The sequence below is a fragment of the Numenius arquata genome, chromosome 6, assembly GCF_964106895.1.
Source record: "Numenius arquata chromosome 6, bNumArq3.hap1.1, whole genome shotgun sequence".
In the NCBI taxonomy this organism is placed as follows: Eukaryota; Metazoa; Chordata; class Aves; order Charadriiformes; family Scolopacidae; genus Numenius; species Numenius arquata.
Window position 1 is genome coordinate 15,235,838 of NC_133581.1, and position 121,896 is coordinate 15,357,733.

The 121,896-nt window shown below is 39.5% G+C and overlaps 2 protein-coding genes across 2 annotated transcripts; both read left to right on the forward strand.

Annotated features, from left to right (window-relative positions):
* The first annotated feature begins 17,947 nt into the window (after window positions 1-17,947).
* On the forward strand, window positions 17,948-65,006 carry MUC5AC (mucin 5AC, oligomeric mucus/gel-forming). The gene is made up of 41 exons (XM_074148739.1): window positions 17,948-18,020; window positions 19,990-20,061; window positions 21,674-21,745; window positions 23,132-23,393; window positions 24,431-24,545; window positions 25,016-25,106; window positions 25,511-25,623; window positions 26,123-26,339; window positions 26,688-26,813; window positions 27,864-27,981; window positions 28,808-28,946; window positions 30,692-30,802; window positions 31,217-31,286; window positions 32,077-32,214; window positions 32,299-32,463; window positions 33,181-33,275; window positions 34,274-34,400; window positions 34,954-35,209; window positions 35,806-35,855; window positions 36,464-36,564; window positions 36,693-36,844; window positions 37,389-37,527; window positions 37,628-37,741; window positions 38,064-38,243; window positions 38,749-38,988; window positions 39,610-39,766; window positions 40,356-40,484; window positions 40,832-40,973; window positions 42,247-42,290; window positions 42,394-42,600; window positions 43,855-43,980; window positions 44,335-54,590; window positions 55,970-56,144; window positions 56,326-56,576; window positions 58,045-58,228; window positions 58,619-58,780; window positions 60,176-60,245; window positions 60,549-60,612; window positions 63,413-63,598; window positions 64,493-64,621; window positions 64,971-65,006. The coding sequence occupies exons 1-41, from the start codon at window positions 17,948-17,950 to the stop codon at window positions 65,004-65,006; spliced, it is 15,654 nt and encodes a 5,217-aa protein (XP_074004840.1).
* A 21,460-nt stretch (window positions 65,007-86,466) lies between these two features.
* On the forward strand, window positions 86,467-120,804 carry LOC141465372 (mucin-5B-like). The gene is made up of 29 exons (XM_074148740.1): window positions 86,467-86,557; window positions 100,151-100,412; window positions 100,824-100,938; window positions 101,563-101,653; window positions 102,471-102,580; window positions 102,794-103,010; window positions 103,884-104,009; window positions 104,472-104,589; window positions 105,393-105,531; window positions 106,572-106,685; window positions 107,221-107,290; window positions 108,119-108,256; window positions 108,340-108,504; window positions 108,991-109,085; window positions 109,641-109,767; window positions 110,514-110,769; window positions 111,907-111,959; window positions 112,344-112,444; window positions 113,293-113,444; window positions 113,877-114,015; window positions 114,107-114,211; window positions 114,732-114,911; window positions 116,184-116,423; window positions 117,134-117,290; window positions 117,563-117,691; window positions 118,056-118,182; window positions 118,884-118,927; window positions 120,415-120,558; window positions 120,719-120,804. Exons 1-29 carry the CDS (start codon window positions 86,467-86,469, stop codon window positions 120,802-120,804), a joined length of 3,891 nt encoding a protein of 1,296 aa, XP_074004841.1.
* The last annotated feature ends 1,092 nt before the right edge of the window (window positions 120,805-121,896 follow it).

Here is a 121,896-nt window from a genome sequence, read left to right on the forward strand (position 1 = left end):
GTCTACTGGCTCTGTGCTCCTCTTTTACAGTACATCATGGACCAGACTCATAATCAAATCAACAGAACTAGATTTAAGTATGTAGAAGAGGGCTGGTTTGCAGTACGCAATAATTTATCTCCATTAATTTTTGGTAACAGAATAAAAATTTTCCAGTCAGATGTTTCCAAACAATGGTTTTCTGTGACATTTGATGTAAATATTTAAATTAATGTCAAATTTTCAGGTCTTTTGGGACAATTTGTACCAGAATAGTATTACGAGACTGCACGACTGTCACAAGTGTAGGAATAACACATGCTATTCTCATTGGTTTAAATTTCATTTTCATGGATAGACAGAAGAAAATATGTCCTACTAGAGTCCTGCTTCAACTTAAACATATAGAGGGCTTAAATGTGAGAGTGAAGTGCAGCACAAACTTTGTTTTGAAACCTCATTTAAGCGATCAATGTGATCCCCTATTTAGGGAGATAACATATTAGAAATATATGTCTAGAAGAGGTCTATATGTCTGTATGTCTATATGTCTATAGCTAGGTGCTTACATCCACTGAATTTGGGGTAAAGGAAAGAATTCCTATCCATTCTAAAGCATTATACCTTCTTTGAGTGGTTTAAAAATTGTCTATACACTGATATAATAATCATTCCCCTCTACAGAGTAGGCTAAATGCAAACCTACTTCTATGTGCTTGTAAATCAAAGTCAATGGATTTATGCCCATTTATCAAAAATTTGAGCTGTCCAGTCATTACTCTGCCAGGTACAACTTGCAAGTTTAACTGAACTTTACCACAAGTCCTTGTTTGACTGACTTTATTATTTTTTTTCGTTTAGAATAGTTTTTTTTTCAGTTTTTCCGAAGGACTTATCTAGGTTATAAATATCTTTACCTTATTTTTAAGTATTACATTATTACACAATTTAAAACAATATTAAATACTGTCAGCAGGATTTCCTCTAAGTCACACTCTGTAAAAACTCAGCAATGGTCTCAGAGATGACAGCTTTTCAAATGTTACTGTCTTTTGCCTTACTGGCTACAGAGCTAGTGCAGTGGTCAGATACTTCTGGAAAGCTGTCTATCAAAGGGGATATTAAATGAGATCAGCAAATGTCACAGGAAACAATTTCACAAAGGAGCCAGAGGGTCCGAGCTGGCAGAAAAAGCCAGTGTTAGCTGGTCCAGGTCACTGCCTTCCTTGCTTCAGGTAGTTAAGGGTCAATAATCAAACAGGTGAAAACAGAAACCTTAAGAGTTCTGCAAAACACCCTCGTTCTATGCCACCATTCATACGAAAAATTGTATTTCTATACATGCGTTTCTATGGTTTCATATGAAAACAGCATTTCTCTAAGGTTTTTGTGTATTCCCTTTATCTTATTTGAGACCAAGATGTTTTTCTTCTCCTTCAGCCAGAGATCTTCATGACTGATGTGCCTTCAGGCAGCCCTTCTTGTTGCCTCACCCTTTGGGAGACTAGAGCTCTCCTAATCTTTTGCACTACTGATTGCTACATGCACCAAGATCCTGAGGTGCCTTGCTGCATGTAGCAAGCACACTAAGTACTCCAGTACCTGTATCCTTCATTGAGTGGAGAGATGCAGCACTTTCAGGCAATTCACCTTTTGCCTTGGAAATTTCTGCTGGGTTTCTCTGCTTCTTTTGAGCTGAATCTTACTGATGAATCCTTTTTCCCCTGTCAAACAGCATGAAACATGACTCTCCTATATAAATCCAAGACGGCGTTATAGTGTGGAAAGCATCACTTCTACTGATTTTTCCAATGTAAGAATCATGTTAGAAATTTAACCTAAAATGTTTTCCATGATATGATAGGTGTTATTTTCTGTACTTAGCAAAAGCCATTTCCCAGCTGGCACCTTGAACAAATATGGAAACTCAAACTAATAAAAGTAGACAAATATTCTATAACTTCCAAACATGGCAGATACAAATAGGTGATCAGCAAGATGTTCATTGAAATAAATAATTGTCAGAATAAGCACCTCTAACCACCTCTAACATCAATCATTAAGTTAATGTGAATGCAGAATTTTCTCTTTCAGTGGTACTCGAAAATGAAATCAATTATGATGAGAAGGGTAAAAACTTTCCTCCCTCATTTTCTGATCTACTAACTAGAAAAATGGCCTTCCCCTCCCTTTGTGTCACAAAAGGAGTCTATTTCATCCAAACTGCCCAGTTCCAACTCCCTCAGCATTGTAATTCTATTTTCGCATGAGCTTTGCTCCTTGACTCCCTACTTCACTCCTTGCCAGCACAGAAAAGTAGCTAAAGAGAGACTCTGCCTTTCCTCAGTTGCAGAGAGTCTTTCTGTCTCCCTGTAGCCCTGCTAGGAGACATAGGACTCATCAGCCAAATCTCTGCCAAACAAGTGGGAAATGAGAGTTGGAATAAGGTTTCATTTGGACTGAATTTCACTGGGACAGTACCAGAATAATTTCTGAATTTAATGTACTACTTTTCCAAGCAATGAAAATGTGCGAGCTTGTCAACGGGAAGTCACACACTGCAGGTAGTCATGTTCTCAAACAGCCAAGCAAACAATCGGAAGTCACAGGATAATTACACATATGTTTGGTATAATTAATTACAAAGACTATAGGGTCAATATATTTAATTATTTCAACCATAGATTTTATTACAGATGAAGACAGAATACGCTTCAAAATCTGGGGTTTAACCTGATGACGGTGTTCTCGTTCAAAATAGAGTTAATTTTCCTGACTGAAATCTGTTGAACTGCAAGGGAATGTAATTATGGAAAGAACATGGGGCATATGCAGTGGCAAGATAGATTTCTGAGCACTCTGTTAATTTCCTGCTGTTGCTGCACCATAGCTATCAACCAGAACATGTCCTTTCAGATATGTTGCTCCCTGTTTAGTCAGTCAAGAATGAAGCTCATGCTGATGTCCAGGGTTGTTTCTAAGGAAATGTGATGGATACAGTAACATTTGTCTCTTCTATTGTGTAAAAGACGCTGTATGACACCCTGGGAAGCCATATGTAAACTGGCATGCTTAGCATACATGCTGGCTCAGTGTGATATTCAGCTCAGTATATTTAAACTCCTTGTTGCTCCACAACACCCACCAGGAATAAATGGTTCTTCTATTTACTTTAAATTGACCAGGAGACCCCTTCAGGTAAAATTGCAATTTTGTTTTTTGAAGTCATTGCAGAAACAAAGAGATTTAACTTTGTAGTGCTTCACATGTGAAATTTGGCTGAACAAGAATTCCAAATCTGGCACCTGTATGGTTATGGGCTGTATGGTTACTATCAAGAGAAAGCCTGGTATTTATTGAAATAAAATGAAGTGGGAGTTCTGTACTTCGTTCTTGCTGACCATTAGAAATTTCCTTTCAGATACCTGCCTGCACAGCACAGCTTACTATTGAACATACATTTCTGGGTGGAAACCAACCAACCAATGGTATACTTTGCTATTGCTCTTGTTTTCCTAGATAATGGTTCAGACAGGTTAGTCTTTGTTTTCACAGATGTTTGGCTTGAATTTGTTCATTTAGTGTTTTGCCACCAGAGACAACAACTGTTTGGCAGTGCTGTGAATTCTCTATGGCTGCGTACTTGCTAAATATTTTGTTTAAAAACATTGTCATGACAAGAATCCACTCTTCACTCCAGTAGAAAATACAGACATATTCAAACAGCACAGGTCTTGCACTAATAACTAACAGAATGAGAAACTGCTACGATATTTAGCAGATAATTTTATAAATTAAAATTTTATTAAACTAATATAGAGTATTATAAGTATATATTATACTAATAACAGACTTCATTCTAGTTCTTTGTATGAACAATGTAAATTGGTATCTGTTCTGGATGCAGTTCTGTTCAATGTTTCATTGATTTGGATAATGGCGTTTCTTGATTATATCAGCCTTGGATGGGCAACAAGTTCTCCGGAAAAAAAGAATTGGCATCAAAATTATCCAGATAAAAGGGAAAAATATCTAAAATTAAGACCAGAACATAAAAACTAAGGGGTTGATTTTGGGTTGTCAAAAGGAATTTAGGAATTCCAGAGGGAATTAGATGCCAAAAGCTAACCAGAAAAGCGGCATACAGTCTGCTATAATTTCCAGTTAGCAAGTTAATAAAAAAGCATCATATTACTTCCATTCAGTTATTCTCTGTTTACCATTAAGTAAGTTTGAAACTCTTATGCTTCCAGAGCACTGCTGCACAATCTTATGTGTGCAAGTTGCCAGGAATTTATACTGCACATTCATCATTAATAGAAAAACTCTCAAAACACTTCAATCTGTAACTAGCAGTTCTTCTTACAATGGTTACCTTTCCTGCTAGCAGTAGCAGAGCATCAGGAATCACCATCAGACTTATGGCTATACTCAAATAAAGCTGTCAAGTTTCTACTAATGAGATTCCAAGTGTTTCGGACATGAGGAGCAATTGCCAGTAAGCTGGATAGCTGCATAACTCCATAAACACATTATTAATTGTAAGGGTAAACCTTCTCTTTAAGCTCAAAGATGTTACTTGCAGGTTATGGTAGTAACACATGAAGGAAGAAAACTATTCATAGCACCTTCAGTTCAGCTCAGCCCCTCTCAATTGCATTTCCAAAAGGTGCTCTTTTAGCTCATTTTAACCAGTGTTGCAATACCTTGGAGAAACAGTAAGCTGTAAGCAAATCTCTTCTGTGAATGGGGCCAGAGCTTAAGACACAATGTTACCATGCTACAAGTTACTACTAACAACTACCATTCCTTCCACTTTTCCTCTTTTATTTCCCAAAATTCCCATGAGAGAGGCAGAAGAAAATTCTCTGCATGCCTGCAAGGGCACATTCTGTGGCAGCACTTCCATCATGGGTAGTTTTATTCTTTGTGGTTATTGGAATGAAGAGAAATAGCAATGCAGAGGAGATCTTTATCTGGAGTTGTTTCTCTAATAGCGTGTATCACACGATTTCTTCCCTGGTTTGAATAGGCACATGTCAAGAAGGCTGCCAATAAAAGCATTGTTTCAGACTTCCAGTATTTCAACAAATACTGTTTTCACACTATGAAATGTGGCTCTGAGTTTTAAGTGCCTTATTTTCAGGGAATGGCAAAGGTGATTGAAGTTGTGCACCCAGAATGTGGGCACTTGAAATCATCATCAGAGCCATCGATCTGGCCTCCACCCTTTCTTAGCACTTAACCTGTCATCCTGTGTTACTGAATGCTGAACTTTGCTAGACACTGCCCTATACAGTTGCTAGGCTTGTTGTGTTATCTTGTATGTTGGAACTGCACAATGTACAGTGTAAAAGAGTCTTTGCTCTTTACACAGCAAAAGTGTCCTCAGACCCACTTATTGTTAATTTACCATTCTGCCTTTGACCAGTTTTCTCAGGTGTTTCTACCCTATCCCTTTATTTACCAAGGTGGGAACCAGCACAAATCACCATCCCTTCATTGCCTTTGATTTTTAAACTTATAAGCTAGAAGCCAACTGTGCATATCTATTTTTATTTACCACACACACAAAAAAACCCCAACCATACCACCTTTTGTGGTTCAGAAATTAAAAAAGACTCGTACTCCAAGCCCATGGAATTTTCCCCTAGCTTCTCTAGTGGAAAAGTGGATTGTCAAAATATATTTCTTATTAAGGTGGATAGTTTCTCAGGACCACTGAATTTAATGGATTACATGACACAGAGATAATCATTACCTCCTGTAGACTTGAGGACAAGCTGAGCAAAGGTTTAGCTTTTGGCTTTGAGAATACATAGTAAGTTTTGTGAATATCTGCAAAGGAATCCTGCAGTGGAAAAAGTTCAATTGATTTATCAGGAGATTTTATAGGTCAGATACAATGAAACCCATTTCTACTACCTAAGAATCTAGGCTATTATAATGTTTCATGAGAGAAAATGTACAAAATTTGCATTATGAACTCTTAGTAAAATTTATAACTTCAGCTTGGAACCACTAGAGGGGAAAGTGATTGCAGTAAGAAAAAAATTGTATTTCCTCAGCTAGCTTAATTAGTGTAAATACAATGAATTCATGTGAGCCATGACAAGATGGTTCAAATGGAGACCTAGCTTGATGGAGCTTCAAGCCATAACATGCATAAATAGCTCAGCAATTACTAAGCATTATACAAATTGTAAGACAAAACACAAAATCATTTAAGCCTTTTGAAACACAGTAGTTACAGCAAAGTTGAAATACACCACAAAGCCTAAAAGAGTATGCTGAAGTGACTGTTGTACAGCTCCAATATGGTCAAAATGCCTCTGGTTACATGCAACCCAAATGATTACTAACACAGTGAATGGCTTCTCACTTTTTTCACCTACAAGCAGTATTTTGTCTTTATCTGAGTCACTTCTGCTTGGTGTGGGGCAAAACTGGACTGAGCTCCTGGAAGCTGAAACTCTCCATGAAAAACAAGGCAGTCAAACCTATTTTAGCCAAATTTTAACATCTATCTTTTGGCAAACTGACTTAGTGGTCAGTTGGGTAATGCTTCAGCTGCTGATGTATGTATGCTTCCTCCCCTCAACTCTTCCCTTAGAAAAATAAGACTGTCATTTAGCAATGTTGAGTATGTAACAACTAGAACAGCTTATCACAGAATCTTCATGGTTGGAAGGGACCTTTGAGATCATTGAGTCCAACCACAAAACAAACAAACAAACAAACAAACAAAACCCCAAAAAACAATCAAAAACCACCCACAACTGCACACCACACCCACCCACCCAAACAGACACAAACCAACAATCTCAGGCACTAGAGCATGCCCTGAAGTGCCATGTCTACACGTTTCTTAAATTCCTCCAGTGATGGGGACTCCACCACCTCCCTGGGCAGGCTGTTCCAGTGCCTGACCACTCTCTCAGTAAAGTAATTCTTCCTAATATCTAATCTAATCCTCCCCTGCTGCAACTTCAGACCATTTCCTCTGGTCCTGCTATTATTCACTTGGGAGGAGGCCAACACTCACCTCTCTACAACCTCTTTTCAGGTAGCTGTAGAGGGCAATGAGGTCCCCCCTCAGCCTCCTCTTCTCCAAACTAAACATGCCCAGTTCCCTCAGCCTCTCCTCATACGACTTGTTCTCTAGACCCCTCACCTGCTTGGTGGCTCTCCTCTGGGCACGCTCCAGCAGCTCAATGTCCTTCCTGTAGTGAGGGGCCCAGAACTGAACACAGTACTAGAGGTGAGGCCTCACCAGTGCCGAGTACAGAGGCACGATCACTTCCCTACTCCTGCTGGCCACACTATTCCTGATACAGGCCAGGATGCCGTTGGCCTTCTTGGCCACCTGGGCACACTGCTGGCTTGTGTTAAGCAGGCTGTCCACCAACACCCCCAGGTCCTTTTCTGCCAGGCAGCTTTCCAGCCACTCTTCCCCAAGCCTGTAGCGTTGCCTGGGGTTGTTGTGACTGAAATGCAGGACCTGGCACTTGGCCTTATTAAACCTCATCCCATTGGCCTTGGCCCATTGATCCAACCTGTCCAGATCCCTCTGTAGAGCCTTCCGACCCTCAAGCAGATCAACACTCCCACCTAGTTTGGTGTTGTCTGCAAACTTACTGAGGGTGCACTCAATCTCCTTATCTAGATCATCAATAAAGATATTAAACAAGACTGGCCCCAAGACTGAGCCCTGAGGGACACCACTGGTGACTGGCTGCCAATCAACAGATGCAGACAATTCTCTGTCATTGGGAATCTGTGAGACAAGAAGGCATGTTTGTCTAAATGACTTGTGCTAAATCAAATATAAATTGGTAAGTTACATGAAAAAAGCACAGGATAAAAAGCCTACGAGACTGCAGTCTGAGTTATAGAGGACGTCTGGTTAAACAAAAATGATCACAGTGATCTCAAATGGCTTTAAATCTTTGAGTCTTGAAATGTACTAGAAGTTGTTTGGAATATCATTGAAAGAGCATGGAACACACATGCAGACTTACTTCTGCGCAGCTCAACTGAGTTATGCTGAACTACTTTAAAAGTACACCAGCATAAGAGACCCGAGCTTCCTGGAGTCTTGAATTCAATCCAAAAACTGTAAGAAAAGAAAGCGCTCTCCACCTGTTTGCAAGAATGATTCAGAGAGAACAAATGAGCATACAAAGGAGTTCCAAAACTGCAGGATCCACACCATAAAAGCAAACTTACTTTTCCTGTTTCTCTTCTTGTTGGACAGAAACAGAAAATGGAGATGGACAGCTTTCTGGACTTTGCTTGTTTCAGAAAGCTTAAGAGCTTACTGTCTGCCATGAAACATAGGTCAATTTTTTCTGTTTCTTTCTAAGGATTGTAATAGGCTAATTTATTCGTTCCTTCTTGTAAAGACAGAAAAAATGTCTTCTCATTTCATGACATTTTCTCTATCAAAAAGTTATTGCATTGATAAGGATAATAATGGAAGACAACCCTTTGTGTCAATATTAATCTCAGATAAACTTCAATAAGAAACTCTACCTCACTTTCAATTTCCAAGAAAGTCAGTCTTTTACAGACATATGTTTTGCAGCCATTTCCACGATCATGTAATTAATTCTACAATGGACAAGATTTCTTCAGATCTCTTCAGCATTCACTGCATAGAGATTGTAAGATTGTCAGTTCAGATCTGCATTTCATGCATTCATTATTGCATATCTTATTTGCTCTAATGCAGCATTTTCTATCCATAGTGTCCAAAACATTTCCCAGAAACATTAACAACATTCCTATTTTATTAAGAGGGGAATGGATAAAAACATTGAATTTAGTTTAAGTCAACAGTCAAAGGCTTGCTCTCCACAAAATTAATTGAACTTATTCAACATCAGGGCTTAGTTCTTTCATGAATAAGCAGGATCTACTATTATTTCAGTCACGAAATTGAAACATACACAAATAATATATTGCAGCCAGTAAATTAAATACATTCTAGCATGAATTACTCTTGTTCTATCACATACCATACTCTCAAAAGAAGGAAAAAAGTACTGAAGACACATGAAGAACTGACAGAGGAGTGTTTCGCTAAAGCTAGTTGTGGGGCAATATAAACAAGAGATAAATGTGTTTTGGGGCATTGTACAAAAGGAATCATAGTTCTTCTACTCTGTACTTGTATAATGGCTCTCACCCACAAGCATGTATCAGAACTAACCACACACAGAATAAGCCTTAAGATAACATAATGTAGGACAAAAGTATCAGGAAGATAAATTTTGACAAAAAAAAAAAAAATCCACATATTCCACCATACCACAATGGCCACTGTCTTAAAAGAGAGATGAGATATAAAAGAAGATCAAGTGTCTGAAAATCTAGAGAGGCAAATCTATCCCCTAGAAATTAAGTACTTGAATACCACTTTTATTATGAAAACTAGGTGAATTTGGCACTGTCCAGGGAATATAGAAGTATCATTATTCTGATTTATAGAATGACTATAAACAGTTTATAATTTAGTCTTACTTTCCTAATCAGCAGCGCACTAAAACCTGCTTCAGATCTTAAGTCTATGTGGGATTCTCTCTGTTCACTTTATTACTAATAATGCAGATTCTGCCTGCATTCAGTCAGAAATATTGTTATCAATCGAAGGTGCTGCAGAGTTAGAAGATGTACTCTGTCAAAATTAGTCAATGACTAAAGCAATCACTACCAGCTTACATCATACTTCTACTGAAGACTGACAGTTGAAGTGCCTTTGATAAAGTTTGACTGATTATGACAGTAGAAAGGAGCAGAATCATCTTCTACTCATCTGTAACTCTGACAGTCATTTCAGGTCAAGGGAAGAAATTTCAGTCAATACAGTTCTTATGCACAAAATAAGAATGTGCAATACTAGTTTTCAGTCACTCACAGCAACAGACCAAAGCAGATAAGGACTTTCATAGTTTTCAGATCAATAAAGCCAAAAACTGACTATAATAGAGGTCAACAGACAATTCATCCACTGACGTATTGAATGTTCAATACAGTACAAGTCTAGCTGCTCAAGTCTGACAGCATTCTTGTTTTATATCATACTTTGACATTCCAAAATGATAAGAAGGCTGACAGCTCAGCTTAGCAAACCATGCAGACAAATTAGTCACCTCCATGATGCATATTTAGAGAATATATCTAAAAACCACAGTCTATGATAACTTACAACATAAAGCCCAGAGAAATGAGAATTTCTCATGAGAAGTTCTCCTCTACCCACTCAGATTATATGACAAAGGGTTACTTACATGAATAATGAGTGCAGGCTATCTGAAGTCATAATGTGCCATCTTTGTGTGTATGCAGTATTACACAATCTCTAGGCATATGATTGGATCCTGCTGTTCATCACTGGGTTCCTATTTCACTGGGTGCATATCAAGCACCTGCTGTAGGGAGGGTGAACCTGGATTTGAGGTTGAATGAAAGCAAGTTGTGAGCATGATGGTTGCCCACAGTCCTCCCTCTCATTGCCTGGAGAATTTGGCTGTTGTGGAGTGAACATTGAAATGGATTCAATTTCAATCCATCATGTTGAAATGGATTCAGTTTCTTCCTCAATTTGAATAGTTCTTTTTTGATGCTGCACATATCTGTTTAAACTGCCATTTTCACAGTCAGTGACTTGTTTTCTTCTAGATGCTGTGCTAGACACTTCAGCATCTCCAATGCAAAACTTTGGGACCTTCACAGTTCTACCTGAAGTCTACACTCTTAACATGTAAAAATCAATCCTAGGAGTGTTAGGCTGTTCACTCAAAATTACAGGATACCCATAACTTTTCTATACCTTATCTAGCAATATGTAAAACAAAGATAATAAACTCCAAGTATTTCCAAATATATTTTCAAAAGCAATACATTACCACTGATGAACTTCTCACGTACTCCAGTAATGGGCATCACAGAAAAGTAACTGAGGAAATTGATGAGTCTATATTCAGGGTAAGGTTTAAATAACAAAGTGGCAGAGGTGACATAGTTAAAATTAATTGAATAAGTGACTGAAGAGATACTCGTTATCTAAGCTCTGTCTAAAAAATGCCAAGAACCCTTCAAGAAACACAAGCAGATCAAGGGAGGTGATTCTACCCTTCTACTCTGCTCTTGTGAGACCCCACCTGGAGTACTGAGCCCAGCTTTGGAGTCCCCAACGTAAGAAGGACATGGACCTGTTGGAATGCATCCAGAGGAGAGCCACAAAGATGATTAGAGGGATAGAGCACCTCCCCTATGAAGACAGGCTGAGAGAGCTGGGGTTATTCAGCCTGGAGAAGAGAAGGCTCCCAGGAGACCTCAGAGCAGTCTTTCAGTACCTAAAGGGGGCCTATAGGAGAGATGGGGAGAGACTGTTTTATCAAGGAGTGTAGCAATAGGATGAGAGGTAATGGTTTTAAACTGAAAGAGGGGAAATATGGATTAGATATTAGGAAGAAATTCTTGACTGTGAGGGTGGTGAGACACTGGAACAGGTTGCCCAGAGAAGCTGTGGATGTCCCATCCCTGGAAATGTTCAAGACCAGGCTGGATGGGGCTTTGAGCAACCTGGTCTATTGGAAGGTGTTCCTGCCCATGGCAGTGGGATTGGAACTAGATGATCTTTAAGGTCCCTTCCAATCCAAACAATTCCATGATTCTATGATATTTCAGTTATTTAATTTAAAATTGTCTCATGAAACTGCACTGATGGTCTTAACACAAATACCTCCCAGTGTTTTGACTTTCAAACTTAATAATGCTTTATAAAAATAAATAGAAGCTTTGCATAAAATTTACCAAACTAAAAATAAAACAATGGGTGAAGACAATGTTAATATAAAACATCATGCCAATAACCATATGAGTGAACATCAGGATTGTCTTCAAAGTACTTATGGTCCTTATCCTTGCTACTGCAATAAGGTCTTGCAGAATGGGTGGTGATTCTTTGATGCTTACAAATCTTATCCGCATTTCCAAGTGAAATTAATTTGTGGCCTGTACCTCCCTGTATTTTGTCCAACATCTTCCATTAGTTTAACTGTTTCTGCTGTACTGCTATCTGAGTTTGTAAACTGAAATGCTATAGAAAATGAGCTCTTAAAAGTTATTTTACAATAGAGATTCAACACACATACACAAATACTCCCCATGCAATATATTCTCCCCTTGAGAAGGATGACAAAACAGAAACTTTAATTAATAAAATTAATGGTAATATTTGAATTGAAATACTAAAGAAGTCTCTGCTAAATTTATACCACAGCTATAAATTTAATTAATTTCTCAGAGTCTTGAATCATACATGGACTGTAGAATTTTGTTTCCGTCTACATGTTTGTCTTTGTTTATATGCATTTGATTATATTTTCCATACACTTTTTGGATAAAGAAAGTCTGCTACAGACTTAAACTAAGGATATATTTGAAAGGGTGCAGTGGACAAAGAACCATACAACTTCCACTAATAAAAGGACTTCTGACAAAACTCGCTAGTGTTAATAGTGTGTGTATATATATATACCTGCTTCTTACACAGTCTGTTGTTAATATTATTATAAATATTTCTGACTGACAATTCAGCAGAATTATGTCTACCAGAGTATTCTAGTATATAGATTTTTTTTGAGGTTGTGCATCACTGATTGATCCCTTTGAGGGTTTAGATGTACTGCTCAGCTCAGATCCATTTCACTCACTTTGTTACTAGTTGTACTACTTATTTCTCTGAGCCTGCAAACATTTTCAAATTGCTTGTAAAGACGGTTGGTTTTTTTTTATTTTGGAGCGTTATAGCAGTACATAACAGAATCCAGCTATAACCATATGGCACAGTATATCCCTGGTAGAGATATCAGCTCAGATCCCAAACAGAATGTTGCAGTGCCAGTGCCTCAGAGAAAGGAAAATTCTCTTAGCTGCAAACTTAAAAATTTACCTTGGCTGCTGCTAGCAGAGGATCTCTGCAACACGCACCACTGCACAATGTAAATATGTCCCCAAGCATGTGTGTGTACATCAGTTTTTTAGTCTATAATACCAATTGCAAATATTGGTATGCACAGTTGTGGTGTCTGTGTTTACAAGCTATAAAGAGGCTTAAGTGTCTATCCCCTTTATAAACAGAGATATCCCGGACGTGTTCAGACAACATGGAAACCTTACTCTGGCCCCTGTGTTCATAATCTTCATGGTACAGGATGCACATTATTTTTTTCTACATAACCTTCTCCTCATCAGACCATTGAAGGAATCTTTCTGATAAAATTGTCTTTAAGATTTCCTGCTTTGTTTGTTTATTTGTTGGTCGGTTGCAGAACTTAAATTTGAAGTCACTGAAAAGATCAAGGACATTATCATGAAACTGCTTGCGTGCCACAAAGTTCATTTGTGACATCAGTTAAAAGAATTATATCAAATTATAACAGTGGTTTTGAACTGTGCATTCTTCATTTTCCTGACAGTCAGCTTGAAACGCTGAGACTGAACATGCAGAGGTGCTGAGCATTCAGTTACTGCTGAAACCAATGGGAGCCATACTCTGAACATATAGCATTGTATGTAGCACCAAATAGTATGAGAAAATCCCAGATCCCAAGTTGTCTCCAATGGGGTATGTCAAGAAGAAGATAAAGGACACTGGAGGAAGAAGAGGAAGAAAAGAATGCAGAGCAGCATTGATTGCAGGTAAATCTGAGGCAGAGAAACAGAAATGGTCCAGATGTCAGAAGCAGCCAGGGTTATTCTCTGTAAATATATTGGGAATGACAACCTGAAATTTGGCACTGGAGTTGCGGAAAAGGTGTGAAGGAAGGCATGGGCTAAAACAATGCTGTTTGACCTCTGAATGTTTTATTACAGGGAAAACACCTCATACCAATGCAGGGTTACTCTGGGAACCTGTGGTAGTCTCACATTATTGTGCTAATACTAACACTATTGTCCACTTGACCCGGTCCATGCCACTCATGACATTTCAGATCTTTCCCAGGGAAAGGAACTTGGTTAATATAAAAGCATGGGTATATTTGACATGCAATACTTATGAGGTCTCTACTAGCTTTGTCTAGTAGGTCTCAAATGTCTCAATACAGGACTGTAAGGTGTTCTGTGACTGGATTTCTTCCCAAAGGAAAACTGTTAAATAAAATGAGAGATACTGTACTTCCTAGTCATATTGTTGTAAATTAGCCTCTTAACGTTGCAGCTAGACATCTTCCAATGCCTGATTTAACTTGTTATGCTTTGCTTGGGTTCTTCTAAATGACACTGCAACTGTTGAAATGAACAGATAATAGAAATAAAACCAGAAATAGATCCTGATCATATTACATGTTACCTGTTTTACACTAAAGCATAGAGGCTGCAACGGAGATCAAAGCATTATGTAGGAGAACTACTCATGTTAATGAAATAGGGTTTCAGGTCTCAGGTATTTATGTGATTTGATTTTCAGTTAATGAGTTTTATCTAAGCTTTTAGAAGTAAAGGAATGGCTCAATGGCACCATGTTTTACTAAGAGCTAGCAAAGGACGTAAAAGGAATTGTATGCCTATTGTAGTCCTTAACTGTAGCTTTACTTTAACTATATTATATCGTATCATAATATAAAATACCTACTGCAACTGTTTGAAATGCAGTTCATCTTAACATAATTAGAGGAACACCTATAATTTTAATGAACAACTTCTGATTAGAAACTAATCAGTCGCCTCATTTTTCCTTATAAACTTATAGATAAAAAATATGGGTTTGAATTTGCACAGATTAAAAATTAGACACAATCAGAATGGTACTTTGGCTGAATGTAAATCCTAATGCCCCAGAACCAATTATGGAGATTAAACTCGTCCTCAGAAGTGGGTTAATGGCCAGCCAGAGAAAAACCCAGTAGACAGATCCTCGTTAACTTGCATTTTAGTGCTGGCACAGAGGAAGTGCAATAGTTTCTATCAATTAGAAATGTTTTCATTCTTCCCTCAAAACGGAGCTACTCCAGTATAGCACTAGGTGGCCTAGACACCTTCTGCATGTGTCTATAAGGCCATCATTCTACCTCTTAGAAATATAAATGGAGACATTCATTTCAACCATTACTGCACCTGAAAGTTAACTAAATTTGCTATGACATTTTATTTGCATCTTGCATAGAGTATGTATGAAAATAAGATATGAAGGTCTCATTTTTTTCTTATGAAGAACCAGATTCAGAAATCACGAGTAAGATGTGTTAATAACATCATCACCATGGAGAATTTGATCATGTATGATTAAAAAAAATGAATCTGACAATCCTAACAACTCTTTTACTGAAACATTTCATTTAATTTAATATTGCAGACACAGAGAGTAGGAACACAATCCTGTGAAAAAGAAAGATTAGCTATAGAAAGAAGTGTTGGGGTTTTCAGATCAAATGCAGTGTCAGCATCCTTTCTCATCTGTTAAAAAAAAATAAAAGTATGTACATCAATAAATTTTTCAAATATTAATACTTCTGCTTATGCAGTCAACTGTACACTGATTTGATCATAAACAGTTACACAAATATGAACATGTTGCTCCAAATCAATCTTAAAAAAATAGTCTCCTATGTCACCTGTGTAGGTCTATCGAGTGAATGGAGGTAAAATACAATTTGAAGACAAATTATTTCTTTGAAGAATTAGTAATACTACTAAATTAATTTATCATATTTGGAAAATATTTTTGTGATTCTCATATATTTTGACACATTTTATAATAATTTCTGAAAAGAATCAAAACAAGATAATGGAAGTTAACATGGCAAGAGCATTAATCAATGAAGTAACAACTTGGGAGTGTAAGGATGTGATCCATGACATATAAAAGACTTGAGACTTTCAGCCAAAAATGCAGATGTAGGGAACCATTTTTGATGTGTCTTAAAGCTCAGTCAAGGGGGTTAAATTTAACTGTAAACCAGTTTCAGCCATACAGAAGGAATCATCAGTAGTGACCAAGCTGGGATCTCTGCGAGGTTATAGTACTTCCCTGAACATGCAGGAAATGTTAACCTGTGTATGTAAAACCACAGCATAGCAACTGTTGATATCAATTGATTTTTCAGTGGTAAGCAATGTAATGATTCATAAAGAATATTTTTCTTCTCACAAACAGAATCACTTAATAAGCTTATGTGTGTTACCCAGCTGAATTTACCATGCTATTTTATAATTACTTTAATTACACACCACTTATATCTGTTAAAATGTTTCTTTTCTAGATCTCCATCCTGGATCTTTGATAATAACTGTTAGCAGAGATAACATTTCCTCTAAATTTTCACTTCATGTATTTCTGCATATACATGTATCTTGTAGTCATCTTCTTTTTCTCATTTAAATAATACCAAGGTAAATTATACAAACTTATACCTCAATGAAGTTGCCAGAGGTATAAGTCATGACTGAAATTAATCAATTCTTTTCCTCAACACTTCCAATTTTATTTAGTTTTGACACTTTTATTTAAATATTAATGACCAGTTGTACTTTTAAAATATTCAGGAAAGACAACACCTTTGCTTGCTTCTGTTTACTGCTTAGGGAGAAAAAAAATGTGCCTTTTATTTCTCTCTTAATGTTGAAGTTATGTCCTCAAATATAACTGCTCCAACAGAAAAAATACATATTATTTTTCAGAAAATTAAGGAATTTCAAATGGCCATTTAGTCTATCGCGCTGCCCCAGGGCACTATCAACAGTACTTACACCATTCTCAGGCAGGTGTTTTTCTAACCTGTTCCTAAAAACCATCAGTGATGGAAATTTGACAGTCTTCTTGGGCAACCTGTATGAGTACTTCACCATCCTTGCAAAAAGAAATTTTATCCCCAGTGTCTAACCTAAACTTCATTCCCAGCTTTAAACCTGATTACATCTTGTCCTCTTGTCAGAGAATATAGAGTCCATCTCAGTACCTTCTTTGCAGTAACTGTTTGATCCCATGTGGGATTATGAGATCCACGTTCTTACTGAAGACTATGTTTCTCTACATCCTGGGGTAAAACACTATAAAGGGTTAATTCACTAATGTAATATAGCTATAAATAAATATATTAACATGTTCACAAAACATTGTTCACTCTCTCATTGTTCCTAAGATACAGAAAATTCCAAAAGATATTCTTGCAAATCAGACTTTTTATGTCTTTAGAAACAGAAATCACCAAAAAATCTGTAATTTTTTTATTGTAGGTAGAATCGATCTAATTTGTTATAGTGGAACCATGTTTACTCAGAAGGGAAACAGGTGAAGTAGCGCTAAAACTTCCCATGTGAGAAGATGAATCCCTCAAGGAAAGGTCCATATTACTGACTCTCCAATGCTGAAGGATTTTCACTGCGTTGTCCTGTGTTGTGCCTGGCCTGTGGATAAATGCTGACCTTACATGGTGTTTGATTTCTCCATTTTCACAGGCAAACTAGCTACACTGACATGTGCAAACTGATTTAAAAAAAATCAGTGTCGGACCAAACTTCCTTGGGTTTTCTGAGAAGTTGCCATTATTTACCATAATGAGGAAAATGAAAAAGTAGTGAACTAATTAATTCAATGCTCCTGATCAAAAGTGACTCAGAAGTCCCTTAAGTTTTATTTATCCCATAATATATAACAATTGGGAATACTAAGCCTGAGCAAAAATTCATCCTACTCACTTCTTGACATTTCATCAAAAAGACCTGTAGAAAGAAGACTCCTCCTAGAGTGCAAATAGCTGAGGGAAAGTCAGAGCATCCTCTATTTACCTGTGCACCTGCAAAGGAAAACTAAAATGTCTGAAGCCCCACCTTTTAAGAACCTTGTGAAACAACCTGGGAACTGAGCCAAAACCTACTCTCTCACTATATAAGACTCGGGAGCAGACAGGTATTTCCTCAGAGGCAGGTTGTTCGGTAGTTTCTACCGGACTTCCAGAAGATGGGCACAAGTGGTGGGACACGAATACCACTATGGATATCAATACTAGCACTTGCCTTCATAGAGATCAAAGGTAGGAAAATTCACTTGCTTGGCGTTTTTACTGTTTTAAAGAATTTATAACTTGCTTCGGAGGTTGAAACTTTTTTTTTCTTGGCTTTGTGAAGCTAATGAACCTGTTACTTTTATGCAAGATTATCTTTTCTGTTATGAATACTTTCCTTCCTAAGAAGAGGAAATTACCTGTCTTGAAAATTTGTCTTGTAGCCCATGTTCTCGTCCTATTTTCTCCAGTCAAAATCTAGAATAGCTCCACTGAATTCAGTGGAACTCACTCAGAACTCACAGTTCTACCAGAATGTCTCAAGATTTGCATTTAGCTTTTGATGTCCATTTCAAGGTGGTACAACATTTCTGAATGTACAAACCAAAAGGTGCAAAAGTGGCTTCAGGAAGGAAAAAAATCAGTGGAATCTGTCTGCATGTATTATTAAAGATTTTTTGTTGTTTTATCAGCTGATGACACAGTATTGAAAAAAGGAGGGATTTTGCTTGAAAAAAAATTGGACAACAGTTTTTAAAAGTTCATCTGTTGTTGCACATGTGGTTGCATAAAAGCTTAGAGCATAGGGTTGGTTTTTGATGGAGTAAAAACAAGTGGAGTTGCCTTAAATATTCTAAGAGGGCACTTAATATTAACAGATGAGTGGAAATATTTTTTATGTATACTTCACCTGTTAATCTCCCTTAAAGTTTAAGGTAACAACAATGTTAGTTTTTAGTGCATTTTGATCTCAGACACGGATCCTATTGTATTATTTTACTTTTTCCTACTTCCATGTAATTGCACACTAACTTGCATTAAAAAGTGGTAGTGTCAAAAAATAGCCCATCAAAAGACTAGCTGTAGCATTACCACACTGTGCAATGGAAACGAGAATCTGTGGTGCATATGGCACGAGGCAGACTACTGGAGCCATACAGTGCATGCAGGAAAAGCAAAAAGCTCTCTTAAGCCAGGCAGTGAAGAGGAGCCCAAAAGCACTGAATGGCTCATAGCTTTAAAATGAGCACAATGCTTTCTTCCAACATCAGCTGCAGACCCCTAGCTGGTGCAAAATAGAAGGGATTTACGGAGTTCCCTGCAGCTCTGATTTCAGCTTTAGCCCCTCTAGCGGTGCTACCCATGGACTGCCCTTGTTGTGGGATGCAGCAGAGGGTGATCCTGCCTTTTCGGTTTTCTCCGGCCAGCGAAGCCTCCCTTGCAGCCTGCCCTCTGACAGTCTCACTCAGCAGTGCATTAAAAGCCCCTCTGGCCCCTGCAGATTTCGTGTGTATTCCTATTCTGATGCTGCAGTGGACTGGAATGAGAAAATGGTTTCTTCGCTGGAAACAGAGAGTTTTGCTTTGCAAAATCAACATTCACAAATGTATCTATTGGAAAGACCTGTTTCTTTCGGTGTGGCTTGTGTGGCTTTTTTCCTTCTGCTGCTAATTATAAAAAGTGCTTGAAACTATAAAATAGAGAGTAACTTTGGCTTTCAGTAAGAGGACAGAGATCAGTTGTCTAACTCTAAAATTAATTACTCCTGCGCAAAAGGGACCTATTTTTAAAGGACTCTGGCTAGACAAGGGGTTTTACTGGCGCTTAAAGCACACAGTGATCACAAGAACTAAGAAAATTAAGTCCTCTATCTGAAAAGCTTATAAGGTTATCCAGAGGTACTGTGACAATAACTGAACATGGATTTGCTCAAATTACCACATTATCACAGGCATGCTTTTGATGGCTTCCCTGCAGGAATTTATTAGGGGGAAAAAAAAAAAAAAAGCTGAATGAGTGATATATGGCCAGCATGGTGTTGCATGTAGCACAGGACCTGATGCAAATCTGACCTTCTCTACATGAACATAGCTTTGCTGATTTTTTATATACTGACTGTTGCATGTTTAAACAAATATAATTGAGAAATGACGAGGGAATTCAAGAAAACTAGACATTAACATTTTCACATTTTCCTCCTCCACTTTTCTTCGTGCAGTTCAAGCCCAGGATGATGAACCACGAACAAAATCAAACTATGTTTCTCCATCCACCCTGCAGCGACAAAAAGGTAAGTATTTTTATGCTGATCTATTTCTAAGATTTTATCCCAAATTAAATTGATAAATAAGATTACTAGAATAGTCTTATTCCTAGCCAGAACATACTTTCCCTTGCCCCCTCGCCTCCCTCTTCCTCCTCCCTTGCCCACAAAAAAAAAAGGAGAAAGAAATCCTCTGTACAATATATCCACTTCCCAGACAATCTCTGACTGCTCTAAACTGGAGAACTTCCTCTGAGATCTGGCCCAGTGGATGTGATGTGATACAGTTATCTAATCTTTAAGTTTATGAAAGGTACATACCTTCCATCCACAAGTGTATTTTCAGAAGAGGTGTGTGTATACATACATATGACAAAGGCACTTGATAGTAGGTAACAAAAGATGCATTTTTTTATGCTGTGTCAGGATGACTGTATCACTCACAAGAGAATAAGAGAACTGTGACTACCTTAAACATTAGAATAATTAAGAACTGCAAGATCATGCATGACTCATAACTGCACAGAGCAAACAGCATAACCGTATAGAGCAAAATGAGGGTGGAAGGATACAACACTGACGGGTATATTAGTGATGACAGGCTGAAACAATTAATCATTAAACCTGTGCTGCAATCTGTAATTTGTGAGGTCACTAGTTGGCAATTAAAATAGTTATAAACCCAAATTGGAAGTCTACCACAAATTATTTAACAGTGAGAGCATTTAATTATTGGAACAGATTGTCAAGGAATGTAATATCTGTGCTTTCCCTTAAAATCCTTACATCAAGACTATATTAGATTGTATTTCTAAAACACATATTTGTCTTAGTGATACTTTTTGGTCTAAACACAGAAGTCAATGACTGATACTGCACAATCTACAATTTGGAAGTCATCAGATTCTATGATTTTGATACTTTCAAGGGAGAAACTGGATCAATTCCTCAGTCTCTCATCTTAAGAAAATCATATTGCAGGTTCTCTAAGTATTCTATCCATTTCATTGCTGAGTCCAAAGAGAAAAAAATTGGATTTGGACATGGAAAATTTAGGGCTCAATGCTACCAATAGAACTCTTTGCATGAAAAGCACATGATGAAATTTTCACAGAATTTAAACTGCTTTTAAAAAAAATCTACTTAGAGTTGGTTGTGCAAAAGTGCACATCTCAGCACAAAGATATGAGCTTCAGAAAAAAACCAGCTCCTGTTTCTCATCCTCAGTTTCTAATACTCTTCAGTAACTTTCTGCTAAGAAGCAAAAGTTTAGACAGACATTAGCACTGTTTGTTTGTTTGTTTGTTTTCACCACTACTACAACACTGTGCTCCAAGGCTCAGATTGCTGCTTTTGAGTTCAGAACATGAGGGCCAACATCAAGTGGAAGTCTTGAAAAAATAATGGAAGAAAGAACTACAGCCAAAGAGCATGGTCTTTGGGATTTGGCTGTTAGTGAAATATAGAGAGAGACAGAACACAAAGCACTGTGTAAAAACACCAATAATATCTTGTGGAAACTTCCCCCTAGAGCGTAATTAGAGTTAGAAAATGTTAACAGCTAAAGAGACTAGGCAATCTCCATCAATTTTTTAGGACCTCTAATAAGATTAAATTTGATTGTTTTTTTCCCCCTTAGATTTTCCACCAGCTTCAAAATCCCATGAAGTGACAATCATTCCACCTTTTCCAAACACACTGAAAGTAAAGGGTAAGTTAAACAAGTGGCTCAGATATCTGTCTTCTTGTTGATCACACAGGTAGAACACGGACTGACTGAAAAGATTAATGAATTGGATAAGATCCTTTAGCATCATAAAATTAAAAATGAACAAAAATGTAGACAGTTCATCAGGTAAAAAAGATAATCTAAATGTTACCCGCCCTGCTCAGCCTGCAGATGTAAAAAAAAAATAATTAAAAAACTTTGTATATATGTATAAAAATAATACTGGGATAAATCATGCACAATATTTCTAGTAAAGAGAGGGAAATATTAATGTGTTCAAAGCACTGGTGAGACACTTTTTCTAGGGTATTGGGTACACTTCTGACTAGCTATGTTCAAAGGTGAATGTAAATCTGGAAGAGACACAGAGAGGGACTGTGAGGATAACCAGGGAGATAGGAGAGCCCACTTGTCAGGAAATGAAGACTGAAGAGAGAGAAGTGATTTCTGTAACAAGTGGGGGGAGGAGGAGGGACATGGACCCCCTTCAAGGTGAAGTGTAATGCTGACACAAGAACATCCAGGCACACATGAGACAAGAATACGTTTTGGAAGATGCTGACAAAAGTCTTCCAACCATTCAAAGCGTGCGGCTATGAGTGGCCTTCCCTAGTAGGAGTACCAGCTAGTTTTAAATTAACTTTAAATGGGTTTTATGGTGAAATTTTAGAATTTCGTACATTTAGGTAAGGATTTATAGAATATGGCTGTCAGCAGAACCAGAACATTCTACATAGTGACCTGGGAGGTCTCTCCCAATCTTAGACCCCATATCCCTGTGCAAAACAGATTAAACACAAAAGATAACTGTACTTTATATATACAACAAGAAGGAAAACAGAAGATGCTGGTTTTGGACAGAGGCTAGTGAAAGAAATAAAAGGGGAAAAGCAACTAAAGGGAGAGTATCTACAGAAAATTACAGAAAATTGGAGAAATTTTCTTGGAGAATTTTCTTGGAGAAAAGGAGGCTCCGGGGAGACCTCATAGTGGCCTTCCAGTACCTGAGGGAGGCCTACAGGAAGGCTGGGGAGGGTCTGTTTACAAAGGCCTGCAGTGACAGGACGAGGGGCAATGGTTTTAAGTTGGAGAAGGGGAGATTTAGATTGGATATTAGCAAAAAGTTCTTTACCATGAGGGTGGTGGAACACTGGAACAGGTTGCCCAGGGACGTGGTTGAGGCCCCTTCCTTTGAGATATTCAAGGTGAAGCTCGACGAGGCCCTGGGCAACCTCGTCTAGTTGGGGGTGTCCCTGCTGACTGCGGGGAGGTTGGACTAGATGACCTTTGGAGGTCCCTTCCGGCCTGGACCAATCTATGAATCTATGAATCTATGAAAAATTCTTACTGCTTATTTTGAATCCACAGCTGGCAACCCCTCTCACAATGGCCGTGTGTGCAGCACTTGGGGTAACTTCCACTTCAAGACCTTTGACGGGGATATCTTTTACTTCCCTGGGGCCTGCAATTACATCTTTTCATCCAACTGCAAATCTCCCTATGAGGATTTCAACATCCAGATTAGGCGTACAATGGTGGAAAATGCTACCATGATCACTCACGTCATCATGAAGTTGGAAGGAGCAGTGATTGAACTGACCCGTGGCTCTGTCCTGCTTGACGGCAAATCGTACGTTCATAACTTGAAATTTCCATCATTGCTCTTGCTCTCACTGGGCTCTTTGAGCGAGCATTCCTTTCCCTCATCTGATCTCACATTGCTCCCAAGCAGCTGGAGGGCTCATGTCCTTCCTGACGTATCAACAAAATTTAAAGGTCCTGATAGTGAGCTAAGTGCCACTTCTGCAGATTATCCCTGTGTCCATTTTGTTCAGATGAGCTATATCCCAGATGCTGCCCCACTGCTGCAATTGTGTATGCATATACCCAATTGAGTCTATGAGCTGGATTCAGTCAAAGTGTTAGGTTTTTACACCCTTTAAGTTTCTGCTTTCCACTAATTTTACCAGAACAGGATCCTTGAGAGGAAGTTTTGACGGCTTTTGTCCTTGCACTGAACAGTACGAAGTTAAGCAGTGACTGCAGCTTGTACCTGTGCTCATTTAAAATTCACTAGTCTGGAAACTTGCTATCTATGTAGCAATGGTAGCACTGACTTTGGCATAGGGTGTGTAACCTGTCCAAAAGGCTGGGTAAATATTTGGGCAGCTATCCCACAGTGAGCTGTGTATTATAGCAGCTACATATAGTGAGCTAGTCTAAAGGTTATCTTGGGTACACCTTTGTGAATGGCACTCATGTCACAGAAAGCCTTAAGAGTATATCCTTTTATTATCAAGGGTTTTAAGGAGTAAATAGCAATATCCTGAAGCATACTGCCCACAAAACAGAACCTCCCAGCACTTTTTTGAACAATACAACCAAAGACCCATGCCAACATTTTACCTAGCAAATCATCGTTAAGGGAGATAGCCAAAACGAACAGCAGGGAAAGCAAGGCTGATCCATTTGACAATGAGAAACAATTGCAAAGGAAACAGCCAAAATGTAGCAAACTTGCGCTGTCTGTATTTAGTTACTGCTCTGACTGACTTCATCACCCATGTATGTTGAAGCTTTTTGAAGAGAATGAGAAAAGCTATCAGTGTGGATATTCAATGGATATTCTGTTCCTACCCCCACTGAATTATGGTGATCTTTCCCCAGAGTTCAGATGCCCTACAGCCATATGGGAGTCTTCATAGAGAGAAGTAACAGCTATTTGAAAGTTTCTGCCAAGTTAGGACTGACCTTCCTTTGGAATGAAGAGGATGCCCTCCTGGTAAGAAAACAGAAAAAAACATGGCAGAAAGCCTGCGTTTTAAAAATAGTCTGTTTACATCTTTGCAGTCTTAATCAGCCAGGCAGACATTAGTTACTTTTGGATTTGTGTCCATTTTTATTATATTGTTCTGTCTTCCGGTCTTCTCCTAATTTCCCTTTTTTTTTCCACGAACCTCAGCTCAGGATTAATAGACACCCAATTATAACATCCCCACCTCACAGTGAAGTACTCCTCAGATTCCAGACATGGCAATGTGTTGTTCACAGCCCCAGAGCTGAAATGAGACCAAGTTTTTCTTGATGGTCACTGATCTTCCCAATGGTACCTATCTTGTTACCACATGACAATCTGCACAGCATACATATGTCAAATTTAGAATACATAAGTAATGTTGATGCAGGCTGTGTTGCTAACCATCAAGGCTGACATTACTATTAACCTAAGCTCTCTTTCCTCATTTCTTTTAGGTGGAACTAGATAAGAAATATGCAAATCAAACTTGCGGACTTTGTGGGGACTTCAATGGAATTCCAATTAGCAATGAATTTATTTCAGAGAGTAAGTGATAAAAAGCACTCTTAAGTATTGGCACTTTGTTTTTCTATTTTTTAACAGTGTACAGTAACATACATCATGGGTCATAGCTTTAAAATTAGTGATAGTTCTTTATGTATTTCTATCATGTCAGTTATGTATAGTCAGGGCTTTGAGATGTATTAGGCTGCTTTCATTACTGTTAGATCTTTTAAGACCTGACACAAGCAACTTTCTACTTGTTTTCAATAGTTAGGATCCAGTTCCTTGTATACCTTCTTCATCTCCTTTTGCCTTTGATACTGTAGTCATATTATTTGATAATCACTATTCATGTCACAACGGGTAGTGTCACAAAACAAAATATCTCCATGCAAAAGCCCGTAAACCAGTAAATGTTATTCTAATATTTGGACTGGTTTTTACAGAGACAAAACTGACTCCCATACAGTTTGGAAACAGGCAGAAGATGGATGGACCCACAGAGCAGTGTGCTGATCCTATTCCTCCTGCTGTTCTGGTGAACTGCTCAGCAGAATTTGTAAGAACATTTCTCTCAAAATATGTTTTTTCAGTGTAAAATACATTATTCCTGTCTTTAGAGAAAATTTGTTAGAATTGGAAAAAATATAGCATGAATATGACTCAACCATAGGTCTGGAAAGAAATTTTTTCTAAATTTAATTTTTTATTCTTTACTAAAGTGAATGTTAAAAAGTTGCGTTCCCCTTCCAAGACAAGACTGGATATTTTCATGAAAGAGAAATTCACTGAGTATGTCTTAATATAAAGAAATGCTATAATGCTTGGGAAGTCATCTGAGCTGAAAGCAACTCAAGTTATGGGAAGATATGGGAGTTAATCAAAGAAGTTCCATATGTACTTGCCCTTTTGTTATACTTTTCCCTAAACATCTGCTTATGGCTACTGTTGGACAAGCTTCTGGGCCAGACAGACCTTTGGTTTGTTCTGCTACATACCTTAAATAATTAGTTTCATATTTTCTGAACATACTTTACCTTCTCTCTTTTCCCTCCTAGGCTTCTATCTGTGAAACAGTATTAACCAGTAAAGCATTTACAAGTTGTAATGCACTTGTGAATGTTCAGGACTACATTGAAACTTGCATACAAGACCTATGCCACTGTGATAGCTCTATGGCTGACTTCTGCATGTGCAACACCTTTGCTGAATACTCCCGGCAGTGTGCTCATGCAGGTGGTCAGCCTCTGAATTGGAGAACCTCAGAACTGTGTCGTAAGTATCTCAGGAAGGGACTTTTACATGTGCTTACTACCCGTATCTAGTAAACTTCAAATATGTGATTTTTTTTCTCCTGAAGAAGACAGCTGTTTAAAGATGCATGTAATTTTCATGAAATTGGTTTTAACCTGAGCATACTTAAGACTTTGGGAATATGGAAGTTTAGAGGATTTTGCATTACTAAGGGTTTTCAATATGTATCCAAAAGTCTAAAATGTTGCAGCCTCCACTTCAATCAGGATTCCCCATTATATCTTGATAGAAAACATCCTAAATTGCAAATACCATTTTCTCAACATTTCAAAGGAAAAGTCAGCATTATAATATTTTTTCTACTTTCAGCCAAATCATGTCCTTTCAACATGCAATACCATGAGTGTGGCTCCCCCTGCTCTGACACGTGCAGCAATCCGGAACGATCTGCACTTTGTGAAGATCATTGTACAGATGGCTGTGTCTGTCCTCCAGGCAAGCTTATTTCCTGCCCTTTTCTCGTAGCCAAAACTGCTAGAACACTTACCTGTACACGTTTAACTACTTCCCTACTCTGTATCATTCTCATCACATCATTGCTGTTATTATCATCAAAGTAATAACTACATTTGTTCCTTGATACTCATGCACCATTTCTATTCAGATTACTAAAAAAGCCCTTTTAAACAATAAACGTGCCTGAGACATGTACATAATGACTGAACTGAGAATAAGATACTTTGCTCCTGACAATAAGAAGTCTTTTATTCTCAGCATTCATATTCAGTTCAGAGAAAGTATGTAATGTTTAATCACGTTTTGCCTACAATAACTCCTGGTGTTAGCAAGCTGCGTTTGGTTCTCTGATTCCCCAGATTACAAAACCCTTCCTGTCCCATGCTGCATGTCTTAACAACAAGGAGCTGAGAGAGCACTAGGCAGTGTGGTAAATCTGGTGCTTCAGAGAATTACACGTGTGAACTGAATATCAGTACGAGACAAACAATGCAATTGTGTTCTCTTTGTGCACACTTACCTCTGGGGCTGAGAATTGTTGCTGTTGTGAGTGACTGATGGTAGAATCTTCACTTCTTGCAGCTCTTCTGCACATCCTCCATGATGTCTCACAGAATTCACCATTGCTTTTTTTGTGTAATATCCTTGACTTCTCTTAGATAACCCTCTGCCTTTGGGTATAAAAATATTTATTATACGAATATGTCCCTGGGCAGTCTTACAAATGATTCATCTATTTCACCTCATTATCTAGTAAATTTAATCCTACTTCCAATCTAATGAAGTCCATAACAGAAAGGTATTTCCCTAGAGGTCTCTTTTGGTCACCCTAAAAGTTTAGATAGGGTTCAATGGAATATAGCCCTTCAATCCCTACATAACTGGCATCCTATTATTTTAAAGTACTTTCTATCCATTTTCTGTGTAATGCAGAAGAAATGGAATGTGCTTTCTGATATCTGCCAGATATGCATACAAAAGCTGGTTCTGCATTGCACAGAATGAGTAACAGACCATTTCTTTCCCTAGGAATGGTATTTGATGACATTAATGGTGCTGGCTGTATTTCCCGTAAAGAATGCCACTGTACCTATGAAGGTGAAACTTATGCTCCTGGTGCCTCCTTCTCATCTAAATGCAGATCATGGTAACATACTCCCTTTCTCACACTTCTTTTTTAGATGTATTACCTGAACACTTTGAAGACAGGGAAAAATTACTAATTTCCCCCCAAAAAGAAATGAGGAACTACTTATCAGCTGAATTACCTTAATCACACATTTTTAGAGGATGCTTACATCTCTGTTTTCTCCTCACATTTGGAAGAAAAATTTAAGTTTAGATATAGATATCTCAATTTCAAGACAATCAAATTCAAATACTAGAGGTGTTTAAAAATGTGAATTACTGTACGTCCTTTGCAGCAATACAGTGTGATGCTGGGATACTCATGAAAATACTGTGGAGGACATGACATTTAGAGACATGTTGGATTAGGCAGAATGAGAGATCATGTTTGAGAGGCAGGTTTGACAGCTATGATATACATTTTTTCAATATCACTATAATTACTGAAGTATTATTGTATAAGTTTATGTAAATGCAGCTATCTATCTATGAATACAAGAACCACAAACATGCATGCTATTTTCCAAGAAATACTTAACATGTTTGAAGCTTGAGCCTTGCTAATGGAGATGAGGGGCTATCCTTCATATGTAGCAGAATGGATGCCAGGTTCATCAGGTCTGAATTATGTCCAAAGACGAGATACGAACAGCAATATACAAAAAATGTTCACTAATAAAAATGTGCCTGCCCCATACTTATTCTGAGATTTCAAAGCCATGTTCGTTTATTTGACAGTATGATCAATGCTTCAAGAGGAAAATTAAGGCATCAACTGCCCTTATTGTCTCTTATTCATTTGCATTTGCATTACCCAAGGTTACTGAATGCCTTCTTGATTTCAGTACCTGTGCTGGAGGTGAATGGTCTTGTGTGACCCAGCCATGCCTTGGGACTTGCAGCATTGAAGGAGGCTCCCACATTTCAACATTTGATGAGAAATATTATTCCTTCTTCGGAGACTGTAGCTACGTCCTAACCAAGGTAAAAATGAGTCACCATCCTTGATAAAGCAATATGCTAAAGGAAAATATTGTTATTATATATAATGCTGTTTAATTAAAAATACTGGCAACCACATCAACTTTCTGAAACTTAGAAGGTCAACATGGACCCTTAAATGGATTTCAGGGTGCTTTCTGTTAGGGTAATACTAAATAAACATATTGTAGTAGTTTTGTGTTCTTTGATCATCGTTTAAGAATTGCACTGAGTTTATAGGTTCCATGAAGCAATCTACATGCTTCCCACTACTTTTTTAATTAAATATTGCCTGTCTGGTGTTTTATAATTACTTCTTTCTGACCAATGTGTTTATTATATCCATTGCTACTGTCCTTTTGTCACAGTTAATATATTTCAATGGCTTATTTGATTAACAGTATTCATAATGCAATTATTATTATACAGAATTCATGGGATTTATTTCATTAAGATGATCAACCTTCCAAACAATAAACATAGACTCTAGAGTTTAAAAGCAAAAAGCTAAAAAGTTATACAAGTATTTTAAAACCTGAATTAGAAATTGATGACTTACAAAAATACCTACGATTTACTGGAGTTTTTAGATTAGTAGGGACTGAATTCTGAGTAGATATATCTGAGATAATGACTAAAAATTTGCAGATTTCAGAACCCTAGGTATATTGGTGTTTATTTGTACTGGATTAGTGATTGAAACAATTTTCATAAAGACTTCATATTAAATAAAATCTGTTCTCAAAAATCTCAAACTGAATGTTACAAAGAAAGAGAACCATAAAAACTTAGAAATGAGCTAAAGTGAGGTAATTTAGAAATAGATTAAACTAAATCAATTAAATGTTTTGATGAGATTCACAATCTCAATTCACAATTGGAGCATAGATCCAACTTACAAGTTACATTCCCCTTTTGGCACTAACATATAAAATTAGATTCTCAGAGGCTCTGGAGGTTCAGAAAACCCCTACATGTGGACACAAATGTCCCTAAATGTGGACACAAAAGGTCAAAAAGCCCAGAGTTTTAACATTAAATTTCCAGGTGGCTGTATTCCGGATCTCAGCTGCCCTCAACTTAATCTTCATTATGCCAAGAAAGTGATAAAACATGTTCAGAATCATGGCTTTCTGTGTGTTTCCCTGTAACATCTTGGTCATTAGGTACACTTTGAATATAGCTCACAGAACACAGTCCACTGAAAATCAGAACCAAGAGAAAAACTGAATTTTGTCTTTATTCAGTAGCTTAATGAATAGTGATTTTAGCTTAATTTTCTCCCATGAGAAGATATTTAAATGCATATTTCTATCTGTTAAAAGTGTGTCCGAATCACCAGGCTCTTAATTAATCTATTCAGTACAGAAGAGACTCAAATCAATTTGTCTTCACTCCCAGGTAAACACCATAATCAATGGGCAAGAAAGGCACACTTCCTTCTTCTTTAGCGTTTTAAACTAGCATTACCTAAACATTAAGAAGTTTCAAAGTTCAGCTTCATATGTCTAACTTTCCCTTGAATGTCTGAAGTAATGGATAGCTTCCACTGTGCAGGCTGCATGAATGGCAGCTTACTTGGTGACTGTGTACTTATATGTAAGAACATATGAGCAGGAAGAAAAGGAATAAACCACATTTTAAAAGATTCACTTTACTAAAAATGCCATTTGAGTGTGAAACTTTTTAACTTAACTATTTTAACATAACAAATCCTTTTAACGATATATTTTGTTCTCTTCTTCTAGCTCTGTGACAGCAATGAATTCACTGTTCTGGGAGATATCCACAAGTGTGGCCTGACTGACACTGAGACATGCCTCAAGGGTATAGCCATCAGCCTAAGTGGAGGACAAACTGTAAGTAGCAAATGTAGACACCTAACATTCTGCAGGGATGTTTTCAAAGCTTAATAGACAAGTAGTTTGCAAATGACACATAACAGCACAGATAGGAAATCTGCACTGATTTTTAAATTTTATTTCGTTTGAACATTACTCAAAGAAAGACTAAGAATAAAGTAGGTACATTGGCCATCAAGATCCTAGTAGTTTTGTCATTTAGTTTTATTTGGGCTTTTGTTTGTTTGTTTTGACAGTTGATGGACAACAGTAATAAAGATTAAAGAAATAGTATTGTAATAATATTCTCATTCCTGTCTCCCCCCACTTTTTTTTTATATTTATCCTGAACAATATTAGATAGAAAACATTTGGAAAGTGTTTTGCCTTTTCTAAATATGCTTGACAATCCTTGTCTTTTCCTGGGGACAGAACATTGTGATCCAGCCTTCTGGCAGTGTATTTGTGAATATGATCTACACACAGCTGCCATTCTCTGCAGGTAAGTTCCCTTGGAAGATTTCTGTGATGTTTCTCATTTTTTACTTTAAAATGTTATTACATTGGTTAATTGAAAGCCAAATTCTACCTTTGGTTACACTACAGCAAACCCAAGGTACCCTAGTAGAGCATAGTCTCTCATTTTTAAAGTAATAGAGTTTGCCTATTCAACTCTTTGAATTTTAGCAAAAATATGGTCTAATTTTAGCAATATCTAAATGGAGATTCAATTCAAGCAAATAGTATCATTGCACACTTCCACATCCAAACAGTGCCGTAAGAGAGGAAAGAAAAATTTTAATATGCAACAGGACTCCAATATCTCAACTTGTTTAGTTCCCTGCGTTCTCTCTGTCCCTTTGCTCAGTGCACATTCATCACTGGAGAATTTCTCTCACGCCAGTTCTTCTCTGATACTACTCTACCCGAAGAGAAAGCAAAGCATGAAAGGACAGAATAGGTCCAGGTTGGAGTCTACCACTAAATCATGCTATATCATTTTCATCAAGTAAAGGTGGTCTTTTAAATAGCAACAGAAGTGCATGTTCTTCCCCTCATTTTAAAATACTTGAAAGAAAGCAGAGGTGTTTTATACATTTGTTGTTTAGGGCAAAGACAGTCTGTTTTGGTGCTGGATTTTAAATCCTATAAGGATCATTTTTCCCTCAGTTCTTCAGAAATTAGCATCATATCAAACGTATCTGTAGAATCCCTCTATATAATGAACAGCTCTATATAATCAACTGCTCATCTCATATGAAATTATAACTTTTATATTCTTATGACCCTAGCAAATGTCACCATCTTCAGACCGTCATCTTTCTTCATCATTCTGCAAACAACTTTTGGTCTTCAGCTACAGGTTCAGCTTGTGCCTGTCATGCAACTTTTTATAGACTTAGAGCCATCACACAAAGGGCAGACCTGTGGTAAGTGATCTTACTGTAACAACTGCCTTCATCAGTAGGCTTCCTTCTGCAGGAGACTTTCACAGCCCATCCATTTCTTTTTAGGTCTCTGTGGAAACTTCAATGACATGCAGACAGATGATTTCAAAACAACCAGTGGTGTAACAGAGGGTACTTCAGCTGCCTTTGGCAATACTTGGAAAACTAGGGCTGATTGTCCTGATGTCAAAAATACCTTTGAGAACCCCTGTACTGTCAGCATACAAAATGGTAAGCTCAGCATATAGTAACCTCTTCTATTCTTTTCTAAGATGGAAAGAAGGAATAAACTGGTCAACCACCAAGCATTTATCCAAAATAACAGTGGACCATTTACATACACACTATTTTACTCAGTTGACAGTAGAAGTCTTCAATTAATAAGTAATAACTAGGATAATATTTTGGATCTTCAACAACATTCTCTTGGATAAAGAAAGCAAGTGCATTCCCCAACTTACTTAACGGAAACTGGAACCATACAGTATATTAGGGATCCATTCCTGGAAAGGACCGGTTGTCATAATCAGGAAAAAAGCTATGCATAGCCCTTCTGAAGGTTGGACTAAGTGTTGTCCTTCCGCTGTTAAACTGATAACCAGGCTTACAATTCAGAGCTTCATAGCTCTCAGGCTCCATTTCAGCCAATGAAATATGTAATTTTTGAGCATTCACAAGCTACTCTTGTTTTCTGAGGTGAACTAGTGTATTTTTAATTCATGATGTGAACCTTCTTTTTCAAAATTCAGCTAAGACATATTAAGAGCATTCAGTCTATGAAGAGTTCACATTTCTGTATAGAGGAAGTGAAAGACTGTTTGTATTTCAGCAAACGCAGAGCTGAATTTTATTGTAAAGTTAAGCTTCTGCAGGAAGTATAGTTACATTGAGACAAGAATTTAAACAATGAAGTGCAATAGAAAATCTTACTATGTTTTTAATTCACAGACCAGTATGCTCAGCACTGGTGCGGAATGCTCTCTGATACCACGGGACCTTTTGCTGAATGTCACTCAACAGTGAATCCAGAAGTTTACCAGAAGGTATTTGGCTCTTAACTTTTCCCCATTTTAAAGAAAAAGACTCAAATTTCTGATTTTAACACCTGAGAGAATAGCTTGCCAATTGGGAGGAGATGCATTCATGATAGTTCTTTTCAAGCCAAGGGTTCGTTTTTATCTACACGTCATAGTAGTTACTGCTTTGTAATTACTGCTTTGTAAAGGTATGTTTTTTCTATTCCCAGGAGGATAAACTTACAGGCATATTCCTGCTGTCCATATTTTTAGGTACTAACCTAAATGCCTAAGCTAGGAACTTGGACTCCCTGGACTTCTTATTAGATCAAAGGAAAAAGCTATCCCTTCTGATATATAAGGAAAGCTTTAGTCAGAATATTAACTAGCACTTTGCTTCGTAGCTCCAAACTGCTCTCAGAAGGCTTCTGCATATATCCAAGACAAGGCAAGAAATGTGTGTAAGAAGCAACAAAGAGATTTAGATAAGATGTGAACAAAAGTGTTCCAGGAATTCAAGGTGATGAAGCTCTGGAACAGACTGTGTGGGGACTTTACAAAGTCTCCCTGCTATTGGAAATCTGTAAGATTATGTTCAACAAACATCTTCTGGAATGATAACATTATAGTGACCTCGCCTGGCATAGCAACACATTAAATGAGTTCTTGTTTTCTTCACTCTGATGCAGAGAGCCCAAGCTCCTAAGCCCAAGCCCTAAAAGTTGGGTGGCATCAAATACCCTCTACTTGTTCTAAGAAACCTACCAACACCTGAAAAAGTGAAACAGAACAAGAAAAAGAAAAAATAGTTCAAAATTGTGGCCCTCTAATTACTCACTCTCCTTGCAAATAATCTTTATTGAAAGTGCTCAATGAAATCATCAAATGAAAAACGGGCATATGTTTACTTAAACATATGGATTACACTCACTTTTAGCTCTAATGAACATGACACTCTAAAAAGTACAGAGCACCATGGCTTTAATGTGACAATCTGATGATCATATGTCATCCTCTCTCCCTAGAACTGCATGTTTGATACATGCAACTGTGAGAAGAGTGAGGACTGTATGTGTGCTGCCCTTTCCAGCTACGTCAGAGCCTGCGCTGCTAAAGGAGTTCTCCTCACTGGATGGAGGAGCAAAGCTTGCAGTAAGTTCTATTTCCCTTTGCCTCCTGAAAATGATCACTGAGAAGTCCCCACACAGCAACTCCCAGGGATTCCCATAGTAAATTGTGTTAAAATACATTTTAAGTACAATTTGCAGAGGAAGGGAATACCAAAAAAGACAAGCAGTAAACAGAGAAATATAAAGAAGAGGTTTTGTTAGATTACTAGCTCAGAACCAGCAGAAGCAACACGGACGTCAATATCCTTGCAATAGGAATAAACGAAGTAGAGTGTTTCTTAATTTATTTTGACAAAAAATATGAAAGTAGCAATGAAGAAAAAAGACACTATGCATTAAAATAATTGAATTACTTTCTTTTTTTTAACCTGAACAAAATATTTGTATTTGTGACACATTTGTAGGGGAAAACTCTGCTCTAGCAGTACAAAACAATTACACTATCGAGGATATCAGTAAAGTACATGTACATACATTGCCATGTTTATCATATATACTTTACCTCAAATACTGCATTTATACCTTCATAAATTCTTAAACGAACTGCAAATGTATCTCAACTTTTTACTCTCAAGCAAAATACACCACCTTGTGTCCGAAATCCTTGAAGTACACTTACAATGTCGATTCCTGTCAACCCACCTGCCGGTCTCTGAGTGAGCCTGATGTCACGTGCAGCATCAAGTTTGTCCCAGTTGATGGCTGTACCTGCATAAATGGAACCTACATGGATGAAAGTGGCAAATGTGTGCCTGCTTCTAGCTGTCCTTGTTACTACAAAGGAATGCCTCTGTCTTCTGGAGAAGTTATTCATGATAATGGTGTTGTCTGGTAAGAGATTTGTAAATAAAAGAATGAGATTGGATATAGGCAATCATGAAACCATGTATACTTTATTCAGTCTATTCAAATCAAATGCATTTCTCTCCCTAATAATTTCAATACAAAAAATCACAGATCCTTAAAAATTGTTAGGGCTATGCATGTTTGGAAGATTGTACTTAAACTACCACAGGAATTCAACAAATCATACTGTAGTGGGTTAGCCTTGGCTAAGAGCAAAACTCCCACCCAGTCAGTCAGTCACTCAATCCCCACCACACATACTGTTCTTACCCATGACTGTAAAATACTCGTTTGTTGGTGAAAGATACTTAATAATCCCATTAAAGATTATTTCTATTATGAATGGAATCTGAACTATTCTGGAGGACAGTTTTTAACCAGGCAAATGGACAAAGCAAACCTATCTTTATATAGAATATACTTGTATTTTGGTCTGTTCAAATATAAAATATTTTTGAATAGTACAAGCTATTCTGATAAAGGACACATTTTCACTGTTTTATCATAGTATTTTTTCATTATTTTAAATTCATTAGGAAATGAGGAAAAGCAAAAACATATCCTTTTTTTTTTTTTTATAGCACTTGCACCTATGGAAAGCTGAGCTGCATTGGAGAAAAACCTGAACCAGGTAACATATCACTTCAGGTTTTTTTAACTCTCTGTTTCCATTTTCATCCTTTTCAGTTCTTTCTTTTTTTTTTGTCATAATGATGCTAGTTGTACAAGTCTGAAATCAAACAAGAAAATGAACCAATGACTTGTGTGATGTCTACATATTCTGAAATATATAAAGAAACACTGTCTTACATTTCAGATGGCTGAAACAAGTTATAACCCTCTGCATTACCATGGGAAAAGAGTAGTTGGTCACTGAATGTGAGGAGAAAACTGACCACATTTTAAATAAAAGTACTAAAACAAACAAACAAAAAAACCCAAACCAAAGTAAACCATGATCTTTTTCTTGCTTTTTTCTTTTTTCTGAAAGGAAGTTTTTCACAAAGCTGACTAAACACTGATTTCCATGAGTAGTCCAAGCATAAGCACAAAAAAGCAGATGAGCATAACTTCAAAACATCATTCAGTTTCTCTTTCTGCTCAAATACATTTTATTAGGGTACACATATCTCAGAAAGGAGTCTTCTTATTTTATTTTTCTTCAGTTTGCATTAAGGAAATACAAAGATATAAGCACATGGTTGATCTCACCTTTCTCATGGCTTTTCTCTCTTTCAGTCTGTGTACCTCCCATGGTCTACATTGACTGTGGCAATACCACTGCAGATGTGGTAGGAGCAGGATGCCAGAAAAGCTGTCAGACTCTAGATATGGAATGCGTAAGTATAGATTCTTTATAACCAGTTGAAAGCATTTTAAACTAGATCTCTTCTACAATTACCAGCTGCAGCTGGACTCTTCCATCAGGGAAATCTTTCAAGTCATGTTTTCTATGTGGTCCTTACAGTACAGAACCCACTGTGTCTCTGGCTGTGTATGTCCTCATAACCAAGTGTTAGATGGCAAAGGTGGCTGTATAGCTCCAGAAGATTGTCCATGTGTTCACAATGGGAATTCCTACAGTCCAGGAGAATCAATCAGAGTTGGCTGTAACAACTGGTAAGGGCATATTGAAAAATATTATTTTCAAGCATCTGAAAGGGAATAGTTTAAGCTCTAGGTGAATTACAGCATTTCACTCTAGCAGTATCAAGATTTATAGGAAGGAATCCTACATAAGATGATCCGCTTAGTACCTAAAAAGCAAGCTCTACCTGTTTTTTATAATAGCACATAATGCAGAAATTACAAGTGGTCAGAAGAACAATATGGTTTGGATTTTGTCATATTCACTCGAGTCAAGAAACTTTTTCTTGCAGGCAATCCCTACATTTTAATAAATCCAACAAGATTTGGAAATGTGAAGGATTTAAAGTATTTTCTAACCAAAATTATTCATGACATCAGGAAGTAACACAATCTTTGGGTAAATCCCAAAGCCTCTTGAGCTATGCTGCATTTCTGAGAATAAAAAAAACTTGTTTTTTCATTATAAGCTTAAAGCATTTTAAAAATCAGATTGACATACATGCAGGAATGTACATATAGCTACATTGTGTATATGTTTTTTTTTTACATTTGGAGTGCTTTTTGTCTTGTGTAGTACATGTAGAAACAGAAAATGGCACTGTTCTGAGGAACCTTGCCTGGAAACCTGTTCTGTTTACGGAGATGGGCATTACACCACCTTTGATGGCAAACGCTTTGATTTTGAAGGAGATTGTGAATATGTTCTGATCCAGGTAACATAGTCTTTCCCAGATTTTTGGACTATCAAAGTACCTTGCATTTTACATATGACCATGTAGCAAGTTTACACTGAATATCCTTCCACTGTTTCAGAACTACTGTGGTCAACAAGGTATGAATCAGGGAACCTTCAGAGTCATCACTGAGAACATTCCATGTGGCACTACAGGAACCACCTGCTCTAAATCTATTAAAGTTTTCTTGGGGGTAAGTATTTGCTTTAATAAGTTGTATGCCAGGCCTAATGTGCCAGAAGGACAGAACAAGCTGTCACAGATAGACTGCATCATGAAAGTGTCCTCCAAGACAGTGAAAATGTTCTTTGCTCACTGCCAATGATTTTGCTCTCTGCAAGAGAAAGGAAAGGAGGGAATTCTAAAGAGAAATTGCTTAACATGAGGTTGTTGAATAGAATTATTTTTATGATAATAGAGTTATTATTTCCATAACAGTTACTGGCAATATATAAAACCGTACCCAATAGGTGACTTTTTTAATTGGCCTCTAACTTTTTCTTTTCCTGTCCTAGAACTATGAGCTGGTACTCAGTGATGGACATTCTGATGTCATCCAGAGGACACCTGGAGGAAAAATGCCATTCCAAATACGTTCCATGGGCATCTACCTGGTGGTTGACACTACTGTTGGCCTGATACTCATGTGGGACAAGAAAACCAGTATATTCATCAAACTTAGTCCCAGCTTTCAGGTACATTTTAAAATCCAAAACCTGGATAAAATTATTTCTGAAAGATATTCATGTTATCTGTCAAAGAAAAAAATGGAAATTTAGTCTGTAACCAGAAGACTGAAAGAGCAATGATTGCATATTATTATCCTTGTATCCTTGTTGACTAACATTGTGTACTACACATTTTCCCCAAAATATGTTATTCAGCAATGGCATAACAGCAACTATATCAATAGCTTTCTTCATGAAAAGCCCTCACTGAAGAGGTATGTTCAGGATTAGATAAAACTAATTAGCTCAATACTAAAACCAAAACCCATTAATCTAGTCTGCTTCCTATCCTTTTCCTTTCCAACAAGTTAGAGACATCTCTTCATGAAAGGTATTTTATGAAAATGTTCGGGTCTGTTACTGAAGAATCCAAGATAATTTTAAATAAAATTAATCCTGAGATCTGTTACTCACAGATACTGAGAAACTGTACCTTACTGATCTTTGTCATTTTGTATTTATCTCCATGCAGGGACATGTCTGCGGACTTTGTGGAAACTATGATGGCAATGGAAACAATGACTTCACTACTCGCAGTCAGTCTGTGGTAGGAAATGTGCTGGAGTTTGCCAATAGCTGGAAAGTGTCTTCTAGTTGCCCAAATGCCAATCATACCAAGGATCCGTGTACTGCGAACCCATACAGGAAAGCCTGGGCACAGAAGCAATGCAGCATCATTACCAGTGAAGTGTTTGCGAAGTGTCACTCCCAGGTATAACAAAAACTTCTGACTTAAATTCTCGAGCCAGAGATTACATTAATTTTTAATTCTCTTGAGCCAGAGATCACATTAATTTTTATATGGGATAGCTGAAAAACAAGCTAAAATACACTTTGCAATGCTTGAGAAAGTGAAGTCAGACCAAGTTCCAGGAAGACTGCATAGAGAGTATTTTCACTGCCATTTTCTCAGCTTGTGCCTTGAACTAGTATGCTAAAGAAATAGATAGTTGGGTTGGTTTTTTTTAATATAAAGGACAATTACAGATAAATCTCAGGATACTTTTATTTTCTAATGGCATAATTTTCTGCGAATATAAATATCAGCCGCCCGATACATATGGCTGTGTGCTAGCTTGTACTAATGGAACAGTATTCTTTTTGCAAATGTATTTTCAGCATGAAATAGTTCTTAGCATTATGACTTACTAGTGATAGCTTTGTTCTACATTTTCCTCTTGATTGTTCAAAGCATTCTCAGGTTTCTTCCTTTCTTATCTTTCTCACACATGCAAAGTTGTCAGTTTCACATACTTTATTCAGCTTTTTTAGGACAGTGAATGCCTTTTCAAAGAGGACAAATCCATGAAAACTCAAATGTTTTCTACAACAGGTTGAACCAAATGAATATTATCAAGCATGTGTGGATGACGCTTGTGCCTGTGACACTGGAGGAGACTGTGAATGTTTCTGTACAGCAGTAGCTGCCTATGCTCAAGCATGCAATGAGCTGGACATTTGCATTTCATGGAGAACCCCATCCATTTGTCGTGAGTCTCACCCTACTACTTTTTGAAGGAGTCCAGAGGCAAAGAAAACAGAAGAAATAAGGAAAAACAAGTAGAATGTTGAGAGAAAGAAGGATAAAATTGTATTTGTAGGAGGCACTGCTGTATTCTAAAAGCAGCAAAAAAACCCACAAACACAGCTGGGTAAATCAGTGGAAACAAATTTGTCTTCTTAAAATGAAATCACTGATAGTAACTTTACCAGTGGTGTCATTAGTGTCTGATTTACTTGTCAATCATGATACACAACTGATGAACTATAATATTACATTACACTCCCACCTGCCTACATCAGGCTCAGTGTAAATAAATATTAGTGCATACTAGCTAAAATCAGTGATTCAATTAATTGATTTTTCATGCTTAGTGTGTAACTGTTCTATGCTTTATAACTTTATTGGTGTTAAAAGGTGGTAGAAGTGTAACAATTGTATTAAATTAGAAGTAAGACAATATACTGTTCACCTCCTGTGTGATAATACTGATCACATGGGATTTTTACCCAGCAAAACTGAAAGACTGTAGAGCAAAAAGGTCAAAGGTCTTTTTCTGTTGTTTCTCCTTCCTCTAGCTCTGTTCTGCGATTACTACAATCCACAAGGGGAATGTGAGTGGCACTACAAGCCATGTGGAGCCCCTTGTATGAAGACCTGCAATAACCCAAGGGGGAACTGTCTTCATGAGTTGAGAGGTTTGGAAGGTAAACATAATTATGCATGTCTCATTCTACTTATAAAAAGCTAAAATGCAATATGATTAACCAAATTTATATTACTCAGTATGTGACATGTTTGTATTAGAAATTATAAGAAGAGATTTTCTAACTAGTATCTTACTCCCTAATGAATCATGAACTTGTTTGGAGTGAAGATAAAGAACACAATGCTCCAAAGCTTAATGTGAAATCAAAGAAATAGCACTAACAGAGTCTGAAATTCAACTTACAAATGAGACAATTTGGGGAGAGCAGATATATATAAGCAGAGTATAGAGTTACTTCTACTTGTGAGAGGCTAGTGTCAACATAACTCTCATTTTTTATTGCAGGCTGCTATCCACACTGTCCAAAGAATAAGCCCTATTTTGATGAAGAAACCATGACTTGTGTTTCTAATTGTGGTTGTTATGACAACGGAAAAATTTACAAACCAGGAATGCAGATGCCTTCAGAGCAGAATTGTCAATCATGGTAGGATTAGTAAAGATTTTTAAGCATTGAGTTTAAAGTTGTGAAACAATTCATTATGCATTAAGGTTTTTTGTCTGCCAACAGGAACTAGGCCAGTCACAGGCTGACGAATTATTCTAATTTTTCTACATTCTCAGGAACTTAAATGATGACATGGTGAAACATTTTACCATAGAGAGATTAATTTACTATTATTTATATATATTTTTTTTACTATTAATTATTCTGTATTCTTAATAAAGTACTTTTAAATTGATAAATTAAGTAAAACCAAATTAAAATAGTAATAGTAATAGTTGTGGCGATAGTCTGAGAATTTTTATTAGAATATCCCTAAAATTGTTATGTGAAATTACTTATAAGTTAGTAGACAACTAATCTGCATAGTTTTGAGTTTGTTTCTGTTACTGCACTGCTACTTGCATATTTGTAACAGTCAGCAAGTATTCCCACACATTCTGTCAGAACTGATGGCATTCTGGGACAAGTGCTCTAAGCCTTCTATCAAATAGCATGACGTTAGCAGATCCAGTTATGAAGCAGTTAACACCTGTACCAAGATACCTTTATAGTAGCTACACTTGAATACTTTAAGCAGTGCACCCAGAGCAGCAAAGAGCTTAGCACGAAGCCCACCTGAGCTACCCTACTTTCATGGCATGTTTTGTAGTCCATAGACAGCTTTGCCTGCATCATCTATGTCATTAACAGCACTAAACCTAACCTGTTAAATACATATCTATATTTAAGTTTATTCACTGTACAGATGCCTTTAGTCACTGTAAATAAATATGTCAAGATGCAGCTCTTAACAGATAATAGATAAATTTCCTTTAAAAACAGAATGCATTCTTGCATCTTTTGGAAGTCTGATGGAAGTTCTCTGTGTAGGCAGCATCAACATCTGTGATACAGTGATCCTTTCTCAAGTGATACATTTACTGCACTTTCCCTTCCAAAACATAAGTGTACCTATCAGGGAGATAACATTTCAAATCACCCCTCCCTACATATTTGCCCAGCCTCCACTAAATACTGCATATTTAGTATACTGGCACAGAAAATTTGCCTTTCTTGACAGAAGACTGAGTGATCCTACATAACCTGAATTTGTACAGCAGAACTGAATATCTAACTCAGAGAAGATAGGGTCTTTCTACATTTAAACACATAATGAGTAGCAAAGGATCAATAGGAAAAAAAAAAGAAAGAGACAATAATATGATGTCATGAACCTATATATTGACATACATCTCCTTTTTTATCTTTTCAGTGAATGCACAAAGCATGGGAAAAAATGCAAATATGATGAATATGGTATGTTGACAATTTTTTTTTTTTTTATCTGAATAGGATGCACTTGAGGTACTCTGCTCTGTGTTTCACATACCAAGGAATAACACTCTCTTTTGATTTACAGAATGTGTCTGCATTTATGAGGGACAGAAATACAACTATAAAGATGTGATCTACAATACTACAGATGGCACAGGAGGGTGTATTGTCGCAATCTGTGGTCCCAATGGAACACTCCAAAGGGTTGTCTATGAATGTCCAATCTCAACATCACCCACAACAGCAACAACTTTTCATTTCAGCACTACGCCACCTGCCACTACTTCCACAGGTACATCCTTCATAGCCCATACAAGTGTGTTCTATTCATTAGTGACTAAAATATAGCTACAATGCCATGCCCACACTAACAACATAAATGAACTAATACATCTTCAAAACAGATGACAGTAAGTCTCATTTGTTATTAGCGTTTTGTTTCAGTCAGTATCTGGTAACCAAATTGATACAAGGAAATAAAAAGAGAAAATAAAAACACTTCTGAAACACCAAAATGGAAAGCACCGCATAGTGGTTTAATACTATTATTTTGCATATCTTCATAGTGAATGATAAAAAACAGTGTCAGACTTATTATCTGTAATTAGAACTATTGCTATACCAGGAATAATCTTTACTGAACAAAAAAATCACTATTTTTCCTATTAAATTACAGAATTATTCCTTTCTGTAAAATTCCTGGTAGGGTTCATGGTATTTATCATTACAGTACTAAGTGGATTGCTCAGATATTGACATTGAGATACTGAAATTTTTATTTCTAGAATTCCTGTTCAGCATTCTTCAGGCTGATAATCTCTAATTACTATGGGCACGTGTTAAAATTTAGAACTACAAGTTTTGAAATCACAGAAACCACCGGCACTGCCGGAATTCATTAGTCTTTTTCCAACCATTTCACAATGACAATTCACCTACAGAAGCTTATGGACTGCTCTCCAACCAGTAAATGGTTTCTTTAGACAAGAGTGTAGAGGCACTCATAACGTTTCATTAGATGTCTTTTACTTCAAACAGAGGCACAAAGACAATGCAGCATATTACACGAGGATTCAAATTATTTTGAAAAAAAAAATGTAGCTATGAATCTTGATGCACAGATGAAATGTTATTCATTCCACTGGATTTGAATCTGGGCTTTGACATTCCAGAGGTATTAATAAATATGGAAGCAAAATACAAACCAAGTAGTAACACTAAATCAAATCTAAAAAAAAGTGAGATTTTTTCTTTCTGCCAATGTGTATAAATTATGCCCAAGACTTATTTTAGCATTTTGTAAAAGATAGTTGACGTTCTCTTGGGAAGCAACAGTTCCAAGCACGTCAGTACATCAAATTGCTGGGTAATGGATTTTCTGTGCTACTTCATATTAAATTATAAATACACTAAACTGATGCACTACGGGCTCACAATGCAAGTAAATGACCTTAATGAAATTTTCAGCCCATATAATATTATAAAAATAGAATATCTAAGGGAATTGATTCTAAGTCTCATGGTCTCTTCTTTTTCTCTTTCACAGTGTCACCAACTACATCTGCATGTGTTCGTGAAGTCTGTGAGTGGTCAGAATGGTATGATGGGAGTCTGCAAACCCCTGGCTACGATGGTGGAGATTTTGAAACCTTTGATGATTTGAGAGCTAAAGGTTATGCAGTCTGTAAAGCTCCACGGGCTGTTCAATGCAGAGCAGAGAAATTCCCTAATATACCACTGAAGGACCTTGGCCAAAAAGTAGAATGCAGTACAACAGCTGGGCTTGTATGTTACAACAGAGATCAAATTTCAACACTGTGCAACAATTATGAAATCAGAATTTTATGCTGTGTTTTTGTACCATGCTCTTCCACAACTCATTTCAGCACATCAACACCGATCACAACTGCAGCTAAGAGCACAGAAACATCAAGTCAAACTGAAGAAAATACATCATTTTCAACCACTACATCACTAGTTACTAAAACTTATAAAACAACAACATTCATACCTTCATCTACTAAAGAAACAACCACTAGCACAACAGAAATGACACCTCCTGTCACAACTTCTCCTTCAACTCCTCCTTGTATTAAAGAAGAATGTTACTGGTCAAGGTGGTACGATGTAAGTTATCCAGGCTCTGGATACAATGATGGAGATTTTGATACAATTCAGAACATTGAAAATAACGGGTACAAAGTCTGTGATACCAGAAAGGAGGTAGAATGCAGAGCAGTAAGGTTCCCAAATACACCATATCACCTACTGGAGCAAGACATAACATGTAATACAGAAGAAGGGTTGAAATGCTACAATAAAGACCAACTACCACCCATTTGCTACAACTACGAACTAAGATTTAAATGCTGTAGAAATATAACAGTACCATGCCAGACAACAACAGCAACGCCTACAAGTACAGGAACAACAAAACCAACCTCAATGTTCTCTACAACTCTAAGTACATCAAACACAGAACTACCAACAACGCCTCACTTACAAACAAAGCATAAGACAACTACAGAATCAACACCTGCACCAGAAACAGAATATATTCATACCAGAACTACATCACAATCAACAACACACACACAACTGGAAATAAAAACCACAACAGTCTCAAAAACAACGACGACACCTCCCACATCCTACACCGTCAAGAGCCAAACCACCACCACCACCCAACCCACTACCACCTGTGAACCCGAAGTGTGCTCCTGGAGCGAATGGTTCGACGTCGACTTCCCCTCCTCGGGGCCCAACCAGGGAGACTTCGAAACCTACCAGCACATCCGGGCCGCCGGCAAGGAAGTCTGCCAACATCCAAAGGAAATCGAGTGCCGGGCGGAGGACTACCCCGAGGTCGCCATCCAACAGGTCGGGCAGGTCGTGCAGTGCGACGTCCACTTTGGGCTGGTGTGCAAGAACGAAGACCAGACTGGCAAATTCAAGATGTGCCTCAACTACAAGATCCGCGTCCTCTGCTGCAGACCTAACTACAATTGCCCCGGCAGCACACCCTCGACCACCACCGGCCCCACCGTCACCACCTTCAGCAGCTCAACCGGCACCGCCCCAACCTCCACCACAGTCACCACCTCCACCTCCACCACGCAGCCCACCTCCTCTGAAACCACAATGCAAACCTCCACCACCAACACCATCACCCCCACGACGACACCTCCCACATCCTACACCGTCAAGAGCCAAACCACCACCACCACCCAATCCACTACCACCTGTGAACCCGAAGTGTGCTCCTGGAGCGAATGGTTCGACGTCGACTTCCCCTCCTCGGGGCCCAACCAGGGAGACTTCGAAACCTACCAGCACATCCGGGCCGCCGGCAAGGAAGTCTGCCAACATCCAAAGGAAATCGAGTGCCGGGCGGAGGACTACCCCGAGGTCGCCATCCAACAGGTCGGGCAGGTCGTGCAGTGCGACGTCCACTTTGGGCTGGTGTGCAAGAACGAAGACCAGACTGGCAAATTCAAGATGTGCCTCAACTACAAGATCCGCGTCCTCTGCTGCAGACCTAACTACAATTGCCCCGGCAGCACACCCTCGACCACCACCGGCCCCACCGCCACCACCTTCAGCAGCTCAACCGGCACCGCCCCAACCTCCACCACAGTCACCACCTCCACCACGCAGCCCACCTCCTCTGAAACCACAATGCAAACCTCCACCACCAACACCATCACCCCCACGACGACACCTCCCACATCCTACACCGTCAAGAGCCAAACCACCACCACCACCCAATCCACTACCACCTGTGAACCCGAAGTGTGCTCCTGGAGCGAATGGTTCGACGTCGACTTCCCCTCCTCGGGGCCCAACCAGGGAGACTTCGAAACCTACCAGCACATCCGGGCCGCCGGCAAGGAAGTCTGCCAACATCCAAAGGAAATCGAGTGCCGGGCGGAGGACTACCCCGAGGTCGCCATCCAACAGGTCGGGCAGGTCGTGCAGTGCGACGTCCACTTTGGGCTGGTGTGCAAGAACGAAGACCAGACTGGCAAATTCAAGATGTGCCTCAACTACAAGATCCGCGTCCTCTGCTGCAGACCTAACTACAATTGCCCCGGCAGCACACCCTCGACCACCACCGGCCCCACCGTCACCACCTTCAGCAGCTCAACCGGCACCGCCCCAACCTCCACCACAGTCACCACCTCCACCTCCACCACGCAGCCCACCTCCTCTGAAACCACAATGCAAACCTCCACCACCAACACCATCACCCCCACGACGACACCTCCCACATCCTACACCGTCAAGAGCCAAACCACCACCACCACCCAATCCACTACCACCTGTGAACCCGAAGTGTGCTCCTGGAGCGAATGGTTCGACGTCGACTTCCCCTCCTCGGGGCCCAACCAGGGAGACTTCGAAACCTACCAGCACATCCGGGCCGCCGGCAAGGAAGTCTGCCAACATCCAAAGGAAATCGAGTGCCGGGCGGAGGACTACCCCGAGGTCGCCATCCAACAGGTCGGGCAGGTCGTGCAGTGCGACGTCCACTTTGGGCTGGTGTGCAAGAACGAAGACCAGACTGGCAAATTCAAGATGTGCCTCAACTACAAGATCCGCGTCCTCTGCTGCAGACCTAACTACAATTGCCCCGGCAGCACACCCTCGACCACCACCGGCCCCACCGTCACCACCTTCAGCAGCTCAACCGGCACCGCCCCAACCTCCACCACAGTCACCACCTCCACCTCCACCACGCAGCCCACCTCCTCTGAAACCACAATGCAAACCTCCACCACCAACACCATCACCCCCACGACGACACCTCCCACATCCTACACCGTCAAGAGCCAAACCACCACCACCACCCAATCCACTACCACCTGTGAACCCGAAGTGTGCTCCTGGAGCGAATGGTTCGACGTCGACTTCCCCTCCTCGGGGCCCAACCAGGGAGACTTCGAAACCTACCAGCACATCCGGGCCGCCGGCAAGGAAGTCTGCCAACATCCAAAGGAAATCGAGTGCCGGGCGGAGGACTACCCCGAGGTCGCCATCCAACAGGTCGGGCAGGTCGTGCAGTGCGACGTCCACTTTGGGCTGGTGTGCAAGAACGAAGACCAGACTGGCAAATTCAAGATGTGCCTCAACTACAAGATCCGCGTCCTCTGCTGCAGACCTAACTACAATTGCCCCGGCAGCACACCCTCGACCACCACCGGCCCCACCGTCACCACCTTCAGCAGCTCAACCGGCACCGCCCCAACCTCCACCACAGTCACCACCTCCACCTCCACCACGCAGCCCACCTCCTCTGAAACCACAATGCAAACCTCCACCACCAACACCATCACCCCCACGACGACACCTCCCACATCCTACACCGTCAAGAGCCAAACCACCACCACCACCCAATCCACTACCACCTGTGAACCCGAAGTGTGCTCCTGGAGCGAATGGTTCGACGTCGACTTCCCCTCCTCGGGGCCCAACCAGGGAGACTTCGAAACCTACCAGCACATCCGGGCCGCCGGCAAGGAAGTCTGCCAACATCCAAAGGAAATCGAGTGCCGGGCGGAGGACTACCCCGAGGTCGCCATCCAACAGGTCGGGCAGGTCGTGCAGTGCGACGTCCACTTTGGGCTGGTGTGCAAGAACGAAGACCAGACTGGCAAATTCAAGATGTGCCTCAACTACAAGATCCGCGTCCTCTGCTGCAGACCTAACTACAATTGCCCCGGCAGCACACCCTCGACCACCACCGGCCCCACCGTCACCACCTTCAGCAGCTCGACCGGCACCGCCCCAACCTCCACCACAGTCACCACCTCCACCACGCAGCCCACCTCCTCTGAAACCACAATGCAAACCTCCACCACCAACACCATCACCCCCACGACGACACCTCCCACATCCTACACCGTCAAGAGCCAAACCACCACCACCACCCAATCCACTACCACCTGTGAACCCGAAGTGTGCTCCTGGAGCGAATGGTTCGACGTCGACTTCCCCTCCTCGGGGCCCAACCAGGGAGACTTCGAAACCTACCAGCACATCCGGGCCGCCGGCAAGGAAGTCTGCCAACATCCAAAGGAAATCGAGTGCCGGGCGGAGGACTACCCCGAGGTCGCCATCCAACAGGTCGGGCAGGTCGTGCAGTGTGACGTCCACTTTGGGCTGGTGTGCAAGAACGAAGACCAGACTGGCAAATTCAAGATGTGCCTCAACTACAAGATCCGCGTCCTCTGCTGCAGACCTAACTACAATTGCCCCGGCAGCACACCCTCGACCACCACCGGCCCCACCGTCACCACCTTCAGCAGCTCAACCGGCACCGCCCCAACCTCCACCACAGTCACCACCTCCACCTCCACCACGCAGCCCACCTCCTCTGAAACCACAATGCAAACCTCCACCACCAACACCATCACCCCCACGACGACACCTCCCACATCCTACACCGTCAAGAGCCAAACCACCACCACCACCCAATCCACTACCACCTGTGAACCCGAAGTGTGCTCCTGGAGCGAATGGTTCGACGTCGACTTCCCCTCCTCGGGGCCCAACCAGGGAGACTTCGAAACCTACCAGCACATCCGGGCCGCCGGCAAGGAAGTCTGCCAACATCCAAAGGAAATCGAGTGCCGGGCGGAGGACTACCCCGAGGTCGCCATCCAACAGGTCGGGCAGGTCGTGCAGTGCGACGTCCACTTTGGGCTGGTGTGCAAGAACGAAGACCAGACTGGCAAATTCAAGATGTGCCTCAACTACAAGATCCGCGTCCTCTGCTGCAGACCTAACTACAATTGCCCCGGCAGCACACCCTCGACCACCACCGGCCCCACCGTCACCACCTTCATCAGCTCAACCGGCACCGCCCCAACCTCCACCACAGTCACCACCTCCACCTCCACCACGCAGCCCACCTCCTCTGAAACCACAATGCAAACCTCCACCACCAACACCATCACCCCCACGACGACACCTCCCACATCCTACACCGTCAAGAGCCAAACCACCACCACCACCCAACCCACTACCACCTGTGAACCCGAAGTGTGCTCCTGGAGCGAATGGTTCGACGTCGACTTCCCCTCCTCGGGGCCCAACCAGGGAGACTTCGAAACCTACCAGCACATCCGGGCCGCCGGCAAGGAAGTCTGCCAACATCCAAAGGAAATCGAGTGCCGGGCGGAGGACTACCCCGAGGTCGCCATCCAACAGGTCGGGCAGGTCGTGCAGTGCGACGTCCACTTTGGGCTGGTGTGCAAGAACGAAGACCAGACTGGCAAATTCAAGATGTGCCTCAACTACAAGATCCGCGTCCTCTGCTGCAGACCTAACTACAATTGCCCCGGCAGCACACCCTCGACCACCACCGGCCCCACCGTCACCACCTTCAGCAGCTCAACCGGCACCGCCCCAACCTCCACCACAGTCACCACCTCCACCTCCACCACGCAGCCCACCTCCTCTGAAACCACAATGCAAACCTCCACCACCAACACCATCACCCCCACGACGACACCTCCCACATCCTACACCGTCAAGAGCCAAACCACCACCACCACCCAATCCACTACCACCTGTGAACCCGAAGTGTGCTCCTGGAGCGAATGGTTCGACGTCGACTTCCCCTCCTCGGGGCCCAACCAGGGAGACTTCGAAACCTACCAGCACATCCGGGCCGCCGGCAAGGAAGTCTGCCAACATCCAAAGGAAATCGAGTGCCGGGCGGAGGACTACCCCGAGGTCGCCATCCAACAGGTCGGGCAGGTCGTGCAGTGCGACGTCCACTTTGGGCTGGTGTGCAAGAACGAAGACCAGACTGGCAAATTCAAGATGTGCCTCAACTACAAGATCCGCGTCCTCTGCTGCAGACCTAACTACAATTGCCCCGGCAGCACACCCTCGACCACCACCGGCCCCACCGTCACCACCTTCAGCAGCTCAACCGGCACCGCCCCAACCTCCACCACAGTCACCACCTCCACCTCCACCACGCAGCCCACCTCCTCTGAAACCACAATGCAAACCTCCACCACCAACACCATCACCCCCACGACGACACCTCCCACATCCTACACCGTCAAGAGCCAAACCACCACCACCACCCAACCCACTACCACCTGTGAACCCGAAGTGTGCTCCTGGAGCGAATGGTTCGACGTCGACTTCCCCTCCTCGGGGCCCAACCAGGGAGACTTCGAAACCTACCAGCACATCCGGGCCGCCGGCAAGGAAGTCTGCCAACATCCAAAGGAAATCGAGTGCCGGGCGGAGGACTACCCCGAGGTCGCCATCCAACAGGTCGGGCAGGTCGTGCAGTGCGACGTCCACTTTGGGCTGGTGTGCAAGAACGAAGACCAGACTGGCAAATTCAAGATGTGCCTCAACTACAAGATCCGCGTCCTCTGCTGCAGACCTAACTACAATTGCCCCGGCAGCACACCCTCGACCACCACCGGCCCCACCGTCACCACCTTCAGCAGCTCAACCGGCACCGCCCCAACCTCCACCACAGTCACCACCTCCACCTCCACCACGCAGCCCACCTCCTCTGAAACCACAATGCAAACCTCCACCACCAACACCATCACCCCCACGACGACACCTCCCACATCCTACACCGTCAAGAGCCAAACCACCACCACCACCCAATCCACTACCACCTGTGAACCCGAAGTGTGCTCCTGGAGCGAATGGTTCGACGTCGACTTCCCCTCCTCGGGGCCCAACCAGGGAGACTTCGAAACCTACCAGCACATCCGGGCCGCCGGCAAGGAAGTCTGCCAACATCCAAAGGAAATCGAGTGCCGGGCGGAGGACTACCCCGAGGTCGCCATCCAACAGGTCGGGCAGGTCGTGCAGTGCGACGTCCACTTTGGGCTGGTGTGCAAGAACGAAGACCAGACTGGCAAATTCAAGATGTGCCTCAACTACAAGATCCGCGTCCTCTGCTGCAGACCTAACTACAATTGCCCCGGCAGCACACCCTCGACCACCACCGGCCCCACCGTCACCACCTTCAGCAGCTCAACCGGCACCGCCCCAACCTCCACCACAGTCACCACCTCCACCTCCACCACGCAGCCCACCTCCTCTGAAACCACAATGCAAACCTCCACCACCAACACCATCACCCCCACGACGACACCTCCCACATCCTACACCGTCAAGAGCCAAACCACCACCACCACCCAACCCACTACCACCTGTGAACCCGAAGTGTGCTCCTGGAGCGAATGGTTCGACGTCGACTTCCCCTCCTCGGGGCCCAACCAGGGAGACTTCGAAACCTACCAGCACATCCGGGCCGCCGGCAAGGAAGTCTGCCAACATCCAAAGGAAATCGAGTGCCGGGCGGAGGACTACCCCGAGGTCGCCATCCAACAGGTCGGGCAGGTCGTGCAGTGCGACGTCCACTTTGGGCTGGTGTGCAAGAACGAAGACCAGACTGGCAAATTCAAGATGTGCCTCAACTACAAGATCCGCGTCCTCTGCTGCAGACCTAACTACAATTGCCCCGGCAGCACACCCTCGACCACCACCGGCCCCACCGTCACCACCTTCAGCAGCTCAACCGGCACCGCCCCAACCTCCACCACAGTCACCACCTCCACCTCCACCACGCAGCCCACCTCCTCTGAAACCACAATGCAAACCTCCACCACCAACACCATCACCCCCACGACGACACCTCCCACATCCTACACCGTCAAGAGCCAAACCACCACCACCACCCAACCCACTACCACCTGTGAACCCGAAGTGTGCTCCTGGAGCGAATGGTTCGACGTCGACTTCCCCTCCTCGGGGCCCAACCAGGGAGACTTCGAAACCTACCAGCACATCCGGGCCGCCGGCAAGGAAGTCTGCCAACATCCAAAGGAAATCGAGTGCCGGGCGGAGGACTACCCCGAGGTCGCCATCCAACAGGTCGGGCAGGTCGTGCAGTGCGACGTCCACTTTGGGCTGGTGTGCAAGAACGAAGACCAGACTGGCAAATTCAAGATGTGCCTCAACTACAAGATCCGCGTCCTCTGCTGCAGACCTAACTACAATTGCCCCGGCAGCACACCCTCGACCACCACCGGCCCCACCGTCACCACCTTCAGCAGCTCAACCGGCACCGCCCCAACCTCCACCACAGTCACCACCTCCACCTCCACCACGCAGCCCACCTCCTCTGAAACCACAATGCAAACCTCCACCACCAACACCATCACCCCCACGACGACACCTCCCACATCCTACACCGTCAAGAGCCAAACCACCACCACCACCCAACCCACTACCACCTGTGAACCCGAAGTGTGCTCCTGGAGCGAATGGTTCGACGTCGACTTCCCCTCCTCGGGGCCCAACCAGGGAGACTTCGAAACCTACCAGCACATCCGGGCCGCCGGCAAGGAAGTCTGCCAACATCCAAAGGAAATCGAGTGCCGGGCGGAGGACTACCCCGAGGTCGCCATCCAACAGGTCGGGCAGGTCGTGCAGTGCGACGTCCACTTTGGGCTGGTGTGCAAGAACGAAGACCAGACTGGCAAATTCAAGATGTGCCTCAACTACAAGATCCGCGTCCTCTGCTGCAGACCTAACTACAATTGCCCCGGCAGCACACCCTCGACCACCACCGGCCCCACCGTCACCACCTTCAGCAGCTCAACCGGCACCGCCCCAACCTCCACCACAGTCACCACCTCCACCTCCACCACGCAGCCCACCTCCTCTGAAACCACAATGCAAACCTCCACCACCAACACCATCACCCCCACGACGACACCTCCCACATCCTACACCGTCAAGAGCCAAACCACCACCACCACCCAACCCACTACCACCTGTGAACCCGAAGTGTGCTCCTGGAGCGAATGGTTCGACGTCGACTTCCCCTCCTCGGGGCCCAACCAGGGAGACTTCGAAACCTACCAGCACATCCGGGCCGCCGGCAAGGAAGTCTGCCAACATCCAAAGGAAATCGAGTGCCGGGCGGAGGACTACCCCGAGGTCGCCATCCAACAGGTCGGGCAGGTCGTGCAGTGCGACGTCCACTTTGGGCTGGTGTGCAAGAACGAAGACCAGACTGGCAAATTCAAGATGTGCCTCAACTACAAGATCCGCGTCCTCTGCTGCAGACCTAACTACAATTGCCCCGGCAGCACACCCTCGACCACCACCGGCCCCACCGTCACCACCTTCAGCAGCTCAACCGGCACCGCCCCAACCTCCACCACAGTCACCACCTCCACCTCCACCACGCAGCCCACCTCCTCTGAAACCACAATGCAAACCTCCACCACCAACACCATCACCCCCACGACGACACCTCCCACATCCTACACCGTCAAGAGCCAAACCACCACCACCACCCAATCCACTACCACCTGTGAACCCGAAGTGTGCTCCTGGAGCGAATGGTTCGACGTCGACTTCCCCTCCTCGGGGCCCAACCAGGGAGACTTCGAAACCTACCAGCACATCCGGGCCGCCGGCAAGGAAGTCTGCCAACATCCAAAGGAAATCGAGTGCCGGGCGGAGGACTACCCCGAGGTCGCCATCCAACAGGTCGGGCAGGTCGTGCAGTGCGACGTCCACTTTGGGCTGGTGTGCAAGAACGAAGACCAGACTGGCAAATTCAAGATGTGCCTCAACTACAAGATCCGCGTCCTCTGCTGCAGACCTAACTACAATTGCCCCGGCAGCACACCCTCGACCACCACCGGCCCCACCGTCACCACCTTCATCCTACCAACCAGCACCGCCCCAACCTCCACCACAGTCACCACCTCCACCTCCACCACGCAGCCCACCTCCTCTGAAACCACAATGCAAACCTCCACCACCAACACCATCACCCCCACGACGACACCTCCCACATCCTACACCGTCAAGAGCCAAACCACCACCACCACCCAATCCACTACCACCTGTGAACCCGAAGTGTGCTCCTGGAGCGAATGGTTCGATGTCGACTTCCCCTCCTCGGGGCCCAACCAGGGAGACTTCGAAACCTACCAGCACATCCGGGCCGCCGGCAAGGAAGTCTGCCAACATCCAAAGGAAATCGAGTGCCGGGCGGAGGACTACCCCGAGGTCGCCATCCAACAGGTCGGGCAGGTCGTGCAGTGCGACGTCCACTTTGGGCTGGTGTGCAAGAACGAAGACCAGACTGGCAAATTCAAGATGTGCCTCAACTACAAGATCCGCGTCCTCTGCTGCAGACCTAACTACAATTGCCCCGGCAGCACACCCTCGACCACCACCACCCTTATCACCACTACCACACCTATAGTATGCTGCACCAGCACTACTACTACCCCTGTCATAACACCATGTTTCTGCAAAATTGGGGATGATATTTTTTCTCCTGGTGAGTTTACTTTTTTTTATCTTTTATAGTATCTTTTATTTTACACTTAATTTTTCATCACAATTTCCTGTTTCTCTTTTAATTTATTCCCCATTTTCTCTTGGGAATTTTGTACTACCTTATGTATTTTGGTCTTTTTTCTGTGTTTCCTTTTTTGTATTTACTCGATTTTGTTGTGGTTTTTTTTAGGTGATTTGATTTACAACAGAATGGATAGTGATGGATGTAAATTTTATGCCATCTGTAGTCCAACATGTACAGTTGAACGACACACTGCATATTGTAACATTACTACTCCTCTAACCACTACTTCCCCTGAATGGTCCACCATAACAACCCCAATTCCTGTTCCTACCACTTCTCAAAGAGTTCCATTTCCTGGTTGTGTTTCTGCTACTTACCCTCCCCTACAAGTACGTAATTTCTGTGTTGTGTTATGTTATGATAACTAACATCGATATTAAGTTGACACCAGAAAGAAAAATGTTAGTCTTTACACTTCCTATGTTCAGGTCACCAGTATACGAGTTACTGGTGATGAGCAACATTCATGTCATAAAATTTTATGTGCCTTTCTTTATAAATTCTTTTTCATATAAACTTTTCTAATGACTTTATTCTAGTAAAACACTTTCTGATGCACTACACTGCATAAATAACAAACCTTCTTACTGTATTAATAGAGGAAGTTTTCTTGTGCATTTTTTTCCTTCACTAAACAGAAAAATTTGAGCTATTATAAGACTTTTATCTGTTTCTCTTTTCCTGCTTTCTTACCTGTACTTCTGTACACATCTTTTTTTTCTGTACACATTTTCTTTTCTTCTGTACACATTTTCTTTTTTGACATTGCTGGTCTGTGCTGACAGTGAAGTACAGTATACATTGCTAGTATAAAGGACATTAGTTCCCTTAACCTAAGATCTATCTCCCCAAGCCGCAGAAGAACTCCTCATGCAGAAGAGACAGCTGAAATTAAGGTTCCCACCTCCTTTTAGCATCAAAAAATCAATCGCCTAGAATATTGACAACCTTGTCCTACCAGTGAAGATTTTCATTTTAGTCTTTGCTTTAAATTTGGAAAACAAAACTTTTTCTGATCCTCCATATCATGGTCAGAATTATGAATACCTCTGGTCAACATTACAAATCATTAGTTCCACAACTGAGGAGAAGTGATTATTAATTTCTTTTCCAACATCACGATTTCTGGAAAGAATACACCATCAAATTAAAAATTTTAGTAAACTTGATATCTGGTTGCAACCTCCTGTGACAGCAATTTTTGTTGATTTTTCAGATTGGACAAAGATACAAACTAACCAACTGTACAGAACTCATCTGTAAGGGAGACAACAAGGTAGAAGTAATTCCAACACACTGCCCACCTGTAAAGGAAATTACTTGTGCAAACAAATACCCGGCAATACTGGTACCTGATGAAAACGGCTGCTGTTACCATTATGAGTGTCAATGTAAGCACCAGTAGATTAAGGAATAACTATTTTTGACAAAAGCAAAACTTTTCACAGATTATACGAGCATTTTGTTTTCTTAGGGTTTCGCTATATATTGTATAAATTCACTTCAGTTTCTAAATTCTTTCTTCTACATTAATTTTCTTGTTAATCTCTTTAAATATTTTCTCTCTACCAGGTGTGTGCAGTGGATGGGGTGATCCTCATTATATTACTTTTGATGGAATTTACTATACTTTCCTTGAAAACTGCACTTACGTTCTGGTGAAACAGATTGTACCAAAATATGAAAACTTCCGTGTTTACATTGACAATTATTACTGTGATGCAAAAGATGGACTTTCCTGCCCTAAATCCATTATTATTTTCTACAAGTCTGCAGAAGTTGTGCTGACCCGTCAACTCATGAATGGTGTTACGACCAATGTGGTAAAATACACAGTTTTTTATTTCTGTATTTTTTCAAAAAAGAAATAAGGTCCATAGGTCTTAGTGATTCTTATTTGAAATATAGTCTGTTAGAATATCCTGTCATGGAGGTGATGACAGCAGAGGGTATCATTAGGTTAAAAAAAAAAGATTACACCAGTTTCTAAGAACAAAACATCAGAAACAGCTTAGCACTATGCAGATATGAATATATTATGTGCATGTATAAATATATATAACTAACATAAGGAAACAGACTAATACAGCTGATAGAGACATAAAACAGAAAAAACATTTACATTGGTGCTTGATTCATGTTTCATGAAAATTAGTACATTGTGCCATTCACTTATGTAAACAAAGACATTATGAAGAAACATGAATGCATATCACAAGCATGATTCTTCTCTCATGGTGAAGAAGGGTATGTGTCCTTTATCAGCTGGATGACTAGGCACTGCTTCCTCTGCATAAGGAACTTTAGGCACCAGAGCCATGACACGCTTCCCCCTCCAATTGCTTGCTGAGAAGGGACATATAGCTGAAGAAAAGGGATAATTGGAACTATCACTTCACCTTCATGATCCTACACTACTACTGGCAAGTCAGTGAAAATGAGAAGTCAGTCCTGCTGTTACACTAGGGAATTTATTAGTTGATAGAAAACACAAAGAGGTAGGAGGAAAAGTTTGCCCCAATTTTTTTGCAAAAAGTTTGCGCTCTCCCCCTACAGAGCCATGCCAAGTTCTCCTTGCCTACAGTCAGAAAGGTATGCTGAAACAGTTAGTCCAGTGAAAGAAATTCCTGTGAAGGAAAACAGTAACTGACGGTTTTAACTCTTACTTAATCCCAATTCAATGAGAAGAAAGTTGCAGAATAATTCCTGACAAAAAAGTTACTAGGCAAGTATGCTTATCTTCATTAGCTCCTATCAGACACAGGCTGCAAATGGAACAGCAATGATTAACAAATAAATGACTGCTACATAAAATTGGCACCAGGGAAATTTTTCTTCATTTTGAATTCAGATAACTCTTACAATGACAAGCAACATGTAGTATAGGGACAGTGTGACTTTGGAGCAAAGTTATTACATAATAATGGCAGGAATATTTCTGGAGTTAAAGAAAACTACCATTTTCATATGATAAATGTTTACAATAAATGAAATGATGAGGGTTACAAAGAAAATTCTTGGATTTAGAATGCTGTGGATTAGCACACAATCTGCACAAACACAGTACATAGAGGCCACATAGATCATTACCACACTGTAGCAATATAGCAATAAAAGTGGAGATATGAATACATATATATGCTGGTATTACAATGCCAATGGGCGTTGGATGTGATGCACAAAAATATAGCGTTATGCATGATTATGAAGATTATAAAACACTTTATTTAAAACAATCAGCTAGAAACAGTGCTTATTCTGAAGTTGTGTTTTTTTTAACCCCACATTCAGATGTACTTCAACAAAAAGATTGTCAAACCAGGCTTCAAAAAAGATGGCATTTCTTTCTCCACACTTGGCATCAACATGATTGTTGAAATACCAGAGATTGGTGCAACCATCACCTTTAGTGGATTGATTTTCTCAGTGAAACTCCCATACAGCAAATTTGGCAACAACACCGAAGGACAGTGTGGTAAGACAGATGCACTTATTGGAGGTGGGACTCTCTCCCCACCCTGCTGTGGTTATTCTCACCCATTCTGGCTGTGCAGTCTCATTATTGACAGAAATTTTTAAAGAGCAGTGAAACAGAAACGAAAACAGTTCTACTTTTCAACTTCTGTAGGACCAAGAGCTCAATATTTCTGGTTGGTTTTGTTTTCTTTGGGGCTGGGGTTTTAGGTTTGTATGTTTTTTCCTAACCTAAATTAAAGTTCATGAAACTGTAAAGAAAGAACTCCCTATGAAGCAAGGCACTTTATACATTTCACAAGTACAACACATCTAAACGTGATATCAGCACAATCACATACTGTGCATCTCTGATAGGGCTTATGAGACTTACATACCTTGTCTCTTCCAGGAACATGTACAAATAACAAATTAGATGAATGCCGCTTACCAAGTGGTAAGATCATTTCTTCCTGTCCCCAAATGGCTCATCACTGGATTGTTGATAACAACAAGTCATGCCATGGAGTACCAGTACCACCAGTTGTAACAACACCTTCACCAAAGCCTCACTGTGAAACACCTCAACTCTGCAAGCTTATCTGGAGCGAGTAAGAAAAAAAAATGAATTCACTCTTTCTAGACAAAACTATCTCAGTATCTTGCAAGAAGAGTAAGAACAATAGCCCTAGCATGTGATAATAGTTGAAAATGTCAGCTTAATTACAGGATATATACAGTAAAAGCCTTTGCAAAAGAAACTGCTCTTCTTTAATGACTTGCATGCCAAAGATAACTGAGTAAGGAGAGGTGGAGTCAGAAAATCAGGGATGCAGCAAGCACTAAAATCCATAGTTGCTGTGTTGCAACCACACATATTTATGTTATCTGTCTCCCAGCCTACCTTCCAGAGCATTCTCACCCACTCTTAGACTATTAAGTAAAGACTGAGGTCTAAATTTGAAGTGGGCCTTCAGTACAAACTGTAAAGTACCTGGTTACTAACCAGCTTAACAAAGCAGACAGAAACGTCTCAGCCAAAAAGCATCCTTCGTTCTTTGTACATTTTATGTAAAACATGGAACTCGAAAAGCACAAAGGCTTTTTTTCTGCAATATTTCCTGTACTTGTGTGAGCTCTGACAAAAGCTCTTTTCCAACTGGGTCACTTACAAAGGCTTCTTACACATGCTTGCTGTAGTGTGTAATAAGTTATGAGCTATTGTATGTGCAATTTTTATATCTCTTGTCTACTTTTATCATCCCTTTTTCCTCAATCTGATGCAGTTGCCTTTTTCATGAAATTTCTGGTGTCATACTGAAGAAAACTTGTGTATACATGCAGAAACACTATGACCATTTGCCCCTTTAGAGGGAAAAGAAAAAAAGGAGCTTCAAATTTCCTAACCTTTCCTTTCCTGAATCTACTTCCCAGATTATTGGCCATTCTTAGGGTTTTCTTTCTCATAATACACTCCTTCCTGAAGCAGAGTCTCACGTGCCATTAACTGGGGAGTGATGGATTTTATATAATGACTAGTTAACAGAAAAGATCTTTGGTTTCTTCTCTGCCTACAGGATTTTTGCAGAATGTCATGCCGTGATACCACCAGAACCATTTTTCAAAGGCTGTGTTTTTGATGGATGTCGCATAGCCAATGAATCCATGCAGTGTTCCAGTTTGGAGATGTATGCTACAGAGTGTGCTTCCAGAGGTGTCTGCATTGACTGGAGAGGAAAGACCAACAACACATGCCGTAAGCACTGCAGAACTTAAAAATGTGTGTGAGAAAGGGTAGCAATTAGTATTTTATTCAGCAAGCACATCTTACATCTAACACTTGACTGATGTCTACAAAAATACAGCGACATCACAGAAGCTGCATATGAAGAAGGCAAAGCTATAGTCACTTTTGCTGTAAAAGTGCATCTACTGTCAATTTTTGATCTTTTCTTCTTTTTCCATACAGCGTACAACTGTGCAGCAAACATGGTATACAAGCCATGTGGGCCCATTAATCTTGCCACCTGTGACCCAAGGTATGGAAAGACCAAAAAAAACCACCCCAAAACAACTGCTTATATTTTCCTTTTTTTTTCTATTTTTACCTATCTGCTTTCCTTAGAAAACGGAGTAACTTCATAATGAAATGTCTTGAGAATTTGGATAATTTATTTAAGATTTATATATATCAATCAGCTCTATGAATATGCACTTCCTGTTGCTCTTCCTTTTGTCTCCCTTGTATCGGACATGGCAGCCTTCAGCATATTATGCTCTCTCTCTCTCCTGCTTCACTGCAAAAACATTGTACTCAAGTACATACATTCCTCTCACTCTAGCTTTGTTGAGCTTCCTGGCTATGGAGTAACTGAAGGATGTTTCTGTCCTGAAGGAAAGACACTCGTGAGTGAAAACAGCAACATCTGTGTCTCTGAATGCTGTAAGTAACCTGTAGCAAGTTGGGGTACAAATAGACATCAGGATTGACAGTCAGGAGGCCTGTGTCCTACTGTCCTCTTATACATGGACAAATCAGCCTCTTTAAGCTCCTTTAAACTCCCCATCTAAAAATCAAATAACAATCAATATTACTTTTCTTCCTTCCTTACATGAGACTTACCAAGATGGTAGAATTCTACATTTCAGAAGAACTGTACTGCATATTAATTTTCTTGTTAGTTTTATCTTCGCAGTATTTCAATTCGAAACTGCATAAATTTACTCCTTTATGTCAGTTTTCAGTGGTGTAAATCTTAATTCTTTTTTTTTTTTTTTCTTACCAGCTTGTAGGGAATCAAATGGAGTATCCAGATGGGTGAGTATCACAGTCAATGTGGTTTATCAAGTACAGGCAAGTGAAGCAAGGGGATATTTAGTGTTTCACAAAAGCAAAGTTTTGCTGAGGTTGGAGGAGACTTTCGGATTTTTCCAAAAGTTCATTTCATTTTAGTCTTAAAAATAATGATGAGAGCCAGAGCAGAAACGACATTACTCGCTAAGAAATGTGACAGTAAGCGATGGGATATTCTTTCAATAATCAACACCTCACACACTGAAAAAAACAAACAAACAAAAAAAAGAAATAGAAAAAAAAAAGAGATAGACAGTAGTAGTGGAACTTTGGCATATGTGCTTTTTTATTCCCACAAATTTGGCTCACTAAAGCTACTAGAGATGAAGGGACAGATGGATAACAAAGTTTACCTGTTGGTGATAGTGTTGATAGTCTGCATTCTTAGTTCCTCAGCTGCATACAAATTATAGAAATTTCTCTCTGTAACCCATTGTGCAAATGAGTACGTCATATGATAGTTTCTTATCCAAAAATGCGTGCAATGCTCAACCACTTCTCCTTTAGACCTCTTTTATCCCTCATACTAACACTACTAATAAATACAAAATTATAGCTGTGTGAACATGCTCAGAACCTATCTTCCCCTAATTAGCTTCAGTTTGAGGGTTTCTTATAAAATCTAAAATTACCAGAAATATAAAAAGGCTGATATAATCAGGTATCACTGTATCCACGAATAAGTCAGCTAGAAACAAATAGAATTATTTTGGTTTAAGTTGATATATAATTTTTTTCTTATTTTATTTTTACTTTTTATATAGCCAGGAGAAAAATGGACAAGAGACTGCCAGGAATGTGTCTGTGACAAAAACACTCTTGAAGTGCACTGTACAAAACACAAATGTTCTGTGACACAGCAACTATCTTGTGATGAACCAGGTTACATGCCTGTTCAGATACAGATACCAGAAGATCCATGCTGTACTAGGACTGAGTGCTGTAAGTAGTGTCTTAGTTCTTTAACATGGGGAATATATTGTATTTATTTTGTGGAACCACAGCAAGTATCTTTTTAATACTTGAAAGAGAAGTAAGTTCAAGATATTTCATGTAGTTAGACACTGAAAAGTAAATGTAAATTAACACTGAAAAACTTTAATGCTGCTACCATCTGAAACAATATTAAAAACTATTCAAAGCATTTTGTGTTTCAAAGACCAGTATTAAAAAAAATACCTTAACTTAAAAAAAAGTCTTGAACATTTAAAAATTGCTCAGGAAAGTTCCTGAACCTCTGAAAGTCATCAGATTTCCCAGTTGGCACAAATTTCTCTTTGGAAGTATCTCTTTCCAGCAATCACCACTTTATTCTTCTCAGACAATGCTTTCACTGAATTTCACTGAATTTTTTAGAGTTGGAAGGGACCATAAAGATCATCTAGTCCAACTCCCCTGCCGAAGCAGGATTGCCCAGAGCATGTCAGAGCATGTTATTCAGGACTGCATCCAGGCTTTGTTTTACAAAGGTTATAGAAAAGCCCGTTCACTTTAAAATAGCTGGGCAAATATAGTGAATTAGTCATTAAACTAGCTTGTGTAAACAACACCGTATTTGCCCCATGGGAAAACTTCTGAAGTTCATGCAAAACAAAATTACTTTCATTTAAAAATTCTGAGTTCATTATTTTCTATATTCTCTTTCATTAAACAGACTGCAACACTAGCCTCTGCCCTGAGGTCACACTCCAGTGCTTAGAAGGACAGGAAGTAGTCCCAACAACGCAGCCTGGAAAATGCTGTCCTACCTTTGAATGCAGTAAGTACTATGCACCTTCATGTGTTATTCACAGCTATATTTCTCTGAGTTTACGAATGCAGAAAACTTAAAAGAGAAAGATGCAAATTATCTGTGTTATCATATCGGGCCAACAAAGCAGCAGTTTTTTCATGTACTCGTGCTTCTTAAAGCTTACTCCTCTATGACATCATCTTTCTTCCTTCTTTACAGGACGTGGCTGTGTAGTCAATGAAACGTACTATGCAGTAAGTACACACAATTACTCCCTATAAAAATAGGCCTTCACATAGGTTCACAATGCAATATTTTTGAGACTCCTACCATGGATCATATTTTGCAGAAGGGCCTGAGATAAAACTTATTTAATTGAAGTCAGCATATAACACCCTTGCTCCAAGCAAAAGCATTTTCTGCTCTCCTTTCTGCATTAGCAGAATTTAATTCCAAAATTGATATTACCAACAGAAACTCTGCTTAAATAAAACAATCAAAATTTTATTTAAGGATAGTTTAGCCCATACATAGTTCAGCTTTGTATAGTCTGTGACATACATTAACAAAGTAACTTGCTTTTACTGACTAATAATGCCTTTTTTCCTGACTTCCCCTAGCCTGGAGGTGTTGTTCCATCAGGCCCCTGTGAAGAATGCACCTGCTCTGAATCCTCTTACCCAAGCCCTCAGCACGCCACTGTCAAGTGCAAGCCTGTTATTTGTGACACATACTGCCCAGTGGTGAGTGATATTTTGTTGTCAGTAATTCCTACCCTCACTCTGCTCAAATATCAACCAGTTAAGGTCAGTGTTCTGACTTAATGTCATTTCCTCTCTATTTCTTTCAAAACAGGGCTATAAGTATACAAAGATACCTGGACAGTGCTGCGGCACATGCATGGCAGCGGCTTGTATAGTAACCGTGGGAGACAACATTACACGCGTGCTCCAAGTAATTATCCCTGTTTTAGTTCACTTTTGGTGAACTCTGCTAGTCTTTTTACTCTTTTCTCTTCTTGTCTTTGTCATGTTTATCTGCTGCATCTTTTCTCATGTTAGACAAATGCTTACTCAGGCACGGAACTGACTATCTCACACATCTCGAACAATACCTTGAGCCATGAAACTCCAGTTCTAATAAAGACTTCTGGAAGCAACTGTGATACTAAACAATGGCTTTCAGAATTCAACATAGAAAAATACATAGGTCAAAGCAATGAGCCCTTATTTGCCTTCAGCTCTGAAAATATAGCACCCATTTTGCTCAAAGAATAATTTTATCTGTGGAGGTAGATTTCTGCTTCAAACAGTCCATGTCAAATTAGCTGAGAGCTTAGGACAGGATGAGTCATTGAAGCCAGCAAAAATTCTGACATGTATGTGAATCGACATACCCATAAATTCTGATGACAAAACCAGGAAAACACAAGGTAATCTTTCCAAATGAGTCCATATACTTATCCTATTTGTACAAAAAGCCTGCCCTTATCCAGATAAAAATACAGTCTCTTCACTTGGTTAATGAAAAAGACTTACAGCGGTATGATAATATGATAAGTAACTATCAGCTGAAATTCAAGGAAATTGTTCAGACTGCAGTAGGCAGTAATTATAAGACACTGGACGGGCAGTGGGGTGGGGGGTATTTCTGTTTTATTTAAGAAGATTTTTACTTACTTTAATTTTAACTAATTTCAGGTTGGAGAATACTGGAACCCACCTGGTGATAACTGTACAACTTACACATGTGAAAAATATGACAACCAGTTCATTCAAGTCATCTTACAGAAAAGCTGTCCTCTCTTTAACCCTGACAACTGTGATCCAGTAAGTAATCTTCTACCAGTTCTCATGCTTGAAAAGATTGCAGTGGCTAACACCACTAATAGAAGGGTCGTGGTGTCTGAGGAAAATATGTAGCAGAAACATCACACAGGACGTAGCTCTCATTTTACCCTCTCTGAATCTGGTCCCCATCAAATTTCATTTCAGAAAAGCAATTTAAAATTAAAATGGGTGATATATCAATCCTCACTGAGAACTGGGCACTAGAGAAAAGGGTACAGCATAATGTTTGGATTCCCAAAAGTGTCAGGTGACCTAGAAGCAAGAATCTTATTGAAAAATAATAGGACTTATATTCCTGAATTATTTAAGATTATAAATTCTGTTTTAGAATTCATTTATTGAGAGAAAAGGTGAAGGAAAGTAAGCCACTTAAGTTCACAACATCATTCAACTTAATACAGCTCAGGGTAGATTAGAACCAGCCCCACACATCTGTGGAGTCAGTTATTTCATTAATTCTGTTACCCTGTCTGACATAATCCTTCACCTGTACTGACTTTGGTCACTCAAAATATCCTAGATGTGCTACAAGCTTTACTTCTGAAATTTTACTGCTGAACTCTGATGAGATAAAAACAGTTTCAGTCCCCCTCAATGTCAGCTCTCAGAGAACTCTTATTAGTATTGAATTGAAGTAGTTATGTATCCTTAATATTTAGCCTTGCTTGAAATTAGATTCCATGTCAATACAAAGAAATTTCTGGTGCCAGAGACACTTAGGAAGCTGGGGAAGTCTCTGTTTTAGTATGCAGATATGAAACCTGAGGGGTTTTTTCTGTTTCCCCACTCAAGGATGACATCATACTATCTGATGACGGCTGCTGTAAAAAGTGCCAAGAAAATCTGAAGAGTAAGTAATGATAATTTTGTTAAGAGTAAGTAATGATAATATGTGCCTTATTAGGTATATTAGTCCATCTTGCATGGTAGATGCATAGACAGAAGAGGTAAACAGATGGGTGCGCATTGAGCATTTGCCACATTACTGCTCTTTGTTTCTGCATCCTGCACCAAAGTTGCAGAAGCAAAAGGGAATTTTTCATTCATTGATAACACAAGCCGCAAGAGTCATCATTTGTCCCTTAGCAATTAAAAGAGGAATACACTGTGACGTCATTCCGTATTTCAGCTCCATCCGTTGCAGTTTTCTACTACAAACTGTCATACACAGATATCTATTTATATGCACATATATCTTAACCTATTTTCCTTTGGTTTGTGACAACCTCAGGTTGCAAGAAGCACAATACTACTACTGTCATCAAATATCATGGATGTGTATCTCCTGCACCTGTTGAGATGACATACTGTGAAGGCAGCTGTGACGCTTCCTCACGGTAAGTGGTACAAAAGATAATTGTGATCTCCTGTCTTCTACTCTTTACAGTAGTTACATAAAACAAATAACAAGTGATTTTCTAATATGCCCAACAACTACCCAGTCACCACCTGTTTCCATTGTGCTAACAATAATTTTTAACAGATGTGATGTTGTATTAGCTTAATTACAAGACTCACAATGTTTTAACAACCTGTTTAGTGTCATAGTGAATAGACCCAAGTTTTGATTTTGCCCATGTAAAAGTGAGGTTATTTGTTTCTCACTATTCTCCCATTTTGGACTGGCTTAATATGTGATCTGGATTAAATAATTTACTATTTCTGTGCCTTAAAGAAGAGCTGGACCCTTCCATTTTTACAAGGAGGAGCAACTTAAATTTCACCACAATACTGTAAGAATGGTGATATTGAGCGATAGTCCTACACGCAATCACACAGCTTCTGGTTATATTTACTAATGGGTGGGAGGGGCAGTGGTATGTCTCACATAATTTCTGAATCTTTCTCTTCTGTTGGTTTTTCATTCAGATATTCTCCAGAGGCGAACACGATGGAACATAAATGCTCGTGTTGTCAGGAAATCAAGACCAGCCAAAGAAAGGTCACTCTGACATGCAGTGACGGAACCTACCTTGATCACTCATACACCTATGTGGAGAAATGCAGCTGTGTTAACACTGAGTGCATTCCCCAAGACAGCAGCCAACAGGCAACAAACCAGATAAAGGCCTCTCAGGAACAAGGGAATGTCAAAAATTAGAACTAGAGAGAAGTCGTCAAACAAGGGTTGAAAATAAGACTAAAAAAAAACTTTGAAAAAATACACAAGTGTCAAAAGCAGATAAAATTTTTGATGAACAGATGATATTTTCTGCATACAAACACAATATGTCTGACTACATTATTTCAATTTTCATTACCAATATATCTCCCGTTGTTTTTCATGTTTTTTCTTTTATACCTTGAGAGGTACAGCATAAGGTCATTTTGACACTTTCTGTTTGTTTGTCTTCTGAGAAGTGCTGTACCATAAGTCTGAGAGGTGGATTTACACTTGCACAAAGTCTATTATGAGAACAACATTCTTTTCTAGCTTGAAGCTTGCCTGGGGTGGCATAATATAGACGCTTGACAATATCTAATATTTCCATTCATGTAGACTGACCTTTTTTATAACATTTTCATTCCAATGTATTGAGACAAATCAAAAGCTAAAGTCCAGAAAACAAACAAACAGAAGCCAAGGAAAACTGTACCTGTCTGTTTCTTTATTTTTCTTTTTGCATTAAGGAAATCTTAGACTCCAAAAAGCCATACCTTCTCAAAACTATAAACTTCAATATTTTTGAACAATTTATGATGGGCATATTTCCCTATATATTGTCATGAGAAAAAGAAAGAAATCCTATCATGAGAAGCTGCTGCACACTACTCTTTGTTTACATAACACCATCAGCATAGTAACTGTATGAATCTATGGAATTTTTTTTGTTCGTGGTTAACTGTTTACAGAAGAAGTATATATATATATATATATATAAAATTATTTTTTTGCCAATGGGGGCACATGAAGGATTTTTGTAAACACAAGATAATAATAATAATAATTAATAATAATAATATATGTAAATTCTTTCTTAGAAAGCTTTTAAAAGTTGAACCATTGCTATTTATTTTGTTTTTGGAAAACTGATTTATTGGGTCATTTCTTTCAGAATTAATGTTATTTCATTTCTTAGTCATAGTCATGTTATCTGGGTGTGGTGTGTTTCCTTCTTCTATTTAGTTTTGGAATATTGTTTTATTTTTGTTCCTTATGAAAAAAAGTAATGATGATTAATAAATTTTAAGCATTTTACAGCATGTCTCCTTTGACTTTTCACTGAATCCCTCACATGAGAGTTGCTGGCCCCATAAAATATTTGCTTTCTATCCTGCTACAGCCATTTCTCAATAGCTCCAGGTCAAATGTCATAGAATCATAGAATGGTTTGGGTTGGAAGGGAACTTAAAGATCATCTTCCAACCTCACTGCCATGGGCAGGGGCACCTTCCATTAGACCAGGTTCCTCAAGGCCCCATTCAGCCTGGTCTTGAACATTTCCAGGGATGGGGCATCCACAGCTTCTCTGGGCAACCTGTTCCAGCGTCTCACCATCCTCACAGTAAAGAATTTCTTCCTAGTATCTAATCAAAATTTCCCCTCTTTCAGTTTAAAACCATTACACCTCGTCCTATCACTACACTCCCTGATAAAGAGTCTCTCCCCGTCTCTCCTATAGGCCCCCTTTAGGTACTGGAAAGCTGCTACAAGGTCTCCCAGGAGCCTTCTCTTCTCCAGGTTGAACAACCCCAGCTTTCTCATCCTGTCTTCATAGGAGAGGTGCTCCAGCCATCATATTTGTGGCCCTCCTCAGGACGTGTTCCAACAGGTCCATGTCCTTATGTTGGGGACTCCAAAGCTGGACACAATACTCCAGGTGGGGTCTTATGAGAGAGGAGTAGAGGAGTAGAATCACCTCCCTCACCCTACTGGCCACACGTCTTTTGATGCGGCCCAGGATGTAGTTGGCTTTCTGGGCTGTGAGGGCACATTGTCAGCTCATGTTGAGGTTCTCATCCACTAACACCCTCAAGCCTTTCTCCTCAGGGCTGCTCAATCTAGATTGCGGTACCTAACCCCCTATAGAGCTTTGATACTGCTTTGAAAGGCACTCAAGAACAAATACTGAAATTGTTCCAGCTGCTGTCAATTAGTGGCCTTCCAGTAAGCAAGTACATCTTTGAGTCTCTACGTATTTTGTAGTTCTGAAAGTTCTTTACCTGACAGACAGACTATCCAAAGTATTCCAAGCCAACCTAGACTCATATTTTAGAGCCCACTGCAACACACATAAATCTCAAACCTGAAATTGCACTGTTGTAAATCTACAAGTTTTGACAGGTTACTATGCAGCTTTAATTACACTATACTTTGAACCTGCCATCACAGATCTGACTGTAGATTGTATAATGCCAAGCCACATGTTTTACACAACTTAAAAATGACTGCCTTAGGATCAGAAGGGGGAACAGCAAAAAATTAAAGTTGATGACCTTTCTCCTAGGCTACAGTTTGGACAGCTCAGTAGAGGCAGTAACAGGGGGTCCTGGTTTGAGATAAAACTGAACCAATTTTCTGTTCAGTAATTCTACTTTTTAGCTGTCTCTTCTAACTAACAGAACTCTCTGAAATTAACAGTATATTGTCCAGACACTGTTAGCTCCCACAGAGATAAGACCTGACTGTTTCTAATTTATGCCAAGGAATGGTATACCGAGAGGCTCTTGCTTATACTTACTGCTATGACAATCAAGGTCAGCTCACTTTGTTATTTGCCCCATTGGAGGGTCGGAAGCAGAAAAGAGTAGCGGGGTCACACCTGCAGGGAGGTGCAGACAGGACCGGTGACCCAAAACTGATCAGCATGGAATTCCATCCCATTTGCATCATGCTTAGTGTAAAAGCTGAGAGATCAAAGGGTCAGCTTTCTTTCTTCAACGGCTGGCATCCAAGGAGGACTCTGTCTGTTTGTCTGCCTTTGATCCCAATCCATGCATTCCTGAATCCAGATCCAGAATCCAGTTCCCATCTGTCATTGAGTCCAGTTTGGGACTTTCCCAACGCCTGCCAGTGATATGATCGCCATCCTGGGAGCTTGATACGGTTTTATATGTATTGTATATATTTCATTATTTTCCTTTTTATTTTTTTATTAATATTTTAATTTAAATAGTTTAGTTTCTTTTTTAAATTCATAAGTTTCTTTCTCTCCCTCCTCTCCTTGGGGAGAGAGAGGTGGGGGAGAGCATCTGTCATTCATTTCAGCAGCCAGTCTGGCCCAAAACACAGGCTTTCTGCAGGTGCCACACAGCAGCTTAGGCTACTTTCTCACACGCTTTTCTTTCACAGAACAATAACAACCTATATCCTCCCCCACTCAGAGGTGAGCACTGAGTTCTCTCTGAGGATCACTGGTAGTATCATACTTCCCGCCGACAAAAAATCCTACCTCCTCCCATCTTCTTGTTGGCAAATTGCTACTTTACTGTCTGTTTTTCCAGTCCCTAGGCTCCTCTTATTATTATTGAGACCCCAGGTGGCACAGTGCTCTGTTCTCTTCTTTCCACCTAATCCAGCAGGCTTCCCAGTGCATCACTGCTACTAAATTCATGACCAGTTCAGTGAGTGACAGATTCTCTGGCCTTCCCAAGAAAGCTAGGAAATTATTCTCCCACTCATTCTGCAGAAGGGAAAAAAGATTGTCTATACCATAAGATCAATTATTATGCACTTTGGTCCACAACAACTCCTTGTCCACAGTTAACCCACTGAAATAACAGATTCCCTGCGTGTTACTTCAAGATTATTAGTTGTTTTTCCATGCAAAGCCTGTATCTCAGTATCCCAGTAGCTACCCTCTTCCCTGGAAAACTCTATGTGTAATAAATCTGTGCTACCAGCCACTTCATATAACCCACTGAAAGAGGAAAAACTAATATGATGTGGAAGAAGGGAATGAGAGACACATAATATGTGGCACATTGGAAAACTGAGAGATGATAATGACAGCGACAGCAGAGATCAAAACAGACCTAGGGTTTGGCGGCACAAGAAGGAAAAAAAGAAAGAAAAAAAAAAAGAAAGAGAAGCAAAGGAATAGACAGACTTTGGTCCTGGCATGGGGAAACAAGGAGGCAAGGAAACTAGGAATAGAAACATAAGCCAAGGCAAATCATGGAGGCACGCAGAACCTGTGACTGAGGACATACTGAAGATGCTGCCTTAGAGAAGGAAGGATCTGTATCACAAGCATAATACCAGTGCTGGGAAAGAGCAAATGGAAACCTGCAATTGAAGAGAAGGAGAACAGGGGACAACATGCTTTGTGCATGAAAGAGCAAGTGGAAGGACTTGCAGGGACTCCCTGACAGAAGACACAGAATAAGTGGAAAACAGAGAGCTGCAGTGGACGTAGTAGATCAGCCTTACAGACTTCCTACGTTTTCCTTTACATAGAACCTTCCTTTGCTCTGATTTATTGCTGACACAGACTGGGCAATAGCTCCAAAGTAAACCTTTCTGAAAACTGGGATGAATGAGATCAGACATCTCTCAAAAAAACCAGACAATTTTTTAAACCATAGATAAATAATAAAGTCAATAAAAAATTAGGTGGAAGAAAGTGATTGGCTTGTTAGCTCTTCATTGACACAGGTCAGAATACTGTGCAGGTCACACTGAACTATACTAGCATAGGTAATTAATGTCTATTACGCTAACGCTAGAGGGCTCTAGGGTTACAGTTTACAAGCCTGTATGAAAAGGTTTTCTCTCAAGAGAGTTTCTTTCAAGGCACTTCAAGTGACCCACGTAATAACTATTGCCTTATTTTCAAATCATTAAGATAAGCTTTGCTCTTAGCTTACTCTTGAATCTAGAGGCATCCATTCCATATAACATCAAGACTTGTTTATACATCACAATTTTTTTTTTTCTCTTTCTTATCTGATCGTCTTTGGAATGCAAATAAACTGCAGCAGAGAAATTATGCACTTGGGACAGAATTTATTGCATCTGTACAAAAAAAAACCCAAAGGTTTTGGGACTAATTTCAATATCGGCTGTCAGCAGTCCTTCCTTGGGCATTTATACACTTGCTCCTCACTAAGGACTCCTGTTAGGTATCCTAACTACTGCATGAGCAGCTTATTTCCTCCCCCACCCCCACCCCTTCCACACAGCATTTTAAAACTCTGCAGTGCAAATAACAAATCACTAAAAATCACTTTTCAACTATGCTTTGTAATTATCAATAACATCTAAAATATAACCTGAAATTATATGTCTATTCAGAGTTACTGCCTAGGAGTCCACTTCTAGTAATTAATTTGACTGTTAAAGCACAACAGCCAGCTTTTAAGGCGCATCTCGTTCTGACAATAGCTATGCAATTAGGATTGTTTGTGGCACACCCAGGAGCAGGGCTGATAAAAGACAACTCAAGAATGGAAACCACTCTTGATAATAGCAAAATCCAACTCAAAGGAGGGAGTTTTCTTCCTCTTCAATATGTTTTGTTCGCTCATTGCAAAAAAGCATCTCTGTTGCCACCAGCTAAATTAAAAGAGTTTTAAATAGAACAGAAGACTAGTTGTCTTTGAATATTATTAATGTAATAATAAAACAATTATAAATGCACAGAAAGTACATTTTTGCAAATGATGCAGTGCTCATGATTGTAACATTTTCCTTTCTGTTTCAAAAATGGTCTTCCTTCTTGAGTCTCAGATTTCTTTTGGTATTCATTATAACTCTTATTTATAACTACAATTTTAGTATAAAGAACCAGCAAATGTTTGCAATATTACAATAATTGTTATTACTAACAATTATTCACATAGTTAAAATCTTTTAAATAGACAGAAACTTGTCTGTCTGCTAACTCTTCTCTCGCTGTTACAGCCATACATGCAAATAAAATCCCATTTTTGCCTCCCTCTGTTTTAAGAAAGCAAAGGCTGTCCAGGCAGTCAAAAATGGAGTTGTTAAACATAAACAATTATAGATATCTCATGCACTAAGACTCACAAGATGCTATAGAGAACTGCATGAGTCTAGAAGCCAATTCTGAAACTAAATGACTGCTTCTGCACTTGCACCAGTCTAACCGCAAGGATATCCCCATGGCTGTTACTGGTTTTCACTGGCTTCAAAATCTAAATGCTAGAAACATTTGAGTGGAGTCTAATTCCAAGGCAAATTTTAAACTGGCCTAAGTTTTGGAGAACACTACATGTGGACTCTGCAGCTGTTTCCTCACTCAGCAAGAAGCCAGTCAAAATCTCTCATTCCACTTTAGCTGATCTCAGGAGAGGTTTGGGGCCAAAACTGAGCTTTATTGCTTTGCTCAGTGTCACACCTACTGAGGCACACGACTGCTAACTGCAGCAGAGGCACAATTTGAGAATCAGCAGACAAAATATGACAGTAGGTGATATATAATCTGCAGAAAAGGCATAATAAACATCATGGAATGACCCCCGCCACAGCAGAACTAACCTTGTTATTCATGTTAGTTGGTGTATCTCTGCATTCTGGCAAATGAGATTGTTCTACCTGATCTGGTTCTATCACTTGCTGTGCTATTAATCCTTTCATGCTTTAAAACCTCATTCTAATGGAAATTCAGGTCCATTATTCAGATACCTGGTATTTTACAGGAAATAAGCATTATAATTGCACTAAATTTGTGTTGATTGGAGATAATGCAAAACAATACTGAATCACATACCTCATGGCAAGGTGCAGTTGCATAGCATTCATAAAAAAGAAGTTATCACAGTACACTTGATCTAATAGAGACATATAAAAAACTTTTACCTTTAGCAAGGAAGCTATGGGATCAATATAATCCATCCCTCAGTAATCCTAGACTGGATTTGAATGACCAGTGTTTCAACAAACAGCTTTCAATCTCAGTTGAGATTCCATCAGAAGTAATTTTTCAACCTCAACCATTCTCAGATTTCCAATATCCTCTAGGCTTTTACAAAAGGAAAAAAAAAATTGTTAGCCACTGTGAATGTAGAGTACATTGTTATAGATTCTATATTTATTTATATATATGTGTGTGTGTGCACACGTAAAGACCAGCTAAGGTATATATATAGGACAAACTCACCAACCATCCTGTCTACCATTTTTCTTTCATCTTCAGTCTGAAATGGTTAGCACCAGACTCTTCACACATACGGCCTGTTAATTCAGAGCAATTGCTAACCAGAAATAACAGAGTAGCCTGTTTTAACCTGCGAAGCTAAAGGTCCTGAAGAACAGGCATCTCTGAAGCAAGCTTTCCAGCAGAATACAAACATTTAACAGAAAATTCACACAATTCGGCTTTTTACATAAAAAAAAGAATAACCCCTTACAATGTTACCTTATAATTGAGTTATTAGATCTACTCTTAAATTCTTTCCTGAAGAATTCCTCTATGTCACTATCTTTGGAGAGGAACAGTGGGCTTCAGGGAAAAGGAGAAATGCCACTAAAAAGCATATGTAATTCAATCAGCCATCAGACCACACGGATTCACATGTGCCTTTCCGCTAGTGCAAGATCTCACCCATGAAAGGAAGCCATTCCATAGCAGTGGGTGACCAAGGCCTCAGTTGTATCTATAAAACCAGCACAGTCACTCCTGAATCACATCCTGGAAAAGAAAGGAGACTTCTGTGGGATCACCAAAAAAGTCAGGTAGCAGATGGAACACAATGAAAGAGTGCACTTCATGGGAATGTTTGGTCTTACAGGTTGCCTTTATATGTCAAATGCAGAGATTTGTGAAAAAGTGTGGGTCAAACCTATGTTTATGCTTATATACCTGCAAGTTCTCCTATGACACAGCTGCAATACAAAATTCATTTAAATCATCAGCCTCATTATTTGGCACCAGGAAGACTTCAGATGATTAAAAGATTATATAATCTACTCTAATCCACCCCTTCTCTGCTCTCCAGGCTTGAAGCATACCACAGGGACGGACCAAAGAATAGCTCAAGTCTGCTGAACTTCTGTGAACCTCAAAAAGCTCATGAGCTCTTCTGCCTCAGTATCAAAGAAGCCTTTCCTTCCTCTCCCAAAGCAGCAACTCACACAAAATAGCAATCCTAAACCACAAGGCCATCAAAGCTAGCCTGCACTCCAAAAGACACAGGAAAACCTGTCAGTGTTACACTGATGTAACTACAGTGGACATGATATTAGCAGAACCTCAATTTTCCTCACAGAAAAATACAAATATGCACTATGACTAATCTCTGAGACTTTCAGGGAACTACAAAAATGGCTTGGAGACTCTTTTTTACAGTTCATCCACCCCAACTGAAAAAATTACCGAATGTCTCAAATGCCTCAGTAAGTACACCTCACTTACTAAATTGAGGAATCACATTTGAGCAACACAGAAGGGTTAGAAATAAATGAACAGACAAAAGTTACCAGAGAGAGACAGAGACTTGCTCCTACCTTGGTTCACTCATTCAGGTATGGTCACACTGGTGTTATCCCATGATTTTTCTAGCACACATGACAGCAGTATCAGGCCTTCATATGATGGGAATCAAACACAGAACAGAGCATGAGGATCACAGTCTTTCTTGCATTTATGACAGCAAGGATAAAGAAGGGGCCATCTTTCTAATAGCAAGTTTATTTTTTCAAGTTGTCAATTCTCTCCAAGCAACTTGAGATTAATCTGATTGGGTGACGCAGCCAAGCTGAGCATTCAGAAATTGCCCATAATAAAGCTACCCGGTAGCACATTGCTTCAATCCTGGCAACTGTTTTTTAAAAGCTTGTATCAAAGACAGAATTAATACAATGCATTACAAATAATTTCTCGCACATAATTTAATCACAAATGTCATTAAGTAATAAAGAATCAAACCACACTGTGCCCCAAACAAGTCTTTTAAAAACTCCTTTTATAAGGGCTCAGAATAAACAGTATGGGATGGAACAAATTTATTTGAATGTGCCACAAGTTGTTGACCCATGATGTAACAACATTTCAGGAGGGAGGAAAAAGAACAGCCAGAACACCCTCTGCCTTCAGAGAACTTCACCCACTCAAAACACCACCACAGCTGTCACAAACCATTGAAGATAACACTGCAAAAAGGTGGCAGCACAGGAACTGCAAGGGGTGGGGCAGAAGGAGGTTGTGACCTTCCCAGGGCCTAACCAAAAACTCACTGAGCTCTAGGAGAAATACTGAGAAATACAATGGAGAGAGGAACACCTTCCCCAGGTGGCCTTCAAGTATGCCATCTTAAACTTACAGGGCCACCATAGGACGTGGGGCACCAGCAGTGGGAAATGTCTTGCTCCTGGGTAGCTGGCAGCTGAGCAGCTAAGATGGCCAGCCTGAGGCATGTCATGCTCCTTGGCTGTCACTGAGGCTGGCTAAAGCCCCCAGGGATGATGTCCACCCACATGCAGGGTGTCACCCACCTTCCAGAGAAATTGCAGCCGTTTGCAGGGGCTGTCAGGCTTAGTTTACCTCAGCACAGCTGCAAGGGCAGAGGAGTGACTGGCACCACCACCCTGTACCACAGATGCAGGGCACCTGCAGCTCCAGGGCTGGCAATTAACCCTCATTACCACTTCAAGAGAAAGGCAGAGAGGTATGTACCTGCAGTGCAATACTCCTACCTCTTCAGAAACCTATTCTGAGAGGACTTGGCAAGTTTGCTGCATTTTTGCTCCTAGGACAGCTACCAAAACTGTGCCTGAAAGGCCTGGGTCTTTTCTTTCCCTTTCTTTTAATTGTTCTTTTTTTTCTTTTCTCCTTTTTTTTTTTTTTCCTGACAGGAATTTGGGGTGGAACAACCCCATCCCCTCATGCAAGCAGGCACCACCAAAAAAAATCACAGGCTTTATCCCAAAATGACTTAGCGGAGCACAAGCTAATCCACCTCGGCAAGGTAACCTGTTAACTCAAACCCTAGATTACATGTAAAGGGTGGAAAAGTGCTGGTAGCAAACTGCCCTCCAACAGCCCCCAGGCCCCAGTAGTGCTGCCCTGGCCCTGCTGCAGACCCAGGGCCTGCCTCTCAGCCCCTGTAGTCTCCCTCCTATATCCTCTGTGGCAAAGCACACAACAGACAGTATTTATACAGGTGGTATAAATACACAGTATTTATACACAGGTGAACAAAGCAGGCTACCCCATGATTCACCATAAAGTCCAGTTTCTAACGTCACTGCGATTAAGTACAGTTTTAGCTTCTTTAAAGGTTAAAAGAGAAGAGTGAGAAAAATGTCTCCGGCTGGTTTTTGAAAGTATGTCCTTTCTCCAACCTCTTTGTTTTTATCAGCAGGTTTTGCTGGTTGATCCTCGTTACCTGATACAGCAAAGTTGCATAGGTACTGCATTTTACAGCCATCTGTGTGCCTCAGAAGATGTTTCCCTGTCTCCACCTGCTGCACGTTTCTGCTCTTTTCACAGGGCCTATAGGCATGGCTGAGGATTCTGCTAGCTTAGGCAATGGACTGAATCAGGACAATATAGGAAAGGCTGAAAGCTGTACATGTTCCTCTCTGTAAAGTATGCCAAACTGTTTTCTGGCACTGCTGAGAATCTGATGTGTCATACAAATGAACTCAGGTATCCTGACTGCAAAAGTAGTAACTGTCAAGATCAATCAGGTCTCTTACAAGGAAACAGCAGAACATATGCAAGGACAGCCTGTTTGCCACCTTACTAAAAGAGCTATTCTATCCTTGCTTATATTTCTTGAGGCTGTGTCTGTCTTGTTGCTTATTCTTTGTTTCCTTCTTAATATCCATTGTATCATGCAGCTTAATGCATATTTGTACTGATGATTATATTGCAGTTCTTCTGTTACATGATATAGGCTACTGACTTTCATTCTGTTTACTGACATGTATGGTTTTTTAAGTTTTGAAATGTGAATTTATTTTTTAAACAATAATATGTATTTATATTTTAAATTAAATCCACGAGCTTTCACTTCTCTGAAAAAACTATGTTATTAGTCTCCAGGAAATATAGCTGGCTGCTTTCAGAATCACACAGGAAGTCTCACAGTGGTGCTTTTGATTTATTCACCTATCAGCAACATCATTGGAGATGACTGGTCTATCTTGTCAAACTTAAACTTTTGTACAATACAATAGTAGGCTGTTTTTCTCAAGGCAACAGGTTATTTTGTTCCTTTCTCCCCAAAAGCTGTGTGTCATCTAGGATATAACTCAGATATTTCAACTGTGTTGGGCAATCTGCATTGATCCATATATATGAACTCTCATGTTAAAGAGTATTTTCTGTGGTTAGTGCACAAGGATCCCAAAGGGGAAAGGATGTACAGGGAAAGTGCAGATTTGTTGTCTATCGCTGTTTGCTATTTCACACATTTTTTTTCCCCTCTTATTTTAGTGATATGTTGAAAGGCTTGCCTTCTCCATGTACTTCTATTCCACTATGGACACTCCAAAAAAATTAGTACTACTACTGTAATACATATATGTTGCTAGATGTAAAAGGGACTTGTAGGACTCACTTCCACTAGCTGTACTGGTGCAATGTTGGTTTTTTTCTTCAAGAAGGACATACTGTAGTGTTACATTTGCATGTCTCTACACTGCCTATAAGATACATACATATACAACAGCCACATAGACAAATTCTAAACAAACAGTATTTTATGTGTAAACACATCCCATCAAGGCTCCTGGGTCTTCAGGGATTGTTCCCAGAAGAAAAGACTGGTCCCTCTGCTACTAACATTGGTATGTTTGGGGCAATGGTGGTTGTTCGTTTCACTGTATCTGGTTTCATGGTGGGTTGTTTCAGGGTCCTCCACTTTTATACATGCGCGTGACACCATCAGTTGCTGGTAGTGGACAAAGTCCTCCTTCTAACTGGAAAAACTGCTTTGCCCTTGAGTTCTGTAAAGGTTGAGAGTAGTTGTCATTTTATCCCTGATAATAAATCTCCTATTCATTTTGACAAAAGCATAGATATTTAACAGGCGTCACACAAACTGAATCCATACAGAGCAAACAGTCAGACAGAGACTGCCATTGTGGATGAGTTGTATTACCTTCAGCCTTGTGCCTAAAAATGTCCTTAAGGTGTGGTCTTGGCTCTACCCCAATACAATGCACATGCTGACAGATCACAGCCTTGTAAAATAGTTGCTGGTAGATAAAGTAAATCCTTATCAAAATGTACTCTCTAATGAAAAGATCAATATAAGAAATCAAAACACTGTTTGGAAGCCATGTGAAGACTACAGGAACACAGAACAAGGACTGGGAGTTTTAGCTGAAATATTTCTGTAAAAATCATGCAACAGCATAATTCACATTCCTTTATAGGAGGGAATAAGTAGCAAGGAAAGGGTGATTCTACTCTGTGTACTCTCCCTCTGTTTTTTCTTCCCTCCCTCCCCACCCCCTCCACCACCGGCATGGTCTGATTTTTTTTCCTAGTTTTTTGATTGCATTTCATTAAGAATATTTCCATTTGGGGGCTGTGGGGTACTGGTTCTTAACTGTCAACTCAGCAACATTCTTGAGAATTGATGAAATTCTGAACTCATTAATAGCTGTGTTGAAACAACTGGGATTACTGTCTGTAAAATAAGATTCCACTTAATACCCAATTCCATTCCACATACTTACTCAGAAAGGTAGTTTAAGAACACATGCATTTCAGAATAAATTAAGTGCTTGCTTTGGCATTAGTGTTACCCTAACAGCTAAGAACCCCACTCACATGAACCAGGATTTTCCTGTGCTTGGCGTTATAATATACTATGGTCTGAATCAATTCTTTGAAATATGCACATACATGCTTTGCCAAACTAGATTAGAGTTTCATTTTGCTTACATCTCTCTGCATTGTCCTATTATTATTTATCCAGATATTTATTAAGCCATGGTGGTGGTTGTAGTAGAGTGGCATAGAATTACTCTCTGCTGTGCTGTACAAACATGAAATGTGAGAATTCTTAGAGATAAAAGGTAATACAAAGACACGGAAGAGAGGAGAGAGAGGGAGAACAGGCGTAGACATCTAAGGTTACCTATGCTGTTTATGAAGCTTAAAGGAAACAGATAACTGCTTGAAACTGAGATTTTGCCAGTAATTTCTGTAGTACTATGGCTCCCGCTCTGCTAGTTTTAGGACAGTAGTCACAGTGTTCATGGAGAGAAGAGTAGTCACCAGAGGGGAGGGATCAGAGTTGACTAGGAACAAAAACTTTTCTTAAACTCTAGCAAGCAATGTCATTTGAAGGAGACTCTGAGATACAAGGATGTCCGCGCACCACCTCCAAGACAAATAAAATTCAGAAGCATGACGTCCTTCCTATGGCTTGCGCAGAACAGTAGCAAAAGGAATTCTTTATAACATGTTGCTTAACTCTTTCAGTCCCAAAGGCCAGCCAATATCTTTGGTTGTGTTTAGTTTAGTTTACCCCCAGGTAATAAATAATATTACCCTATTCATTTTTTCACTTGCTAACTCACACACATTTTCAGCTTCCTCACTCATCCATATGTACCCACTTCCCTCTGATACCTTTCTGCATTGTCTCCTCACTCATTCCTTCTAGCTATTCTCCCTTTATGATCCCCAATTACCACTTTCTTCCCCTTCTCTCTCTCCCAGTCAATGCTCCACTTCCCATTTCCCTTTGGCTTCTGTAAGAGTCACACTCATAGTCCAGTGACAGCAACAGCAAAGGGCAAAAACCAAAGGGTCAGTGAAGACGAAGCTGGCAGCAGTCGAGCTGCAACAGAAAGTCATGCTCCAAGGTCTTTTAACTTCTATTTTAAGTTTTCTGCTTCTCCATACTGACCGAAACCATGATCCATATGCCCTTTTAACTTAATAACAACAACAAAAATGACAACAGCAACAAAGCCATAGAGATAGTGAACCTAAAGGCATCACATCAGGATCCCTTGAGCCACATATATGTGGAGTATAGGAGGGTATTCTTCAGGTTTATCACTTTGTGCTTGCTCAGCTTTTTCCTTGACATGCTATGTTGGCCACTGCCATGGATAAGGTATTGGGTTGGATGAACATTTCTTCCCATCTACTGTGGTCATTCTTATACTAAATGAACAGAGGGGAAGCAGTTCTCATCTGGGTAAAACCAACACCGACTTACCTAATGTTCTTGTTTTATGTTCGTGTTGGGGGGAAAAAGCCATCCAACATATTAGCAAAACAAACACGTACTTATCAGAAAGGTTTGATTCTGTTTCCCAGTAGCTAGTTTACTTTTCTGCTGAATTACAGAAAGGTTAAGAGTTTGATTTGGCATCTATTAAATGCTTTACCACGCAGTAGAAATACCAGGATCTCTCTGAGCTAAATGTATCACTCTAGGATGGCAACAGCAGTTGTACGAGCAAAATGAATTCCACTAAATTCTAATGAACAGTGTTTTGCTTTTCAAGTGTAGTTGTCAAGACACATTTTTTAAACAGAAACAAGACCACCCCAAATTCCCTTATGGTGCAACACACTGATTTGTTAAATGACACATCAAGCAATTTACTCTCTTAACCACATTCTGAACAGCTGGATACTACTGATTGAAATATTTCCACCTCCTTCTTCCAAAAATACTTGGCACAAGTAGATCAAAAGTCCATAAAATGTCAACTAGATGATTAAAATCTTGACTAAGTCATAGCAATTGAAAAGAGTGTCTTAACATGGGAGATTTGTGGGAAACATCTGGCAGTGCTATAAGGTAAAGGTACAGGAACAAATCAAAACCGGACTCGATCATGTTCTAGCTAATGTATAACTGATGGTTCAAGATTATAATTCATGCCAGTAGATATGCAGTCATTCAGTTCCATGATTCCGCATTATACATTGCCTTGTGATAGGAAGCATTTTGCCCACTTAGTAAGCCAGCATGTGAAAAGATACAATCATTATCAAAGTATACATTATTAAAGAATTAATAAAATTTGTATGAGCTTTCACAGAAGTCTCTTCATTGATTTCAGTGGGAGGTGAACAATGTTCTACATATATTAAATTCTTACCCAGCTGTGAATAGAGAATATCTAAGGTTAATCACTAAAATGTAAGTTCAAATTCTTATGTTTTAACAAATTAGCATAATTTAAGAAAAATATGAATTTGCATAGATCTTTTTCATTACTTTCATTATCTGGATCTCTGGACCACACAAAAAATATCTGAAGACAGTTCCTTTCCCAAGGTGTTCTTCACTAAATCAGTTCAGATAATCTTCCTGCCTGTAAGCCCAGAGGAACAACTTTCCCACGTTAACATTCAAGGGCCAATGGATAAGAAAGATCTGAAGAAAATTATTTTTTAAAATAAGTTTTAGTGTAGAGCTCACTAAATTACATGAATAAATATACTTACATTCCTTTTTCTTTACTAGCAAATATTAGCTAGAATAGTGACTAATTAGCAGATACGCCCAAAAGAACAACCATGAGTTGTATGAGAACATACCAAATGTTTTGCTCCATTCAGAACTTTTATAGGGTTTTGATCCACAAATATCCTGACAAATAATTGTAGAGTCAGATGTCGTCTTGGGTACAGCTAATGTCTCTGACGTACAGAATGAGCTCATTCAGTTCTTTCATGAGTGGTCAAACTGGAAATTCTTTCCCAAAGTCCTACTTGTCTTTGATCTTGATACACAGGGTGTTGCTCTTGTTAGAACCAAAGTAGCACAAAATGGAAAAACCCACTGGGTTGTCCAGGGTTTATATACAGCATGTACTCTGGTTGAGACCACCTTGGCCTTCACAATTAAGGTGTGTCAGATGTTAACCTAACAACATGTTTTATTACATACAATAGTCCCAAAAGGTTCCCTCACTGTTGACGTATTTATGTTCAAAGTGAATACAATGGAAAAACTCCTTATCAACTTGAAAGGGAGCAGAAAGAAGTCAATTTATCTCTCAAAAGTAAAAAATGTGCCTAGAAAGCCCTTGAGTAGGTCAAGTTTGTGGCTTGAAACTTTATGTATTACTTTGAAATTATCGTTTGAAACGTCACAGAACCACTGTACCAAACTCAAGGCTGCTGTGATACTAACCTGTGAACCACAGAGGATAGATATAAGGCATTGCTTATGCCTCCATGTGTGGAAGGCATAGCAGAGCACGTTTGGCTTCATCTGAGCATTACTCAATACAGTCAAAGCAGGAGGTGGAACACTTCTTCTCTGAGTGGAACAAAAGAGGGCTAGTTCTTTTGCTCAGATTAGGACAACCTGAAAGATACTTCAATTTGCTCCTAGTGCCAAGATACAACAAAATCATCGCAGGTGGAAGAGACCATTTCTACTCTATGCACACCAAAATCTGGAGAAAAAGGTTAGCATTTTTAATTAGCAATTTTCAGTAATTAGGATTTTTACTCCAGTAGCAACCAGTATCAAGTTCCCATCATACTAGTATGTAAGTGTAAAATTTGTTACTTCCTTCTTGAGACATTTGTAATAGAATTATTTTAGCCAGGAGAAAGATAGAAGGGAAATCAGACACACAGAGGAATTTTGTACATTGGCATTCTACAAGGAAATCATAAAATTTAAAATAAATCCAAGGACTCCTGACACTAAACACACTGTCATAGCCACTTCTGTAAGAGTCCATAGCCCCACCAGATTCCTGTTAACAATCACACCACTACTTTGATTCTGAATTAGTCTATTTATTTTTATACCTTTTCTAATAACATTTCTTGCAATATACATCAAGATTGTTACTGTGAATTGTGTCCTATCCACATCCAAACTCAGACATAAACAGTAACACCCAGCTTTTGTTTCCTGAGTACTTTGAATGAGTTGCAAGTGGTTTGAAACAGTTAAACTGCTTTGCCTACCCCATCAACAGATGAGTTGGGAGATCTTGACAGGTTATTTAAAATGCTTCATCTTAGTCCTAAGCACTGGGTATATGAATTTAAATATTATGCTCTACATAGACAATGAGTTAAACTATCTCAGAATAGTATGGGTATAGGATATCCTAAGAAACATGTAATTAAAAGATCTGTATCCTCCTTTTTTCATTATGATGGGAAATTTCAAGCACTTCTATATGCAATGCTATTTAATAAGCTACTTTGATATTTACTCATGACTTAGATGTTATCAAAATGCTTACACGCTCTGGGCAATCCTGCTTCAGCAGGGGAGTTGGACTAGATGATCTTTATGGTTCCTTCCAACTCTAAAAATTCAGTGAAATTCAGTGAAAAGAATAGAGTTAACAGGTTTGAGTAGTTACTTGAGCTACAATAAGCTGCAACTGGGAATTGTTGTTATCAGAGCTGGAAGATATATCTCTATGGAAGAAAAGCTGCGTTTCTGCCTCTCTAATTCCTTTCCTGATATTTCCTCTTCTTTTATATCCATATTATACCCCTCTCCACTTCCCCTTTTCAGAAGGGCAAGACATGCTTCTGCAGCCAGAAACAGTGATTGAGAAGAGAGGTTGCTTCAGGAGTAGAATGGCAAGCATGTATCCAAGGATTTTATTTCCATGAGGGGTCAGAAAGCATGAGGTGCCCTTGTGTGGAGGGGTTTACAAAGCAATAGGCAAGGTGAGTACTGCTGTACAAGCAGTGGTGTTGCAGGCAGCACAGGCTGAGTTTAAAAGGAAGTTGGTAGGCCATTTGGAAGGACATTTAGGTGAGTACAAACAGCTTGGAGTTGCAGAAGAGGCTGTTTGCTGTCTGTGGGTAACAATGGGATTGAGGAGTTAGGTACAGAAGTGGGCTGCTGTAGAGTATGCAGCTGAGGTGCGTGGAGATGCATCAGCAAAGGAAAAAAGAGAGCGGTGTAGAAAATTCACAGCAGTGTGTAGCCCTTCACACCATTGCCTGCTGTTTCCTGACAGAGAACGAACAATCTCACCCATGAGATGGCAGCAAGATTTTTATTCCTAGGGACTGGGTTTCATATTAAAGTCTGCCCTTCCTACATAGGATCCAAACAGTTTATACCTTAACCCACAAATTTGAAGAGATCCTATGTGCAGTGACACGAGTTTCGTAAATAGCCTGTGATGGGTAAGTAGTTGGATGATGACCTTTAGGATCTCAGATCACCTCGTCAGCATTGTATAACCTCCTGTCTTCACTAAGCCACTTTACTACCATGCTATCTGCATTTAATCTGATTCTCAAGCTTCTTATCTGAAGGCAGGGTGCCTGAGTACCTTTGGCTATGACATACAAGAATGTAAATGAGATCAGAATTTTGCTCATTATGTTCAGAAAGCTGCAAATACAGTTTTTGCTGCTCTTTGCAGTGTTTCTACAGATCAGTCAGAACCATTATTCAATGTGGTCCTAAAATACAGTTTAGTTTGGGTGAAATAAAATTGCTGAAGTTGTGGAGACTCCCTTCTTCTTTATAGATGTATGCCACAGAAAGGAGAAGAAATGAAGCCTGATTCATTTCAACTTCTTTTTGGGAATTTGAAACTAGAAGTGAAGAAACAAACCCTCTTACAGCTATCAAGATTATCTCCTTCAGCAGCTGCAATATATGCATTATGGTAAACTAGCAGAGCAGCATGCATATATGTGCATACACTAAAATGTTATAATGTACAAATAATAAATAAATGGTGACTTGCATCCTTTACCACAGCAAAGCCTGATTGTGTGAGACCCATCAACATTCTGCTTTGATCGACCCTTAAATACCATATGCAGAATGGCAATTAATTTAAACCAAGTGTGAGTTGCTCCACATGTTCTGTTTGTAAGGAACAATACTTAAAATTAAAACTCACTTTAGCAGTGAAAGAATAACAGTAATTAATACAGCTCTGTTCCTCTTTTGCTGCAACTAGAAGCGGTCAAACAGAGCAGTCAGAGAAATACCAAGATTCTTACCATTATTTGTGTCCTATTCGTGTTCATACTGAGACAGACATAAGTAGAAATACCCAGCTTTTCTTTCCTCAGGACTTTGAATGAGTTGCAAGTGGTCTGAAACTCAGTTCAGCTGCTTTACCTACCCCAGCAGTTGCAGGCAGCACTTTTCTGTCCACAATTCTTGCTTGGTCTTAAAGGATGATGCTGCAGTCTGTGGAAAGCAGAAGCTTGCTTACCTCTATTCCTGGCTAGCTTCTTTGTCTGATTAGACAGGGGCAAGAGAAGTAACACCAAATTCATATCCATTCACCTCTCTAATTCTGTTTGCTGGCTTCAGAACATACTCCAAGAGCAGTTGCTACTCACCACCAGGCTGGACTGTGTTTTGAGTATCTAGCCCTTACTAGTGTTTTGACAGAAAACATATGAAGAGCTTTGTAACAGGGTAATATAGCCACAGCTACACAGCTGACAGCCCCTTTCCTCCATAGATAAGCAGTGATGTCTTATGTACAGGACAATACTCAGGGATTCAGAAAATCCTACTTTTAGGAAGCATTTGATGAAAGACGACTATATGTAGAAAAAGGAATTAAACTAGACCACTGATTCTCTGTCCCTGAGCAGACAGAACCACATTTATCATGGAGATTTTTAAACATTAAAGAAGAGCTCTGAAATTGAAATAGGAATAAGTAAGGAGAAGAAAGACTGAAACGGAATTAGTAGGAAGAGGAAAAGGCTTACAGGTGCTCCTGCAGCATATAGATGTGCTACGAGAACAGGAGAGCTTATATGAAGTCCTAGAAGCTCCCTTCCAAAGTTTCAAGCCAAAAATACGTTATCTATAAAATACATTATCTATAAAAATACGTTATCTATCTATCTATTCAGTTCATGTACCCAAGAATTTGGAGAAACAATGGATCATAAACTACAAAAAAGGATTGACTCCTATAATTGTCAAAACTTAAGAAAATAATTAAATTCATGATGGATAATCTTGAACAAAAAGGTGAAATTTTGGAGCTAGATCATTCATTGACCTGGTTCACTGTGGGGGTCCAAGGCTGGAGCAAGGGAGGTAGTGGATGTGTGTAGCCAATGCAGCGGAAAAGGAGATAGCAGCGGTTCTGCTTTAGGTGCGTTGTACTTCTTGGGAACTACATCTTAACTGATGGGGTAGAACAGGATGTTACAGAGGAGAGTGGGAGGAGGAACCTTGTGGTCATCTGCACTGATCATTGGCATCAGCTATCCCAAAAAAGATGGATTCTGCTGCACACTTGGTAGCCCACAATGAAACTATCTATGTTGAGCTTTTATTGGGCTATTGCAGAATTTAATCTGCATAAGTCTTTTCTCAGCCTGTAGATTTGTCTCATACTCTCTATTGGTGATAGAGATGGAAAGAGGGAGCAGAAGTGTCATGAACTGAAAACCGAATTGTTGCATTTTGTTTGTCTGCTCAGGATGGATGCCAGGTAACTTCGTTAATCTGAAGAATAGAGAAGACAAGGAGATAAGGGATGATAAGCTTGACTCCTTAAGCAGAAGTTCAGCTGAGTCTCTAACTTCAGTCAGCACTGCAGACAAGAGTTGTACTTAGAGCCTGGTCTGCACATACAGTCTTCAGACTGAACTTAAAGTTACCTACCAATATGGGCATAAACTTAATCTGTCAAGCATTGAGGATGTGTGCAGCACTAATGAGCATATTCAATCTGAACAGTCTTTTGTGGAACAGATGCAGAAATGATTCATCAAGTATCACTGACAAAGCCTCGCAATACAAGGAAAAATACAGCAAAATGTGTTCAATTATTCTGAAGCAGATGAAAACCTGAGAATGCTTTGGAAAAAAAGAATCATTAAAATGAGTGGCTATTTGTAATTATTGGGGCAGGAGAAAAAATTATGCCAAGCTTGTGGAGAACAAAAACAAAGGAAAAAAATGAACTGTATCTAAGTCTCCCAGCAAGGATTCAAAAGTCCAGATTTAGCTCATGTATGTTATTAGTATCTCACAGAAAAAGCAATTTATTAAATGAAGAAAAGATGTACAGGCAAGGCAAAAACACAATAACATATAGGACAGTGAATGCCAAACAGATAACAAAGCATCAGTGACAATATTAGTCCAGAAGGGCATTCTCAGCACTATGCAGAAGAGGAAAACAAAACTGAAATCCAGCCAGACAAACCAAATGAGAGCTATAAACACCATCCTAACACTGTGAGAACCAAAAAAATGCTGAAGGTGAAAAACCTACCAGCTGAGTTTTCAGATAACATGCAATGGAAAAGTTATGCTTTCAGCTGAATTAAGTGTATGATGAACCTAAGGACAAGAAACCTTGTAAAAATGATTCACCACATACACATACATATTTTCCCAACTTAAAAAAAAGGTACCAAACAATCAAAAATACTGAGATAAGATAAGACATGGCAGCTTTCTGACAGCAAAGCTGGTGAAAGTTTTTCCAGATATTTTAAAAAGTTGGCAATTAGATTAAAAAATTATTCATCCAGTACAGCTGAGTACTCACACAGTTAAAGCCCAGGAGTAAGAATCACAATGAGAAAGAATGTGTTGAGCTCAAGTGGGTTATTTACTGACCACACAGAAGTCAACCAAGCTGTGCACTTAAGAAGAGCTGTTACATTTGAAAACCTCAACACGTATGACCACATTTCATTAATTCAATTTGAAATGCACAGAAGCCATTGTTGCCAAGGTATCAGACATGCGTTTCATTTCTTTTTCTTGCATCTTTCATTCCCCTTAGTTAAGGCGAGCAGAGCAACAGCTCTTCCTTGCCTGCCAGCAATTCAAGATACCAGTTACAGGTTCTTCTTCCAAATCCTTTAAAACAGAATCAAGAAAAGGGACGACAGCACAAGTGTGCACTTGAAGTGTCACTCTGTAATTAAGGAACTATGACTAATGTCACTGACAAATGAGGCAAGTTATTTCATTTCTTCTAATCTTCACTACTCTTAGCTCTCACTTGTTTTCCATTTAGATGATCTAATCTCCACAGCCAGAGTTTTCTTCCACATTCCATAGTACTTTGCATAACCAGTTCTAAAGTTACTGTAACAAACTAAAAACTAATAAAACCCATATACAACACAGAGCTCATTTGCCATTCACTGTAAGCATTTAACACCTTTTGCATATGTTTTTCATCGTGAGACTGTGTGCAGCTCTGTTTTCCATGGAGAAACCTCTCTGAGATTTCTGAAGTGGTGTGACATGTTATGTTAAACAGAAAACAGACTGCATCATCTATTCCAAGAACCAGGGAAAGGAGCCTATGGCCACAGTGTGTCCACCATTTTCTTCCACAGTGGCAGGGCACATCTTTATCAGGGGTAAGTTAACAGGCCATTGAAAAAAGGGTGGAGAGTAAGTGTGAATCCCTGGGTAGGGCTGGAAAGCAAAACCCTGGTGAGTCATCTGTAGACTGATGGAAAGAAAGAAGGGTTGAGGCTATCAGAGAAAGGTGAGAAAAGCATGAGCATAACAAGCCAAGGAGAGCAACTAAACCTCTACAGAGCTAGGTGGACAGGGTGTGCCAGATCCTCTGCTTAAGTTAATGGCAACTTGGTTTATGTTGATTGCAGGCCATCATTACTTTACAGTTACTTTCCACACCACAATAAATATTATCTTCTCTGACCAATACAACTATTTATTAATTTTCCCAGTTCACATGGCAAGCAAGGACTTCACAGATCTAAGGCACAATGCAGCTTTACCCGAGTCCCAACTATCTCATGCTTGTGAGGAGGTAGAAGTTCTTAACACTAGTGGAGTTGTAATTTGAACACAGAAGGCAGATGAATTTTGGCTTCATTAATAGCCTTAATACTACCACTTCCTAACTTCTGAATGCTTGTCTTTGCCACCCTCGCATTATATTATCTGCTTTCAGGTTGTAATTGTAATATTCATAGTATATATGATATCCACATTTTACCTGGCATTTGAAATTATACGTTAAATAGGTATAATAAATATCTCAAGTTTTGTCCATACTTCTATGCAAAACCAAGAAGAAAAGGTAAAATTGGAAATATTATATGCATTGTCAGAATTATGGGTCAAAACCCACATATATTGGATTTACAAAAGGCACTTTTAGTGACCAATCCATTGGTATAGATTTTTGATACAAGATCAGAATAAGAGTCAGAAGAATATTTGTCAGTCAGATCCTTGGATATTGTAATTAATTTCCAACAACATACTAAAAATGAGCTGTTCTATATCAACTCTAGATCTACCCTAGATAAATGTCCATGTTATTTAACACTGAGATGTCAAGATAAGCATCTGGATTTCACACAGCATTAAAACTGAGAAAAACAGACAAAAAATGCAGGAAAGAAACAAAGATGTTTTCAACACCTCCCTGAACATTCCCTCCTGTAAATAAAAGTGCTTCGTTTTAGTGCCAAGCAACACCAAAACTGTGCCCCCTTAGTGGATTCCTGGTGTGCATTAACAATAGACAACCATTTAAGTTTCTGTTATTAAAATACTTCAAAACTTGCTTCTGGGGTTTCTTTTGCCTCATACAGCTGAAGAGAGCTTGTTCCTGCATAACTATGTAGGTAAACTTTTTTCACTGTACCATCTCAGAAACTCAAAAGTCCTCCAACTACTTTTTTTAATCTACAAGAACCATGGAGTAAACACCCACCTGACCAATGAATGTGTTCACTTAAACCCTTCTGGGTTTTGTGATAGTCTCATCCACAGATATGATTCCCACAGCAATCATTAAAAACTCATAGCCTGATAACTTTGAAAATGTCATAAGCCACCTAAGAGAGTGACCTGAATTTATTCTGTACCTGTTTTGTTATTACCAATTTCACCCACTCCTTGTGGTGAAGAGGGAGGAAGAGCCTGTTTGGTTGGATAAACTGGACACTGAGACATCATTTGAATGTCACTACTCCCTTGAGATCAAAAATTTCAGTCTGAGCAGTAGCAATCATAACTCCAGAATATGTAAAGTTATAAGAAAAATATCTGAACAACATCTTTTGAAGAACACCTTCAAACACAACTGGGACAACCCCATCCCTGGAAGTGTTCAAGGCCAGGCTGGATGGGTCTAGCAGCAACCTGGTCTAGTGGAAGATGTCCCTGCCCATGGGAAGGGGGGTTGAACTAGATGATCTTTAATGTCCCTTCCATCCCAAACCATTCTATGATTCAAAACAGCTATATAATACAGTGCACTTAGTAAATGCTTAGTCGAGCTTGAATGCATATTCAAGTTTGACATGCATTGTTCTAGTCCCAAAGAGTTATAATGAGTGAAAACTAAAAACTGTCTTAGAAGAAGAAATAAGTGTTTGATATTAGCACTCTGCTTAGCAACAACTCCAGTAGAAGAGACAGGGCAAGGGAAAAAAACAGTCTTGACCCCACTGGCATACCTAGTCATCCTAGGTACAGACATCCTCCTCGCCTTCACCAGATGAGTATCAAAAACACTAATTGCCCCCTCAAAAATCTCCTCCCTTTATCAGTAATGCCTTGCTCTAGTATACTCAATTGGAAACAAGAAACCCTCTCCAAATATTTTAAAGTAACACAAGAAGACCCTGGTATTCTGTTATTCCCCTCTTGCAGAGGTGGATGTAACTGAGAAGGGTAGCAAGCTCTTCTACTTCTGACCATCACATTCAGCCCATTGCTAAAGGTATATGCACATTAGTTGCTGAAAGTCTAGTTTGTTGGGTGGCTTATTTAAGTGCTTAAGTGAGACTAGTGTATATTTATTTAATACAGTTAACTGGTCACGTAAACAAGGTAGCATTTGCCTTCTTTATGTACAGATGAATTTATATTCATTATAAGTACTGGCACAGTATAAAACAATGTTCTATGGGCAGGAAATCCAGTCTTTTCTTTTCTCCTGGTCTGCTGAAGCATGAAGGTAGAGATCTAGGGTGTGTAAACAGTTTAGTACTGATTATGAAGATGTAACTTCATTAAACATCCTGGATATTTAGACAGGGAGCATGTTTCATACTATATCAGGTCAATATGTTGACTTAAGTACCCCAGCCTTGCTATAGTAAGCTATCGCTGATTTCAGACCAAAAATAAAATCCAGATAACACTTCATAAAGCAACTCTTATTTTGTTTATTTTATAATACTAAATGAGTGAGAATCTAATATATTTGGTGCTAAACAAGAGTGGAAATAAAGGCTGAACTGAAATAAATTGGAAAAAATGACACAATTCAATTCAGTAACACCTAAAGGGAATATTGTATTAGACTCTCCTATTCTTTTATGGTAATATGCTTATATTTATAACTACAGGGTAGGATTTTGCTAAGAACCTAAGGGAATTATGCATCCAGATGTGATCATATTTTACAATTAGGACACCTCCCTGACTTTGTCCCCTTCCTCTGCTTCAGCAGAAATGACAAACATCGTTATAGATTGCTGAAATGAATCTTACCAGACACGCAAAAGATAATACTGTCCCATTTTACACAAAGAAAGTTCTTTCTGCATCTCTGCACATCCTAGTATACTTTTTTGGTTTTTTTCCCCCATGGCTCCCCAGCCCCAATTATACCTCCCAGGTGCTTCTTGCTAGATCCCCCACCAAGCAGCAGCTCTCATTCCATTTCTTATGATGAAGATTTTTGGATCCATCAGCTACCTTAGTTCTTGCAAACTGGCAGCAGTATGAAGATGACGATGAACTGAGGACAAATGTTATGTGTATGCCAAGTGCCTGACTGTGCATCATTTTTGCCAACCCTACCAGTTTTAAAACAAAGGTTTCACTGACTTTGAACATTTTTGTTGGTCTTTTACCATGTTAAAGTAAGGTCTATTGACCTTCAAAAGAGATAGAAATCTGCCTAGAGCAACTCATCCTACCCATCTCTGATGCCAAGCTAAAAAAGGATAAAGTGACATGAAGTAGCAATACTGTCTGTGCTTATTGTCATATGCATTCATTCTTGCTTTTAAAATAATAATCCCTTAGAACTGCAAAAAAACAATATTCAGAAAATAAAGTACACTAAACATTTACTGCCAAGCCTTATAGGACTGCTTCATAGCCTGTTTCTCTAATTTGTGGTCCTTAAAGCTCCTTAGATGTGAATGGAATTACACAGGAATGATGCTGAAACATCATGTGGTCACAGCCCATAATTAATCTAAGGGGTTTTTTTCTCCTACAAAGCTGGTGTAAAGCTGACTGTCTGAAATTACTTCTGATATTTTGTACAACAAGGCAAAATCAGATTATGCAGAGAATTAAGAAGTTGATTTCAAGGTTTAAGCCCTTCTCTAATAAATGTAGGATACAGTCTAGGTGAAGCTGGCTTATTGTTCCTCAGACAAGTGCCTAATGCTTGTCAGTGCCACACAAATGGGTTTCCATGGCATATACTCAGTGCGACCATGTGATAGTACAGGACCCTTCAAGGTTATTAGTCTGTTCTTTTTACAAGAAGATTAGCTGCCTCAAGAGGCACAGAGGGACTTCCTAATGCTGGGTCCCCACATATGAAATACTCCACACCTCTTCAGACTTCAGAAATTGGCATGGGTTTTTTTGTCAAGGAGCTGCCTGGAATCAGTTACAGTATTGAAAAACTTAGAATAGTTACTTGCATGCCATCTGCTTAACTGTAAAGCAATACCAAATTAAATTTGTTCCAGGACCTGTTATTTGTGGAGGAGGAGTTAAGTTTTATTTGCAATCATGTAATATTTCTTTAATAGACTGAACCTTAACAAAATATACGTAGTTATATGTATATTCTCCTCCCAAAATGCAAATAACATTGGCTAGTTTCTGAGGAAGGAAGAGCATCTTCTGTTTACCTGTTCATTTGCTAAAATCCCCCAAACCGCACCTTTCTAGACTCTCTGAATCAATCTGGGACAGAAGCCAAAGTTACCTACTATATAAGACTGACAGAGCACAGGTGAACTAGTCCTCCTGACCAACTTTAGACCTGACATCCTTGTGCCAGACTCCATGCAAGATGGGGTTTGGCAGGGGGATATGGGTACAAGAATGGGCTTTCCTGTTAGCAGTTTGCTATGTCCATCAGATAGGTAAGAAGTTATCTTTTTAATTGGGAAAAGAAAAAATACTCTGTTTAGATATAGTAATATATTTTAAACAACTATATTCATTTTATTGCTTCACTTAACAGATGGTTGCATTGAAACAAGATTTCTTTTTTGTTTTTTTTTTTTTAGTTTTCATTAAATATTTAATGTCTGTCTATTAACTGCTGATTTAATTTAATATTGCCTCAAACTATGGCATATAACTACATTTGGAAGGTAGCCTTGAAGATACAGTCAAAAAGAACCATTATTCATGTCTTAAAATACCAGTTTTTCAGTACTGATTATGCCTTACAAGAGCATTTTATTCCTGTTGCATTTTGTGTTGGGATTGATTATGAACGCTATTTTTTAAATGAAATTTGAAACAGTACATTTTCCAGTTACCAGATCAGACCACTGGTCAATCTTTTCCAATATCTTGTCACCTACCGGGAGCTAATACCAGATTCATCAAGATTTCTTGCAACTTCTTTTTCAAAAGAGACTGGAAGGGAATATTCTTGTGGCAATAATTTTCAGTAACTAAATGTGCATTGATAATACCATATGCAAAATATTTATATAAATTACTGATATTGAGTGAGATCAGGACTGGGAGATTTATCTGTCACATGCAGTCCATCATTTCGTATGTTTTTTCTTCTCCTGACAATATTATACACATCAAGGCTGGTCTTGGCAGTTTTTATTAATATGAGTAACTCTATTAAGTCAATGGGACCACTTAAATTGAAAGTATTTGCATGAGTACAAGCTTGCTATGTCAGTCCCATTCATGTACAGCAATTACTGCCCTGCCAGATAACATTTTTAAATCTTCAGATTGCCTATGTAAATTTATCTTGCATATCATTTTCAAAGCATTGAAAAGTGCAAATATAATTTTAGGCTCCTTTATAGTTTGTGAAATAAACCCAAATACTTGCAAGTTGATTTAAGCACAAAATACAACAATCAGAGTATAGGCTTATGTTTAGAGTTAAACAATGTCAGTCAAAAGCATTTTTAGACATTCATTGAACAAGAAAGTTATTTGTACTGTGTAATGCTAATCTGATAAATTGTTTTGAAAAATGGGTAGTGGTTACACAGTGTCCAGCAAACTTCTCTTTATTTGAATCACACTGTGGAAAATATTTTCAGATATCCTGAGTAACTAAAGAATATTGGCCTATTCCCATGCCAACTCCACAAACATTCTGTGCCTGACTCTATATTTTGGGTCAAATACTAACTTTTATAAATTTATTGTAATCATAATTGCATGTGTGGATTGGCAGCTGGATATAGACTTAACAAGATGCATTCAGAAATATTATTAATAATTAGGTCAGTTCCCAAATTATCAAATAGTAAATTATCTTGACTATTCTTACAACTGAGAGACGCTTATTTTTATAATGGTCGACAGTGTGGTATTGTGCAATTGCTAAATAAACCAATGCAGCTAGAATTTCCTCAGGAATGATGTATTTGCTAAGTAAACAAAAGCCCCTGCTGTTTCCTTGAGAAAAATTAACAGACCAAAATACATCTATATACTATTTTGCTCTGTTACAAAGGTTCTCATGCTAGAATAAACAAGCATTCTATGATTCTATGCCTGCTGAGATTCATCTAAACCTGTTGGATTAGAGCAAATTCCGATCTATTAGTAAGACTTACTAAGCATTTGTCTCACCTGATCAGTATCAGTTTTCCTCATTTGATCAGTACCAATTATAATGATAAGAATGCATTTACCTAATGATATTATCTGTGACACTGAAAGACTAACAGGAAATAGAAAAAGGTTAAGTTCTGTCCTGAGTTCCTTCTTTGTACATCCCTAGTTGTCACACGTAAAGTTAAATGAGAAAAGAATTAAAAGCTGCAGACACTGCAGCAACTTCTAGATACGGTGAGGCTGCCCAGAACCCTCTCCTCCAAAGCCAGGAGTCTCTGGGGACCCCTTGTGAGTAGAGGCTTGAATCCCTTCAGACAGACATCCTTCAGCTCTGGGATCAAGTACTCAATTTGCTTACATGGTAAGCACAGCCGAAGTTATATTAGAAAAATATTAAAATAAAAAAGGTGTTCCCGATCTTGTTATTTTTAAGGCAAAACTAGTTGTCCAGCTGTCATGGAGGTATCTGAGCTGAGGTTCTTAAGTGGAGGAAATGCTCAGCAAGGAATGTAAGCACCCCTGACTTCAGCATTTCCCCCTCCCCCACCACTGTGGCTCCGTCTTCAGTGAGATGGGCATTATGGATCCAGTTCTGACTCTGTGAACCCCTCCCATCTAATGTATAAGGAAAAAGAGGTCTTAACTTAGGACTTAATTACATAGGCAGTTCCTCTTTGACTGAGAAATTCTCCAGACACCTAGAGTGCTCATTCACATAATTCTGATCAAGATTCAGATATTAGTAATCTCATCACCTAAATCCTTTGAGGATTTAGACTTGGCAGATTATAGGTATATGTTTGTCAACATGTTCCAAGCATGGTTATCACATGATAACAGGATTTAGTCCTTCACAAAATATATTTGTAGCCATTTTTCCTTTACAGGACACGCCTGCCATATTTACTCATAACAGACAAGACCTTAGAGCACCAACCTATGAGCTCAGGGTCAGTCTCTTTCTAGGCATCAAAGTGTTCAGGTCACTATTTGTCATCTCTCAAAAGTCTTTACCAATACTTTCTCTGGTACTGCTGGACCATGCATGGACAGGAATTGAAAACTTATGAAGTCACGACAGAGAGAAGGAGAACTCATTTTTAAGACAGTTCATGTATTTGATCCAGTAGCTATTTAACTGGAGGTACAAAAATAATCCTTGAAGTAAGGCAGAATAGGACAGTTTTGATGTAGCTGAGCGCCCTAATTGTATGGTCGCATGCTGATGGCCCATTTTTTCCTTCTTTGTCACTGTCCCACTGATTTCAGCGCCATGTCTCAGCTTCAGATGAGGATAGCAAGAACCCTTGGTTAAATAGACTTCCAGTATGATGCTTAAAGGTTTCCACAGAGAAGATGTGAATTTGAACCATCTCAGAGTGAGAAGAGGGGTAGAACAGGAAACCTGGTTCTTTTGGTTATTTCTCCTGGGTCACTGCTCAGGCTACATGCCCTTGTATTATCACTCAGTGGTATCTTCTTGCATCCAGCTGTAAAGAGAATCTGGATCCCTGATTGAGGCTTTAGATTTGCTCCAGAAGAAAAAGTTCTATGCTTAGGCACTAAAGAAACTGACATTACTGAATCAAGCCCTAAGTCTCTTGCTTCTTTTAACCAGTTCTTTGCCTTTTCTTATTATTACCTAGCTACTGCACAGCAATTTTAATGAATTACTCTCTTACATTTTGTGAATTCTTCCTGTAATTGTTTCACATATTAGTGAAACAGCACAGCAGTGAGATAAGGGCTGTGATCCAGTCATTAGAATCCCTTGTAGTGAGTTTTAAGAGAAACAAAGAAAGCAGATACACATGAAGTGTTATTTGGATTTCAAACTCTGTGTATTTGTAATCACGGAATCACGTAATTGTCAGAGTTGGAAGGGACCTCTAGAGATCATCTAGTCCAACTCCCCTTCTAAAGCAGGATTGCCTAGAGCACATTACTCAGGACTGCATCAAGGCGGGTCTTGAAAATCTCCAGAGAAGGGGACTCCACGACCTCCCTGGGCAGCCTGTTCCAGTGCTCTGTCACCCTCACTGTAAAGAAGTTCTTCCTCACATTTGAATGGAACTTCCTATGTTCCAGCTTGTGCCCGTGACCCCTCGTCCTATCGCTGGGAACCACTGAAAAGAGTCCAGCTCCATCATCCTTCAACCCACCCTTTAGGTACTTGTAAACATAGATGAGGTCTCCCCTCAGCCTTCTCTTCTCCAGGCTAAAGAGCCCCAGCTCTTTGAGCCTTTCCTCGTAAGGGAGGTGCTCTAATCCCTTAATCATTTTAGTTGCCCTACATTGGACTCTCTCCAGTAGTCCCCTGTCTCTCTTGAACTGGGGAGCCCAGAACTGGATGCAGTATTCCAGTTGTGGCCTCACCAGTGCAGAGTAGAGGGGGAGAATGACCTCCCTTGACCTACTGGCCACACTCTTCCCTATGCAGCCCAGGATTCCATTGGCCCTCTTGGCAACAAGGGCACATTGCTGGCTCATGGAAAGTTTGCTATCCACCAGGACTCCCAGATCCTTCTCCTCAGTAGTGCTTTCCAGAACCTATATTGGTGCCTGGGCTTCTTCCTCCCCAGGTGCAGGACCCTACACTTGCCCTTGTTGAACCTCATTAGGTTCTTCTCTGCCCAGCTCTCCAGCCTGTCCAGGTCACGCTGGATGGCGGCACAGCCCTCTGGAGTGTCAGCCAGCCCTCCCAGTTTGGTATCATCAGCGAACTTGCTGAGGATACACTCTGTCCCCTCATCCAGGTCATTGATGAATATGTTGAACAGGACTGGGCCGAGTATTGACCCCTGGGGGACACCACTAGTTATACACCTCCAACTTGACCCTGCTCCATTAATTACAACCCTCTGAGTTCTGTCACACAGCCAGCTCTCAATCCACCTCACTGCCCCCTCATCAAGCCCACATTTCCTTAATTTTCTAATGAGGATGTTATGGGAGACAGTGTCAAAAGCCTTGCTGAAGTCAAGGTAGATGACATGTGCTGCTCTCCCCTCTTCTAGCCATCCAGTTTTAACATCATAGAAGGCTATCATATTGGTCAAGCATGATTTACCCTTGGTAAATCCATGTTGACCACTTCCAATAACTTCTTGATCTTGAATGTGTTTGGAGATGACATCCAGAACAAGTCGCTCCATTATTTTCCCAGGGACAGAGGTGAGACTAATTGGCCTAATAGAAAGTCTCTTTCTATAATTACATTTTACCTTTTTGGGGGGCCTGTTTAATTTTTTCTGATGTGATAAAGGACTTTCGCCTTTGTCTTACAGAGATGTATCTGGGTCCTTTGATCCTATCTAAATGCTTTGCTTTAGAAATTCAAATACAGGACATGGTACTTAATATGTTTTTTACAATTTCTTCACAGGAGCCCAGACTGAAATCCAACAGGAAATAGGAATTGTGTACACAGGGGTTGTTCAGCAAAAGCAAAACAGTATGTTCATTTATACTGTGTATTTGTATTTGTATTTATTTTCTACGGCTCTAATAGATAGTAAAAATGCCTAAAAAACCTCCTTAGTATATTTCTGGTAATGTCAAATAAAGATAAATGTGTATTAACAAGCCTCTCTCTATATAAGAATAGTAATGTCTTTATTAGATACCAATTACAAAACACACACAGTATGGTTACGTTTGAATAATAACAGGTAACTAAGAAAACAGATGTGTGTTTTTAGAGGCTGTATGCATATGTGCATGAATATGTATACATAAAATCAAAGTGGAATGTAAGTACATTGTGTTTGGTTCCTTATAAACAAGGAAATGAGACCACTTTGTCAAGCTGTAAAGTCAGTGGCTGATGTTAGGAAATCTCATTGATTTTTACCATGTAATATTTGCGATCATGCTGTACAATGGATATGTGGTCATTTCTAGGAGTTTTCAGCCCCTTAACAGAAAAATATTGAATAGAGAGCAAAGGGGGTAATTAAAGGTTTTAATTCTGTCCTCAGAAAGAGGAGGCGTAATGAGAAAGCAACTATGCTTTTGTACCAGTAACAGGCTAATTTAGTACAACTTAACCTTTTGTATTGTTCAGTGTGTCCGAAGCACTCCAATATGCAGGGCTGTGAACTTCTGCCTCTCCTGAAGCAATACAGAGTTTCATAAAAGGGTCAAAATTAAAAGGTAGAAAACGCAGATCATCACAGTTGAAAGCAGTTTCTTATGATTTAACTATCATGATTTTGAATTTTAGTATGCACTTTTAGCCTGATCTGTGGCCTGTGTAAAACAGAACAGGTTTAACATTATTCATTGGATCCAGCATATTGACTTTCTAGTCCTTTCTAAGTCAATTTTGGGTGCAAATTTTGGTATTGTTATACTAGTTTTTGTTTCCTTTCTTACCTTTTTCTAGCTTCTGCTACAGTTTCATCTAAGGTCAACATCATCCAACCAATGCTGACAAATCTAGTAATAACACGTAAGTAAAGGAAATTAAATAGATTCAATTTTTTCTGTTTTAGGGGATGTAGACAGAGGAATTCAACACAAATAGTGAAAGGTCCTGGTAAAGGAAGTCATGGATTATTAAGAGGAGAAAGAGGGTGGTTAAGAAACATAATGAACTGTTACCTTAGCTGAAATGTGGACAAGTGATAAAGCTCTAGCTGAACATTACTATAGCCATTTATAGGGGTATATGAGTAACAGATACGAGTGACGAATGAATACACAGTTTTATAATGGATAGATGAACAGAAGATAACAAATGAAGGTAAGCAGGTGAAAACTATTCAATGACAAAATCAAGCCTCGGACAACTTGATTTTCATCATGTTAAGGCTGGGAATGTTAAGTCATCTTTTTACAGCTATTTTTAATTCATAGCTTCCAATCCTGCTCACAATGGCCGCGTATGCAGCACATGGGGCAACTTCCACTTCAAGACCTTTGATGGATACATATTCTCCTTCCCTGGACTCTGTAATTATGTTTTTGCATCCCATTGCAACGCTCCCTATGAGGATTTCAACATCCAGATTAGGCGCATAGTGGTGGAAAATGCTCCAACAATCAGCCGTATCACCATGAAGCTTGAAGGTGTAGCTGCTGAACTAACAAAGGATGCTGTCATGATCAACAGCAACAGGTAAGTCTATTCATAACATTTGTTTGGTACCACAGACCTATTTTTTTTTTTCAAACTTGCGAAGTACTTTTGTGTATTTGGGGGGAAAAATTATGTGTGCTTCAATAAATCTGACAATTTTACCAACATAAATAATGAATAAGTTGCTATTAATTCCTTTTACAGTAAATCAATTCTTCCCTTAAAGATTACCCCAAAAATAAAATTTGGATGAAAAATTCTCAGAGGTTGGATCCAAATTCAGATCCATATTTGATGATGTTGGACCATCAAATTTTTTAATTGCTTTTCTTTCCATACAACTGTATTATTTTAGAATCCCTACTGATGCTGGATACCACAAGCTATTTTTTTCTCTTTATCAAACATTTGGATCAGAAAATACACAGCATTCTTTCTGCCTTTTCCCAGAGTTCAACTGCCATATAGCCAATCTGGAATTACAATAGAGAAGAGCAGCATTTATATGAAGGTTGCCAGCAAAATGGGTATTATGTTAATGTGGAATGAAGATGACAGTGTCCTGGTAAGAACTGTTCCTGGACCTGTATACACCTTCAGAGACCAGAGCTAATCTTCAATTAGGCAGGGGTCTATCTGCTTAGGGGCTTACTGTTGCCTTCCTATCTCATATTGTTGAGCAATTCTTTCTTAATAAAGATAGATTTGCATCTGGGTAGCCCTATAGAAAGTTACATGGATTTACTTCTAGTGGATAGCAGACGTCTGCTTAAAATAGGGTGAAAAATCATTTTCATTATATCATTAACATATTGTCAGTGTCATAGGGCATACTTATTGCTTCAAATATCATTTTCTAGCAGAATTTCAGTCTCTAGAACTTCATTTTTCTGTGGATTTGATTTTCTTTCTGAAGAGTGGATAGAGAGAAAGAGGCCGAGAGCAATATAGATATTGCAGTGAAAACTTAAGTCTGCATTGATAGCATCAATACTTGGACTCTGCACTATAAATCAGCTCCAAGCCAAGTCTTCATTCTATCCCCCAGATTTGAATTAGATTGCTAAATAAAATTACACAGATCAGATGAAAAATACTTACAGGCAGCGGTGCAGGTACTTTCAGTGGTCTTGGATATATTTTAGAATGTTTATACTAACTTCTATCAACTTACTCTCCATTGGTTTAGCTGGAATTGAATGAGAAATATGCCAATCAGACCTGTGGACTTTGTGGGGACTTCAATGGCTTTCCAATTTACAATGAGTTCTATTCAAACAGTAAGTTTTTTAAATAATAAAAATTGGTTTCTGGAGTCTTCAACGTGCTTTTTTTTTGTATTCTTTTAACTCTAACATCATCAGCATTCCACTTTCCTATCTTGTTAAATGATTACACAGAAGACATGATTAAACCTCTGTTGAAAAATTCGTATTACAGAGATCAGATAATGAGATTTAATACTTTAGGTATAAATATAGTACTGGTGCTAATAACTGATTGCGTATTTCTTGTATGCCAGGATTTATTTACCTAATCAGCTAAGCCCATAAAAATGAGCCAGATTTTTACCAATAACATAGAAAAATATAGAAATATATTCAATAAAACAAAAGGTAACTGTACTATCTAGTCAGTGCATTTATTGTTTAAGTTCTGTCTTAAAATTGGTATATCCACATTTGCCTGCTGAACTGTATAGTCTTTATAACATCTTATCTTCATCATTCTTTTTCCTAAACCTTGTCTCACAGCACTCTCCATTGTCCAAATCCCTGTTTAGGTTCTTTTCTCTCTTCCCTACATGGGCTCAACATAATCTGAAAACAGTTCATTATTTTTCTGTTAAAAATCTTAGTTTGCATCTAGATGTAATAGGCTGAGACTTGTTTTTTAATGTTTACTTTTTCCAAGCTGCTGTGCAGGGTAAATTGAGACAGTGTTTTCTATGGACCAGATAATCATCAAATTTAAAGACATAAGGGAACTAACTAGGTTAGCCATTCTTGAGCAGAATTCTTGAGAGAAGAAAAAGATAACAGGCTGATATATTGAACAAACCCCCCCAACTTTTATTATTAAACATCTTTTATACAGATATTAAGATGACAGCCTTGCAGTTTGGGAATATGCAGAAAATGGATGGCCCAACAGAACACTGTGAAGACACCACTTCTACCCCGACAGCTAATTGCACTGATAATTTTGTAAGGATATTTTGACTATTCTTTTATTTTTCTTTCAAATTTATCTGTACCATTCTACACCTTCAGATGGGTCAACAGGAAAAACCCTTGGGCAACAGCAACTTAAAGAGGGACATAAGATTCCATCAAAGAATTATTATACAAAGTGACAATACCAAAAAAATTGCTTCTTGCTATTTTCTGGAAGCTGTTTAATTTTTTTTTTCTCCCAAGGATGACATATGCCAGAAAACATTGACCAGCTCTGCATTTGCTGAGTGTAATGAACTAGTTGATGTTAGAGAGTACATTATGGCTTGCCAAGAAGACTTGTGCCGCTCTGAAGAGTCTAAAAACGCCTCATGCATCTGTGACACCTTTGCTGAATACTCCCGGCAGTGTGCTCATGCTGGTGAGCATCCTCTGAACTGGAGAACCTCAGTACTGTGCCGTAAGTATCACTGGAAACAGCCTTACTTCATGCTCAGTAAGTAACAAACAACAAGCTCTCAAATGATGCTGAGGATGCATGAGAAACCAACCGCAGGCTTCAAGATTCCAGAGGGTTCTGATGTACAAGCTCCAGCATGAAGACTTCAGCAAAAGAGCTAAGGGCTTTAGTGCAAACTAGGTTAAACACTATCAAACACTTAGATGGGTACTCTAATTGAGAGTCAAACTGTTATTTAATTAAGTGGGACAGTAGAGGAAGCAAATAAAGGAGAAACGAGGCATGCTTGCTTGTATTCTTGTTTCTCTCATTTTCTCATGGTCGCTACAGCATTTATTCTCCTTTTGCTTGGTAGTGAGGATTTTGTGCCACTGTAATCTTCACAAAGATTTGCACCAAATTGAACACATACTAGATTATGGGGTTTAGCTGTTAATATTGTCACCAGCATTTGCTCCAAAACAAAACCTCATGAGGTACTATTTGACCTTCCAATGGTATCTGAAAAATGAAAATATACTAAAACTTTAGGAATTTATGTCTTACGTTTCACTAGCAATACAGGTGTTCATGAGAAGAGTGCCTTCAGTAGAAACACAGAACTTGCTGGCTTCGTGGGGTCATTACCTTGCTGTCCCCAGAAACCCAGTCATTGAGCCAGTTCAGCACCAGACAGTCATGGAAAGAACATCTCAACAGTAAAATATGGATCTAGGTGACTAAATCTGCAAATTTTGAGAGCTGGCAGTGGATCTGCAGTTTAGTGTGGCTTTACATCTAGCTGCAAAACTTAAGTGAATAAAAATATTTTCATCTACAGTGAACTAGAAATACTTTTGACTGAAAAAAATTTCTCCTCCTTTAAAATTTCAGCCAAGAAGTGTCCTTACAACATGCAGTACCAGGAATGCAGCTCCCCCTGTGCTGACACATGCACCAATCCTGGACGATCTCAGTTTTGTGAAGAACACTGCATGGATGGTTGTTTCTGCCCTCCAGGCAAGTTGTTATATACTCATATCTCTGATTTCAAAGAACAACAGCTTACCTGTAGAATTCGGGCAGGTTCCATGAAGTATAAGCCTCCTGTATTTGCATTTTTCACAGCTGCAAGTGACAAGCATTTATCATGTCTCAGGTGATAAAAGATATCTGAATTAGTTGCCAATGCACATGCGATATTCAGAAAGCAGGAAAGCAGAACAGCAAACAGATCAAGACTAGTCTCTCAACAAGCCACCTGTGCTACAATAATTCCCTCTTTCAAAACAGGTGGATTTTAAGAATACAAAGGTTGAATCCTTCACTGTACAAATTGACATAGTCCTACTGTGCTCAGCATAGGTATGTCCATTCACAACAGCTGCAGATCTGCTCTGTGTAGAATTTGTAACAAACAAAAAAGGTGTTTAGGAAATGCTTCTTTAATTGATCAAGGTTTTGTCTTTTTTTTTAATCTAGGGACTGTATTTGATGACATCAACAATTCTGGCTGCATTCCCCAACAGCAGTGCTCCTGTATTTACAATGGCAACACCTACGTTACAGGAACTTCTTTTTCAGAGCAGTGCCGTTCCTGGTAACCTTTGTTACTTTTCTAACTTACTATTTTCTCTCATATATTTAATGAGTGTAATGGTTCGTTATATGCAATTGCATCATTGGTAATTGATGTGTGTATTTAACTGATCACTACAGTTCGAAAATATCCCTAAGGAATATTCTTTGTTTTATTTAGCAACAGCCTTAACTAGCTTTGCACTCTAACTCAAGGTGATCAAAGCAGGGATTAACAATATTTAGATTTCTCACCAGTCGATTCAAATATTTCCTCTTTGTTTATTTTGCTCTAACATTTGGACTTCTCTAAGGGGAATGAAGTTGCAGTCATTTATATTTGCAAATGTTGATTTTCCCTGGAGAAAGCACGGGATGATACAATACACTCTTAATTTCACAATTATTAATCCTGTACTTGTACACTACCACATCACCTTAGAAAAGAGTGCATCAGGAGTAGACGTGGGGTTACATTTCTGTTAGTTTCTGATATATTTGTATAAAAAAAATGGAAGAGATTTTAATTTGTCCTTGTGCTTTATGTTAGCTGCAAAAAACAAGTAACTACTCATCCAGTACCTGTTGCTGCAGAGTTCACCTGTTCAAAGAGGGAAAACAATTAAATAAGCAACATGAATGCGTACCAGAGTCATTCTTATTACATATGTTCACAAGGTTTGGAAAGTCTTAAACCTAGATTTACTGTGTGTCAAACTACAGCTTGAAGGGAAAAGCAGTAGCAAAATAGTTGATGTCACTGTAATTCCTTTTACTCTGGACCACTGTTACTGATTTTAGTTAATGTTATTCTCTCTCTTCCAGTACCTGTAATGGAGGCCAGTGGAGTTGCCAAGACACGTCATGCCCAGGAATATGTTCAGTAGAGGGAGGTTCGCACATTACCACATATGATAAAAAACACTACGATCACCATGGAGACTGCACTTATGTCCTTTCTAAGGTGGGAATCAGATATTAATAGGTCATAAAGCCTTATACATTTATAGAAAGAAAAGGTGATCTCAGTCAACACTTTTTTAAAACTTACCTCTTTTGGTATACAGACATTAACTTGCCTCTCACTTAGCCAGATGTTTACTAGAACATATACTGCTATTCAAATGACAATCACCAGTTAACTATTAGGATGTCATGGAACAGTATATGGTGTTTACTGGGTAATTTCCAGTTTGTGATGTAGTAATTGCTGAAAAGCATTGACTTTTTTAAAAACTTGCTTAGTCTACATTCTTCAGTGTGATTAATCCAGCTTTCTTACTGAGTTGCATAATTTTTGCCATGATATTGTATTATATGGTATTGGAACAAATGGTACAAATCTGAAAAGTTACACTAACAGTCCTGAAAAAAATTTTTTTAATTTGTAAGAGTAATATTTTTATTTCGTCTCTGCGAAGTTGAAAATCGGTCCTAGTCAACCAACCCATTTCATTTAGGTTTTGAACATTTTAAAACAGATTTAAAAATAAGTCAAAAGGAATAGAAAAATTAAAAGTTAATTACAATAAAAATATTTAATTACATCAATGTGTAAGTGAAATGTTTTGATCTTTTAGGGGCTTTTTCTGTTTGTCCTTTGCTTTCCTTTTTCCCCATCTGTACAATTCAGTAAAAAAAAATAAATTGCTGTATGATACTGTTCTCCTGAAAAATGTTTTATCTGAAATTTTTGTCTACTATTGATACCAGCTACAGAAAGATGGGAGATACAGTAGACTTGAATCAAACAGAAGTGACCATGAATAAAAGTTCCAAATATGGGTATCATCAATAAAATGCAAAACCAGATTCTAATTCTCTCATTATTCCCAATCATTACACAAGGTAAAACTGAATCTTAGGCCAAAGAAATCCCGGGATTTGGGAGAGCCTGGGTCTTCTCCAGAAACTGAAACATGTTTTTCAGAGTTGAGAGGAAACTTTACAGGGAAAGCTTCTGTAATTAGCCTTCCATGAAACAACTCTTGGCATTTTTTTCAGCACTGTAATGATGATGAAACCTTCACCATCCTGGTAGAACTACGCAAATGTGGCCTGACAGACACTGAGACATGCTTAAAGACAGTGACCCTCAACATGAATAAAGGACAAACTGTAAGAATGTAAAATGAACATGGGAAATTACTATTAAAAATATGGGGAGCAAAGCAGCTAGGCCTTAATCAGTTGGGGAACTGCATTTCTCTCTCAAACGGTCAGTATATGCGATAAGTACATACTATTTTTTAATCAGGTGAAAAGAAATTGATTTTGTTATGAAAATCAGATCAGGCTCAGCCTTAAACTTGGCATTGTGAAAGTTCATTAAGAAAAAACATTTTGCTCACAAAGCAGAAAAAAGGTATTTTCTCTGCCAATTAGATGCAAAAACCATGAGCTTTTAGGTTAGAAACTACAACAGTAAGGGGTGTAATTCATCACAAGGATGTGTTCAAAGAAACCAAGATGATGTAATTCCCTAAGGTGTAAACTGTACAAAGTGGAAAGAAGGACGAGCTGAAATCACAAAAAAATCTAGCTTTTTTATTTAGTACCTTTTTAATTAGTATCACTGGAGTCATCACCATTATCATTCTTTCGACTATAGTTATCTTTCACACAGTTGCCTTTTGTTTCTCTTCCTTATCAGCTCATCGAGGTCAAACCTGACGGTGGTGTGTTTGTGAACTCGATCTACACCCAGCTGCCCTTCTCAGCAGGTATTTTTTTCTTTAACATTCCGTGAAAAATAAGCTCAGATCTTCATCTCTGCACCTACTATTTTCTTAAAATATGAAAGACAAAATTATTGTGATTTGTTCAGAACCTGCATGTTCACAGCTTGGTTATCTTTGGGATATTTCCTAAGTCACAAAAGTGCTACTGAAGTAGAAGTGGGAAGTTTGTTGTCATAAAGGAATGGGAGACCGTAAACACATAGGCAACAGTTCAAACAGAAGCAAACAGCATTTACACTCTTCTGATTTGACCACTGTAAGGTTTACTTCCTTCTCATTGCCCAAAATTGAACACAGAAGATATTTTTTTAACTCTTCTACCTCTTCTTTTTTTTTTTTTTAACTTTCCTCCCCTGTTCTCGCACTTCATCAGACAGAAATTTGATTTTTGCTCTCTGTCACAATAACTAATAATTCTACATGATATCTCTCACCTCCACATCTGCTTAGTTTCCCTCTCCAGCAGATTGAGGGCTCAAATATATGCTGTACAAGCCTAGAAACAAAACCAGAAGTATTCTTTTTAACACTCGGTGCCATACAGTTTTTCCTTCTTATTCTCTTGGAAGGAGTAATCTCCAACTGTTTAATTTTGAGACAGCAAATAAAGTTAACAACTTGGTAGCTACAAGCAAATTCTGAACTGTAAATTTTTATTAATATTCTGATCCATATTCATAAAGACTGGCTTTATTTCACCTCAGAATTTGCAACAATTGCAATAGAAATTCAAGAAGAATAGTATGATGATGCACTGTTTCCAGGATTCGACCTCATTCAGAAAGTGATCATTCTGTTTTTCATCTGTAGCTAATTCCACCGTGTTCAGACCATCATCATTCTTCATCATCATGCAGACAAAATTTGGCGTCCACCTTGAAATCCAAATCACACCCATCATGCAAGTATTTGTGCGACTGGATCCTATTTTCAAAGACCAGACCTGTGGTAAGTGAATAAATATAAGAAGATCTTGCTTAATGTCTTTTGTCTAGTATGAGCAGTCTAAACTTTTCATTGCTTTTAAACAGGTCTCTGTGGAAATTTCAATAATATCCAGACTGATGACTTCATGGCCGTAAGTGGAATAGTTGAAGGAACAGCAACAGCATTTGCTAATACCTGGAGAACTCAGGCTTCATGCCCTAATATCCAGCGCAGTTTTGAGAACCCTTGTGCACTCAGCATTGATAATGGTGCGTGCTTCTTAGAATTTTTTCTAGGGTTTTTTTGCTTATCCCTCAGGAAAAAACATTTGCATTGGAAAGCACAGATAAGAGAATGGAGGCTTATATACTTGGTAAATGCATACATCTGAAATCAGAAACAAATATTCAAAATGAAAGCACTAGGGATTAGTAACAAAGTAAAGGAACAGTCATAGAAACATAACTGAAGGAAACGAACGTCATTGAAAACAGAGGGGATATCTAAGCTGAAAACATGGTGTCAGAAGAGTGGGTTGCAGGAGTCATCTTTGGAAATCTTTTATTCGCCCCCTTCAGCAAGTCCTCTTCTTTGGTTTTAGGAACATTAGCCTACAAGCTGAGTGAACAAAAGATGGGAGAAGGAGAGATTTGATGTAATTTCAGAACTGGCTTCATAGCCCAAGGCAGTGTGTTTTTGTGAGTAATGAAATACAGAGTAATAATGTGCATTTGTACTGTTTGCTCTCTTCACAGAAAAATATGCTCAGCATTGGTGTGGACTGCTAACTGACAACCAAGGACCTTTTGCTGATTGTCACTATGCAGTGAATCCCTCTGTTTACCACACGGTACTTTGTTAGACTCTTTTTCCCTTTAGAAACAATAGAAATAGTATTACAACTAGCTACCAGAAAAGGGCGGTTCCAAACCTTTTGTGTCCTTTTGTGTTATACAATGCCCGTATTTTCAGTTCTGCACTGCAGCACTTTCCTTCTTTCAACATGCATTTCAGTTTGTGCTGTAACATTACATCCAGGTATGGACACTGGTGAAATGACGCGTTTAGACTGCGTACTGTGACTAGGGCTTTGTATGCTTTTGTGCAGCATATTAGTAAATATGGTTCAGAGGAACATGAAGCTTATACTCTTAAACATATAAGAGACTTTAAAACCACCATTTCCCAATAATAACTACAGACGTTGACCAAATTTACATTACCTTCATTCTCCTCTGCCAGGAAACTTAGATAAAGACTGGAAACGTATAAAGCTATGTTAGTATTGTCTATGAGTGAGCATATCTGGAGAAGGATTAGTGCATAAGACAACAGAGATAGCATTCATTTTTTTTTTTGATTGATGATATCAGTACCAAGACTTTCTTTTTCTCTGCATTCTTAGAACTGCATGTTTGACACATGTAACTGTGAAAACAGCGAGGACTGTCTGTGTGCAGCCCTGTCTTCCTATGTGAGAGCGTGTGCTGCAAAAGGAATCCAGCTGAGTGGATGGAGGACTGATGTCTGCTGTAAGTGCTCTTAACTATGCCCTGTCCTAAGAACACACATCAATAAAACCTGCTGATCAGTGATTATTTTATACTGATTTCTAGACAAATATAGTAAGTGTTGAGGAAGGGACTTTGTTAAGTGCACTCCTGGAAGTAATTGTCTGCTGTTCCCTTAGAATCAATCCACTGCTAGCAAGAGCAAATATGAATAGATGGGAGATGTAGCTTGCTTAGGAAAGAGACTGCTATTATGGAAGTGCCTCCACCTGTTTCTGTGTGACTTTAAATTTCACTATAGCCTTATGTATCACAAGTTATTGTAGAGAAAAGGTGACATATTAGAATAACAGTACAAATAATACTACCAGAACACTTGTAAATGAAAGGTCTCTCAAGCTGCATGCTGGGTTCCTTTGATCCAGCATGTCTGTTTTCAGCATACCAGGAGACATTCAGGGAAACGTCTTGTACGTCAAAAAGTTTAGAATTCTTGGCAATGAATGGCAGCACCAAAAGGAGGGTTCTTTCTGAAATTTCATTTGAAAAAATATTTTATTCTTTGCATATTTCACTTATTCCACATGTACAGTAGCTTTTCAGGTCTAACTCAGGAAGTACTCGGAAAAACATTTATATGAAAGATGCAACATAGGCAGAAGTCTACAGTATTGTTTACATGTTATTTCTACTGCATGTGGTTTCTCTTTTCCCACCAGAAATTACCATCTGTAATTAACAAACATATTTTATTTTCCTCTCTCAAGCAAAATACACCACCTCATGTCCCAAATCCCTAAGCTACAGCTATACCATCTCTTCCTGTCAACCCACTTGTCGGTCTCTGAGTGAGCCTGATGTCACATGCAACATTAAGTTTGTTCCAGTCGATGGCTGTACCTGCATAAATGGAACCTACATGGATGAAAGTGGCAAATGTGTGCCTGCTAATGAATGCCCCTGCTACTATAGAGGATCTCCCATACCATTTGGAGAAGTTGTCCATGAAAATGGGCTTGTATGGTAAGTGAATCCTTTGCAAAACACTCAAGCACTAGTACAAGTAGTTTCTCATTAAAATACGCTACATTTAAACTGGTCTCACCCTGCCTTGCTCGAATTTCAATACAATGCTCTCTCATTTTTTCAACTATATTTTCAACTTTTAAGAATGATACATATTCCCCTGAGCTGGAAGACAGGGATGGGGGCCCTATAAACCAGACCTATAAACCAACAGGAAATGGTTAGTGATCTGCTACACCACCTAGACACACTCAAATCTATAGGGCCAGAAGGGACCTTCCCAAGGTTACCAAGGGAGCTGGTTGATCTGGCCCAGTCAGCATGGGTTTAGGAAAGGCATGTCCTGCTTGACTAACCTGATAGGGAAAGGCTGTGGATGGTTTTTACCTGTAATTTAGTAAAGCTTTTGACATCATTTCCCATAGCATTCTCCTGGAGAAACTGGCTGCTTGTGGCCTGGATGGGCATATGCTTCACTGGGTGAAAAACTGGCTGGATGGCTGGGCCCAAAGAGTTGGGGTGAATGGATTTAAAACCAGGTGGGGGACAATCAAAAGTCGTGTTCCCCAGGGCTTGGTGTCAAGGACAGTTCTCTTTAATACCTTTATTGATGATCTAGATGAGGGGATCAAGTGCACCCTCAGTAAGTTTGCAGACAACACCAAGTTGGGCAGGAGTGTTGAACTGCTTGAGGGTAGGAAGGTTCTACAGAGGGATCTAGACAGGTTTGATCCATGGGCCAAGGCCAGAGGTATAAGGTTCCACAAGGATAAGTACCAGGTCCTGCACTTGAGTCACAACAACCCCATGCACTACAGGCTTGAGTGGAATGGCTGGAATCATAGAATCATAGAATGGCTTGGTTTGGAAGGGAACTTAAAGATCATCTAGTTCCAACCCCCCAACAAGCAGAGACTCATGGTCATTTCAACCCATGATTTTTCCTCTTAAGCAGTAATTGGTATCGTATGAAAGCCACACTAGTAGTGGTATTGAGGGAAATTCTTTCCTGAGACTGTAAAGCAACATTCTGGAATTCCTTCACAAATTCTGAAACTTAACGAGAAAGAAGTAGCTCTCAGTTGCAATACAAGGTCTGAGAGGGAAAAAAATCTGTTTTTCCCTCTCTTACAGTACTTGCATCCAGGGAAGACTGAATTGCATTGGAGCACCCAGTCCAACTCCAGGTAAAATAAAGTCTTCCACTTATCTTTTTCTCTGTGCCAGGTTTTGGACAGAAATAGCTGATAGAATTGACCTTTCTTAATGGATTTTTAAATAATAGAATTATTTCTCAGTTACAGTGCAACAGTTATCATAAAAGGCAGGAGTGAACCTAGATTAATTATAAGAAGTCTTTTTCACAAATATTTTTTTCTGAAATACTGTGGGGGGGTTTCTGGAAATTCAGTGCTATGAAGTTAATCTATTTAGCAGATCGAATAGGGACAGCAATCCCTAGTAACTGAAATATGCACTTTCCAAGGAATTTCTAGATGGTTTTAATGGCTACAGCTGTGGGATAAACCTTGTGCGTTTTCTTACTGCTTCCACTTCTTCCCTTCCTCTAGTTTGTGAGTCTCCTATGGTCTACTTTGATTGTGGAAACATCACCGCGGGAACAACTGGAGCAGAATGCCAAAAAAGTTGTCAGACTCTGGATATAGAGTGTGTAAGTATGTCATGGCTGGATGAAACGGTGCTTCCAGGTTTTGTCTGTCCTTTTGGTGCTAAAGTAATTGATCCATCTATCTGATCTACTCCAAATCCACAACATACTTTGTTCTTGTAGAAAAAGCTTAAAATCATGTTATGAAGCATTAACAATGGGACCTTTAGACCAAAATATAATAAAGTAACATCCAATTTAATTAATAAGATTACTGTCTACCTACCTTCAGCCACTGCAGGTAACAGTAATTAGTAGTGAAAATATTTAGGGGTCAGCTACACATTTTACTTCTTTAGGAGAAAATAACTGACCACAAACTGGCTAGGAGAAATCATTCTTTCTCATAGCGTGATGCAATTGTGAACTTCTTGCACATCTAATTATATTACTCCACATAGGTGCAAGGTAGCCACATGCCATTTCATGAATAAGATGAGTAAGTACCATATGACATAAACAGATTTCAGTGAAACTCAACCAAACTGAAAAAAAATATTACTTATTTTCTTTTTAAAGCTCCTTTCAACCACAAATCACCCACTACAAAGTGCAAGGGTTCTTCAGCTAACACAGAGCAAGACTTAAGATTAATGTATTTCAAATTTCACAGGCTCCAGCAGAGCAATCAGGATTCACATACATAAAACATTTAACAGATTTATATTCTATTAAATCAATGGCTAATAACTTCCTTTTTATTCCATTGTCCTGTAAGTACTTCATAGTCTTCTCCCATTTAAGCTGGGCAGAAATAAGACCATATAAAGACATTTTATGATAATTTAATCTTCTTTTTTCTATTGTGATTATTTCATTATGAAATTATATCTTCCTCTTGACTTTTCCAGTATAGCACACAATGTACATCTGGTTGCGTGTGCCCAGCTGGGCTTCTGTTAGATGGGAATGGTGGCTGTATTCCTGAAGAGGAATGCCCGTGTATTCACAATGAAGCCATGTATCAGCCTGGGGAAAAGATCAACGTTGACTGTAACACCTGGTAAATATTTTCTTGGAAGCAGCGTCCCTGGTTCCATCATTTGCCTTTCCAAAGATCTTAAATAGTACAGCAGTGAGGAACGATTTTGATTGCACCTTTCATCAGTTGATGGGCCTTTTAGTTTTGAGTTAAATGGTATGAGCAGGTTTCCTACTGATGTAGGCAGACGGCCAAAGCACAGAATGGGAGGAAAACTTTGGGACTACACCGTTCGTTAAGTATTATCCTGTTTTGCAGTTAATGCATTCAGAGTAACAGAACAGAATTTTGCTATAATTCTTTACATGAAAAATGTAAAAGACTATTTTAACTCCAAAATCAGTATAACATTTAGCAGGGATGAGTTGCCAAACAAATACTGAGTTGTTGGGATATTGTCTACATGAAACAGTGAGATGTTTTACTATTAAAATGTTTTATTCTCATTCCTAGTGTATGCAAGAATAGGAAGTGGGAATGCACCGAAGATGAATGTCTGGGCACTTGTGCTATTTATGGAGATGGTCATTATAATACCTTTGATGACAAGAGGTTCAGTTTCAATGGAAACTGTGAATATACACTAGTCCAGGTACTGGGAATTAGCAATAGTAAATGAGGCATAACCTTGGTCATATGGACATAAAAATAACGTATATTTTTAAATGTTATTTTCTACCCAGGACCACTGCGGGACAGCCAATGGGACGTTCAGGGTTGTCACTGAAAATATTCCCTGTGGCAACACTGGGACAACTTGCTCAAAATCTATCAAAGTTTTCTTAGAGGTAAGAAGATTTTGCATATAGACCGGTTTTGTTCTGTATCTGTTCAGGGCTTGGGAGAAGCCTAGATGTCCACTGCTTCAAGGAAGTTGGAAAAATATTTTAAAAAGCAAATCAACTTGAAAATTAAGCTTAAATCAGATTCAAGTGAAATAATTGGTAGAGCTTCCCAGCTTTCTATCTTTTCCATTTACCAACCCATCTTATATCATTCTTGGGCAAACTATAGATCTACAGGAAAATTGTCTTTAGCAGAAATTTAGCCTGATTATTTTGTTTTCTGCAAGGTAGTTCCTCCATGACTACCAAGACACCCTTTTTTGACCTATACCATTTAAAATACCTTTTTATCACAGTTTCAGGAACCTGAGATTTGAACTATATAGTTTTGATTTATCGCATTTGGATTATTTGTTTTCATTACACAAACTACTCATAGCACTATTAAAAGCAGAAAAAGATGTTTAAGAGCACAGCTTCAGTTACTGATTTCATTTCTAATCACCTTTTCCTCCTGTTTCAGAGCTATGAACTGATACTTGGTGAGGAGCATGTCAGTGTTGTAAAGAGAGGACAAAACGATGAGGTGCCATACACACTCCGCTATATGGGTATGTACATAGTAATTGAGACCACAAGCGGACTGATCCTCATGTGGGACAAGAAAACCAGCATCTTTCTCAAGCTCAGCCCTGATTTTAAGGTATGAAACTAGCAGCTGAATGGCAATTTACAGTCCAGACTTGCACTGGGTATGAATTTTGTAGAGACCCTGCCAAGATCCCAAACAGGTGATGTCTCTAACATTCTTGCAGGACATCCCATATTGTTTTTCATTTCTCTGGTACCTCTGGAAGCCATGTCATTATTCTGCTGCTGTTCTGAGCTCTGAAGGCAGCTTTCAGTGCCTATTTGGCCTCACAGAACTTGAGTTGGCAAACCACTATTTTGGACTTTGTTAAAATTACCCACTGAACCTTGGTAAAGGTTATCAGACCTTAATAAAATTATATAGCTACAAGTATAGAAGTCAATAGAGTAGTCTTGAACTTGAAAGTAACCCTTTGTTTCCGGTTCTCATTGATGCACAAATTAAATTATCGTCCTTCAAAAACAGGGAAGTGAAATATTATGCATGAAACCCTCTTGTAAAATGCTAATGTGTATTTTTCAAGCATATATCTATACAGGTGATAAGGAAAATGCATTCCTGTTCTCATATTCCTTCTCCTAGTTTATGATATATAAATACTAAAAACTGTAGTAAATGAGGAATTTGCTACCTTATTGTATACAGCAGTGATATACCAATTAGGTATATTAATTAAGCATAATTTAGAACTAGATATACAAATTTATTTCAGTGTCATGCATTCTTTTGCTTCCTCACCCACTGGCACTTTATAAAAATAGTAGTAATATGGAAAGTATGCGCCTTAGATTCATAGAGAAAGCATAGCATCTATTGTAGCCTATCACAGTTTTACAGATCCATAAATTTAGAATGAGGAATATTTCTACATGTGCAAAAAAAATAACATTTCTTTTCACATGTGTGAGCTGTCATAGCAGTTAAGACACGAGTAGACTATGTGGCTGGACTGGCAGTATTTATTACAGCTTTGTAAGGCTGATTTTCATATGTACATCTACTGTATAAAACAAGGCTTAAATGAAAAGCTTAGTTGGCTAACACTGAATCCTCATTTCATTGTTAAAGACACACCTCAAAGAAAGTTACAATGACAAAGATGGTTTTATTGTTCAGATTTAAAAGAAGAAAAGTCAACAGCAGTATCCTTCTATGCTTCTAGTTGTCATGTTCTGTTGCTGAGGAAACAAAGGATGAAGATGTTCAGGAATGTTAGAAAGGAATGGCACCATTCTAAGAGCAAATTTCAAGTATTCTTTCAGTCTTAGATGTTGTTTCAAGTTTTCTCACATTCATTATTTTTTTACTTACTTCCTTTTGCAGGGCCAGATCTGTGGCCTCTGTGGAAATTATGATGGCAATGGCATCAATGACTTTACTACAAGAAGTCAGTCTGTGGTACAGGATGTCCTAGAGTTTGGAAACAGCTGGAAAGTATCCTCTACATGTCCTGATGCTTATAGCATAAAGGACCCATGCTCTACCAACCCTTATCGAAAGTCCTGGTCAGAGAAGCAGTGTAGCATCATCAACAGCAACGTCTTTGCTGCCTGTCATTCTCAGGTATTGCCAGGGCAGAAGTTTACTGTGTGAAGGCTAGGTCTGTGTATTATTGAAGCTTCTATACTAGTACATTTTAACTTGGATGCCTAATTCATTAGCATATTTCACTTTGAGTTGTGTCAGGAAAACTTCAATCTGAATTCCACTCAACAGGACAGATTTATAATCCCTACTTATAAGAAATAAAAGGACATTTAGTTCATAGGAAATACTGATCAATTACAAAATAATAATAATTTCATAATTACTATGTATTTTTTTGTATTGTGACTTGAACGAAAATTCTCCTATACTACATACAAAGCACAAGCTCAATGAAATAATAACATAGTCATGAAGTATCATCATAGCCTTTATCTGACACTAAGTACATACCAAACAATGCAGGGTAACTGTGCTCTTCCCATTACCTTAGTTCTTGCCACTGGCACAGATCTTCAAGTGCAGTTGCCTAACATTGCTTGGAAACACAAATCTAATTTTCCACTAGGACACAAGTCTGGGTGTCTAAAAATCTGTCAATATGTGATTTGGATGTATCACTAGGCATCATCTCTGTTTTTAACACCATACACAAACAAAAGAAAAAGAAATTACTGATGTAGGCCTTTCTTCTGAGATACTACCATTTTAAGAAAAATTACCCTAGCAAAGCTGAGTAAAAAATTAAAAGGCAGGATGTAAAGTATTACATTTCTTTTAAATAACAGGTTGAACCAGCAAAATATTACCAAGCATGTGTGACAGATGCTTGTGCATGTGACACTGGAGGAGACTGTGATTGCTTTTGTACAGCAGTAGCTGCCTATGCTCAAGCATGTAGTGAAGTTGGTGTCTGTATAGCCTGGAGAACCCCATCAATCTGTCGTGAGTTTTATGTCATAAACACTTCTTCTGAGAGTGTAGTTAAATGTACAATGACTTGCTGATGTCCTTGAATACACACTCTAGGTATCTTATGTATGTGCACTATAATCTCACTGTGTAGACTTTTCTTTCTAAGCTGGTCACGCAATTTCACCAATTCATTCACCACTCTCGAGACTGTTCAAGAGCATTGCAGGGATATGATGAACAGACATGAGTCAAAAAAGCTCTTTTTCTGCCCTGAACATGTCCAAATTTCTGTTTCTCCTTAGCACTGTTCTGTGATTACTACAACCAACAAGGGGAATGTGAATGGCACTATAAGCCTTGTGGAGCCTCCTGTATGAAGACCTGTAGAAACCCAAGTGGAAAATGCCTCCATAACTTGCCAGGTTTAGAAGGTAAAAAAAGCTGCAAGTACCTTTAAGTCAGTACATTTTATTATATTTTTAATGCTTTTAATGGAGTGTATGTGCTCTATAGGTTGCATTTGCACTATTCAATTCTCTTCAACATCATTATATTCACACAACTGGAGGCAGAGTATGGAAATTGGAGTTAAAAACATCTCTAGTCCTTGTGGGTGGGCTCTTCTGATGCTAGTATTCTGCATTACTTCCTAGAATTATTGGAAAAATTTAAGTGGTAAAAGTTACAAATATTAAAAGCAAGGCCTGCAAAAACATTCTGCACAAATAAAACTTTTACTGGCTGTATCTAATTCTTACCTTTTCTACCTTTTCTCTGCCTTTTTTCTCCCTTCAGGATGCTACCCTAACTGCCCACCAGACAAGCCATATTTTCATGAGGATCAGATGAAATGCGTCAGTCTCTGTGACTGTTACGATAATGAAGATGGAAAGATATACAAACGAGATGAATGTAACTTATGGTAAGACCTAACATACCAGTCTAATTGTGTACAAGAAAAAATGATCCAAAGAGCCATGGGAAATTGCATGTCCCTGTTACATGAAAGGGCTAGTTTATGCTGCCTGTGTAAAAACAATGCCTTACTATCTAATGCCAGTTTTTTTACTACATTAGTACTAAGAAGTTCTTATGTAATTTTATGTTCTTTTGAATTTGTTCCCGATTATGTTGTAAATCCTCAGCATAAGATACAAGAACAGTAAGTCCTTTATGACCAGGCTTTCTCTATTTCCCGTTCCTATGGCAGGAAAAATATTGTTCCAGGATTATGAATATCTAATAGAGGTCTACTTCCAAGGATTTTATTACATTCTTACACTGCTTGTAGTATTTAAACTCTTTCCCTTTGAAGCCTGCTTTTTAGTACAAAACCATTGCAAATGCAATGAAAGTGATAACAGGAAAGAAGGAAAGTCTTCCTTAAGACTTCTACCTGTAGCATTGCATAATATTTAGCTTCACTACTATTTTGTAAGTTTGGGTTTAATATGAGAAAGATTTTGGGAAACAATGGCCAAAAGAAGCCAACATGAACTGGACATTTAAGGAATAAACACAAATAAAGTGTCCTGTCTTTTGATGTTAGTATCTGGCAGAAAGATGACTAATAAAATTACCTCATAATAAAAAAGATGTGTTTTTTAATGTTTTTTATTGCAGTGAATGCACATCAGAAGGTTTACAGTGCAAGTTTGATGATAAAGGTAAGATAGCTAAGAAGAATACTTAACAAAATGAAATACTGGATATTATCTTTTCATAGATGCCTGACAATAAACTACTTCTGAATTACAGCATGCCACTGCATTTACGAAGGGAACAGCTATAAATATGGTGAACTCATCTACAACACCACAGATGGAACTGGATGGTGTTTCAGTGCAACTTGTGATGTCAATGGAACAATAAACAGAAATATCTTTAAATGTGGCATCTCTACAACACCACCATTTATATTTTCTACAAGTCAGCCCACAACTACTGCTTCAGGTAGGCATGAATACTCTTTAAAATAACTGAAAAATCTCTGGAAGGGGCTGAAAATTGCCTGAAAGGAGGGGGCTTTTCATCAGTTAATGGCATATAATTTTACTTGAAACTGTTGACTTCTGCTGGAGCCACCAACTCATCTGGCAGCTTCTGTTGCTAAAGAAGACCATAATCAAGGATGTAGAAATGAGTACTCATTTCTTAAAAACTCACTTTGTTTCACCAAGGTTTCACCATGATTTTTCCAGGAGAAAAAAATAATAGAGCTTATTAATCATTGCACCCTCACTTTTAGAACAACATCTGAAAACACAAAAGACAATTACCAATCTTTGCAACCTGTCCTAATTGTATTTAGTTACCAAATCAACAGTTTCCTTCTACTCCTGGAGTACATTTCTACATTATTTCTGCAGTCATTATAGTGACTATGTAATTCTGAGAAATTGTGAGAAATATTTCCGCAAAATTCTACAGCAAGAACTTCTACAGCAAGAACTAAACATTCAAGTCTTCCATTAACTAACATTCATATGCAGAAAGTGGTATATATTCCACATGCTTATCTCCATAATGCTAAGAATATGAAAAGAAATCTTATTAAAATAAGTAGAAAATACTTATTAGATTATATATTTCATATATATTGTATATGTGTAATCTATATTATAATGTATTTTATATAAAATACATGTGTTAAATGTATTTTTCTATTTTATATTTATAAATTTATTACATGTTACAATATTAAAATAAGTAGAAAAGTCATTAACCTGTAAAAATATTTTAAAGCCTGTGTGGTTATGCAGTTAAGTTTAAATAAGTACAGAGATAATACCAAGGAGAATTAAAACCTCCTCTTATTTATACTATAGCAATCGTGAGATCATATTTTCCTATGTACTGACATTCCACCTGAAGGATATCATATTAGCTATATTTAACTATAGTTTTTTAATAAATTTCACATAAAATACCACTAGAAAAATAATATATAAAATATAAAATAATATAATACTAGAAAAATAATACTTAGGGATGAAATTCAAGACTGTCAAGCAAATTCATTAAAATTAAAATATTAGCTTAACATATATAATATTACATACAACATTAAAATGTATGGAAGATGAATAATTTTTTAATGGCACTTTCCTTAATACGAACAGATAAGACTTATATTTCCTCCTTTTACTTGCAGAAATGGCAACCACAACACCAGTAACAACTGTATGTGTGAAGAATGTATGTGCATGGTCAGAATGGTATGATTCCACACAGCCTGAAAACAAAGAGGACAGTGGAGATTATGAAACATTTGAAAAACTCAGAAATAAAGGATACAGTGTGTGTGCAAACCCTAATGGTGTTCAATGCAGAGCCAAAGAACACCCAGACACAGAAATAAACAATCTTAACCAAACGGTAGAATGTAGTCAAAGCAGAGGACTAATATGCAATAACAAAGACCAACGATCTAAGCACTGCTATAATTATGAAATCAGAATATCATGCTGCAGATACATACCATGTTCAGAAATACAAATTACAACACCAAGAACCACAGAATTCACAACAACGACTGCTGTAAAATCAACCCCATATACATTACAGACAAGGATAAAACAAACAACACAAAAACGAGAAACCGAAGCGCAAAAAACTGAAGCATCTACAACATCACCAAAAGACAGAGAAAGCACGACACCTGTGACTGAAACTTCAGTTACAGCAAAGACATCACAAGTCTCAACAACAGGTTACCAGACCAATTCAACTCCGGCAGAAATCACCTCTGTGGCAATGCAGACACCAGCATCACCGAGTACTGCCTCAACCCTCACAGAGTCAGCAATGACAACAACCACTGGCAGCACAGTTATCATCAGGACAAGACCTCTGCCAACACAAGGCACAACCATCATCACACCCACACCAACAGTGCCCACCTCAGCCACCAGCACTGCCAGCACCTCCAGGACGACAATAGGAAGCGCCACAATGTCCACAGTCACATCTGCTCCAGCAGAAACCTCCACCATGGCAACACAGCCTCCTACATCAACCCCGCCAGCCTCCACTGTCCCCGAATCAAAACTAAGAACCACTGCTGGCACCACTGTTGTCTCCAGTACCACTACCCTACCACCAAAAGGCACAACCATCATCACTACCACCAGCAGCACCAGCACCACAAAGACCTCTCCACCACCACCACAAGGCACATCCGCCATCACAACCACATCAACAATGCCCACCTCAGCCAGTAGCACTGCTAGTAGCACTGCCAGCACCTTGAGGACAACAGCAGAAAGCACCACAACGTCCACTTCCACATCTACTCCAGCAGAAACCTCCACCGTGGCAACACAGCTTCCTACATCAACCCCGCCAGCCTCCACTGTCCCCGAATCAAAAATAAGAACCACTGCTGGCACCACTGCAATCCTCAATACCACTGCCCCACCAGCACAAGGCACAACCATCATCACTACCACCAGCAGCACCAGCACCACAAAGACCTCTCCCCGTCCAACAGAAGGCACAAATACCATCACATCCACAGCACCTGTGCCCACCTCAGAAACCACCACGACTGCCATCACCTCCAAGACCACAAACGGGTGCCAGCAGCACTGCGCCTGGACACAGTGGTTTAACCTGGATTCCCCTATCCCTGGTA

Coding starts and splice junctions, on each gene's coding strand:
- MUC5AC (XM_074148739.1), top strand. CDS start 17,948: ATGGGCACAAGTGGTGGGACACGAATACCACTATGGATATCAATACTA. Junction 33,276..34,273: donor ATCCAGAAGTTTACCAGAAG/GTATTTGGCTCT, acceptor CTCTCTCCCTAG/AACTGCATGTTTGATACATG. Junction 42,291..42,393: donor ATGCAAATATGATGAATATG/GTATGTTGACAA, acceptor TTTGATTTACAG/AATGTGTCTGCATTTATGAG.
- LOC141465372 (XM_074148740.1), top strand. CDS start 86,467: ATGGATAATCTTGAACAAAAAGGTGAAATTTTGGAGCTAGATCATTCA. Junction 114,212..114,731: donor CTATCAAAGTTTTCTTAGAG/GTAAGAAGATTT, acceptor CTCCTGTTTCAG/AGCTATGAACTGATACTTGG. Junction 116,424..117,133: donor TTGCTGCCTGTCATTCTCAG/GTATTGCCAGGG, acceptor TTTAAATAACAG/GTTGAACCAGCAAAATATTA.